A 110491-nucleotide genomic window follows, 5' to 3' on the forward strand; every position below is an offset into this window, starting at 1 on the left:
CTTGTGTGTTGATTGTGAGGTGAAAATGAGGTGAATCTTCGTGGGCCTGCTTGAAAAATCACCTGAAAAGTGGGTAATCTTTCCTCCAAGTGAGCGAGTGGCAAAAAGAAAAAAGAGGATGGCGGGCAGAGCATGCTTTCTTATCTGGGACCTTCCATCTGTGTTCCATCTTTTTGCGGACGTTATTCTTCTGAGCAGCCGAGCATAGTTTCTCTGTAAGCCCACACACACACACAGAGAAGCTGGTTGATTCTCCACGTCAAAGCCTTTCCATACAGGCTGGTTGCGGCCTCGGCTTTGGAGGGAAAAGACGGGGATACTTATCCCGAAAGGTTTTATATTTCCCAGCCACTCAGCTCTGCTCGGTGCCATTCAGGCCGTTCTTGTTTCCCCAAGCACGAGGATTAAGATCTCTGTCTCTCCTCTCCTCCACAGGAGCACCAAGAAAAATCTAAAAATGGAATCGAGGAATTTGAGAGGTCTGCCTCCGGGGGCTGTTTGTGCTTCACAATACGGAGCCAATTTATGCTCGGGTCCAGCTTATTTCCATTTATTGCTTCAGTTGAGCTTGCTTCCATTTATGGCAAATGAGGACAATTTCTTACCTTTGCTGCTCAAACGCATTGAGGGGGCTGCAGACTATGTGCTCTTCTACTCATATGAATATGCAATACAGGCTAGAAAGACAGAATGCATTAAGGAGATAGCCTATCAATGTGTAATCAAATGTAATGCATGCACACTGGATGAAATATGCATGACAAATTGGCTTTGGAGAGCACAAAGCAGGCAGGTCCTCTGAACCTTTGCACAAAGGCTCATTGAAATTCCTTTCATTTCGACTGTAGCGCTACCGAGAGACGGAGAATGAGAGGGACGGACAGAGAAAGATGAGTATAATGATTTCTGATCACAGAGGCAGGAAAAGCCTTGCATCATAGGCTATACCTGAATATCACCACAAAAGGATTACACAATCCCAACAAAAACAAAAGCACGGGTGAGGATTTAGTCGTTTTATTTACAAATGTTGCCATTTTGCCTCAATGCCATTCAATGGGATATATATAATCTTCACATGGAAACCTGCTTCTGTGTACAATCCTCCATCTATCAGCGATAACTCCAGACAAGTGCTATCCGAGCAGAGGTTTCTCTTTTTAAATATATTTTGAAATAATTCTGTTAATCTTAATCACTTCTCCCTGTTACCAATGAAAAAGGCACATACACATGACGAGAACACCTTGGCTGACAAACATGTTATAACCACGAGATTCAGCAGAAAACAAAACAAAAGCGTGAAAACGAGAAGGAAGAGGACGATCCTGCAGGGTTCTCTCTCAATATCTTGAAAATCTGTCTCATATGACAGCCCCCGCCTGTGGGATCTTAAAGTCTGTTTATTGCTCGACTAGTTTCACGGCTAAAACATTGAAAAAAAACCTCTAGTGCATGCACAACCCTTACACTTTGCACGGCTGTAATACTTAATACGATATAAACGTGTTAAAGTAGATAACGTCTTTGCAAGCTTAGACCCTCTCAATCGCACACTGTAAAAACACAAAACATGATTCTGCTCAATGAGACAAAAGGGAGTTTGCTAGAGTCGGTAATGGAAGTGTGTACGAGCCGAGTGTTTCCGGCTGTTTGCGACGGCTCCGATGTTCATGGGTTGTTGTCACAAGTAGTCTCTTCATCAATCTGCTGGAGGACAGTGACGTCACATAGCGGTTGGCAGGCCGGCTGAAAGAAAAACCGAGCAGGAACATTACACTTCAAGAAAAACACAACACGTCTTGATGTTGGTGGGGTTCGTCAAACACTCACTTTTGAATCGCATGTAGCAGGAGTTACAGTAGAGCTGTTTGTTTCGTATTCTGACTTCAGCGCCGGCTTCCGATCCTCCGAGGTTAGCCGTACAGTCGATACACTGCGGAGGTTTAGCAGAGGGGAGAGTTAGAGACCTGCTCTACTCGTTAAAGCTGCAAAGAAGTGTCTGAGTCCACAGGCGGAGGGATGAGGACAGAGAGAGAGAGAGAGAGAGAGAAATGCCTTAAATGATTGTACAGAAGGAGAAAAGTGAGGGAAGAAGAGGATCAAAGTCAAAAGACAAAAAACATTCAGATGCAGGAGACCAAAATTCGAGTCGTGTTTTAGAGAAATAAACAACGTGAGGGGTTGATTAGTTTGTCAGCTTTTGGCACAGAAGATCTACTGTTAGGGATCAGGACCTCCAGATTCAACAGGTTGGTAACAAGAGGGGAAAAAAAGAGAGTCTGGAAGTGATCAGGTTAGTTTTTGGAGGATTGGTGAAGAGTCGTGCTGCAGATGTGCTCCGAGGCCGCCGGGAGCCCAGCTCTCACCTTAAAGCAGGTCAAATGATAACAGAGCCCGAGGGACTCGATGATCATGGCCGCTCCCTTTCCCAGAGGGCTGTCACAGAACGTACAGATTTTCTTGCCACTCACTGACCTGGGTTACAGAATGTACAGCTGTGATTCCAGAGCTGAGCACAAGTGCAAGACTCACGTATTCATGTTAACACGTACACAAAACACACTGGTATACAACGGGGGTAAACTGGTAAATTACTTGTATAATGACAATATTGACTTTTTAAAAATATTTATTTTTGGATGTGGGTCAAACATGTTCTATATAATGTTTTGTTTTTTAAATTATATATTTATTTTCTAGAGCCTCTGTTTCAGCTAAAATAGAAGAGAGGAAAATCTTTATAGGATTTTTATTAATTTACTTGTTTAATCACCAAGTTATTTCTTTAATTTTGTTTTAATGAAACATATATATGTATATTTAACTCCGACAAAAATTTGAAGTAATAATTTATCATTTTTAAAACATCGCCAAAAATGTTGGGTCTTGTCACACACACACACACACACACACACACACACACACACACACACACACACACACACACACACACACACACACACACACACGGTATAGATCATGTCACATAATTCAATATCAAATGCAACAACTTATTACAACGCTTAACACATATTAAGAAAGATGAAGATTCAAGAAACCCTTTGTCACCGCTCCCCCCCCTCACCAGAGTTATGGTTTAACAACAACACCACCACTTTGACTATGCTTTAAAACCCAGTATACCAGTGACAGGATGACGCAGCTTGTTGGGAGCGTTAGGCGAAGCAGCCATTTTACCTGCTCTGCTGCTGAAGGGCACCGGCCTCGGACGTAGGCTCCGGAGAGGTGGTGGGTGACAGAGAGGAGGGGGAAGGTGTCTGCTGGGACCAGGGGGACGAGGGGGTTCCTGCCCCGCCTCGAAGGGAGCCCATGGAGTAGGAGGAGGGCAGGGTGGAGGAAGTGGGCCTCTGGAGCCCCTGTCCGCCACCGTAAAAAGAAGAGCTGCCGGAGAGGGCAGAGTGAGGCCGGGCGTAATTTTGGACATAAGAGTTGCTTCTGGGTGTCCATGACGAGCGCCATGAGTTGTAGGAGTCCAAGTTGTCAAGAGAGTCGCCCCTGCAAAGCCAATCCACGCCACGCCCAAGTAAGCCGGTTAGTAGAGCCATTTAATGCGTCTGGCTACCAACTGCACCTGAGGCAGCAGTTTTTATTTGATATCTACTCACTAAAGGTGCAACCCATTTAGCCAGGGCAGGGTCAGAGTGGCAGCCAGACGAATAAATGTTTTCTTTTAAAATTAAAGGTTCAGTGTGTAAGATTTAGGTAGAAGGGTGCCATGTTTTTGTTTTTTTACAGTAGCCCAAACTAGACAAACTAACACCGTTTGGGTTTTTATGACAACTGAAGGCTACCAGTTCTCTTTCATGTTTGGAAGGGGGTGAGGTGAGGGTTGTTCAGCTGCAACATGCAACTTCACCACTAGATGTCACTAAATTCTACACACTGAACCTTTAACTGATTTTTAGTGGGTTTAAAAAGCCAAACGCCATCATCACACAACAGAGATGGGATTACTTGCTGGGTGGACTTTACCTGCGCATGGGTGGCAAGTCACTCTCCTTGTTGGCGGCCATGGCAGCGGAGCGCTGGCGGATCCAGCTGCTGTCCGTCAGCAGTGGTGCTTTCTTCTTCATCTCGTTCAGGATCTGCTGCCGCTCCAGCTCAGCATGCGACAGGGGCTGCTGTCCCTTCCTCTCATCTAGTCCACTTCCACCTGTCACTGCACCCACAGAGAGGAACAAAACATTACACTGGGAAAAATCTTAAGCTTTCATGGAATAAGATCACAACTGGAGACGGGAAGAGAAATTGGAAATAATTTCGGTGTTCCCCAAGTCTTGTTATAAATGAACGAGCAGCAGCATAAGAATAGACGATTTCTTTAAACATTTTGAAATCACGGCAGCAAAAAACGCATTAAATCCATTCCTCTATAATCAATCAGTAAATTTCTTCCATGTCATTTTCTGACCCTTCAGCTGTTAATCAAAAAGCTACATCTTGATTAGGTGAAATGTCACAAGTGATTGATCAGCTGATCAAAACATTCAAATTAAAAACAGATTTTAGTTTTGATTAAAACTGAGAGGGCGGAGCTTCGAGGGCCGAGCCAACCTCTCTCCGGCTCTCTGTATCTCATGGCGTTGAGGATGTTCCTGCGCTCCATCTCCAGCTCTGACGCAGCCCTCTGACTCCGGGCCTGCTTGTCACGCTCACTCCTCAACTGCTTCTCCAGCAGCCAGTGGGCCATGCCCCCCGGCTGCACGTTCACACCTACAGTCAGGTGCATGTGCAACATGTGTACATAGTCTTTCATTGCACAACCAAACAGAGGCGAAAAACAGGCCAATAAGGACATGATATCAGCCTGATGTCAATGTTGCACCTCCAAAAAAGTTACCACTACGTGTACTTTTATAGTAAAACTTAATTAATGCAGAATGAATATAGAAAACTGACCTCTCCTCTGAGGTTTTTCCTCTTCGTCGAGCTGAGGAGACGATTGGGATTTTACCCTGTCAGACAAAAGAAAACATGTAATTAAAAAAATTACAGTAATCAGTAATAAACTATATATACTAATCTAGAAATCAAATCATTTTTTTGTGACCAGGAGTACAACCGACTCAATAATAAAGAATATCTCACTTTTGTTACACAACAGTGTTCCTTGATTTGACCCAATAAAATTGTATTTGTCCATAAAGGGACACTGCTGATTGTATTTGTCCATAAAGGGAAACTGCTGATTACAGACAAATCTCAGGTAATTTCAATCCCAGCTGGAGACCTAACCCGCTTACTGGAGGACTTCCAACTTCATGACCTTCTGTTTGAGTTATTTTGTTCAAATGCATATATAAAACCTCTACTGGACAACATCAGCTACTCAGTAAAGACGAGACCATTTTCTTCTGTGCAGGAAAAGTGTAGAAAAAATAATGACTCATATGACATATATAATGCTGAGTTATGTCTGTACTGTAATGCTTTCAGTTTCTCTCTGCTTTCTGTTGTTATTTTTAGGTTAAAATGACGTATGAGTGAGAAATGATGGCAGGATCATGCGCTGTTTTGGCAGCTTTGGTACAATTCAGACAAACTGTGTCACCAAGATGAGTCCTGTTGCAAAATTCCCTTCACTGTCCCTCCCATTTAGCATTTATAAACTATTACTTCACATATGAAGACATTTTTTATATCATTACAACTGTATGATACCATATTGTTGTTCTTTATACAGCAGCCTCCACATGAATGTCCACAGGAGGAGCTACAGTTGTTAACAAATACATTAATTAACACTCAAAACTGCATTATAGTGAATTTTTAATCACTTAGTGATTGTTACCTCTGCCAAGGTTCTGTTCTCATTGCTGTTTGTGTCTCAAGAAAAGCGACTGAACAGATTTTTTAAAAACATGGTGGAAGGAATGTTGGATTTATTTTTTATTCTTTGACACTGACATTTTTTGACATATCCACTATTTTCCCAGGACGAATATCAGGCATATTTAGGGAACTGATATGAATTATTAATGTGCGCATTTTGATTGAATTTAAAGAGAGACTGTTGGGTCTTTCTATTTCCATTCTATATGCCATTGTACAGCATATAGATACGCAATATATATTTGGGATCTGTCGTTAAGTTTTTATTAATACAACTTTTTAAAGCGATTATATTGAAATATTGTAATAAATTGGGATCACACTCAGGCATTATTGTTACTATTGATCAAAACAGGTAATAAAGTAAATATGCATGGAATAAAAGGTTTGCGTTGTACGAGAAGGTTTTATCTGCGACATTGGCTGATTAGCTGAATATAAAAAGAAACCTTATCTCCAGGCTGCAGGTGCAGTTTATTAACCACAGATCCTGTACTGACCTGTCAGTAAAGGACAGTGGAGGATGCATGTTAAAGCCATCGGAGCCAGCAGCCCTTTGGTGATGAGCGGTGTGCAGAGAGATGGGTGACAGCACAGAGGTTGATGACAAAGCACATGCAAACACGTTAGTTGCAGTTATGTTCATGCACAGATGATAAAGCACGTAATGTTTGACATGTGAGTGTGTTCATATGTGCATGACGGACAAAAGACATGTGAGTGTTATGCAGAGAACAGGAGGAAGCAGCGTCTCTACTGACCACTGCTGCTGCTGCTGCTGCAGCTGCTGCTGCTGCTGCTGCTGCTGCTGCAGCTGCTGCTGCTGGAAGGCTCGCTCCCGCTCTCTGCGCTGCTGCTCCGAAGCTTCCTGCCACCTCCGCTCCTCCTCCCTCTGCTCCTCTCTCCTCCTCAGTTCCTCCTCCCTACTCTTCCTCTCCTCCTCCTCACTCCTCCTCCTCTCCCTCTCCTCCTCATCCCTCCTCTTCTTCTCCTCCTCCGCCTGCCTCTCCTCTTCCTCCCTCCTCTTCCTCTCCTCCTCCCTCCTCTTCCTCTCCTCCTCCGCCTGCCTCTCCTTCCTCTCCCTCTCCTCCCGCAGACGCCGCAGCTCTTGCTCCTCCTCCTCCCGCTTCCTCTTCTCCTCCTCCTGCCTTCGGCGCTCCTGCTCCTGCTCCTCCTTCCTCTTTCTCTCTTCCTCTTCCCGCTGAGAAGAAGTGGGCTGGTTGACAGGAAAGAGTGGCGAGTGTGGGCTGACGCTGTGGCTGTTCCCCTCCAGGCTGCCGGGCTGCACAGACAGATGAAAGAAAAAGAGAAAGTGTTGGAGCACATGAGAGCCTCAATTGATCACACGCTCATTAACCCTCCAGGAGGAACTGAAACAATAATGGAGAAATTCCCTGTGGTGACCAAAATCAGTAAATGTTTTGAAATTGCTGAGTTTTTCTTATTGCAAAACATGAGCTGGCATTACAGAGAGGATATACCCACACATGCTGAGTCTCCTGTGTGAATATCCACATGACTGAACGTTGTTCTGCTTCTTAAAAGCCAGAGTCTGCACATGCAACTGCTGCACAATCAAATCCCTTTGGGTTGATTCATCCAATGTAATGTCATGATTCAGAGCTTATTGCCACCTTGGGGGTTAGCACCAATTGATGTTTCAGGTATTTAGGTATTCATTTAGACACATTAAAGCTGTGTAGGATGAATACATATAAATGAAAATTACACTCGAGTCCCACCAAAAGAATTCTGATACTACTAATACCGATTAAGCCAATCCGCTGCAGGTAAATCTCTCTGTACACCACGGAGTATTTAGTTCTAAATGAGTTTTAAATCTGGTATCTGTGGAGATAATCCTGCACATTGCACCGGTAGCAATTAGTTTTAAAACCAGCACTAAAGATTGGTTTGCAAGAGATGAAGAGCAGAACAAACCACATAACAACGGAGACGGAGCAGGCTTGAAAGCCAAGAGTTTGACAGGGGAACCTGAGAAGTGTTCAAGACAAGTTTCTGAGCTACAGATAAATAAAGAAACCCTGCATTCAGAAAAGACGACTGCTGAGGCTTTTAGGAGCTGATGGGGAGGAACTGAGGTTGGTGCCTCTCTACCCATAGACAGGTTGGCATATGCAAAATATTTGGAGTTAACTGCCATTACCAGAAGGGGGAGACAGAAGTTCCTCCCTGCAGATTTAAAATACCTTTGCAAAATCTGGTTGGTCCACGGGGTTGTCGATCTCCTCCTGAGACTTCAGCCACTCCTCCTGCAGCTTCTCCTGGTCGCGCTTATATTTCTCCTGGATGAAAAATATAGGTCGAGAGATTGGAGGTCATAGGTCAGATGTTGATGATGATGACGATGAGTGGCAACGGTAGAATGACTGTCCCTCTTTCACTCTCAAAGTGGCTGGGGGTAAGGTCCACACACACACACGCACACACACTACAAAGCTACACTGCTACAAATGTGGCTGAAAGCATTTCACGCCACTTTAGGTTTGTTATGGACTCAATCTTCACACAATCTTGACAAATCTAAAAGCTGTAGGTCTCCACATTCTGTCTGTGTAAAGCATTTTAGGATCTGCAAACTGCTGCTGACACACAATTCCAACTTGTGGTTATGGCTCCAAAGTGTTTCCCATACAAAAAATACTACAACTACTAAAAAAATCATAGTAACTTTTTCTCTCCTTGGCTTGTGCACCAACTGGGGGTCAAAGTAATGAAATGGAGAATAAAAAGACGCTTGTATTATTTTCATATACTACCAAGCTCAGCTACACGTTACCTAACCATCCTGAGTCGATAAGAACCTAGAGAAGCTTGCCCTGGGCAGGAAGTCTCCCGGGCACATCATGAAATCAGGCCGTTTATCCAACAGGGAGAAAGACTGGAGGAGTAACGCTCTGCTCGGACACCTTTGATCTCCATCCAGAAATAAACCCGCAGAAAAATGTTTTGACAGGATTCTACTACATTTAAATTGGCTACTCGACAGATGCTTTACCTTCAGCAGCCTGAGCCCTGTCTGAGGTTTTCTGTTTTCAGCCTATTGGGAGCAGACACTGCTTCGCGGTGCTCTCGTCTCATTGGGACATGGGACACAGAACTGATTTACAGCTGGTTATCAGATCAAATGAATTTTGAGGTTGCTTCATTTGGTATTTTCCATTATTTTAAATGGGCTACAAACTCCATGTCCAGTTTATTAGGTACAGCTATCTAAACCTACTGCAGTCTGATACAACACTAATCCAAGTCTGTTTTGGGCAGATGTTGAGTGTCCTTATTCCTTTGTTTTGAGACTTCATTCCTGTTTTTATGACATATATGACTTAAAGCTGCAACAGTGGAATTTACTGCCCGGATTAATAAGTTCACCATCTAAAAATAATCTTCACGTGGGAAGGATTTATCGCAGGACTGTTTTACTAGACTCCTTTAGTATAGGCTGGGGGTGTAACGTAACATCACTGCTACATGCGTGTGCCTTTACGTACCTGTAGGAGGCGCTCCTGTTCCTTCTGCCATTTCTCTTGTCTCCTGCGCTCGTCCTCTGGGTCCCAGGACCAGCGGCTGGAGGAGGGAGTGATTGAGGGAACAGGCATCTGAAAAAAGAGGGCAAACATATCAGAGGGCTTGTGACATCGGTCCGCTGGAACACCTGGCGTATTTAACCCGTTGTTTCCTGACACCTCCGACTGCCTCTGGTGTTTTTGCTTGAAACAGCAATTAAACATCTGTCCACATCTGTAACTCTATTATATTTGTAATATAAGGCAAATGCATCATTGCAGTTATCAGTAGATAATGTGTTATTGTCAAGTCAATTTGATCTTTATAGCCCAAAATTACAATGGATATAATATATATAACCCTCGATCCTGAGTATGTTCGGTTCATATATACATCTTCGTATATACTTTTTATATATTCAATGATTCATAATCAAATTGAGGTTTCCTGCAGTCAGTGGAATAACGAGGTGAAGCAGAGTGAACCTGCCTCTGAAGTGAACTAGCAGTGCATGTCAAATGCATAATTATGGATCCAGGCTTCGTGGTATCTGCTTTCAAATATATTGTCATGTCAAACTGCTTTGATACACCGGTAATATTACTCACATCTGGCATCGCAGACTCTGATCCTCCTTAAAAACAAAGAAAATCACCAAGTCAGTACTTGTAGCGTGCAGAGACAGACCAATGAAACAAGATGTGAATATCCAAGTTAACCCTGAGGCCGTCACAACACAAAGTTGAGCGGCTTATTAAAGCTTCAATTTCGTTTTTTAAAGTCAAGCATCAATTTATGATTGCAAATGACATTTTAAACCAAAGTTAATTGATGTTTTTCATCGGCCTCAAAGCAGCAAAGGTCAAATTTCACCTTGTTGATTGATTCGCTCAATTCAAAGATCACCCACTTGTTGACATTCACATTGCCACACCAATAGTTCTGAATATGAAAATCAATAAATGGATCGTGAAACTGGACAAACTGAAAGGGAAACACATGCATCAGCAGCACAAGAGGCAGCAAAAGTTCAGCGTAGCCGCTCTGACAGTAAACGACAAACACTTCAACACATGCACGCCGAGAAAGCAACAGGAAGGCTTTTGAGTTCATGCTCAACAAACTGCGTAACCATGCATTAAACCTGGACACCACTCAGAAACACCACAAAAACAACAGGAGTTTCAGATTTGTATTTGTGGTTGGTACGCTGACACTGGTTCTGACATTCTGTTCATTCTTCCGCAGCCGAATACGCGGACTTTTTAATATTCTCTTTTCATTTTTTAGTATTTCTTTAGGTCTATTTTTATTATTATGAATTATTAAAATAGTTTCTTAAACAGGATGTCAGTGTCCCAGGCTGTACCAGGTGAAGGTGAGGAGATCACTGCACATTCAACCCAGTTTACCACAGAGGTAGACCAGCGCACTGACACTGGACCCTGAGCCGCCTGAAGGAGGGAAGGGGCACAAGGGTTAAAGCTTTGGCACCAGACAAGACTGTCACAAAAAAGGAAAAGTCCCAAGAAAGAGCCATGGAGGATTTCAGTCCTGACATGATTATCAATTCATAACGGGTTCCTTATGCATTTAACATGAGGCGGACAAGAACATGCAAAAACCCCTTGGAAAGCTGAGAACTTCAGCAGAGACGCAGAAATGACACAGAGGCACAGAGAACCCAGCCAACAGATTACACAGACGTTATATGAATATAAAGACAAGCCCACCCCTCTTTGGTCAGTGCTTGTTCTTTTTTTTCTTTTTACCTTGTTCAAAAAACTCTGACCGCCGTTTTAAGTTTTTCAAAGATATGGGTTCTGACTCTACATGAGAAATGGAGAACAGGATAAAGTGAGGAGAGAAACACATTTAACCAGAGGAGAAAAAAACGATATCGCTTTAATATGAATTACACACACAGTGCATGGTGCTTAAAATGTATTAGACAATAAAGATTAATATTATCCACAGCAATGTTTTCAGCCCTGTCCGTTTGTTGGTTTATTTGTTTGGAAGGATGCACTATATCAATTTTGGTGTGGATCCAGATCAGGATGTGAGTTAACAATGCATTTTTCAACATTTTCACTGTTTTCTCAGAGAAAATTTCATGGATTTTGATTGAAACTAAATAAATCAGGAACATTTAGGGAACTGATTTCTAAGAGTGTGTGAAATATGGTGGATCTTGATTGAATTTAAGGGGATTTTCGGACCTTTGCGGAGGTATGTGCTCGACTGAGTGCCATGTTCTCCCTCATCAACAAAATTGCACCTAACTTGTGTAGTTTTATGTTCAGTACAGAAACAGTCATCGAGATCAATTTCATAACTCTTCTGATTTTGCCCTCTGTTCTTTACCTTTGTTCCTCATGGTCACCGACTTCTGATAGAAACTTCCATTAACTCCATTTGAAGCCAAATCCTGCAGAGAGACATAATGCCCACATATTTTTGAAAAAAGAAGAAAATCACAGGGCCGGGAACAATGACAGGTTAAAATCTGACCAAACCTGAGTCAACCTGAGTGATTCTAGGTAACTTACGACTACTGGGTTGGCGGTGAGCTCTTTGGGCAGCAGGGTTTCCGAGGTCATGCGCGAGGTGAAATCCAGGCTGGAGTTTGCAGTGTTCGAATCAGGGGAACCTAGAAGTATCGGATCCATACTGGTCAGATTGATGGTCTTATGGCTTTTAAATGGCAGGGAAGGTTGGTCTCTGTCCCAGTCTGCACGCAGACAATGCAATGGCACAAACACACGATGTGTGTATGCACAAAAAAAAACAACATGATTTTGTGCATGAGTGTTTGTGTGTATATGTGAAATACAGCATTTGACTTAGAGGTGTCTACTTGCATGAAGAAGACTAAAAAGCAGGGAACAAGGTTTCTGTGATGGTGTTGTTATAGAGAGCAGCAGGGGGTGACAGAGAACCCACCTTCCCCAGCCATGCAGCTTAATGAAGTTTCCATAAACCCACACAATGTTTACAACAGACTCAAAACCACCGGACACAACAACACTAATATACCCAGAACTGTGTGTTAGTGCAGGTGAGCTACTGCGGGTGGTTTATCACGTTTGTGAGTTGACACTGATGCAGAAGAAGCCTGTGGCACTAACACTGTGAAAACAGCACACTCACAGAACCGTGGACCTGAGGTGGGTTAGCTCTCCACAGGGGAACAGAGAGGAACGAGACACAAAAGACGAAATGACCAGAAGATTATGGAAAAATAGTGTGAGAAAAAGACGCACAGGCAGGACTAAAAGCCCCAGAGGTCCCCACAATAACAGTTTCTCTTCATTAGACGAGGAGAAAAAGCCTCACGGGTCCTTCACCGTTTCACTGTCATGAAATCATTCATGGATGATTTCACAATAGTTTACGCACCAATTTAAAGTGTCAAAACTGTTTAGCAACGCACGCTGCATAAGTGGGACTGTCAGCCCAGGAATGTGACCCTCAAAGTGGTTCACGTCAACCTCACGCACACGCGCACGGTGGTCGGATGACTCACTGTTTTTGCCATGACGGCGAACATCCATGACCAGGCTGCCATCCTGCAGCGCCTCCTCCATGCAGGACTTCCAGTCTGTGTAGCTCATTTCTGCCACCTGCTGGCTGTTCACCGACAGCACCTCGTCTCCGGCCTGGAGCTGGCACATCTCAGCCGGGCTGCCTGCGCCACACAGAGGGATACGTTTTATCACACCTTGGTCCACAAGATGCTGAATATCTAACATAGACAATAACGTGGCTATTGTGGTAAGAGTGTAATTTACTGAGATCGACATTGTAAACCTATAACCTCAATGCAAGGACACATACGACATAGGGTCTTCTACAAAATCTACTGAGTAACAAAATACTTTCCATGCTTGAATGGGAAAGTGGTCTTGGAATTTTGGACCTGCCTTTCTATCTTTATTTCTATGCTGTATCCTTTTTAACCTAAGAACCTAAACCTTAATCTACCAGTATTGTATTAACAATGTGGTATTGATAATTCAATAATAATTGACAATTATGTTCTTGCACTACACCACTTACATGTTCAATGTGTGATATAAAAATTCGTACCAACCTTTGAACTATCTATATTAATGTCCCAGTTATTAATTAATAGATAAGAACTGTTGATTAACATTGAAGAGACCGGGACTGGGATCAAACCACAGAAAGTCGGTGGTTTGATCCCAGTCTCCCTCATAGAAAAAGTGCTGCCCATAGACGCACTGCATGAATGTGAGTGTGTATGTGTGGATGTGGATGACTGTAAAGTGCTTTGAGTGGTCATCAAGACTAGAAAAGCGTATATATAAAAATACAGACCATTTACAGACCATCATATTTCATCTGTGACTCATTGATCTGAATCAGTAATTTGTGCCAGATAACAATAAATGGTATGTTTTGGATGTTCAGTGCATTCTAGTCTTGATGACCACTCCAAGCACTTTACAGTATAGTTTAATTCACAGTTCATTTAAACACCGTCGGCACAGCCCTCAGGGGCAATTTGCAGTTCAAGGACACTTCATGCCAAATGGAGGAGCTGGGGATTGAACGACCAACCTTCTTGTTGGTGGACGACCCGCCCTACCTTCTGAGCCACAGCCGCCCAATAGGATTGTTCATTTATGTTCTGTTGCTGTAAACTACTTTGTTTGCACTGAACAATGAACCTGGTCATTTTACAGCAAGAGTGTTTTGCTGCCTCTTGTTGCTTTTCATTTTTCTTTGCATGCTTGATTCTTTTACTTATTATCTGGTCCTGTGAGGAACAATATCTCATTCTGCTGCGTGTGGATTTTTACATGGCTATGTAATGACAAACCAATAACCTTGACATTGAATAGTGCGCCATCTCGTGTCTCATTCTGCATCTCGTGTTTCTTAACCTCTCCCTTCATAGGTTTTACAACATTTTGCCAAAGAACTGCAGTGAAAATCAAGATCCGCCCGCTGGCTAACACGGGCACATTTATAGAAATGTTATTGTTCTTATACCTAAAGACATGATGAAGAAAAGAAAGGTAACATACGACATGACGTGATGGAACAAACATACAACTGGCTTAAACACAATGAACGCTGATGCTGGTGTGACAGAGTTCCAGAGTACATACGTATGTGTTGGAAAAATACATTCATTTAGTCATTTAGTCATGTGGAGGTGGAGAATCAGTGGAAAGAGGCTCAGGCCCAGCAGATCTGACCCAGATAGATGTTGCCCTACTTAAGTCTGGCACTGCCGCTGAAGTGGACTGAAAAACCTGCTGACGCCTAACCAGCAGAGCCCAGCTGTGAAATACAAAAGCTCCCAATGTGAGAACCATGAATCTGTGAACCCAGAGGGAGATATAACCGTTGTCAGTCTGTAGTTTAACCACTGGGGATGTCAAAGTTTAACGTTGCCCGATTGCCCGATTGCCTTTGAATAAAGTTATTCCTACACTATTAAAATCCCTTTGTCTGAAGGTCGTCTGTTACCTGGCGCAATGGTCGTGACGCGAGCTCCGGTTGAGTCCCAGGCTGCCTGGAAGCCAAAGTCTCTGCTGCTGTTGGGCTTCTGGTTCAGGTTGATCCGCATGTCGCAGTAGTTCTCCTACAAACCAAACACCAGCACAGGTGAGTGGAGATGAACGACAACACTCTTACAAGCATAAAAACTTGGTGCTGACTTTCCATCACCCAGGAGAGAGGAGAGAATGTCAGGTATTGTTGTCAATGAACCTGTTGCTATTCTTTAATTTCAACAGCGCAGCAACTTATACAGAAAATAAAAAAAATATGTTTATGATGCATTAGGTTTCACGTAAAATTATGTGAATTCCCCGTCAGAGTGAGTCTTAAATACAATTCGTGTTAACAAAGCCGCATTATTTTTTAATGCCTTCAATGCAGGAGAAAAGAAAACAGCTGATCTGTTGTGTCAACAGCAGGTAATTAAATACCTGGCTGCTTTCTTTGGCTGGAGCAGGACTGACTGGAGCAGGACTGACTGGAGCAGGAGTGACTGGAGCTTCTCTCCTGACTGGAGGAGCAGGGACGGGTGAGGTGCTCTGAGTCAAGGTGACACTCTTCGGCGCGGTCTTGCCCCATGTCACCACTGCCTCCTCCTCCTCCTCTTCCTCCTCATCTTCACTGCTGTGGGCCGAGCTGGAGTGAGCCTCGTCCTCGGGGGTCATGAACTGGTGATAGCGGCTCGGCACCGACGACTTCTTAGAGGCGTCGCCGTTGACGCGCTTGTTAGGGTCGCCCATCTGTCACGGATGAATGCAGAGTTATAAAGAATGTTCGGGCCGTAAGAGTGTAAAACTTTATTGAACAACAAATGGCTGATTGATGAAATTAGCGGATCAGCTCTTTAAACGTGTGTGAAACACTCTATTGCATTTGCTGTAACTGTAATGAATGTGAGAAGGCTGAAAATAGCTGCTCTAGTAGTTAGCATTATAAAAACACTGACCTCATCCATTATTCACACAGTAATCAGATCGTGCTGATGGGTAACACCGATGCACTCAAGACAAATAAAATGGCACCTGATCACAGAGGCAAACATTTCTTACCAACACTTAACATCCTCTAGATGCCCTTTGTTTGTGCAGCACTGGTAGGTTGTGTTTGGTTGTAAAATCATCTAGTACTTACTGCGAAGACTCGCGGAAGTGAGGTGATGCGGGAGGCCTGGGTCCCGAAGGGCCTTGCCGTGACAACTGAGGTTAGACGTGCGCTATCCGATTTCTGGTAGCTCCTGGGGAGGGAGGCGGAAACATGAGACACCCCGGGAGGTTTGGGTTCCATCGAGCTGGGCTGCGGTTGTTGTTTGTACAGAAAACCAGGGGAGGGGGCCTCCACCTCCGTTTGTGCGCGCAAGAATGGGCGTCTCGGCTCTGCCACCTTTTGTAGGGCGCTGGAGGAGGAGACGACGGTCGTGGTTTTCTCCTGTGTCTTGGTGGTTCTGCTGCGTTCTGAGACGACAGTCGTGGTTTTCTCCTCTGTCTTGGTGGGTCTGCTGCGTTCTGAGACGACAGTCGTGGTTTTCTCCTCTGTCTTGGTGGGTCTGCTGCGTTCTGAGACAACAGTCGTGGTTTTCTCCTCTGTCTTGGTGGGTCTGCTGCGTTCTGAGATGGCACTCCTCTGTAAAGGTGCACCTGCAGCAGAGTTGAGGAGAGAGCCTCGGCTGGAGGGAGGGAGGTTGGGAGTGATGGTGGTCGTGGCGTCTCTGCCTGCAGGACGGTCCACAACGTCGACTCGCCGCGAGGTGGGAGGGGAAGCGGCCCTGCCCGTGGCTGGGGAGGCAGCAGGTGGGTCGTCCTCTTTCAGAGAAGGCTCAGAGGGCTCGAAATAATTGTAAGGAGTGTCAATAGTGAAGCTCCTGGCGGGGAGGGTTCGGGTACGAGGGGAGGTGACGGGTCTCTCAAACACGTCCTCCTCGTCGTCCAGGTAAGCCAGAGATCCGAGACGACTGCCAAGGCTTTTTTTCCCTTTATTGTCTCTGTGGACCGGACAGAGGAGAAGAAAGGTGATGAGATTAAAAGGGGAAAAAAGTGATGGATAGGATTAAAGATGAAGATGGGCACAGGGAGATGAAATGGGGAGGGCAGTGAGAGACGAGGAGGAGCACAGTTGAATAGCAGTGGGCAAAGGAAGGTGGGGCAGTAAAAGAGGGGCAGATTGGCAGGTTGTGAGCCGTGATTAAATTACATTTCCACAATGACTGAGAGACTCTCTGTGTTCAAATCTGCAAAACATCTCATTCACACCTTCTCTTAGGTTTACCTCAGCGAAGGATCCACCTCCGAGGGTAGACAGGACGTAAAAGAGGAAGAAACTCAGTGAGCCTTGTTTTTTCCAAGTAAAAAAACAGGATCTATCATCAAGCACTATCAAAACAACCGAATCAGGTGTTCTTATTCCTCCTCACCTCTCCTCTTGCATCTCCTTGAAGGTCTTGGACCTCCTGTTACCGCCGATGGTAACCTGCTCGATCTGGTCACGCTCCTCTTTCTTCTTCACGATGTCAGAGTTGACGCTCCTGCGCCGGTTCTTCCATTTGCTCAGGTCCTGGAGTAAAAGCAAGCTCAAGTCACCTGGTGCATCGTTTCGTGCCGATTCTAAGTTCTAACCCTAACAATAACCCTAACCCTAACCCTAGATCTAGATAAAAACAGACCGGCTGCGTTGCATGGCTAACTGCGCAGTGAAGTTGAGAAGGAGACAGACAGAAAAGGAGACAGACATAAAAGGAGAGAGGGTAACATTTGAAGGTGTTCTACTTGTGAGCTCCACAGGCTCCTCCCGGCTCACCTCCCCTGTGCATTAGGGGACTGTGTGACCTAAATGCTGCTTTGAGACTCCATTATTTTGCCGTGACACCAATCGCACTGCTGATACGCCTGGTGAGACACAGCCATGCATGCACATGTGGATAACTGTATATTATTCTTCACTCGAGCACTTGTAATGGAGCATTTGTCTATAATATCACAGCCCTGCAGCCAATTTTCCAGGAACAAGCGAATTGTAAACTGATTACCTCGCATCATAACATCACAACATCATTTCGTATTAAGTCTATAACTTGTACTGACAGTATTTCCTGTCTTTGACACTGTGATTTGGAAATGAGGACAGCCCGTAGCCATAGGGCAGAGCTGCACCAATCAGCGACTTCCTCCGTCTCTGGCTTCTGTCTAAACCCCTCTCATTTCACCCTGTGGCCGCTTCACTGCGTCACAACACCTGCTCCCCTGGTCGCCACACAGATCCATGCACTCACCTTTCCCTTCAACCTTATCTGTGTTGGAAATCACAACTCTTTTTCTGTCATCATTCTGCCAGAGTCATCTTGTCTTTGATTTGTACAACAAGAATGGTGGAAAGCGAACAGATATCCTGGAGCGGTCCACACGCACATATCAGTTAAAACTCACATCCTGCCACTTGTCCTCAGTATCCTTTATCTGCTCGCGGTGCTTCTGCAGCTCTTCGTAGCGAACCTGCCGGGCGACGGTGGAGTCGACCTGGATATCACTTGTTGATTTGCTCCTGTGGAGAAAAAGAGAAGGAAGGGTTTATTTTTGTAAAAGGACAATCAGCATTTCACGTGTTTCCATGCACCATCTCCTTCAGTTAAGCGGCAGAAAACATTATGAGAATATAATCCGCCTTATACCTCCCATCCAACCTGTCCTGTAACCAAGCGTTAGTTTGCAAACACAGCACACGGGTGAACCACACACAACGGTGGCGAGTGGGTTAGTGGAGACATGTCACAGCCTTTCCTATCATGCAACGTCAGTCAAAGCTCACCACCCTATAGACAACATCACTCACCTGCATAGATTTACACACATCTCATATTTCGACCAGAGTGTTAGGACCCCTGCTCAGTCACGACTCTCTCTCTGGGACACACTGCAGTGTAGGCGGATGGATGACCTAGCGTATTGCTATTGTACGCATCTTTCTAGTTTTTTTTTTTTTGTGCTTTGTTTCTTTGTCAGTAGAGCTTTGTGGAGCTGCACCCTCCACCCTCCACCCCCAAAACCCTGAACTTGGCCCTCTACCATGCAATACACTTTGCTGTGTGTCAGCGTTTAGCACCCAGAGAGAGGGAGGAGAGCAGCACAAAAGCACAGGAGGCAGCGGGGGGTTGGGGGTGGGTGTGCGACTGTAAGAGACCAGAGCAAATGCAAACGTGCCACATTCCTGCGAGCCCGGATCAACTCACCCGTCGATACTCTCTTGCGTCGGGCGCTCTCTAGGAAACCAGACAGAACCACAGACAAACAGAATCACTTTTCTGCAGAGTGGCCTTGGACTCAGTGGTTGGAGAAAGGACTGGTTGAAAGCAAACCTGCTCATCCTCCAGTCTGATAGTGATTGAATATCATTGTACAATAAACATCTATTCCTGTTCTCTCTCTCTCCCTCATTTGTCTCCTGTCAACACGACCAGTCGACACAGTTCAGCCGTCCACCATGGGTCCAGCTTTGTCTGTTAATAGGAAGTTTTTCCTTACCCACTGTCAGCAGGTGCTTGCTAGCACTGGGAGCTAGTGTCCTAACCTAACTCTGTAAAATGCCTTGAGATGATGTGCTGTGTAAATAAAGTTGCATTGAAAGGTATGTAAACCCAGCTCAAAACTCGGAAGAATATATATAAATTTAAATGTGTGTATAACCAATGGTGGGATGTAACTAAGTATATCTACTTCATTACAGAACTTAAGTATTTAACTATATTTTAATATATTATTCATGTATCTCCTTTACTTTATAGATTGATTTGCAGGTCCTTTCCACTTTTACTCTACTAGATATATAGAAAATATCGTATACATTCTACTCCACTACATTTAAAAAAAACAGTGCTTATGTTCACGATATTTATATATTTCAAAGAAATAACATGTATACAGAAAGGCCACCGCCATGACTCAGCAGTAATGATGTAGTTTATTGTTGAATTTGAGAATAGGCTACACATGGCAAGTACTTTTGCCTTTAATACTTTAAGCATATTTAAAAGCAGATACTTACTTTTACTTAAGAAAAGTTAATGTGGTACTTTTACTTGAGTACATTTTTGTTTGTTTATTTGTACTCTCTCCACCACTGTGTATAACAGTAGTATTCTTACTGTGCAGTATCACTTTTCCGTTCCCTGACATTTGACTGGAGAGGTGCGTGGACACGTATCTTTCCCCCCCAGAAACAATGCTTCCTTTCTGGAGACTCCAACATGATGTCACTGGAACTGTGGTTTTTTACACATGGATGTGAAGTAAATCCAGATGGGCGGGACTGGGGTTAAATGGTTGCTTTGTGAATGCTTGTGTGTGTCTGTGCGTGTGCAAACACTGCAGCGCAGATTTGTGTCCGGGTTACTATGGAGTCCGCAAGTTGCACCTTCGTTCAAAGCCGTGGGGAATTTCTATAGGTTTTTGTGTCGACTCCAAGGACAAGGCTACGTTTAACTGCGCCGCTGAAAGTCAGTCTTTGGGAGGTTAATGTCTGGATATTACTCGAGGCTCCTCCACACGCTCATGCTGCTGCACTTTCAGCCTTACATGTCAGTGTGAAGTTCCCTGTGTGGAGGAAAACAACTCTGTACTTTGGTCAGATCCACGTTTCTGTGGAAGTTATAAAAGTTCAACAAATGGCCAGTTCAATGCAACGCATCACAACTTCATCAATTCTCTTCTCTTCTTTATTTTTTTGAATCACAGGCAAACTCGGTCCGATGGGAAAAGCAAACCAAAAAATAAAATGTAGAATTTGAGTCTCTTCACAAAAACTCATCATGAATCAAACAACTTGAATGAGTTTATGCTGTTTTGCTCATAAATCACACTTCAAAATACACAACAGTTGTGGGTTTAAAGTGCAACCTGGACATCCAAAACTTGCACTTACAATATACCATATATTCACTGTGCAGAAAAACCATGTAGTATTTCAGGGTTACTACTGTAGTGAATTTCACCACATGTCCTTTGCTGCATTTTCTGTTGAAACACACAAAACTGATCCAGTGAATGCAAACATTGCATAGTAGTTTTCAGATACGAGAGTTTAATCTGGTACAACTCTCATCTCTAACAGCGAAGGCCTTAAAAACATGCTGTCCAGAACAACTCAGCATCAGACAGAATATATAAAGACTGAAAAGGAAAAAAAATGGAAGACAAAACCTACAAAGTAAAGAGAAGCTACAGTTGCATCGACATGTTTCTACAGCTTCAGAGCAGCTAGCCTCTCCACCAAGAGCCTCTTCTTATATCTCAGCCGGCTGGCTTCCCTGATAGCCTGCCACCTCTGCAGGTCACCTTCGCTACAGGAAGAAGGCACTGAGGGAGTCATCTGATTGGCTGATTGATTCTGATCAAAACAAGCTCCAAGTTTACGAATCAGCATGTCATCCGTTTTAGGACGCGGCTCCATCTCAACCTGATCCTCTTTATTTGTTGCCGCTTTCTGGGTCAGAGGGCACGGCGGGCAGAGGAGCTTGGCTTTGAGGTCGGGAGGCAGAGCCCACGGCTCCGGGATGGGCATGGGGGCGTAGTTGTCAGGGGCTCCCGAGAGTGGTCGCTGAGTCTGCTGGGTTTTCTCCTTACGATACACCACATCGTCCTGCTCGATGTCAGGGAAGTCGCTCTCCTCTGTGCCGCCGCGGCCGTGTTGCTGGGTGATGATATTGAGTTGCGGCTCAGATGTGTAGAGTCGGCGTTTGTGGGGCAGCTGAGACTTCATCATGGCCAGGTCCGTGTTGGACTGGAAGGCCAGGGTCCGCCTGGCAAACATGTCATCGTTCTCCAGGTCGGGGAACATGCCCTCATAATCAAAAGGGTCTGGCGGCTCCCTGGGGTCGTGGCGCCCCAGGAGAGGCCACCTCTCGCATTTGACCAGCCAGGGACCTGAGGTGGGGTCCACTGGGGGGAACACCAGAGGGGGAGGCTGTAACAGAGGGGGCTGTGTCTCGGGGAGCTGTGGGGGAGTGTGTGGTTGGATGTGAGAACTGCAGGGCGGGCAGGAGGAAAAAAGGACAGAGAGGTGATGAGTGCATGCATGTGAACTGGATGAAAGAGCAAGAAAAGGAGGAAAATATACAATAAGCAGCAAAAGGTGGTGGTATTTGATTCAAAAGATATTGACCAAATCAGGATTTTACAATCACACTGCTATGAAATATGAATCTGAATATAATTGCTTTAAATCTTCACTAGAATAGGCAGTAATTAAGATATGATACTGCGAAGAGGCCGTCTATTTAATGATGCATGTTAGGGAAACTGCAGTAGCTCTTCTGTGTATTATATCATTAGTATATTAGGAAGCAGCTCATCAGAAATGCAGCCGCTTATATTACTCAAATTAAATCTGAATGCTCTAAAACATTCCTTCATTGTCACAATCGTGCAGCTGTATCGACCTTTTCCCCACAACGAGGGCGGTGTGAGCCGAGGCCTTGTGTGTGTGGGAGTGAGAGGGAGAGGGGCCGCAGGGAGAGGGGGCGGAGGAGAGCCGAGGACTGGTGTCACAGTCCGAATCGTCTGACGAAGAAATCGTCTTCTTAGGGCTACAGCAGGGTTGACGAAGGAGAAGGGGACAGAGGTAGAGAACAGGGAGAAAGAGAGGAGGCAATAGCAGGGAAGGAGAAAGAAAAATAAGAATTGATTGAGCAGACCACATTTTCAATCGGACAGTGTACAGGTGAAACTGGCATGCAAGTAAGGATGGCAAGTAAGAATTAAGTGTGTCAAGTCGGAAAAGGTAATGCAAGAAGCAGAAAATAAATTATTTCCGTGAAGTTATAAGCCTACGTGTGCATGTGCAGTATGAGCTGTGTTTCAATGCCCTCACACACCTGAAGCCTTGCATCTTCTTATACCAGGGCCTCGTCTGAGAGCCCAGTTTGATCTTCTGTATGTGAACGTCTTCCTCAGGTGTCCAGAACTTGGGTAAGAACTTGTCATAAGACACGTTACCCAAAGGCTCCGGTTTGACACCCATCTTGCGGGTGTAGAGATCATCTTGGACGGGGTCGGCATAGCCCACATCATCGTCGTCATCCTCAGAGTCGTCGTAAATTTCCCCGAACACGCTGTCAGTCCTAACGGCTCGGCGGTGGTCCACCCTCACGGAGCTGTGGTGGGGTGGCGGCGTTTCCCCGCCGTCGATGCCGCCACCGCTGCTCGAGGGAGAAGGCCAACCGACACGTGTCAAAATTGTGTTCACTGCACGAAAAGTCACGCAGAGAGGAGCACATTCCACGAGCACTTCAAATGAGATGACGCAAGAAATAGCAAACCAACGCAAGCTCAAAAACCAAACTGTGAAGGAGCCAAAAAATGATTTGAGGAAATATGTTGCCAACTCAAATCCCTCCTCCAAGCTGGTAGAATGCAGAAGGAGCAAATGAGGACGTGCTGCGGCTAAAACTCAACACAAGTCAAACGGAAACCAACAAACCGAAGACTTCAGAGCTGTTAGATGCTGCACACTACGACCAACCACTCATGGTTACAGTTAACCATGCAAACTGAGGGTGAGAGAAGCAATGATGTCATCACGCAGGCAAATCAAAGTCACACCGCAGCTTCGTGTTCTCTGACCTGAGGCAGGCCACATTCTGTTGAGCGGCCACAGTGGGAGCCATAGTGACCTTGGGCGAGGAGCCCCTCCCACCTTCAGCTGCCCTCCCTCCTGCCTGGGGACTGATGGGCACGGCGAAGTTGGTGGGGGGAGCTGGGGAGGGGCTATGGAAGCGTCTGCTGGCCAGATCGTCCAGAACCAGATCCGGGTCCGGCCGGTCTACGTCTGACTCACTGCCGCTCTCGTACTCGTACGCCCACTGTAGCTGAGCGTCGGGCGAGGAACTCTGGGGCGCTTGACTTTTTCCAAAGCAGTCGGAGGAAAGCGCCGTTTCGCGCCAGAGCAAAATGAAAAACAACACCATTGACCATTTGGAGACAGCACAAACACCGAGAGTGACAGGAAGACGGAGACAAAAACAGCCACGACGTAAAATTGAACCCATCACTTTCTGTTACGATGCTTTTAAGAGGGAAACAAAGTTAAAGATTATAAACGGCACCTTCAAACACTTTACTGTCGTGTGTGTTGTACCTGGTGAGTGTGCCGTCATGCTCCGTGTATATGGGGCTGGCCCAGCTACGCCTGTTGTCCTCGTGGCGCTCTGCCCGTTTCTTCCTCAGAGGAGCGGGCACGTAACCCGAAGTTTTGTCCTTACTGGGCAGAAACTGGTTGAACTGGGTGGTGGTCTTGGGCGTGATGACGACTGACCGCCGGTAACTGAGGCCGTCCTTGTTCTCAGCCATCCTGAAGACGGAGTCGGCCTCGGTGTCACTGCAACAACCTGGAGCACGGAAGAGGACGCAGGAGCGAGGGACAAACATGGGGAAGAAGACAGGTTATGATTGCGAGGCAGAGAAGGAGAAGGCAGATGTCTGTTGGAGGTGAGGAGGTATAGCGAAGAGGACAAACGAGGTGAGAACAGAGGAAAGAGTGAGGGGAGTGTGCTGTGTGTTCTGGCATGACTTTGAAGGAGTAACAGAGGGGTGCAGGGTGGGGAGCGGAGGCCTCCTCATTTACAAGCTGGTGTGGACGACTGTGGAATGTCTCACTGCTCTCTCTTTACGAAGGGGAGGTCGGACTGCTCTGGGATCACTGACGAGAACTTCACTCTCTTACAGGGAACTATAAATCTGTCATGAAACCAGACAGGCCTCAGTGTTGATATCCATCTCCTGCCTAACCTGGGTGAATTTTCACTGAAAATATTCCCTGTCAAAAGCGCACCACTAGAGGGCGATATGCATTTGTTTTCATAAATGGGAGTCAACACGCTGGCTCTGGTGGAGCATATCTACCCTGTTCAAATATTTGAAGTTCAAGACAGATGAACTGGATCATAAATATTGATGCACAAATACAATTTGAGAAAAAGGCAGACCTCTTTGATGAGAATGTACTGAGGCAAAAATTATGCTGCGTCTTCTTAAATGCCATAAATACAAGTTTAATAGGGGAAAAAGTAGAAGAAGTTCTTCAGTTTTGCACGAGACCGTCTATATATGTGCTCCTGTTTGTTTGTGAATGCAAATGACAATACATCTCCTTACCCTCGCTGCTGCCTTTAAGGGTGGTGTCGGAGGAGATGCTGTGAGGTCGGGATCCCAAAGAGTCCAAACTGTCCAGGGAGTCGTCTCTCCTGTGTCCGCTGCCGCCGCTGCCTCCTCCTCCTCCTTCTCTCAGTTGGTAGAGCTCCTCTCGCTCAGAGTACCAGCTATCTCCAAAACCACTGTCTCTGACGTTGCTGCCTTTCTGACTGGACGACTCCTGCAGAGCCTTTCACACACACACAAGCAGACAGTCAGATAATAGCATGCCAATTACAATATTTAGCTCTGCGGTGTGTTGTGTGCATGGGAGCTCTCCCAGGTAGAGTGTGAAGTCTGAGCTGTCTCCTCTTCTCATTCTTGCAGACTCAGCTACTGTAAATATATATTTCCATACGGTCTATACCGGGAAAAAGCATGCTGCAATTTAAATAGAATAACCTCATTGTTTTCTATTCAACAACCAGAGCCATGATCCATGCACCCTTGATGACTGTGTTTACTGCATGAGAAGAATGTCATTGCACACAAACGCCATAAACACTTACCCAGCGCGGCTATAAACAAGCAAAAACTTGTCAACCACATTAAAAGAAAATGATTTTCAGATCTTTAATCCACCGAAGCCTCCCAGACAATACAAATCCACAAACTAAACCCAGCCTGAGCCCGTGCCACTGAACTCGGATTACCACGGCTAAATGTACAAGGCGTACAGTAACTGAAAAACCCCTGTAGTGAGTTGAATTACGGGGGCCTCGCACGCCACCCGCCGATAAATCTATGAGAAAGCAAAGTGTCAAATTCAACACTGGCATGAGCTGGGGAGGGTGAGGAAACGTGCTTCCTCGGGGAAATAAACGTGGTAACTTTTCGCATGAACTGTGCACTGCGCTGTAAACAAGATTAGAATAGCTGAGTCGAGGGATCAGGTCATTTGTGACTTAACCTAGCTTTGGTTTCCTTCGAGGCCAGCGATCAGCGGCCACCTCGGCCTATCACGCTCATTCCTCCGCAGCATAGTCCACATACCAGGGAGGATACATAAATGTACTGAGCAGTGGTTGTAAAAGAGGATTTCATTCATGCTATTCCTGGTTTCAAGGAGGAAAATTAAGCTTTTGTTTCATGACAGCAGGGATAAGCCAGCTCAAAGTGCACAGTGAGTTTACCTTGTACAGTGCTGTGCCCAATAATCCCTCGAATGCCTTGAAGTTCAGGTGAGGTCCATCGTAGACTCTGTCGCACTGAGCTCTTCTGCCGAGCCAGAAAATGGTGATCAACACCTGGAGAGAGGAAATCAGACATGTAAGGGAAATCCAGTTCTTATCGGACACAATCAGATCATAGTGATACCTTCATACCCTCACTGGTGAATGTTCTGTGCGGTGCTAAAGCAGGTGATTGTTATGAGCTGGGGTCACAGCACCCTCTTGTTTCCAGGCTCATCCAGAAAACTCTGCTCTGCTGCCATTTGTGTGTGTATTATTCGGTCGGACGGGGACATGTAATGCCCTACATCAATTATGCTGGTCCCCCATCACACATGAAACCATTCAGACTGACAAGTCAGCTCTTTGGGTTTATGCCATGCAAGTTCAAAATAAATGATTATTGTTGCAGCGATGAGGCTGTGATGACAGACGCAGTGTTTCCTGCTCGGGCTGAGCAAATAAACAACATTAATAATTATCGCAAGAGTTTAAAACTACGACCGTTACTCAGGAGCAAATATGAAATAATAAAGTGACATTTATCGTGATAATGATCGATATCTACTGACATGAAAATGTTTATCTTGATATAATTGAATTGTCCAACCCTATTTCCTGCAATGACGTCACTTGCAAATGATACTTGAAGTACAATCTATGACTAATATCACCTGATGGGAAAAATATCTCAGAGAATACGAGCTGTGTTAAATCAACCTCCTCATCCTTATGTCATGTCTCTGTCCTTACAACTGCAAACTTACAGGAAAGACCTTAAAACCAAACTAAATGAAGGAAGAAGACATTTCACCAAGATGAAAACAGATCAAATGTTTTAGTCTTTTTTTTAAAAAAAAAGTTTTTTTCTTAATTTGTTTTGGGGACACAAACACATTGTAGTTACTTTCCCAGGCACCTGATCTGGTATTGAGTGCAGGAGAAGCTCGTCTGTCTCCTTCCATAAACTCATATGACAAACTCAGGGAGTAATGTAAATAACACAGATCAATTATTTACTTTTACAAGTTTTCTGTCTGTCTTTTGACATATTGAGCCTGGTTGGAATTCTGGTTGTCTAATTTCATCACATTACCCTTTGGATATAGCGTGCACGTTGTGCAAGGCGTCCATGTGATCTCTTAGTGTGACACTCACAAGAATCTGGAGGAAAATCTTTGTTTTATTAAACCGCTTACAAAAATTTTACCTATTTAGAAAAAGTGTGTGCAATAGAGTAACCAATATTTTGATGGTTCACTGAAAGTTTTGTGTTGGACATCTAAATGTTAATGTAAGTGCATGATTGTACATGTGATGAATTAGATCATTACAGAGGCACAAAATGCGGTAGGGACAAATAAACTGTTCTCTAATGATGCCTGAATACGACGGTCTCTGGAGATAAATGATGTTTAAGGATTCAATCAGGTCCACAATTCAAACATCTGGAAAAGAGACAAACAGAAGACATGGTTGATATTTGCTCACTCACATTTTTCAGCCTCCGGTTGGTCTCTTGATGCCTGCGAGAGACAGAGCAGAAAAGAGAGGTGTATGTGTATGAGAGGAAATGACAATAAAAGGGGGTCTGTGTGTTAGAGGCAATGAAAGAGCTGGAAAGTGAAAGCACAATCCAGACGACTGTCAGCCCTTCACTCACTCTCACACAGCAGAAACAAAAGCAGAGGGCAATAACAACTACACTTTTCTGTAAAAAAAATAAAAAAGGTAGGATTGAACGACATCTGTGTGCGTATTTTTCTACTTATCGCAAAATCAAGCAATTGCAGGAACTTTTAGTCTTTCAAGTTTAGGGTCATAAAAAGAGCCCAAACAGATGATAAAAGTAATGACTGAAAATACGACATTTGAAAACCAAACAAGGCTCCACTGTTGGAGAACCAGAGCTTTAAGCAGCGACGCAGGGTCACACAGACTTTCAGTCATATTTCTGGGGTGTGACAGTCAGCAAATCACTTTCCCAGGAACACGTCTGTTCGCTCTTGCTCCTGCGAAACCAAACAACGGCCCCAGTCTCAACCTGCGGGCCTGATATTACCTTTCTGCTGTGTGCACACTGAGAACCTGTCACCTAGGTTGACTGTAGTGTCTATTTAACGAGGCCTATAAACAGTGATAAACAGCTACAGCACATAAAGTCTCCACAGCAGTGACAGTGAGGAGGATATATAGTCTGCTTCACATCCTTCCTGCTCTCATGTGGTAATGGATAGTTCTGCCCATGAACACTTGATTTCTTACAGGCCAGTCCCCTCAGGCGGAGCCGGCGGAACTCCTGCTGAGAGCGTGATGCATGTAGGTGCGCCCGAAATGACTGCCTGTCAATCAAATGGGTTCAAGTCAGTTGCTTTAGGTGAAGGAAACAAGCAAGGATTCATAATAAAACACGCAATTTTAATCTTAAACTGATTTCTGAGATTTTGAGCCCGAGTTAAAATGAGTTAACTTAATATAAAACATAATAAATATGAGTTTAGGGGCGAACATTTCTCAGATTGATTTATATGAGTAACTGCTCAAATGATTCATACATATCACCTCTCCATCCCACAGATCTATCTCATGACCCAACTGGAAGTATCCTACGTCACTAACATGCTGCATGTGCGTCGATGCATCAGTGTTACACAATGTAATTATGTAATACACTCACAGGGGCCATTTTTTAGGTTCTCTTACTTTCGTACTTTGGTACTAAACCTGTAGTAACTGATTATTTGGCAATTTTACGGTATTTATTAACCAAACATTGATATTTCATTATTGGTAGTAAACTTGTCATCATACGCTGTATACAAATACACATGTTACCTAGCAACCCTATCATTCCTTTGACAAAGGTATTTTTTCAGCTGTGTTCTTGGTCCCTAAATGATAAATACTGCACTGTATTTAACAGCTAGCTGCTAACTGCATCTGTCTGTGGTTTGGTGCTGAGCTGGTGGTGCACAGTGATATTTCAGACTTTTTTATTTCACTGAAAACACCTGCCGACTGCAACCAGATTCGATGCATATGAGAACAGTGAGCGTGAACCATGCAGCAAATCGCTGTAAAGCCGAGCGGACGGATACTTCTCTGTAGGTTCATCACCACAAGAGAATACTTCTACACCATCAAAATGTGTTTTTGCTACAATGTTCTTATTAAAATAGTGTTTTTAGCTGTTTGTTGACACTGTTTGCTTTGAATGCACAACCTTTACTTGTAATAGAGTATTTTTACATTACTCTGTCGGTTCTGAGGATCTGAGCACTTCTTACACCACCGACACCATTTAACTGGATGGGAAGCAGCTCAACTTTCCCACCAGCATGCGTCATCTCACACCAGGGGTTTCCAACATTCTTATTCCCCAGCGGTGAAAAACTGAAATGGGCGTTTACCAATTTGGCATATTACAAATTTATGGACCCAATAAAAGCAGCAGCAGGAAAAAATGCCCTCTCTTGTGTGGCTTGGAACACGGTCACAACGTTTTAAGATTATAGCAGTGGCAGCCAGGTCCAGAAAATAAGCTGAGCTGCAGTGTACCAAAACTACCACCACATCTCTCTTAATGCTCATTTATGGTTCGGGGTAATAGCTTAAGAGAGGAGAAAATAAAAAGGGCTATTTTCAGGCCTTAAGGGCCTCGGGACATTACTGTAGTCTGTTGGAATCAGCTGAGCACTCATATGACTGAGCACAAAACGTCACCAGACAAGCTCTTTACAGAGAGCACAGGTTAGGAATAACTTCTCTGAAGTAGTAATAGTGTTTGAACTATGCTGAGCAGATGCTCGTCTGACATTTGTGAATACCACAGTTCACTTGAGTTAACAAGAAATATGAGGTCAAATAGATAGAACAAAAAATGTGCAACAGACGTTTAGTGAGGTGCCCTGAGACAATGTGGTCCAGTAGGTATCCAGAGTTCTGACAGTTAAACCCTCCGGCTTGACAAATGAACGGGACGTCCACAAGACATTTTTCTCAGGCTTTATCCTCAACCTCTGACATTCATATCTTCACACTCTTGCAGAGGTCAAAGGGTGAGAGACGTCAAATCCATCTCCAGACAGTGACTCTTCATCTGACCTCCAGTAGAAATCCAAAAGATCCACAGACACACAAGTGCAAGTCAACATCTGGAGGTCAACTTCTGCTGCTACACAACCATCAACCGCACAATGTCAAACACGTGGAAAATATCAGACAACAAGCTCTTGAAAAATGATCAAAATTACTTTTATACTGTTACAAACACATCATAACAAGTATGCTTTTCTAACATAACAGGCTTGTCATCACTTTTTGCCAAACTTGAAATATTAGATTTTTCAGTGAAACTGCGTGTTCTGCCAACGCAAACCAGAGACAAAGAGAAAGATACGAAACGAAAGCCACCATTCAAATGTTAGACAAACAACTTGTTAATGAGATTTTCTATCATGTCAATCACTTTCCTTTGCCGCCACAGAGCCCCAAAAAATGATAAGATCTACAGCAAGAAAATAAATCTACAGGAAAGAAGCGAGATGACATAATGTGACAGAGTCCATGCATTTCCACTAAAAACACCGCGGCAACAGCAGACAAAGATCTAAGCCTGTGTTTACGATCTGAATCCTACCTCAGCAATGAAGATCCCTTGCTCTCGTGCGGGCAGTAACAGCAGATGTAAAATCCTTTTATCTATTCTTGCATTATCATAAAAATACCTAAGCTCTTATGAGTCTTACAAAAATAGACGTGTTCTGAACAGAGGGATCAGCTGCGGGTGAGACAGTGTCGGGCATCATTGTGTCACACTCGTCACAGACACTGCAGCCTCTGTGAGTCAGGACACAGGGTGAGGCTGGCATTTCCTTCTCCAACTCATCTACAGAGCACAACTATAACCCTTGTATTGGCCGTTTTTGTATTTATACAGCTGTGGCCTGGTCCGCGGTGTAGAAACTTTATTTGGCCGTGCACCATCATTGAATAATCTGTACAGAGTTTACGAAACACTGCAATGAGAAGCGACAGCGGTGCCACATATTAAAATGTGGAACCAGAGCAGTGCCAGCTCAGTGAGCCACACCCAGAACGCCAACACACGGGGCACTTCGCCCCGTCCTCTTTGCGTTGATTCAAGAGCGCTACAATATGTACAAGGTGCAATATCTCTTGATGTTGAATAAATTCTGATAAGAGGCTGTGTAGTGCGTCCAAATTTGTATGAGAAACGGCACATTCCTTCAGGTTGTTCAAACATTTGGTTTGATCCGCAGCCAAGGAGGCGATTACATAATCCACATCATGTAATCGCCTCACATAACCACTCCTCTTTCTCTATTGTGCACAGAGGTTCACTGACATTCCTCATAGGAGAAGGACATTTTTGATCTACATGCCTCTGTTGGGCAGTTTCTTTTTTGGAGAGTAGTCGAGCCCCATGTCAATAATTTGCTAAATCACGACGAGTGAGACTTTGGACCCGTCTCTGCGGGGGATTTGTTCTGTCAGTAAGTGGAGGTCACAGAGGGGAGTACATAAATTCTTTACTTCAAATAAAAAAACAAAAGAGTAAAATGAGAGTGTAAAACTAGATTACAAGTAAAGGTTCTGCCTTCAAATGTACTCTTATATTAAATACATAATTTTGTGTCATTGTTGTGAACACAATATTGACATATCAACACCTTTTTAAGCCGATATGGGGAATGAGTTATCAAACTTATTTGAACATCCAGAAGTTATGAAGAAAAACATCATCAGTCCTTTGGAGTCGTGTTCCTCATCGGGATCATGTGAACGGAAAGTTCCCTTTCTTTTTTGCTCTGTTTTTGGGTTCTACCAACTCCTCAGGGGAATATTTGGCCCTTCAGCTGATAAATCCTCCACTGTGTTCACCAGTTAGTCACCAATAATAACAGTATGTGAGAGAATGAACCAGACCATTGAAGTTATGGGCTAGGCAGCTACAATGAGCTGAAACTCACTATAACACAAAGTGAAGCTGCAGATTCGGGTCATAATTCATCACTAGGAACCTTTTTCACACTGTTTTGTAATTGATAAATATTGATTATAGCTGCTTTAACTATTCCTCAATATCAGTTGCTGTATCATAATTTTATTTAAAACATTATTATTATTATCGACATTGACATTTTTTACCTCCTTTATATGCTGATGGGTTGTAAGCTTAAAATCATATTTTATAAGATGACATGTTTTACACGTTGTGTGGTGTGTGCGTGGTTCGTGGAAGGATGTGGTATGGGTCCGGGTGAAAACCAATTAAATTTTGGTGTGGATCCGAATTACCGTACAGATCCAGGGACTTTTTTTCACTTTCTTTGACATAACGTTTTTTCAACATTTCCCTGTTTTCCCAGAGAACAATTCATGCTCGACGAAACAAATCCGGCACATTTAGAGGACTGATATCTGTGAGTGTGTGTAATTTGGTGAAGCTTGAATGAATTTAATTCATTTCCACCACTGCTCAAAGTTTACCATCTAAGGCATCTAGTTTAACAACACCTACAGTATATAAACCCTTTATTGCCTGATATGATGCTGTAACTCCTCCCACACCCACTGCAATGTACAGTAAGTATGAGAGAGACAAGTCTGAGCTTCATGTAGCTTAGACACTGAAACAGGCGGAATAAGCATTAGAGCTCCTTAGCAACAGTGTGACAGTATAATGTGTAACAGTGCAGGATAATGACGCGTGCATCCTCGGTTCCACGCGCTGTAATTTCCGCCTGTGGAGCCAGATGTCCCATTTAAGAGTTAGCTCTGTGACAAATGGCTCTTGTTGAAACATTCATAGAGGTCAAGTGTAAAGTAATCCGCTGACATTTAACGCCATTAGGGACAAGCCAGTGTGTCCTTGGATTCGTGGTCCTTCTCCGACTTGGAGTCTAGGCTGCTGAGAAGCATTTTTAGGGTCTAAAGGAAGTGGATAAAATTAAATTGAGCCTTTTTAAGATGCGTCATTTTCTGAGCAGTCTTTAGAAATGGACAGAGTTGGTCCAATGCAGCCGGTGAGTCATGAGTCCTCCAATGATGATTCAGATTCAGTCTGGTCAGCGTTACACCTCTGTGAGTGTGGTTGTCCTGGATGGAGAATGACACGTGGGTGATGTGGGGGACGCCATGTTTATCACAACAGTCCGTCATGCTACACGACAAATCTGATATTGAACGTTCTTGTGGCTGATAAACCTCTTTATCGGAGAGCAGGTTTCACAACACAAAGCAATAGAGGGAGTATGCACTGCAGATTAAGTGGTTAAGGCCAATACGACTGCAGAGCTCAAAGGTTAGAGCTGACATGCAATAATCTTTTATGGCTGTTGAAATAACACAAGCTTTTATGTATTGAGTCGTGTTCTCAGCACACGTAGCTGTTAGCAACTATCTCAAAACATCAATGTGTGACATTCAGTGTATCTCATGTAGGCTTAGTTCAATAAAACCAATCAATCCTAAATCAATGAAAGTATTTTTCAGTGGAAATACAGTTGAATCCGCTTCTTATTTTCGACTGATTAATATTAGAGCCAGACTAATAAGGATTTTTGGGGGCCCGATACAGATGTAAGGGAGTAAAAGAATTACAAAAAATTCTGATACCAATTTATCATTGGATAAACTTTATTAGAAGTAATTATAAGTAAAAAGAAGACACAAATACAACTAAATATATAACTTATGTAAGAAAATATTTTTTTAAATCTAAAATGTAAATATAAAGAACATATTTAAAATCTAAGAAATATAATTATAGAAACATAAATAACGCAGTAAATGAAGATACCGATTTGTCTCTGAAAGGCTCGTATTGGCAGATTTACATTATTTGATCAGACTCACTACTAACTAATTTGTGAACAAGTTTCTCCATTAATCTTTAGGTCCATAAAAAGTCGGAAAAAATCCCATCACAATTTCCCCAAACGTTTTTGTTATCATTTTATCTATTATCATAGAAGTAAAAGAAAACCAGTAAATATTCACATTCGAGGAGCCGTAACTAGATAAAACAATATTTTACATTTATTGCAAAAAAAACGACTTGAAGAATCACACTTTCATAGTGTTTATTCAAGTTGCTGCAGATACCCAAGTTAATGACGGAAATTAAATGTCAGATTGTTGCTTTAAAAGGCTTTTGCCAAGAAAAGCTAATAATAGAAGTGTAACAGTGAAAATCAGCACACAGCAGCAGCAGGCCCCCCATCACTGCTGCTGAACCAGAGAATAGGGAAGCTGAGCGAAGCACCTGTCAGACAGGGTTTAAGGGAGTGGCAGTTGGACACACACCAGGGGCAAAGACAGCTGATAGAAACTTCTCTCTCTCTCTCTCTCTCTCTCTCTCTCTCTGCTCTGTTCATTTGCCTATACTCTCTGATAGGTAACATTGAAAAACGTCCACTGGCTGCAGCCATGTTTGGGATTATCTCCTCGTGTTACTCTCCGTGTGCCATCTCCTGTTATAAATACTGCAGCTCGGGAACCACATAATTGGGCCCACAAACACAAACACCTCCACATTTTTCTACTTGTGTAAAGTTTTAGCGAAAGAAAAACTGTGGGGCCAATGAAAACAGGCTGCGAGAGCGGGTGGAGACATTTCCCCTGTATAATTCATCACGACTGACTCACGAACAAAGCAGCTGGAGGAGGTTCATGTAAAAATGAGAACCTGCTACTGTCGAGCATATTTGAGGTGAGCATTAGTGTCTGCAGCAGCAATCAAAGACACACAAAGTATGTTCTGTATGTGTTCTCTTCCGAATGAACGGAATCCTTGACAAACCCTACGTGACAAAGTCACCACAGGAATAATAAATGAAGTAAATAACACTTCTAACAAAATCTACAAATCTAATGCACAGCAACAAAAATAAACAAACGCAGTTCAGCCCCAGACACATGTGGGTGTGACCCTCAGCCACAGAGTTTTGGGTTTGGTGGGTTTTGAGGCAGTAAGGCCCCTTCTGTGGGGAGTAGATTAGGAAAGGAAACTTCTGAAACAACACACTATTTACACACCGTGTATCCTCTGGGCTCAAATGAGGATCTGTCCTTGTCTTGTGTTTTATGAAAACACGCAGTCGTTCTTGATCTTTGGATTGTTGGTTGTTTTTCCTGTTGACATTTGTCTTAACTTGTAAAACCTGGTATTTACATAGATTATTCACTCCAGAAGTTCAGAAACCATAACACTACAGTGGAAAAGTACTTGATTACAGGTAACATTCAACATGTAATCCAGTCACACCCCCGTGTTTCAGAACCGCACAGAGAGCCTTGGGCCGAAACATTTCTTTCTGCTGCTGTGCGTGTTACCTAAAGTGTTATAAACATACTGTATCTGCAAGTGTTGACATGTTTTCTTTCTATTCCTGGCCCCCATTACACTCTGAAGACGTTTGATTTCAGCACACAACTTCTTTTGTTCAAAAACCACAATCGAAACCAGTAACCACACTCAAACTTTCACATGCACACACACAAATACACAAGTGAGAGAGAATGTACTAGAGGGAGACAACAATCTATTAAAAGCTCCTCAACCATGAGTCCCGATACCATTCCAATCAATCCTGCCAGTCAAAGTGACTCCCGGCTCCTAAAAATAGGACTTTGAGCCCCGGTCTGACCAAACCCCCGCCTGCAGGCGGACAGAGCCGAGCTGCAGGACACTCAGAAAAGTGGTTTTGTGTTGCTCATTCTAAGGATTTGATGCAGAAACACAAATTTCACAAATGCAAGATGAAGTAGAGTCATATTCTATGGAACAAAGTCTAGTTGTAATTCTTCATCTCAGAATAAATTTCAAATTGCTTTCAACTTTAATTTAATTTTGAAACTATTTGCCGCCAATATCACAGTACAGGATTACGCAATGGGGTGAACGTCTGATAACGAAACCGGGGCATGAGGTTTATAAAAGTTTATCTTTGTATTTATGACACTGGAACAGACATTTAGCATTTAGCCAATACAGCAATAATGATACTGCTGGGAGAGGGTGAGGCTCAATAAACAACCGGCAGTTTGTTCATTTAGTACCAGTGTATGTACAGTACATCTGCCCCTGTGTGTGGCCTCAGCATGAATATTAGTCAAATAGAGATTACTGACATTCTCTGGTGGATCATGGTAGAAACGTTACTTGAGGCTGTGGTAACTTTTCAGAGAAACATCCGATCTGACCTTAATTGCACAACTGCGTGCGATGCCAAGTGACACACAGTTGACAGATACACACAGCGTTGAGAGGACCACAACTTCATTACATCATGTTGCATTATTTTTCCAAACTAAAATGTTGTATTTACCAGTGACTGCTTACGTTTAAACAACCTGCTGATGAAGCACTTAACCTCCACAGTGTTGTAAAGCCACAGACAGTGTGGATGAACTGTGCTCTGCTTCCTGAACACACACACGCCGGTGTAAAGGCTGAACAGGTTGTTCTACATACGACATCCCTGTCTGCCTGGCACACTATTGACACAATAACAACTCTCTAAAACAAGAAAATAACAAACACTATAGAAGTATCATGAAATCACCATCCTGCATGCAAAGTTGTGCATCATCTAAGCTGAACTTCTTTCTGTTTAAACACGTAACAGCTATCTACTCTCACATCTCATTTTTTAGCTGATTTGCTAAACACGCAACAAAACAAGTGAATCTAATCAGCTTTCTTTCAATCAGATCAGAGATTCTTTCATTCTGCACATCCTCTGTTCCACCGACTTGTGTGTTTTCACACCTCAACACCTCCATCGCGTTTCAAAGACGCACACGGAGCAGCGCCGTGCTTCAACAGGTGCGGGCTCCTACAGGAATACTGTACACGCACACTGAAAATAGCGCTGACCTTTTTTAACACCTCAGCAGTTAAACTTGATTCAAGGCTCACGCGAGGAGACATGTGGTTTGGAATAATGCGAGTGTGTGTGGGGATGGTGTGGAACATGTAAACATTCATCCCGGCAGTGCAGAAGAATGGATGCATACATCGATCAGCCACAAGATTAAAACAAGTAACTGTGGATGATTGGTGTATGACCGTGGCCTGATTTGAAGGAGTTGATTCCGACCAAAGCGAAAAAATACACAGATCAGTGTAACCAGAAACTTAAAAAGCTAGATAAATAATAGAAGAGTCAAAATCATGAATTGGTGTCAGTTTAAAAGACAGATCTCATCTCTGTGAACGACAATGATGCGTATCAGAGAGTAACTTACTTGACTGTAACTCTCGTGGATAAGTCCTGAAGATCTCCGGGGTGGAAGAGCTGAGCCTCCTTTAGTCCAAGCTTGCCGCAGGCCCTGAGGAAGACGTTGAGGTTGTCCTGGACAAAAGGAACAAAGTAGGGATGAGGAGGTTGTCCACTTTCAGGAGCAAAAGACTAATCACTGAAGAATTCTCTAGCAGGGATGGCAGGGACACCGCCTGCAACTCATTGCTTCCAAAGTTCATATCCAGAGAGCGGAGACGGATGGGGAGGAGCATGTGTAGCAGCAAATAAGAAGTGACCCAGTGCAGAACACACAAACACACACATGCGGGGTGGGGTGGGTGGGGGAGGCTGCGTGACAGGAGCTGAGTGACAGCAGCAAAGCTACCTGTGGGCTGGGCAGAAGGGTGGGGACGGAGCCAAAACCGGGAAGGATGACATCAGAGCTCTGTTGAAGCCCCACCCAACCGGCCATGCGAGTGCAAAAATGACAGACACAGGCAGCACACTGCCATGCCGTCGTCTCCTTTCTTCTCACACCCTGAAACTGTCCCCTCCCTTTCCCGGCCAAGCCCTTTACTCGAGAATACCTGTGGAATCTGCGGGGTGGTGGAATATTTTGGAGACATTCTGTTGCTATGAAACATGAAGCCCGGGTGACAGAAACTGACAAATATTTCCCCTGAAGCGACTTGTGAGGACATGGGAGTGGAAGGACGGTTTCTCCTCCTCGTTCCTGTATATGATTCATTTTATGTTGCGTACGTTTTGTATGAGGGCACATGCTTTGTACAGATGTGTGAGCACAGTGAAAATACATAATCTCTCCATAAATACTCATACACTTCATACAAATCTTAACCACTAAAGCACCATTCCTTTCTGGGGTTATGACTTCTTCACTCGTGATCCCGGCTGTCTTTGTTTATAAGTCTGCACTTCCCATCGGGACTTAGTGCTTAAACAGGGTTTCGTGTAATGACACATGGTTTCATCGTGGGCTAGAATAATTAAGGGGTAGCTCGTTCTATATTTAAATGGCAAACATGCTTATTAGCAAATGGTAGGAGAGCTGACCTCTCGCTGCAGGCATCTCCTGCTAACAGCTTTGCTTGTCCTTCAACGGCCCTTTGACAGGCCCTGCAGGTCACCGCGGGGCCCCTAGAGGTCAAGGATCAAACCCACCCTCCTCCTCTGTACGGAGGTCACTGTTTAGTCATTATGTCACTGTAAAGATTTTCTCTTCTCTTGCGTCATCTGAAGATATTTTGATCATAAGTGAGACCTCTCTCGTCACTTGTGCATGTAACATAGCTCACTTGTGCCTTGCTATTCAATGCATGCAGCATGTACAGTCTGAAATGTGTCTCTTTACCTCAGACTGTAACAGCAACAACACAACAGTAACTTTAAAATCATCAGCGCGTTAGATATGATTATAACCTTGAGTTCGAATGTTAATTATCCTCATTACTATCAAACCAAAAGCCCAACAGTCAGTCCCAGAACATGCAGAGATAATGATGTTGAAAGAATGTTATGCTGACTTGTGCCTGAACATAATCCTGCTAAATATGCTGTAACCATCCAGCAGCCTCTAATCCTCTCATGCAGACTTGAGGACCCCCTGATTTAAGCAAGTCACACTAAGAAACGGAATCAGACTCTAAAAGGTGTTTGGTTTGACATAAAAGTCCATCCCACTGGTTTCCATTGTGGTCACTCTATTTCTTCAACTGCATTGTTTCACCAAGATGTGCACGCTCTACAATTACCCTCAGCTGACCCCTCGCACCAAGCAAGGCTATGGTTAAGATATCAGGCTACACATTTTCCAATCTTGTCACAATAAACCAGAGAGGACACAGAATACGTCTGAAACTGGCCCAAAAGAAGGATCCTGTTCCGATCCAGTCATAACACGCACACATACAACGCCAACACAGTAACAAAACATGGTCAAATGCCTGTCGTTGCACAGATGATTACACATTTGAATCAGTAAAGACTCCCTCAGGGCCACTGAGATCGTTCATCTCCTCCCACTGCTACCTCAACTCACCAAGGAGTTGATATGTGGGAACATCCAGCACTATCTCCATTACGGTCTATTTACGGCACGCAGCGTCAGATGGAGTCATCTTTGACTGAAGCCCAGTCGCTCCTCGAATCCAGGCCCCCACTCATGTGCCGGCTTCCTGCCCAGCAGAACCGGGCCCGAACCATGACTCAAACCCACAGCTCAGCGTGATCAACAACAGGCAGAGAAGTCTGCTGACATGGGAAACATTCCCTTGGACGCAAGTGAAGCCAAAGAAAAGGGCCGGGTCTGGAGCCAGTGTTGCTAAATATTCCACAAAACCAGAGATTTCCGTTTCGTTCCCCTCTTTCCCTCACTGGGCCCTTTATCCTGACCGAGCTGAAACTTGGTGTGGGAGCTGAAATCTCTCAAAAACTATTATGAGAGTGAAAAACATTCATATCTGATTGTTAAACGAGGTGTTTGCAAGGTGATTACAGTCGTTCTCTATTATCTGGAACAGTCCTTTTTCTTACATTGGCCTTTTTTGGAAGCTCAGAATACAAGAAGAATCTCCGGTAAAGCCCAGTGGAGACAGGTAGCATGTGTACATTGAGACAAACCCTATAGCAATAACCTGCATTACGTGGGGATAAATGTCTTAAGATATTCATTAACTTGTTGATTTACTTTGGAATTTGAGAGAGAGCGCGGCTAAATTCTTCCCTCCTCGTCTGTATTTACAGAGATGAGAGATAGAGGACGGAGAAGTCTACAACAACACAGCTTTAATACTTTGGGAGAAAAGCTGATTCTCACAGCGGAGCGAGAGTGAGTAATGTTTGTTTGGAGAGCGCTCTGCTACTCGCCGTGTGGTTGGCAGTAACTGATCGCCGCAGGGCCAACCAGCAGCCTTCACATTTGCGGGAGAATTTATGATCAAGTGGTTTAAGGTTTATGTCCAAGCCTCGGAAATACCACACCAGTGCTACTGGAGGAGATACTTTACCTCATTACCTCAGCAGGTGCCCGGCCTGTTAGATTATCAAGCCGTCCAAAACAAACTGCCAGGAAACATGATTTGTGTCATAACACAGATATGCTGGTGCAGTGTTTGGTGCTGGAAATACTATGTTTACTGTTTACAAGTGCCAGGCCGTTTCGTCCACTGCCAGCTTGTCATTGTCCTGCCAAACATGTTGAGCGTTACTGATCCCACCAACACACACTGGCCGGGTTAGGGTTGGGGTTCTCCATAATTCCTCCAGACAGCTGGACTCAATTACTCCCACAAGAGAGAGAGCTTTGTGAGGGATGGGTTAAAGGTACGACTTTCAACCCTCTACTTCCACAGAACTTGTATGTTGACACTCCCAAAACATACATTATGACCTAGTCACCGTGGCCACAACCGGCTGAGCCACAAGACAGAGCCAGGGAGAGAAAGCTGATTCAATAACACCTAATGGCATGAACCAAACTCTTCTGACTTCCCATCAGTCAATCATAAACTCAATTATCATACCAGTATAAAGATTTCTTTCCGGTTCTATAGTTCTTCTTCTCGTAGTTATGATTGAACGCAGCCTAAAGCGGGGCAGACATCATGTTTAGGGTTCACTGAAATGTCGGCGGTGGCCTTTCAAGCCGCACGTTCACTGAACTTATTAGTGCGGATGGATATGCGGAGCGACGAGCCACTGAGGCAGACACCCCTCGCTCACTGGCAGCTGTGCCTCAGACCTGTCACAAGTCAGCTCGACCGCTGCATCTTTCACCGCCTCCTATCACATCTTAACACGCTACGTCATCACCTGAACATGGGAAAACACCAATAATAGGAGATAGAACTGTGCATGAAGAAAACTAGTGTAAAAATATCTTTTAAAATAAATATACGCAACATCCCGTGACTCAAATTTAGGCTGAATAAACATTTTAAAAGTCTTACCAGTCCAGCGATCGGCGTGGGCAGCCTGTTAACCCTCTTGACGACACCAGGCCTGATTTTGTTGATCAGACTGTGAGCAGAAGAAGGAGACACAACATTATGGAGAGGAAGGGTTGTAAGTGAAAGCCACTGGCAATTGGCTAGACTGGTCTAACTAGTGAGGACTGAACAAAAAAAGATGTTGCAAAACCTTGGTGTTGTGTGTTTACGAGTGGGTTTAATGGTGGCCACCTGGCTCCAGTTTAGTAAATGGTCTGTGCCGCACCGCGATGTAAACACACTGGGTCCCTCTGCTCCTAAGACATACCCTCTTCCATTGAAACGGCCCCAAACAAACCATGAATAACCACATATCATCCCAGAAGAAGAGTGGGGATTATTTTTTTAAAGGGCAATGCGATCAAAATGGTACTGAATTGGTTTGTTTAGCTAAAGTGGTAAAAATGTCCATAATCTTCTACTTAAGTAATAGCAGTAATACTGCACTGACCAAATTCTTAATTACAAATACAAGGCATATAATGAGTAACAAAACATCCTCAGAATAAGGCTGCATTTATTTTTTATCTTTATTATTATTATTTTAATGATTAATTACATAACAAACAGTGAAAATATAGAATATATATAAATACAGAGCTTAAGACGCCATCAAAAACCTACAAATACTGAATATACTTTAATATGATATGAGAAACAAGTGATCAATAGCTGGAATAGTCCAATATATAAAAATATTCTTATTCATCATTTATTAATTAATTTATGATCAAAATAGATTCCAGATTAATGTTCTGTTGATTCATAGTTTCAGTTCTGACTCAAGTCATAACATTTTTTCATATATACATATTGGCTCCTGACACAATGTTATAAACATGACAGATGCACCAATATGCCAACAGCATCGAAAGATGTGGCTGCTCAAAGTTAAAGGGACTATTTCATATTCTGCTGAATGGTTAAATCCACTGTGTAACAATGCAATATATTCTATAGGTTGATCATTTGTGTTTTGTGTGTGAAATCACAATCTGTAACGAGACAAAAAGGTGAAACTTTAGCACCATTTGCTTGCTTTTTGAAACTTAAAAGTTCAACGTGAGGCGAAATAATTTGTTAAAGCAGGTTTTTGTTTGCAGCCGTCTCAGCAGGGATAGAAGCAGTTGGAACAGGGCGATGTAATACTTTACAAGGGGAGGACATGAAGCAAGAATGCACAAGGTATTTGGGTCAGTCACAACAGAAATCATAATTTCATCAAATAACACACTCTGTAAGGAGGTAAGTGGCCAAGTGGGACATAATCATCTGGGCAATCCCCACTAAAGATTACTTTCCAAGTAGTTGTGACAGGTTAACCACAACACAATGGGAACAGAGGCTGATTTCCTTCTGTGAAAGTGATTTAATCGCCGTCTTCCTCTTGCTCCCGCTGAGAAAACATGGACAGCCCTGTGAACGAAAGTGTCTCTGTTGTTCTCTGAGAGGGAACAAACAGCGGAGCCAGGCTCAAATCAGCAGAACGAGGGGGCTTCATCTTTGAACCGATGCCAATAGAGGTTTGGAAGATTCTGCATGGGCAGCCGGCAATTACAGCTTCCTGCTGATTCGTGCAAATCCCATCACTGTGTCCGTCTAGTGCTGCCCACACACACAACTGCACAAAAGGACATTGATGCTAAACTTCGCTCTCACACATCCCCGATCTGAGGGAAGCCACAACTCCACAACTCTCAGAAGAGCATCAATGTGAAAGCCAATTCTGCGGAGATAAATTTGTTCCTCCAACTCATCAAAACTCTTGATGCACCCATGGGTAATGAGAAAGCAGGGTGCCCCGGCTCTCCGATGTGGTTTCTGGCTGGAGGCTTCCCATTCACGACACAGCTTTTCACAGTTCTCATTAAAGCAAGGATGGCAATCTGCCCGTCCACAGATCTGTAACATCTGCTAAACAGACAACATGGCTCCTCCTGGAATAGATCACACTTTATATTCTCAGACAAGACCACAGAGGGCAGATCTGACACTGGAAAGATCAAATAACTACATAATACAAGCTCTATTGTGCCGAAACAGTGGCTCACTTCATGTGGCCGACAAACAAACAGCGCCCGGCGAGGGGTCTGCCTGGGAAATATCAGTAACACTTACGTCGGAGCGCAGACCTGGAGGAGAGCAGAGGGCTTCCATATGAATGAGTGGCTTAAGAGAGGCGCCTGGTAAAAGCAGAGTACTTACTCACACAGCAGAACTCCATTCTCCAGTGCTGATCGGAAGTCGTTGCTCCCGAATGTTTTCTTGGTCACTGCCTGGAAAGAAAACGGATACAAAAACAGTGAGGAAAACAGCAAGAAGGGTTGGGTGAGGAGAGGAGGCGGGGGTTTGGGTGTGTGTGTGTGTGTGGTGTGGCAGGGAGGCTGGAGAAGAAAGGTAGGATGTTGAGAACAGTAGGAGAGGAAGTAAGAGGTATTTCCTCCTGCGTTCCTACAGTGGCTCAGGAACAGAGTTAAAGCGCAGACCTTCAGGTATTTCTCCTGGATTCCTGCAGAGGTTTGATTCTTCTCACTTTAACGCTAAAACCACTGGTTAACGGGAATAGCGGTGCTAAAACTGTGCTGGAGCCAGCGTGCCCAAGCCGCAAGGCTATGGCAGCATCTGGAGGAGCACAACGCTGGGTTATAGCCTCATGCCTTTCCCATGATCTCAAACCACCACTGCAGGAACACTTAGAGCCACTATGGAGGCAAACATACACACACACTGCATGAGGTGCAGGTACACAAACTTAAAACATGGGTATCTACAGTACACGAATGTTAACGTAACACTTGTCTGTACAACTTAATATCGACAATCTGTGTTTCCACTTAAAGACAATAATAGTTGCGTATTTTCATTTTCATGTAAATCTGCAGGTTGTTGGCCCATTATGTTCGTGTTGATGGCCGCTCCTTAACAGAGCTTCCTGTTTTGTTTGGTTAAGAATGTTTCCACAATCAACTGCTTCACCAATCAGCACCTGAGCTACTGAATCCAACACAAACAGATACAATACAGAGTTAGAGTCTACTTCTACAAGTTCTGCACGATCTTCTCTATTTGTAATATTACAAAATGTTCTGCATCTGGATGTGTATAGTTTTGATAATTACAAATGGATGCAAACAATTTCTGCATAGTAAGTGCTGTACTTCATGAGTAAATATCAAATACGTTCCATAACACCCCATCTTGCATTGTCTAGAAAAAGGTTTTAAAAACATTCTTTAACGCATTCCAAACACTAACAACTTGTTTCTCGGCCCGTGGCCAAACTACATTTCTCTGATGTCTGCTAAACTATGCAAAGTGTCAAACAAACAAACTGGGCTGAGAACTCAGCAGAAGTTGTGACTACACGAGCAGCCACTATGTCATCGTGTTTTGCTGCAGCATTAGGTTCTGCACTAGTTGCTGTCTGAGGATGTTTATTAGAGCCTGACCAATATATGGATTTTTGGGGGCCAATGCTGAGACCGACATTAGGGAGTAGAACATTTCCCACACTAACATATCCGCTGATATATGTATTAAAAAGACTGAAATGATTCCTCGGACGCTGTTATCAAACCTTCATGACAAAGATGATGTCATCGAGGCTTGATATTTTACAGTTTACCGCGTACTATTTACAAATACAAAAATACAAAAGAAAACACAAATACAAAGAAAATAAAGAACTGGAAGTATGGAAAAATAAACATCTTTTTATATAAAATGTTAACATTAATGCACATCTGAAATGTTTACTCTCTAAAATTAAAGTTTTCGTATTGACGCATATCGGCAAACATAAACGTTAGTACGACATCTGTGAAAGCCTCATATCGGCCAAATGATAACTAAGTCAGGCTCTAATGTGTATTATTTTGATAATACTCAAAACAAAGTGGTGTTATATGCATAAATAGATGAGTAACTATGATGTGAAAAACACTATTATATGGTGTTTGGTTTAAAATCTGAATTGGATAATTTATACAACCAAGAAAACAGATGAGCAAACAGATTACACTGCAGGAATATAGTAAGGTAGGACAGCTGTCATCAGCTTAAGTACATACACACAGACAGACGCACAAACAGCCAAACAAGTTGGACTGGTTGTGCCAACCAAATTGGTAAAATGTGCCTTGGGTCTAGGGTTTTGTCCTTTTGTCCCTGTTTTCCTTTCAAGGATAAAGGACAAAAAACTGGAGCACTTGTTGGCCCAGCTAAGTACAGGCCGTCACGCTGAGGAGGACGGGAGAAACTGGAGCAATCGGACAGATTAAAGGGGAAGACACTATTATTATTTTTTAAAGAAACGTACACCTGAGAACACACCCTGGGTAACCCGAGATGGGCAAGGCCTCAAATACCCATCATTCCAAGAGAATTAGACCATGTTGTAATAGATGAATGAGATTAAAGCTTTGACACAGCGGCTGTTTGCAGCTACAACACAATGCACAATGTGATTAAGCTGCTATTGGGAAAAACTTTTTTTTTTTTGTTGTTTACTAAACACACAAAAGGTCTTCGCCAACTTCTCCTTCGTTGAGTAAAAAACAAAACCAGACACAAATAACACAGACAGACACACTAAGACTCACACAGCAAACTTTACAGTGCGGTGTACAGCCAGTCAGACGCTGCAGTTGACATATGAAATCCTGACCCCTACTGTTCTATGTATGTGGGGGCACCAGCTTGGATTCACATGCACGCAAACGAACAATACAGATGGAAAGGGCACAACAATAAGTGTAATTCCCTCTTTCAGTGACGCTTATAAAAGGTGTTTGTTGCTTTTATGTCTTTTTCTTGTCGAAGCTACATCACCCAAACAGAATGAATGGGTTAATTAAGATAATATCTCCTCGTCCAAGTGTGTGAGGCGGGACCCGAGCTGGCACTAAGCTGGCTGTAGCAGAACACTTCTCTAGTCTCCATCCTGGACATTAGGGGTATTAACTCCCCCTCAGACCCGGCCCTGTCTCGCCCTCTCTCTCCCCTCTGCTGAATCTGCCATGTGGAATAACGACTCTAATCTGCAGCAACACACTGCTGCTCCAATTGAACAAGGGGGCGATTTAAGGCAGGGGCAGAGATTTCAAAAACACAGATTGCCTTCCTGCAAAAATCAACCACCCTCGCTCGCTCCCCTCAAGAATGTGCGGCTGAACGCGTGGAGTCTCATGATGACCCACCCCCTCACGTTAAATGATCGAAACGCGGGACCTCGGAGTTCATTGCTGGCTCTCCAAGTGCTCTGATACATCTGTGAAATCAATTCTTATATTTGCAGTGAACCAAGAAAGGTAACTTGGGGGAACACAAATAATCAGAGGAATCAACAGGGACCGTGACCACAGCTATTGTTTATTCATGCCGGGCACTGAGGCAAATCAGTATTCAAGGTTTGTGCGGATGCAGCCCCCCCCCAACACAACCACCACCACCACCACCCAGCCCAAATAATTGTTTGCTAAAATTCTTTGTTCCTTCTGCGGAGGACGGGGAGCATGGGTCGTCGGAGGCCGACAGGGACGTCATCCAACTATTCCAGGGTTCTCGCTCAAGACAAATATAACACCGGGGAGGCCATTAGTACAAAAAAAAATAATCAGCATATCAAAATAACAGTTACACTGACATGTAACTCGGCCTTTCGTGTGAGGTCCTGCTTCATGTGTGTGTGACTGAATGCATGTGGCCTGGTTTCTAATTGCTCCCTGTGAAAACAGTTGAAATGAAAACACAGAATGTGCAGTGCCACAGTGACGTGATGAATTCTTTGTCCTATCAAAAGCTCCTGGCACAAAAAAGAACACTGTGACGTGGGTCGTGGAAAGCAGTTCCTGGCTACTGGCTGCAGGACCAGAGTGGAAGGGTAGAAAATTAAAAGAAAGGAGAGAGGTTGTGGATGGAAAATTCTGTCTTTTTTTTTACATGCGAGTGCAAATTTATTGGTGTTGGCTTCTTTTTTCTTTTCTAACTCACCTCTTGTGGCCTCTGTCCATGCAGATGGTTTTATTTTGAGGTTTTGAGATGGATATCCATCTCTGGCATTTTGTATTTGCTGCCACCCAGTAAATGGAAATGGACAGAATTTTGATACCACAGGATTGAACATACATTTTCATATACTGTATATATCACTGTTTATAGTGTATACTGTTTTATCAATGTATGTCTTGGTAAATCGAAAATTTGAAGATAAAAATATTCTCAAAAATAATGTAACTTGTAAATTTGGAGCACATTGGTCTCTGTTTTTTTTTTTTTAAATAAGCATCAGCTGAAGTTTATAAATTCCATGTTTTTCTTATGAAAGCAGATTCTTTGTGCCACACACTAGATTTCCAATGTACCCATGCTGTCTTGTTCCTGTGCAAATGAAAATTAACACCTATCTATCTATCAATCTCCCGTGTTACATGACTATCAAATCTAAAGAAATACACAGGATCGTGTTACCTGGGATTGGCTGCTTTGTTCCAGAGAATGTGAGAAACACAATATGGTCCTTTTTCAAGCAAAGACAGGGGAGCAGGAATCAAAACTAGAGCTGACACCTTAAATACAGATTACAACCTGAGACCAGATCGATTGCTGGAATGAAGCTCTGCCTTAAAAACCTGTTTAAAAGGAGGTATTCCAAGTATTCTGGGCAACACCTCGATGAATGGAGAAAACAAAGTCGTGCCCATCGCAGACCAGAACAGATAGAACTGGTATGATGTGTCTGACAATGTTGCCTGTGCTTGTTGATACTGAAACAAACACTCACATCCAAGCAACCTGTAATCATTAGATCACTGATGGCAAACTAATTTAGCTTTCACTCATAACGCCACATGTTTGTGTTGACGGACTGCCGCCATAGGATCCTGTGACCTGTGAGCGGCATTACCACCGCCACTTGTTCCTGCTTGTCATAACAGCCACACTTAAGGCCTCTGTGTTACATTAACAAGGACCTCTGTTCTTCCACCATAGGCCCTGTGGTCGCGGAGCGCAGCCCATCGGCTCTGAGGGGGGGCTGCGTTCACGGCCACGGCGGCTAATGCAGGAATGTGTCCATGTGACAGGCTTCCAGACCATTTCGTTTAGCTTTTAACAGCGGCAGCCTCACCACGCACACATGCCACTGTTTAAAGTGCTGCGAGGCCGAGCGGCTTGTTAATCAGTCAGTGACAGAATCCACAAAAAGCCACAGAGCTCTGTCTTTGAAGGGGAACTGTGCCAGAGCAGATTGCCCCCGTGTTTCCTCCATGTCAGGCCTCTCATGCATTCCCTGTAAATACAACAGCTCCACACCTTTACCTGCTCAGCTCGTTCAGCTCTCCTCACTCTCCCACAATCGCCACACACCCGGGGGCCTCAGATTATGCCCCCACCACATGTCTGAGAGCTGAGCCACTACAATGGACCAGTGTGCGAGCGTGCAGAGACACTGATGTCACATCGAAAGCATTCAGATTCACCCCTCATGAAATTAGAACAATATTTGTTTAGTTACAGCCATGCAGCAGCTCCGCGCCGCCCTGCTGGGAAGAGAATTTGTGAGATGAGGAAACATAATTCTGACCCGCTTGTAAAGAGAAGAGAAAAGAGTGAGAGTCTGGCTGAAGGCTGCATGGAAACTTTGGATAATTTGACTTTGGAGAAATAAAAGGGGCTGCTATTGAAAGAGCTGGTGAATCATTTTTTTTTTTTTGCGAGTTGCTTGCCATTTCTCATTTTGATTACCGTGTTAGAGAAGTGGGCACATGACGTCCATAAAAATAAAGTATTTTGCCACAGAGGATGAATCACCTGTTGAATCCTTTATTCTGCAAATGACACATTTTCCAGGAACATCATGTACGCCACAGCGTGGGTCTACTTAAGTTTTCTGCTCTTCTCTGACATCTTAAACCGCACTCACAAACGTTTAATCTATTCATCAGAAACCATGTGAAAGTCCCATCATTTTATGAATGCGTGCGTACAGTCCCATCTTGCGTCATTCAAAGCAGTTTCTCTTAACTGATGGGTTTATGTTCCTTCGCTATTGCAACTGGAGCCTGAAAGCCTCAGGGACATGTAGTGATGAGCAGGTCCGGGCAAGATCTGTCAATGAACAGTAATGATGAATGGAGTCTGTCTTCCGAAGAGAGATCCAGAGAAGATAAGAAGGAGACGCCAACTGATTTCTAGTAGTGGCAAAACAGAGAAGACTGGTCTCACCACCTCCCAAAGAGGAGAGGTTGAAGGCGACACATGCCTCCAGACATCTAATGGTCCATGCAGGCTGCTATTATCTGGAGCCTGGGGGCAAGAAGCTGAGGAAGCTGATCGGTTTACAGCCATACCTTCAAATAACTCAATCTGGGATGAACTGAAGGTACAAAACTTCTTCAAGGGTGACACCAGGGATTTCACGATTACCCTTTAATTGAAGCCTCTAAATCAAGAATCAACACAAAAGTAGCACAAAAAACGGAATTCCTAAAGGGATCAGCAGCTTTATCTCATCTTGATGTCATCTTGCATGGTTTTGAAATGTGTTTGCACTCACCTCAATCCATCTCTGCGCCTCTGAGAAGGCTTCGTCGCAGCCGACAGAGGACTGCTCACGCCACTCCATCACAGAAACTGATTATCCGAGCTGCACCGTCGGGGCCAATTCTGCTCCTAATGGCCCGATGACATGAATGAGGGCGAGTTTCAAACAGGCGGACACTAATGAAGCCACTTTAAAAAAAAAAACTCCTCTTTAGCGCAGACACACGAGAGCGCAGGTGAACTTTTAGTCATCACACTCCTCATTCATGAAAATATGCCTCCTATTGTTCACTTGCACCAGCTCATCAAAGGGATGAATGCAAGATGGTAACAGTCATGCACTCCCTTCTTCTTCACCGGGCGGCACCCGCCTACCTACCCGCTCCTTGCATCCGTCACACCTGCGCTGCGCTCGGCGTCCTCCACCTTTTACGCACGGGTGGAGTGGTCAGAGTGGACCCGGGGCTGGCTCACCTCACCTCGGCTGCACGGACAGGAAATGTCCTCCTTAACTTCGTGGAGGTTTAAGAGCTGCAAGAGCTGGGGGCTGCGGTGGGGTGGACGGTTTCCCAAAGTGGGGTCCGAGGACCACCCGCGGGCCCACAGCTGAACACAGGCTTGTTATTTCCACCTCTCCTGGAGGATTTCATCCGATTCCAGGGTTTTCACCGCCTCCACGGACAACAGGCGAGATGCTCAACAGTGGGATTCTATTCCCCGAACAACAAGCAGCAACACAGAATGTCCTCAGACTACAACACAGCTCCTCAGAATGACTTATAAACTACTTCAAGTCTGCTGACCACTAAACACATGGATGCCACAAAGTTTCCAAGAGTCTCGACAAACTTTCCTACTGAAAGAGGGCTCTTCGCTCCTCAAATATCTTTCCTGTAGCGCCACGCAGCGGTGGCCAGGGTGCATTGGAGAGCCTGAAAACTAAACTGACGTTACGCGTCATGCGATTAAGAGCATTGATGGTTAGTAACAATATACATGTACTCAACAAGGCTACGGTACTTTCTGCGAGGTCTTGGTGCTGTGCTACATTTATTTGACCGTTGTAGTTACTTTGCAGACTCAAATTTTCCATCCAAAACCAATGATCACCTTAAAAAAAAAAAGGTACATGCATTGATTTAAATTCCTCAGTGGTATATTAGTAGTTAAAATGAGCTCAGCCTTGACCAGCAATATTAAAATGTTACTTATATGTATATAACAACTTCTGTACAATACTGTATAGACTAATAAACCAAAGAGAAAGGAGGCTTTATGCCAAATAAGGCTGGACGATATGGCAAAGACTGTATCAAGATATTCATTTTCATATCAGTCCTAATATCGTTGATTATCACAATAAATATCACATTATTATTTATTTTAAGTTTTAAGACAGATTTTTGCTAATGAGTGAGGGTTGTGGTTTTAAACTCTTCTTCATGAGCAGAGAATGACAAACACTCGATAAACAGCAAAACATTTTATAAATCTGTAGATCATTTCTGTTAGAGCTCCTCGCTGTGATTGCACAATGCATTCACATTATATTGATATACATTGGACTTTAGTTATATTACTATTGAGAACCTGTTCAACAGAATTTAACCCAACACACATGAAAGACAAGAGCACAGGTATCTGTTAAAGTATCTGTCATTTACAAATCTAGATATATAATCAGAATGAAAACCTCAGCACTAAAGCTGCCTGTACATCATACAGGTACTTATATGATGATGTTGGGCTCCTGAGTCTGGTAGCATAAAGAACTGTAAATGCAGTTTATTAAAAAAAAACAAAAAAAACAAAATATTTACCAGTCTTTAATTTTATGGATTAAGTCGGTTAATAAATATTGGCATACTGGGAAAAATGAACAGGTTCATTCCCAATGGAGTGTGCCAAGATATTTAAAAAAATTTCATCAGGCTCTTACAGGTCTGGTATGTCTATTCCAGTTATACATCTGACTATAAACCTGTCAAAATCTAATTCACAGAAAAAACTTAAACGGATGGATATTTTTAAAGAGCCAAGAGTCACATAAAAAGGTCAATGAAAGAAACGTTTAATAAATGTGCCTTTTATTTGACAGACTTTCTAATTCTTATTACAAAAATGTAGGCACCCAACACTCAGATGTACAGTCTGTTAGAGTGAGCCACACATGTCAGGGACATTCTTTCTGGGGTTTTTTTACCTTTTCATGAGACCATTAAAAACAGAAAACAGCTTTAAGCCATGACTGAAACTAAAGCCTTGCAAAATATATCTCTTCAGGTGTTTTTGAACACGTGGTTCGATTTATGATCACAACCAAATCACTACATTTAGTATGTTTGAATCCAGAGTAAAAAAAAGAAGTGTTACAGTTTGTGTTTTCCATTGAGAGCCAAGCATGCCAAGTAAACACACTTAAGTGCAGTGTCAGTTAAGTGCAGCTGTCGTCTGTATTGCAGTTAGAAATGTTTCAGCAGTGAAGATTTTCCTCTTGGCAAGAATTACCAAATTCTCTTTCAGTTACGATTAACGCCCAGCTAATTATTGACAACAATATTACTTTAGAATGATATCCCTGACATTTTTATCATTTTCCCCACATCACTTTCTGAAGTACTTTGAAAAAAAAAAAAATTGCATTTTCCAATAAAGTCAGCACTTGAGAATGTTTGGCAGTAATGTTTTCTTTGTTTTCTCCGGTCATGGGGAAGTTTCCTCAGTAAGAATCTTTGGAAAGGGCAATGATGGTGAAACGAACCTCCTGCGGGTCCCGAGCCATGAAGACCTTACAAACCTCTACAGCGTCCTGCAGTGCAATTGAACACAAGAGGAAAGTGATGAGGTGAAAGTCGGAGTAAACAGATATTTTTACGTAGGCATGTGTGTTGTATTTTGGGATGTCGTACCTCGAGGAAAGTGTCTTCTGAAGTTTTACTGTGGATTATGGGGAAAGGCTTCCGGCCATCTGGGTATAAAAAACAACAACATTTCACTTCATCAAGAGTTTTCATTGTTTTAAGTTTAAATGTTGAATCAAAGTAATAAACTGTCAAAAACACAAATACTTCACTCGTGGTGAACTCACCCAGTTCATATAACTGTCCTCCGACATTCACCAACGCTATAAAATGCAGATTCACTTTCTCATCTAAGCTTGGAGCCTACGACAGACAAAAACAAACTTTTACATTAAGTAGTAAAGTTCAACAGAAAACATCTGAGAGAAGCGACCTGAGAAAAAAACAGAAAATCTCAAACTCGTACAAACCTCAGTCTGTCCCTCTTGTGCACTCGACTCGTGGGTAACACGTATACTCTGAAACAAGAAGTAGGAAAATTAGCTTTATGGCAATTTTCTCCTAAATATTTGAGCCGGCAAATTTTTTTGCAGCCATTAAGGAAAACAAGTCTATGCAGCTGTTACACATTCTTATTTTTCTGTTGGATAATGATTGAGGCCTTGTGTCATAACATTATAAAAAGGGAATTACTGGAAACTTAGATAATCTTTCTCCATCATCTCTAAACCATTGTGTTTGCTGTTCCCTTAGTGACTGACAAATATTGCAGAACTGCAAACCCTTAATTCTTTTATGTGACCAAACAAATCCAAAAACTTAGTATAGTCTTTCACTCATGTGTCTCTCTGACCACTTCATCGTGCCATCCTTGAGAAAATATTTGTTCCTCAGCATTTTCCTACCTCGTCTTTTTCCAGGAATGCAGCCCTTTCCTTTGGGGTCATTGTAGAGGTTTTTTCAAGAAACTTCTTAAGAGGAGAATCAGACTCTGAGGAGAAGGAACAACAGACACGATCAACTCGCTAATCATACAGCTGGAAAGATCTCATCTCTACCACCCTGTACGACGCGAATAAAATAACTACTCACCAAATTCCAGGTGTTGCTTGTTGTTTGCCACTGCATGAATTAACCCTATTGTTCCACAGGCATTTCCGATGGTCTGCTTAATGAAGAAGACATCGGGAGAGATCTCCTGTCGCTGATCCTTCAGTTTCTCTTCCTCTTCTTGCTTGAAGGCCTCGTACTGGAGAGATAGGAGAAATGTTTGCTGAACATTGTTTCATATGGCATAAACGGAACCCTGTGCAACCACATGCACAGACATCGACAGTTAATCATACACCAAAACATGTTGCTGGAATAAATTTACAGTACCTTCTCTGTCACTGGGAAGAGGAGCAGCACTGCACACACAGGTCTTGGCACCATGCTGAGGAGCTCTGGATCTAATCCATACACATCTCCAAATTGCCAAGTTGGCTTCATACCCAGACAGTTAACGAACTGCATGAGAGGAGAGAGTAAATTTATATGCACACAAAAGACATGAAGCTAACCTATCAAAATCATCCAGACAAGTTCAATATAAAGTAAAGTTGTATATAATTTATGATTACTGATAAACTAAGCCCAAAATACAAATACTACGATATTAACTTTAGTATTTTTTATCTTTTACCCTTGCCATAAATTAGTCACACTAATAAAGTCTTATCTTTTCTACAGCAAGAACATCTTGGTTTATTTCCTTCTGTTGCATTGAAATATATTACCCAGTGTTTGTTCTTTATGACAGATAAGCTGCGCTTGCAATTAAACACGGACACAGTGGGAGCTGTGCAACCTTTGTAAGTGTAAACTAACCTTTGACAGTGTAAAGGAATTCGCCTGAGCAGAAAGAATAATAATCTTTTATAATCTGGCCCTCTTTCACGAGACATTAATTAACAAAGCAAAAACAACAAAACAAAAAATGTAAATAGCTGCAGGCCAAATCAACCTCTATTAGTTTCTAAGTTACAATTCATTTTATACCATTCAAAGAAGCTCACAAGATGATTCACCTGACACAAAAAAAAAAACTAATTTACTTAATTAAAACTGAATTAACATATTTCATAGTATTTCCTCAACATACCGGCTTTAATTGTTGTTGTTTTTTTATTAAATATAATGATGGTTTTAAATTCTTTGGTTTCTTTGTCGAGATTGTTCCATAAACTGATTCCTTTCACTGTAAGGCAACGTTCCATCAATTGGGTTCTGAATCTCTGTTCCTTTTTAAAGATGTCTGTCCCTTTTAAGTTATATCTTTTCTGGATGTTGCAAGGCAAACTTTTCATCTGAACTTTATACATCATTTGCAGAATACTGTAATCTACTAGTTCCTGACATTTTGAAATCCCAGTGTGCTGCAAGTGCATCCTGCTCAAACTCTCCACGGCCTGTGACTCCTGCTATAACCAGACAGCTGCACATTACTGCATCAATATTTGATGTTACACTGGAGGTAGCATCGCTGCTGTGGAGGCCCTGTGCCCCCAGTCCGTGCGTCTCGTTACCGCCGATCATTCAGTGGCATCTGGGGTCAGAGTCACTCAGAGGAAACCACTCACCTTCGTCATGACCTGGCAAGAGAAACAAAACACACAAAAGGATAAACGACGTGAGTAAAACTGCTGTTAGTGCAGAACGGAGCCGCCGCGCCGGGCTGTAGCTTTGTTCTCGGTGCTAGCATCAGTTAGCCGGCGGCGCTCACATGCATGCCAATGAATGACTTCGCTAGAAATAGACAGTAAATAGAAACATGAACAGCACTAACTTCTGGGTTGGACTCCAGAGGCAGCCATCGTGGACAGTCCATGTTGAGGCGAGGTCGAGTGTTTTGAATCTTTCCGGTTGAGAGCTGATTCGAGTTTACAGAAATCTGTTTGACAGCTGCGAATCACTTCCGCGTCTGGAGAGCGCACTCTGACATTCAGGGGAAACGCGGGGGTGTTCGGTTATTCATAAACTATAAATACATCTCAGCCAGAGCTCTACGACACAAAAATACATTGTGAATATATTTATTGATCATTTTCATATATTCTCAATAGACAGACTATGGGTATTTATCAACAAGATGGATATATTTTAATGTAGTAGCCACAATATGAGCGCAACAGTGGATCATTCCAGGGTCATGGGCGTGTTTCAGAGAGACATTCACAGCAGCTGTAGTTGTTTATTTCCCAGAATATTATTACGTTTACGTGTCCAATATAAATATATATTTTTCCACTACTGCTACTGCTACTACTACTACTACTACTACTACAAAGGTTGAGCTATCACAGAACATCAGTAACTTATTTACAGATGATTTGTTTCATTCTAAAATTAAAGTTTTTAACAAGACAGCCAGAACATTTTCTCAAGTATTACATTACATAATATATAATACAGGTACATTATTATAGGGGTGTTAACAAAACCACGTGCAAGATGCTCATTGGAGAAAAAGCAGTTGTGTGTTTATGTCCTTTTTTCATTTTCTGCATGACGAGTTTGGCAGGGTGACATTTATGAAAAATAAAGAAAACTCCTCTTCATGTTGATGGAGAATATTGAGAGGAAGAACCTACATGTAGTACACACTCCGGTACAATAGGTGGCGGTGTATACCTTTAACTATAATAAACACGAGTAAATGTAACACTATTAGCCGCTGTTGTCCAGTGAAAAGTCGTTTAATCGGTGAGTAGCTGGTTTGCGGTCTGTTTCCGGAATATATCACTTCAAAAACACGTTTTGAATCCACTCAACAGGTCTTAGAAGGTGTCAAATCGAACGAGAGGCTCGCTGAGCAGGCGGCGCTCACACCGCGGTGACAGCTCCGGGAGAGAAGATGCCATCCGCCGCAGCAGAGGTGTCATGTGGTGGGTTTAACATGCAACACGGGGCTCCGTGGTGCTTTCAGCATGTTGTAGTTTCACTAGAAAGATGAATGAGTTGTGTTCATCACACGTAGCGCTCCACCACACCCAGGGAATACATGCTAACTTCCCTGTTAGCTTCAGAGAGTAGCTAGCAGGAGGCTACCAACCCACCCACCACCTCGATGTTAACCAATCATCCCTAACTCCAGTCAGGCTTCTGATGAGATGATAACTGGATCCAGGATTTATCTTGGACCACTACCAGGCACCTCTGGTCTCAGCCTCAACATGACCTTAGCCCCCATATGTGCCACTCGTGTATTATTCATATATACATGTGTTTATGTCACAGGAGTTAAGGTCAACTGTAAATGACTCGATGTCTCTAACTGCCTGTAGATTTTTCATATTTTATATTTTATCTGTTGGCCCTGCTTATTATACTCTGACATTTTCCCTTCATTAGTGTCCGGATTAGTTGATATATTTTGTCTATTTGTTGAATACAGTTAAAATATAAGTTTTTTTTATAAAGTAAAGACATTTCTAATGAGCTATCTTCAGTTGAAATGGGAAACAGATACATACTAATAATATATGCTGATATATGAGTAATATAAATCCTACATCTTATTGTAAGTGCCTTCTCAAGGCAAGTTGGTAATGTATTAATTACAATAGTCAGACTCGCACGACGCCCCTCTACAGGCTCGGTAAAAGCAGCTCATGATTACTGATCCTCTTGAGACCAGTGTTAATAGCAGCACAACTGTATTATGGGAAACCTCATAATAAATGAGTTGCCTCACGTCTGTATTTCAGGCATCAACAAAAGTGTGGACAACATCTGCCGGCTTTCTCCAGATCTGTTAGAAGAAGCAGTGAGTATATGCTCTCTCAAATTGTGTGTATATATATAATATACCCATGCAGGCTAAAAGCAAGTTACAATTGAATAAATTAATTCATATATTGATTAATTTCTAAGTGATTAATAGAGAAAAGAGAAGCACCACACAGGTCACATGTCTTGGTATTATTAGCCTCTAGTATTGGTTTGATTACCATGAGCACATGATTCATTCTTCTTGTCTAGTTTTGGGACTTGCTACTTGATGAAGTTACCGTGGATTAAACCTCCCAGTCGGCTAACACAACAGGATGTTAAATGCCATGTAATACTGCTCATTGTAGAGCTATTGGCAGCCATGCTCTGCACAAGTCACAAAGGATGTGGTATTGGTGGCATAGAGGTTCTCCAGTACATCTGATAACTAATCTTCTAATCTCCACAGTGTCAGCACATTCTGATTTATCTTCAAGGGCGAGCTACAGGAGTAGATTCAGCTCAAATGTCTGACGTGAGTCAATATTTTCTTGGATTTTTATTTTTTAACTTATAGTAACCCATCTCTTCCAAGGTTCCTCTTTCATTCACTTTTTTCTTCTGAGCAGAAGTTTCAGAGAGCTGGAGTTAGACTTAACCATGAAGCCCTGCAGCACATGATCCGTTTCCTGTTGTTAACATTCAGGTATCTTTCCTCTGATTTTATAACTGGTGGACACGTCTTCTATCATATTGTACACATTTAATTCTTCTGTGAAAGTCACACAAACATAAGCACACAGTTGTACTATAAGGTGTTATAGTAACATTTGTGTCACCAGGTCAGCTGGGAAAAACAACCTGTCAGGAGATGACCTTGTGTCGAGGCTGGAAGAAAGTAGTAACAAGTGGTCTAAAGCTTCCCTGCAGGTGTTGCACAGGTTGTGGAGTGAACATGGTGCATCAGTCCACGCTCAGCAGGAGGTCCAGGCAATGCTCAGCATCGGCCAGGTACATTCAGATTTAATACAGTAAAGCAGCCGCTCATTTTCAAATATTTTCTGATGACCTGAACAGAACAGAATTTCTTTCAATTTTTGTTTGTTGTGCTGCATCTGTCTAGCTGGTGGACATCCAGTGGAAGCTTGGGATGGCGGTGAGCTCCGACACCTGCCGATCTTTCAACTCTCCATATGTGTGTCTGCTGCTGAAGATCGCTGAGCCCTCGGGACAAATCTGTCTGAAGTCTTTTGAAATGACCATTCCACAGTTCCAGGTCTGTATTTATTCATGTGATTGTAATGTTGTTGGTGTGATTTATTAAATAATAAGGTTTATTTATATAAATTATGATTTGTCCTTCGCAGAACTTTCACAAGCAGTTCAAGGAGATGGCAGCTGCAATGGAGACTGTATGATGGCTGTAACACCTCAGTGCTTGTAAGCAGGGGAACCTGAGTTGTATCGGCACTGGGGTTTGTCTGCCGGCTGTTTCGCAAAATGTGCATTCGATTTGTTGCAACTCTCAACTCTCAGCTTTGCCTTTAAGTTTATATAGTTTAATGTCATTATTTCAGTGTACGTGTCGTCCTTCCATCAACTCATCCAGATTTCAGGAATTTAATGTGGTGTATACGTAGGCTGCTAATACTACAAATCCATGACTAATAATAATATTGTTCATTAATTACAGAATGTAGAACATTGATATGGTTTATTTTAATCCGTTTTCTTCTGGCTTTGTACTTATTATACATTTGCACGGTTGCTAATGTATTGTTGTTTCAGATCAAGGGTAAGAGATTGTAATTGTTCTGCTATACAATATGATTAATGCTATTTAGTTTCATATAATGTTTAAAATTGTCCATATTAACAAACCGTCCTGTCATTTTTGTCTAAATTATTTTGCTCTTTATGTTTTTCTTGATAATGTTTAAGTGTTTACTGTGATTCTGAGTTTGCCTTTTTTGTTTTTGTTCCTGTTCCATCCTCACTTTAAGTATTAAATACTTATTAAATGTAAATCTTCATTGCTTGGTTGTTTGATTACAACTTAACATCTCAGAGCAGTTTAAGTAAAAGCAATTATACACTAACAAAGGAATCAGTAAATGAATATCACTGTTTACCATCTTACTACTCTGTTCAGGATCCACAGAGAGATGGTAGAAATAGTTCACAGATGCTAGTGTGAAGTCTGAGGATCTGTTGGTGTTCTGGTGGAGAGTCCAGAGGGTCTGCAGCAAAGTGAGGGATGCTTTAACTATCCAGATTGTGTACAATGGTGTATTTTCCTCCAGCAATTATCTTATCACCCATGTCTGTCTTTTGTTCATTGGTCCACTTGTCAACAGGGTTACACAAAAACAAAATATTATATTTTATGACGAATAACTATTTTAGGTTATCAGACCACTTCTTATATTTCTCTTATGAGAAAAAGACAATCATATAGGATTGTTTACCCTTGTTCAGTGGAGGTGTGCACTCATAGATTCATTCATTTAATTTTTCACTAGAATGCATTGTAGACAACATTCAAGAATTCAAATTTTGAAAAATTGCCATCTCAATAATTATATAAACATATTGCATTGTTATATTATAAATATTTCTATATTTCTTAATATTTAAATTGCTCCTAGTTTTAGATTTCCATATTTTTAAAGTGCATGTTTACATATATATTACTTTTTTTTAACTGATGCTTCTTATTTTTACTATCTCTTTTATAAGGATTATCTTTTCAAGTGTCTATTTGGTGGCCTGACAGCCCTCTACAGGAAACAACATGGCCACTTCAGTGACCCACCAGCAGTGTGAGGGCTTGGTAGCTTGCAGGGGTTCAGTAGCAACTGCCTCAGCGATGGAAGGTTATATATGGCAAAGCTACTATTTTGGGGATGGGTGGATTTATGGCATTTGGTAGATGCAAGTCCTCTGGTGCATGAAGCATATCAGATGTGATTACAGCTTTCCAGGAACCATGATTCAGCACCGCCTGCTTATAAACAGATATTAGTTAAATGGTTTTCCTCCTGTTCTTTCACTGCAGAAAATTTACAGACTATAATTAACACTTAAAACATGTCTATAATGCAGAATTAACAGTAAGGGTTAGACATAAACACTTTAAAATAAGGGAATACGATTATTTGTCCTGGTACACAGATCTTTGGCACATTTACATTTCATTCATTTCAAGGCCAGTAACGTTGGATTTCATTATGGTAGCATGTGGAAATTGGTGTTTGATATAAATCTATAGATTAAGATTTGAAATCAGCAAAACTTTGAGGTAGTGTTTGAATTTTCTTGGTGGTGGAAGTGTAACATGTGATCATTGTGCCTCCATGAGACCTCTGCTGCCCTGCTGTTACCTGGTGGATGGTAAGTGGGGGTGGTATTGGCCTGGAGGACCATGTGGCCTGGGGGCTGCAGACACTTTCCACACGGCCTTGGAAGAGACTTTCCAGTTATTAGGCTCTGTTATTGGGGGTGAGAACAGGCGGGGCCTCCGTCCTGTCACGTTTCACACAGCGCGGCTCTGCCCTGCCCACTCCTCCAGCACATGGGAGGGTTGGGCGGGTCGTCAGCGCGCAGACAGCCGCTCCACCTCCGAGGCGCTGTGGAAGAAAGGATCACACTCGAGAGGTTGGCGAGCATCAAGCATCAGTGTTCGTATTTTAAAAAACCCAGAGAAAAGGAAAAGCGTGGCGGTGCCAGCCGAGCTTTGTGCGCAACTGGGGTTTGCAGGCGCTGCGTAAAATTGCGTCGCGTCGCTGTGCGCGCCCAGGAGCGACGTAAAGAAATCAGATTTCCTCTGGGCTACTTGTGTTGACACAGGAGCCACATCCACAGCCACGTTTTAGCAAAGCGAGCCTGGGAAGGTACAGTACAGGGTTGTTCAGCGTTTGACTCCCTGCCCATGCAAATAGTGGAGGAGCGGAGCTGGGGCGCAGACTACCAACCTTGCAAGGGAAAGTGTCCATCGCAGAGGGTTTGGGTGGATTTGGATAACATGGAGAGCTGCAGCTGATCGGGACGAGCACATGTTGTGCGTCGTGTTGTGTGAACTTTCACTGTGGATGCGGACATGGGAACTGTTGCGAACTAAACACAACTGCGCGTGGCTGTGATCTCAGGGAATGGTCCATCTGTGTCATCTTTTCAAACCATAGTCTTTTAGTCCCACGAAGCCGTCAACGACAAACATGGAGGGTCCGGATGAGAAGGAGAACAGTCCTCCCAAGTCGGACCGGAGGTTCACGCTGACTTACATCGGCTGGTCCTCGCTGGACAGGCGCACCACCCTGCCCATGCTGCCGTGGCTGGTGGCCGAGATCCGGCGGCGGGGCGAGAGGGGCGACTGCGGCCCCGTGGTGCAGCCCAGAGAGGTCCAGCTGGTCCTCAACCCCCCCTTGATGCGGTGCGTGCCCTCCAGCAGCAACAACTCCTCGGTGTTCATCTTCGAGCACAAAGCGCAGCTCATCTCTCGCTTCATCCACAACAGCAACGACCTCACCTACTTCGCCTATCTGCTGCGGGGCCAGCCGGACAACCCGGAGTCCGACATGTCCTGTCACGTCTTCAAGGCCGGCGACCCCAACCAGGTAGGTCGGGCTGCTCCAGTGCCCAGAAATAACCCTGCACCACTTCCAGAGCAGCAGCTGTGCCAGGAGCAGGGACAGACAAGGACAACACACAGAGAAAATAGTGCAGAATTAGTGGGGAAACTATTTATGTCTGACGATGATGAAGATTTAATGCCCCCCCCCCACATGCTGCTCATGAAAGACACTGTTCAACTACAATGTCTTTCTGTAATGTTAATGTTTTCTCACATTCCTGAGGGTTTTCAATTTAAAACTCTTATAAATCACCACGATGTCCCACTGAGGCCCACCAATGCACACACAGAGAGCCCTGCCTCTTTCAGTGTAAACACTAAACAAAGCCTGAATGAAAAAATATGTCCTCGAGGTCACAACTGTGCCATTTTAATCTCAAATACAGTAGATTAGTCAATAGTCCAAACATGTTTGCTTTGGTATTAAGTATTTAGGTCAACGGTCAGTGAGGATGAGCACCCTGCATTTTTTATTTTGGCAAAGTTAATCCATGTCTGTATTTCCCCCCCACCCCCCTTGTGCAGGGGATCAGACGTCTCCGCCTGTGGTGTGTGATGACAACAAGTCAAATGGCAAAATATTGTGTCAGCACATTTACATGCTGATCAGCGTGCAGGTCTTGGGTAATGAACCGAAATATGTGGTGAAGAGTCAAAAATTAGTGACGTGGGAGTCACTGTAGAAAAATCAGACGTGCAGTCATGATTTGTGGTCAAGTTCTCCACATGCATGACACTGATGCGTGTGTCTGAGAGTTTTAGTTAACTAGAATAAATGCTTAATACATGTTCTCTCATGGAAATATATGAAATCGTTTGGTCTGGGTTTGTGCCAACATGCTCCTTAACTTGCCGTAACTCAACCTACACCGTTTTACACGTGTTCACGTTCTTCTTGTTTTCCGCAGTGAACCAGGAAACCCTCACTTTTATTCTTCACACACAGGTCCCATGTGCTGTGCGCCACGTATTTGCATCAAACTCAAACATGCCTGCGTTGTATCACGTTTCCTGTGGTATGTGCGGGGCCTGCGCAAGACAGCGCGTCCGCTACATTCACAACCGAGAGCAGAAGAGGCAGTGAGATCGAGGAAGAGGCACTTTCGAGGCGCCTGCCACGGATCCTCCTGTATACAGCAGTCAGAAAGGCATCTTGAACATTCCTCACTCAGCGTTATTATGCAACACAAACTGGTTTGGCAGCCAACAGAGCTAAGGCACATGTGCATGGTGGACCCTGTAGAATGCATGGGTTATTCTATCAGCCCACTACTGCCACACGACCAGTGTTGATGATATGATTATTTGCCAGTTATCAATACAAAGGTTCTCAATGTGCTTCTGAAATGATCTTCCTGCCAACGGAAACACGATAAAATTCTAACTCTACTTCTGGGCGACAGGCTTGTTTTCAGATCTATTTTTGGCTGTTGACATGACATTGTACAAACCCTGTGGGAAGACGTGTGGCTCTATGTGGAAGGTTAAATCAAATGACACACACGGTACAGAAAGCATCGCTAACAAAGCAAAGCCTTTAAAGACAATGTGTGTTTCATTGTCTTCCTCAGCTTTGAACATGACTTCAGTCCCAGTATATATGATATTTCTGACCCAGCTGTAATTGCTTATGCATAAGGTGCGGCCATTTAGCCATTCAAGGCCCGCTCGGCCATCTCTGGACTCTTCATTAGTGTATCCATGGCAACAGGACATACAGAATATTGTGCCAGAATAACATCAAACGCCGAAGAGAGTGCATACCTCTGGTGAGACTAACGCACCATCTCACCCTTTTAAAGAAAGTGACAAAAAACTGTTCCGGCGTCAGTTTATTTAGATCTGCTCCAAACAAAAACCCCACAATTCGGGTCAGTAGTTTCTGAGTAATGCTGCAGAAAGACAGAGAAATAAACTTACAAAGAAAACTTTACCTTCTTAGTGGAGGTAATTAACCATCCACTTTGATTTATTACTTCATTACCACCTATAGTGCAGCTCAGACTCGGAGATACTCATTCACATCCCCAGTGAGACTCCTCGTGGCAGCAGGCGCACATTCAACACCGTCTCAGCTCAGCTCACTTGTTCCATTATCAAGCCGATAATACACAGTGTGGTCCTGCATGGCGTGAGCCGCCACCTCTGCTCAGACTTGGAACTGGACCTCAGAGGAATCTCTCCCTGGGGTGACCCTCGGCTGACTCGCCAGCGCTGTTTGTCGTCCAGCGACACGTAGTGACAGGGGGACACCTTCATGAGCAGAGGGCACTTGACTTTCCAAAATCTGAATTTGGGGAACAACTCTTTGCCATAAAGCTAAGGTGGGGCAAAAATAAAAGTCCTCATTATCTATCTGCTGACATTGCTCTAGATCTCTGTGTCATCATGGGACACAAAGCCAAACATGCCTTTTCTTCTGTTCTCTGGATCAGCCTGTTCTTTGCCACACCTGTGCTCACATGCATTAGCCAGAGCAGGTGATGTGGCCGTGTCTGTTAACATGAATGTATTTCTTGCAAAACAAGACGTGATAGACCACAGGTTTATCTGGTTGTTGCGACCGATTCTGACAGAGAACTGGCATCAGGAACAGTTCATTGTTCCAAGTCACGTGGAAACAAGGACATAATAACTCTGCAGGAAAATACTGCCTGGTTTTACTTCCTGGTTTTCCCATTATTGGCAGTTTAGATGTGTAGCCCATTGGTTTAACAGCATTTGGTCAATTAACAGATCAAATTGAATGCTGTTCTTCTGACGTCGCGTTGTAAAACCATCACACACGACGAAAAATCCCATGTTAATTCATGCATAAAAAGCCACTTTGTGTCACTGCTGTATTGACCCACTGTGATTTTTCTTTTCCCATTCGATTATATGACCTGAGAGCTCTGATCCTGTGTTAATGCGACACGTGAGCTTTTGTCTTGCTTTGTTTTCAGTTGGGACACAAACAGTCTGTCAAACCGAGGCACCCAGTTTGTCCTCAGGCGCATGGAAAAGCACAGGGCAGGTGTGAGGACGTCACACTGTAGCTGCAGTGAGGCTCACATACAAACATGTGACGGCAGGAAGTGTCTTCAGCAACAATCCTCAAAGAGCTGCAGGCACTTCAATTACGTGGACTGAAGCAGCACTGTTCATTCACGTGAACACATAATAACCCCAGTTCACTTTAATTGAGAAATTTTGTGCAAGAAGTTTTTGCAAATGAAGATCAGCTGTAAATTTTGATATTAATATAATAGGCCTAACAGTCCCCTAATGATTTTTGTGTGGATCTGCACCAGATTTCACACACTCATGAATATGCTTGATTTTTTAAAAATCAAAATCACGAATTACTCTCTGGAGAAATCAAGGAAAATGTTGGAGAGAAAAAACTTCTAAATTCCTTGATCCGCCCCCTGACCTGCACTTATTTACACACACTTTAATTGGGTCTATCCTGATCCATGTGGCATCCTTCCACCAAGTTTCCCTTCAGTTTTTGCACAATCCTGCAACAAACAAACGCAGAAGAAAACACAACCCCCTTGATAATAATAATAATAATCTTTATTTATAGAGCACTTTTTAAAATCCAGATTACAAAGTGTTTCAGGAGGCAGCAATTACAACATATACAATGTCATAAAACATATAATTTAATTTAATTAAATCACCAATTTTTATCTTTCATTTGCTGCGTTAGAACATACATCGGTTACTTTTAATTTAAAAAAGGGTTCAACCCTTCATTGCTTCTGACCCGACATGCGGACTTATCTCCCTTTCATCTGTCACTGTCTGTTTTCACCCTTATCTTGTATTGACACAGTGATAACCTGTGTGTCTGAGAGAAGTCTAATTGGGCCTGATTGCAGATTCGGTGGGACCTCGCTGTTTCCCTGTTGTTTGGCTCAACGTTGCCGATAAGAGCAGAAGAACTACCGTCTCACCAGAGACTATTAGGGCCTGTTGTAAAGGGAGGTTTGACAGGAAACTGAGCCATGCAGCGCTCAGGACAATCCTCCTGTTTGCTTTCTCCTAAGCTCTTAAAGCTGAGTCCGCCTGCTGGTGTTGATATAGACGAGCCCTGGACCTCGTGTCATTGATATCATTTCATAAAGCCTGGCAATGAGAGGAGCAAATTAGGCACCGTGAAGAAACGTCTGGGTGGGAGGATTTGTTTGAATAGATTTCCTGCCTGTCCGTGCCTGTCTCCAGCCACGGAGTGAACACCTTCGCTGGCTCTGTACCGGGGAGATGCACAAATAATTAATCAGATCAAATGGTGCCGTGGCGTCCTCTTACCCATGTATAATCCAGCGGTTCCTGACACGGCGCTCATTTCCCCCCTCAGTGATAGCAGCGCGGGACACGGGGCCAGACAGACCAGACAGTGCGGCCGTGATTCCCGAGCCAGCAAGGCCTCGGAGTTACCTCGACCTCGTAGCATTAGCGCTGAGTTTTACCAAAACAAAAACGTTCTGTTCACACTGTGCATTCTGGTGACATGGTTCAGGTTAATTTGTTTTTAATTGCTTTTTTCCGAAACAGAAATATCAACCCCAACCCCCAAAAAACCGAAACAAACAAAGAAACATGAAAAGATCTGGATTGCCCTGTTTCCACAAAACCTTTCTCAACATTGTTCGTCTTGTGCTCTTATTCTATGAGTTAACACTTCCATATATTCCATTCACAATTTTCAGCCTTCCATCCTGTGTTGGCGGTTCTTCCTTGTGCAGTGGCAGATCTAGGATTTGCATAAATCACGGGCCATAAAGGGTACAAACAAATGTACAACATCCATGCACACTGACAGTAAGGTGCACATTTCGGTCATCCCTTGTGAGCAAAGACACACATCAGGGGCTTGGGCCAGTGCCCCCCCTGGCCCTGCCGCTGGATCCGCCCCTGGCCTTGTACAATCTCTTCGTAATGGCCTTTTTACCGGCTGCCAACAAGAACTTCAACAAATATCTGTCTTCTCTCTCGATACGTTATCTCCTGTCATATATCTCCTGAGTGCTGCACTGCAAAAGACAAGTACATTGTGGCCCAGGATTTTCAAGTTGAGGACAAAACTAGAACACATGGGAATGGTCTACGTTTACTGCCGCACATTTTCTCCAGCATTGGTGCTTGTTTTTATTTGCCGACTGTGATAAGTTTGTCATATCTCTAAAAGAGACTAAAAAATACACCAGCTAACAGTTAGAGAATCAATGTCACAGGTCAGAGTTTTGTTTTGAAAGCAAAGAAGGCTTGAGTGTGTATCACTAACAACCCACCGCCCCTTCCGCCCGCCCTCTTCCTCATCTCAATACAGTCCTCTGTCCTGGCTCGCCTCAAACCCTTGGGAAGGCCGGGACTTGGAAAACTGGGACTTTTAAAATAGCCCCTGCAGCCAATGCAGCAGATGTATGACCGACAACCATTTAATCTCTGTGTCTCACACGTGAACCTCTGTGAGCAGCAGGGACACACTTTGTTACATGGGATGTCTTGTTTTATATTGTTTTCCCCACAATCCATCCCTTACTGTGTGTCTGCCCTCTCGCTTCTTTAACCTTTCTGTTCGCACCTCTGAATTACTTTGTTACATAACTTCCCTCCCTAGTGCACATAATGAATATATTTGCACAGCGGCCAGTGTGCAGCTCTTATCGTATACAATAGATGTGCGCACTGTTTGTTTTCAGCGCTCATTGTTGTCTTAAGCACTGCATTTGGCCGACCTTGGCTGTGCCTCTGGTTCCAGGCTCTTTTTTTTTTCTTTCTAGAGCTGCCTTGCCAAATATCTTTAGTGCCGCAGTGATTCAGTGCTCCCTGTCCTCTGAACCATTCCTCTCTACTCTCAACTGTAAAAGTGTCTCATGACTGAAGGATGGACTGTGTTTTCCAGAATTGCTTAAGAGTTCACTTACTTTCTGTCTTGACTTGTTTGTGTTTTGTTTGGATGCGAGTTAGTTTGACGGTGCTGTGACTTTTGACTGTTTCCTGCAGTTGTTGAACGAAGTGCCAGTAGCACGCAGGCTCAGTGACCTTCAAGTCTTTGTTGTCTTATTTTGTCCTGTAGGGTGTGGGTGTTCCCTCGTTCCCTCGTTCCCTTGGCTGCCGGTCGACCTCTGACTCCACTGTTGTTTGACGAGCTTGTGATAGTTCAAGTCTCATGCTGAGCTGCAAAATACAATCAGGCCCTGTGACTTGTTTATGCCATATAAACACATTTCTCTTGTTCTGTGGTGACTTCGGTTTGTGGATTGAGTCTACATCGTGGTCTGGATATAATGGCACTATTTGGTTATGTTTTTAATCCCTAACTATAAGGTTATGTTTTTATCCCTGTCCTTTGTATTTTTGTGTTGGTTTGTTTGTAAGCATGACTTCGCAAAAACTACTGGACGGATTTCCTCGTAACTTGGTGGAAGGATGCGGTTTGAGAAGAGCCCAATACATTTTGGTGCAGATCTAGATCACCGGGCAGATGCAGATCTTTAACGCTGCAAGATAGGGCATTTTTCAACAAGAGTAATTCATGCATCTTGATGAAGTAAAATCAGGCACATTTAGGGAACTGATATCTACGATTGTAATTTGTGCAATTTGGTGCAGCTTGATTGAATTTAAGAGATGTCATTCTAGTGCAGTTGCTGCAAAGGTCTTTTTTACTTGAGCTTTTCTTGGTAAAAAATATTGTTGCTATTGCTATTAATGTGCCTACGTCAGTTATGTTGAGTTCTGGAATTCTTGTGTTATTGTGCTGCAGAGAAATCCTCCCCTGGCATTTGGTTCCACTTCCCTTCCCATTCTCTTTTGTTACAAGTTTTCCTTTTCAATGTCTTTCCTATTCATCACATGCTCTGGGCCTTTCCTCCAGGTCCCTGAGGTGATCAGCAGCATTCGCCAGGTGTCCAAATCTGCCCTGAAGGACGGTGCCAAGCCCAAACAGGAAGCAGACGAGGCTTTTTACAACTCCCAGAAGTTTGAAGTGCTTTATTGTGGCAAGGTACCTCAAGCACAAGTTCAAGTACATGGTGCATTCGCATTTAACTAGGTCGTTTAATAGATTTTGAAATAAATTCCAGGTGACAATTGGGCACAAAAAGCCTCCGTCCACCCTCATCGACGACTGCATCGATAAGTTTCGTCAGCACGAGGTCGAGCGCAAGCGCCTGCGGCTGCTCAACGGCCAGCGAGGGTCCACGGAGAGCGCCCCCGTGGAGTTCCTCATTGGGGGCGATGTAGACCCGCTCTCCGCTGCTCTGAACGAGAGTATGGACGACCCCGAAGTTCCTGGAGAGGAGGATGTGACCGGAGGTGGAGGTAAAGAACTCAAATCGTGAATTAGGAGATTTGAGGCTTCAATCTCGTTGGTTGGTAATGATATGAAAAAGTGTTCAAATGGAAGTATCAATCAAATCAAAGTGGATTATAGTGTACAAGTATGAGCAATGTCTTACAGGTTACAAATATGAGCATATGTATAAAATGTGTCTGTGTCTGATGCACAGGTAAAGGCCTCTCCAGCAGCACCAGTCAGAGCAGCCTGCGAGGAGCGTTCCCCGAGTGCATCCTGGAGGACTCCGGGTTCGAGGAGCCTCAGGAGTTCCGTACGCGCTGCAGCAGCTTGGCCGGGAGTCTGCAGCGGAAGCCGGGGGAAGGCATCATCATGGGCCCCACACGCCGCCGACACGCCAGCGAACCAAACCACGTTCAGCCGTCTGACGCGGACAAGAACCGCACCATGCTCTTCCAGGTACAGGAAGTTTAGTACAGTTGCGGTTCATTAAGATGTTCTTATCTTTAAGTCCTGCTGTTTGTAGATTTCCAGTCCGTTGACTCGGAGGAGATTTATCATCACAGCAATGTTCTCTCATGTGGCTGAGTTTGCTCTCAAGTGCCCGGGCTCAACAAGGGGATCTATTTGCAGTGAACTGAATGGAATGAGACTGACGTACAATGTAATGCTCTTTGGATTTACTCCAACATTGTACTGTACGTCAGGTGTATAGGCAGAACTATAAATATTCTCCTCCATCTACAAGATTGATGTGTTTTTTTTTTTCTTCCGAATCATAAATTGTCTCGAACTTGATCCTGTTTGCCACGCCAGAAAAACCAAGTGCTTTTTCACCTCAGCGCTCAGATTTGTGCTCTGAACCCTTCCCTGCATGCGCTCAGTTCAGCCTGCGAGCTCCACGTTGGCTGCAAATCATTTTTATGTGCACGTGGCTGGCAGTCATTATGTACGGACTCGCTCAGCCCCGTGTTACTGCTGCAGTTAAAGAGGCTGTAACTCCTGAGCCGAATTTGCGACTGCTGAAACCATAAGGCCGCCACTTCATGAAAAAGCATGCGGGCTTGCATACGCCGTGCCCCTTTCCTCATGGAGCTAATTTTAAAAACTGGAGCACAACGCTCAATATGATACTCCACATAGCAGTCAATTATGGGAAAAATCGTTGGTGCACACTTGTTGACCTTGATTTTGATTTTTGGGAGTGTGTGAGTTTCTGTCTGTCATTGAACGGGTCTCAGAATAGTCGCAGCCTGTGTCATGAGATACTTGACCTTGATATATTCTTTGCCTTAAGTTACACCCATGATCTGCCGACAGTATGAAGATGTTGTAAGCTCTTGCATGAACGTGTGTGACCACAGGTGGGGCGTTTTGAAGTAAACCTCATCAGTCCAGACAGCAAGACCGTGGTGCTGGAGAAGAACTTCAAAGACATCTCATCCTGCTGTCAGGTTGGTTTATTTTTACATTCACACCCAAAGCTTTTCTCTTGTGTCTCTGCTGCAGTTCTACTCAGACGATGAGCTCAGACTAAATGTTTCTTCTGGATGCACTAATCTGAATTAGCTCTTTTTTCCCTTGAGTGTTTAATTTGGCAAATTATGTTTTTATCAGTGATGGAGAAATATGTCTGATGCGGGCCCAATTTTAAATGCACTCCCTGAATAACGATAATGTAGAGTCTAGTGTGAGCAGAGAAGTCATTATATTAATTGAATCAAAAGTGGAAAATGGAAAATGTTAAAAGCCATTATGTTTTCAGTGCTCTTATTTTCAGTCTAAAAAGTATGCCCGTCCTTTGCTGAAATATATTTCCCCGTTTGTCTTGACTTTGACCCAGGGTATCAAACAGACCGACCATTTTGGATTCGTTTGCAGGGACCAGTCGGAGTCTGGGCCCCGTCAGTATGTGTGCTACGTTTTCCAGTGCGCCAGTGAGTCCCTGGTAAGTCGCACAGATGACATAAATGATGATGACTTCAGCGTTTTCTCTTAGGCCCCGATCACACCTGGTTTAACACCCCTCCCAAGAGATCCGCTCACAAGTAGACAGTTTTAAGTTAAGTGCTCCAACAAGAGCGGAACAATTTCACCTGTCAGCCCTACACCTGGCGTTTTATTGGCTGGGGAATTTTTGTCGTGCAGGGGAGAAATCTGAGAGTTGTCGTTTCACACGTGCACAGAAGCAGCGTGAGTTTGGAGTAAAAGCATTACAAGATCTAAAAGTGAATTCAATTAGTCCTGCTCTCAAACTGAAAGACCACACTTTTGAATAAAGACAGGTAAATTTCCATTTGTGTGTGTGTGTGTGTGTGTGTGTGTGTATCTGTGTGTTGGCGTGAGTGAGAGAGAGATGGTCAACAGTGGTCAGTGTTGATAACGTGGCGGCAAATCAACGTATGGCGGCTGAGAATAGGGATAGTGCTGACTACTTGTGATTGGAGCACTCAGGACTGATGTCTGAATGAGGTCATAGCCATATATTTTTATTTAAATCTCAACTAAAATATCTGTGTTGCCGTTCTGCATGTGTGTGTGTGTGTGTGTGTGTCTTGTCCTCTGTTTGACTGTGTGTGTGTGTGTGTGTGTGTGTCAGGTGGACGAGGTGATGATGACCCTGAAGCAGGCCTTCACTACTGCAGCAGCCCTGCAGAGCGACAAAACCCCAATCCAGCTCTGTGAAGCCTGCCCCATGCACGACTTGCACAAGCTCTGCGAGCGGATTGAAGGTTAAGCCACATGAACCCAGTCACACATCCAACACCTCATTCATATTTTGACACGTGGTCTATTTCTCTATAGTTAAAGCGAAATAAAAGAGTATTTTTTATTTCTGTCTCCAGGTCTCTACCCACCCAGAGCAAAGCTAGCCATCCAAAAATATCTGTCCCAGCTGACGGACAAAGAGCAGGTTGAGGTCTTTGAGCGAGTTCAGGTAAAGTTTAGAGAAAGCGCACTTCTTTTACTGAAAATGGAAAATGGAGTGACATGTTTTTTGGCGATAGATTGCTAATAACAACTCTTGTGTCCTTTTTACATCTTGAGTTCTGAGTGTTTGTTTGTCCATGTGTACAGAGACTGAAGCCCGGGTCAGACCAAGAGGAGAATGAGCTGGTGATTCTCCACCTGAGACAGATCTGTGGAACCAAACAAAAGACCCACCTCCACATCGGAGAAGCCCCTCAGGTAAACACGTTTCCTGTAGATGATTTTTAAAAAAGATTATAATTTAAAGCACGAACATGGCACCCAGTAGAGCACACACCTCCGCCAAGGCCCATCAGTCCCCTTGAATTCACTCAAACTGCACCAAATCACACACACCTATAGATATCAGTCCCCTAAATGTGCCTTATTTCCATCAAGATCCATGAATTATTCCTTTGGAAAACAGTGAAAATGTCAAAAAATGCCTATCTTGCAAGTCCTGAATCTGCCCCCTGATCCGGATCTGCACCAAAATTGAAGGGGCTCTCCCCCGATCCAAATCACAAGGTTACACCAAGTTTTGTGGAAATGCATCTTGTAATTTTTGTCTAAATTACAAGAAAAAAATTAATATTCTCAGTCGTGGAGTTTTACTTTAACTTCACTGAAGAATAAAAGAGTTTTAAAGGACCTTTAGCGTCCTGAAATCTTAGAAAAGTCCATTCAGATGTGACAGGATTGGAGCTTATGTAGCGTATCATTTAACAAAGAATTTACTGTGTCTCTCTTCCTCCTTGGAGTTTTTAAAAATAAAACAACGTATTTCCTTGTCATGTCGGCTCAATTTTCCAGCTTTTGTTGCCGTCGTAAAAAGTTTCCAAAAACTGAATTCATAATGTTCCTGGAAAGAGCTGAGCAGGTTCTGGATTGACTCACTGTCTCGTGTTTCAAACCTGACATTTAAAATTTAGTCTGGTGGATTATTACTTCATCGTGATCTGGCCTGAGGGGCGTTGTACGTTAAATATTATCTCTCTTGGCAAAACTCCAACAGCCGCAACCAACAGTCTCAGGCTCTTTCCAGCAGCCTTAGCCATGTGGTCTGCTGCTGCATGGGAACTTACTTATTGCACTCGCATGTTAATAATTATTTCTGCGCTGATGTTTCTTCTCTCTTGTGCTTTGTTGTCGTCTGACAGAATGCAGGGAACAGCGCAGCGGCAGGCGACGGTGCAGCCTCCAGCAGTCGCTTCAAACTCGACATTCTTAAGAACAAAGCACGCACCTCCCTCACCAGCTCTCTAGAGAATATCTTTGCCCGGGTATGTTTTATTTTTCTTATAACACGTTTTCTTTTCCAACTCCACACTTAGTCTTTATTTAATTCCCTGTTGTTGTCTTCAGTTTCTCCCCGTCTCTTATTTCTTCAGCCCAGACAGACTGTAGTTTCCGTGCCGTGCACCTTCACTCGTCCTCCTGCTCTGTCTTTGTATCAGTCGCGGTTAATGTGTCACTGTCATCCAGGGGATTTAGTGTGACCCATATCTGCCTGTGAGACAGCAGAATAATGACCTAGTAGAAGAACCCAGGCAGTCTGAGACCTCTACTGCCATCTGTTATTGTCTCACAGACCTAATGTTACCATGTCAGGATACATGTGACCTTTGTATTTCTTGCCATTGAAGATTTTCTCATTGTATCGCTGATCCCAACAAATCTTATTGTCATGAACAGAAAGAAAGTGGTTGTTTAAAAATGTTTTATTAATAATACATGTTTTGAATTATCTGCTTTGTTTCATATTGTGTAATCACCTCTGTCACCAGGGTGCCAGCCGAATGCGAGGCCGCTTGGGGAGCATGGGAAGCATCGGCAGCTTCGACAGAGTAAGAGGAACCAGAGAATTCTGGGAGCTTCGTTCAGGGGACTCTGGGAATTCTCACCTTTTTGAAAGCATGTCATCCTCCAGCTGTTACATCCAACTCTTTCACTTTTATCAATGTCAGCAGAGGGAGGCTGTCATGAGAGCTGTTCTCACACGGATACATGATTCTGATCTGTTTTATTCTCACACAGTTTTCCTGAAGACAGAATCGTGCGGCATTGAGAGAGTTTGTGTGTTTACAGAAGTGTCAGTGAACCATTTGGGGTTGTTGGTTCCACTGTGTCACTGCTGTGCAGAATGTGCAGTGAAGGTGTGATGTCGTCCCACCGACTCCCCGTCAGTCATGATGGGGTTGAGAGACTCATGGTTTTAAATGAAAAAGATCAAAATCAATGCAGCAGAACAGACACATGTTTTTCTCTCTGAGCTAAGCACTGTTCCTACATTACCTACAATGCAACTCTCTATGACAAGTCATTGATTCGGGCGTGTTTGTCTTGCAGTAGCGGCTTGTATGTAGCCTCAAGCAGAGATGAGGTGCAGGCTGCAGAGCTCTGCTTTTTTTATTGTGCAAAACTTGTTACAAGGGTGAGGTCTGGGTCGGGATCTGCACCAGGGGGTGGATCCAGGATTTGTTTTTCACTTTCTTTAGCGTTGCGAGATCTCTTAAGGGCGTGTTCCAAATTTTCCTTGATTTTTCAGAGAACAATTCATGGATGTTGATGAAAAATGTCAGGCCCGATGTTTTTCGGGACTGAGTGTGTGTGATTTGCTGCAGATTTGAACAAAAATGGATTGTATTTATATATTTTTGGAGATAAATGTTTTTGTTTGTTTGTTATAATTAGTAAAAATAGTGATAAAAATGGTGACATGTAAGATAGATAAGACATTCAGAAATACGCACATAATGAGATTACATCCAGAGGAGAAAAAAACAACTGTAAACAGACTTTGATGTGTAAAATCAGTGGAGTTTCCCTTTAAGAATGACGAGAAACGCACTCAGACATGAAACAGACAGGCTCCCAGCTTGTCACATGACTTTTACTTTGCATCTGTCATGTTATGTCAGATTTTCCGCCAAGTGAGGGAAATAATTCACAATTCAAGTGGCAGCTAGACGTGATGTGGGATTTTATGAAGCTGCTACACTTCTTACCAGATACAGTACTGGCTTTTACAGATTTACTTAAGTCCAATCACTCAGTCATTGAGACCCAGACAAACACAATCCCACTTAGGAAGAGCAAATATAGTGTTCATTTCATACGCAGCCTGTCTAAGTCGAAGACGTCCCCCTTTTGCTGTTTCTATGCAGAATCAACACTTATTCCATTACACAGTAAGTGTAACTACTCGTAAAGAGAATCTGACGCCTTCAAGGCTCACCTGTGCTCCTGCTTTGTTATATTCCTGACGTAAGAAGAATGTCGTCTGCCTTGTTGTAATTAAGTGAGTGAGTTGTCATCTGGGGACTTGTGTCCCCAGAGTTGTCATCTGGGGACTTGTGTCAGGATGTCTGTTCACCAGGCAGGAAATTCAAGTCAGGATGTGCAGTTGTGCGTCTGCTAAGCTGTGTGTGTGTCCTGGCTTCCTCTTCTTCACTCTGTCATTGGACGCAACGCGCTGCACGAGCGTCTGAGCCACTTCGTCTCATCACAGCTTCCTCAAATGTACAATCACAAAAACAAAGACATTCAGCTGACAGTGCAACAGATGAACAGACCTTCTGCAATGTGATGATTAGATTTTTTTATTTCTCTCTCTCTCTATATATATAGATAGAAGGCGCACAATAAGTCTCTGAGTGTCTCTTGTCATGTGGTGTCGTGGAGTGGGCAGTCTCTAAAAGCATGATGGGAGGGGATTGGAGGGTTTTCATGTGGAGTTGAGTTGCAGAGATCCTCCCCACCAATCGCGTGCGATACCTTGAGTCACAGGACGTCGTCCATTAGAATACAATAGATGTGGGAGTTGTGCACTGCCAGGCGTGAGGCGACAGTGTTGAGAGGAAAGTTGAACCTGGAATGAGTCTGGCTGTGGGGTTTCATTGGTTTGGTGAGTGCAGACCCGTAACACGAGTGTGTTGTTTGTATTTAGACGCGTAGGATGATTTTCAATCTGAATTCTTTGAATTTAACTTATATCCAGGTTATGACCTGCAGAGCTAAACTGAATACTTTAGCTGAATTTGGATGATGTGTTTTTCAACTTCAAAAACAGATGCATCAGAAAATCTAATCACATTACATATAATTAATAAATTGCTTTTACAGGTCTTACTGACATCTTTCTCTCTTCCTCAGCAGGATGAGGAGTCTCCTGGTCACTCCCCTCCAGGTTCCCCCACCGCCTTCCCCGACGAGGACCCGGAAGGCGGCCTGCAGTTCCGTCGGCGCGCCCACACCTTCAGCCATCCACCTGTGAAGAAACGCATCTCCTTCGAGGGGCAGCCGGCCTGTCAGAGCAAACAGGCGCCGCTCCGCAGGCAGCACTCTGTTGCCCCGGAGCTGCTGCAGAGCAGGTAACGGACACTTTGCATCACAATTTGCATCAGTCACTGCATTGCTCCATGTGTGAGAGTCAGGGATGCAGAATGTGCTTCTCTTTGGAAAAGCTGCTGCAGTTGATCTTTTGCTGAGTGAATTGTGCTAAAAGTTTTTCCACAAGGATGAGCTGTTGTGTTTTGTTTGAAGACATGGCTAATGCTAACTTTGCTGAAAAAAACCAGGACCTGTTGGCTTTTCTTTCAGTCACTAACTAAATATTTATTTGACCTCTGATGCACACACAGACGTTGTAATCCGTTTGCAGCACTTTGATCAGTCCTCAATCTCTTTACCTCCTGCTCCGCTCTCCTCAAAACAATAGCATCACACGTTTCCTGCCTCTGTTTTGATCCCTCATGAGTTCCTCTGTGCTCCGACCAGAAGGCTCTTTTCTTTTGTGTAATGTTTGTTTTTTCATTTGTGCGCATTTTCATGTTCGGCTCGCCCAGTCCCGTGGCCGTCTCGAGAACGCGCAGCGTTTCGGAGAGCGAGTCCTCGGCCTCCTTCAGCCTCCCCTCCTCCTTCTCCGCCCCCACTTTCCTGAAAAGCTTTTACCAGGGCTCGCTGGGCTCCCTGAGCTCCCTGGCAGACAGTGGGAGCCTCAAGAGGTGAGAGGGGGCGCTCAGACGAGCCCCCCTGCTTAGACCCAAGTGCACCGACCAGAGAAATGAGAGGGGATGAGATGGGTGGGAGGGACGGACTATTCGTTGCTGGAATGTTGGCTGTCAAACATTTTAACACTCAGCTTTTTTTTTTCTTTTTCCTGTATCTTCTCTTCCTGTCTATCACCAGCAACTTTTTATTCGCGATATTCCAGCTTGTTTTTCTCCCTCGTCTCTGCAGCCGGACCTGCCCTCTTGCTTCCTCACTCAGAAGCAGAAGGGGATGCTGATAAACCCCCCTCCCCTCTTGCATATGCATGTGAACGTGAATCGTTGTTTGCACGGCAAAACTGTTTTTAACCTGGATTTACAGCCTCTAATATCGACATTTCACACTTTTGCTATCACTCTTCCTGACCAGTGGCATTCACTGTGCTGTAGAGCTGCTTCACTAAGCATCATGTTGATTCATTTCAGTAATGCCTTTATTTTTGAAAGGTTGCAGTCAATGTTCAGCTACAATAATCAATCAACTAATATAGTATCTATTACCCGACTGATATGGATCTTTGGAGGTCGATGCTGGTACCGATATTAGGGACCAAAATGTTACCATTATCAATATTTTGACTGATATATGTAATTTATAAAAAAATGGGAATGATTATTAAGATGTCTTTATTAAACCCTTATGGCAAAGAAAAGTAATTGAGGCTTGATATTTTACAGTTCAACCATAAACTTTATTATAAACAACTATAAATGAAAAGAGTGGCACTTGAATTAAGAAAAGAAAAATACTTCTTTTTGTAAAATATAAACATAAATGTAAATCTTTTCCGTCATGTGTATTCTGTAAAATAAGAAAATGAATACCGGCACATATCGAAAACGGCAAAAACCAATACATCTGTGAAGAGCTCACATCAGCGGATGTTAAATCGGCTGCAGTAGTATGTTCAGGAAAACACAACATACTGTGGTGTGCCTGGTTCAGATCTGCTCTCCTTACGCGGCCTCCACAGGGTCTGGGTGTGTGGATGGCAGGAAGTAAAGGTCAACATCTCCATTATAGATGAGGTTCAGCGGAGTCGACCAATTGTTAAATGTTATTTCCACACGACAGCTGTGCCTGAGCATTTTTGATCGATAATGCAGCAGAAACATCCAGAAATTCTTTTTCGGTGCATGTTTCCTGTGACCATGAATTAAAGCAGGTGTAAAAGACGAGATGATGCAAAGCCTCGACCTACTGGGTGTTTCACTCTGAATATGTCAACATGTTTGCAAGGAGGTTTGTTTTCGGTTGCACTATAAATTTTGCCCGGTGACTTTCTCCCTGACTTGACCGACAGGAAAAAACAATACGTGGTCATGCAAGAAGTCAAGTGAGGGATTCAAATCTGCTCAAGAGGCAGTGGTGAATGTGCAGAACGGAAAATTGTGCAAAAAGATTGTTGTGTCAGGGACATTTGTCTCAACGAGAGGTCACTTCCTGTTTTTCCACATGATCGGACAGGCTCCTTTGTTCTGACCTAGCTTCGTATCTACTGTAACTATCGAGTAAACTTCAGTGAGGGACACAAAAACCTTGTTTCTTTAATAGAAGGAAATTATTGAAAATATAAATAATTTACTGACATTTCTTGATTTTATTTAAAATTTTAAAAGCTCTGTTTTTGTGATGTGTGCATGCAGAGTGTTGAGTCAACCAAAATGATTTATGTTAATCTTCAGGGCAAACACTTCAATGTATTTATTCATACAAATGCATAATATAACAAATATGTGTTCTTTCATTTCACTGATGTTTACGAGCTCTTGCAAAGTGCACTGGTATAAAATAAGGAAAAAACAATAGGAGAGGAAGAGACTGAGGAACAGAACAACATTGATATGGTTCACTTTTCAGACAACTGCATTATGATCTAAAGTGTCACCTGTGACACTAAAAGTCTTGTCATTGCAAAAAGAATGTAATGTATTTTTGTGGTCACTGAACTCTTGTTGATTCAGGACAGATGGTCAGTAGTTGCATGGTGCAAAAAATAGTACCTGACTCTTAATACACCACAAATGTAAAGAACGCTAATATGCATAATAGTGGGGGTGTATTTTATGTAACTTTCTGACTCTTTCACCGAAAGCAGCACACTTGTAGTATGCTAACGCAAATAGCAGGCTGACTTCCCAGAGACTCACATGTAAGCAAACACTTAACTGTGGCTGTTGCACCATCAAAACTGGCCCTTTAAGATTCGCCTGAGCTCTGACCAAGTGTTTTGCTTAATCCTATTTATTTTTAACGCATTTTAAAAGGCTCTGCACACAGCAACAGTAACCCCACGAGCTTCTTCACCAAGTCTTCTTCTCTACTAATAGAAGCAACTTTTCTTGCAGACGACGGAAACGCCTGCATGTGCCTCAGCTGTGGCCGATGTTTGTTGTCGTGTTACACACTAACTGTGAACTGCTGCTTCATTAACATGGAAACTGGGAATCAGTCAATACCTGGCACATGTTTTTTTATCAGTATGTTTAAGATTCATCTCGACCGCTTCCCATCTGCTTGGATGAGAAGCTTGTATAAGGTTTCCTGTGTCAGAGATTAGATGTGTGCTTGCTCATGTGTTGAAAGGTGTGTGTGCGTGTGTGTGCATTTGTAAGAAAGTGCTGAAGGAGAGTTGATGTAAGCCGACACCTGCTGACGCTGCCGTCCTCTCTCGTAGCAATGGGGAGGGCAGGAAGAGGACCTTGTCTGGGTGCAGCAACGACTCGGTGAGCGGAGGTCTCCCCCCGACCCCACGCAGGGTCTCCTGGAGGCAGAAGATCTTCCTGAGGGTCGCTTCGCCTATGAACAAGCCATCTGCATCCATGCAACACCCAGGTCTGGTAACACAATCCAACAGCTCAGGCGAGACACAACATGATGCACAATGAACAAGCTCTGAATAATCCACAAGTGCATAGAAGATGAGTACAAGGCAGAAGGAGCGCTTGGTTTTTGTGGGAAATTACTTTTTTGAAACATCTGACTTCATATTTAAATGCATACACGTGAAAATCAGGAAGGGTAGAAAGAAAAGAAGGATTTTCACAATTCAACCTTGTAGGAAAAACACTGATGAAGGAGCTTGTGAAACTGATCCTCCTCCCTGTTGCCGTGACCAGTTTATTAGGCTTTCTCAGCGTACCCAGGGAATTCTAGAGAAATGTAAGATCATCTAATCTAAAAACATCTCGGCTTACCGATTATTCAACAAGTCTTGCTTTTTCTGATTTCATTTTGATAGAACATGTTGCTCTTTTAAACAGAGCAGTGGTGCACCGGGTTCAGACAAATTAGAATTAAAGTGATGATGCTGCAAAATATCTGGTGACATGCTTTCAACGACAACAACAACTGAATCGGAACAACCTATTTTTATTTTTGTAAAGCTCCTGTCCTCATATTTAATTTGTCTGTATCCAAAGAGCTTTACACAACTAATACAGTGTTTCCCCTATAATAGCACAGACCAGTCCACATAGGATCCCAAAAAGTGTTTTTTCAATAACAAAACGAGCAAATAATAATGCCAACAAAATAGCAAGTGGCAAAATTTCCATATCATGATGCAGCGGTGAAAAGATGAAGCAATGAATCACGCTGACTGTGTTCTTGATGTGCCGTTTTTGCAAAGGTCATAGGTCACACAGCTTATTGAGTGAAGTTTGCTCGCTGCTTTTGAGTTTCTGAGCGTGCAGTGTTTTTCCACTCTGTGCACCTTACTATTTATTTATTTATTTGGGAGCGCGGAAAGAAGAGAGGATTTCACTTAGAAAAAACAAATTCCTATAAATATCCCATCAAAGATTCCTACAAAGATTCTTAAAAAGACACCACACATCAGATATGCAGTACATTGCACAAGACGTCAGAGAAAAATATCTGGCTCTGTAGCTGCTAAATGGTCCAACTGCTGTTGCAGGGTTGGGTGATTATTCTTTGTGAACTCATTATTGCAGACAAGGTCTTTCATATTACGCATCATTATTTATGATCGTTGAGTTGAAGCGGTGTTTTCCACGTGTACTCTCTGTTGATGTTTTATGCTTTTTGTGTTTTAGATCACTGTGATGCCAGAGAGCTGCTGCCTCTCTCTCCCAGCAACTCCATCTCTGGACTGGACCCTTTTGGGCGTCCGCTGCCGTTTACGGGCGGCCCGCTGTCCGGGGAGCGGCCTAAGAAGACGGCCGCGGACTACCGGGGCCTGTGGAAGACCGCCATCCACCAGCAGATCCTTCTGCTGCGCATGGAGAAGGAGAACCAGAGACTGGAGGGTAAGCATCAGTCACTGTTGGGCACATAATAACTATAATAACATGAGGTCACATGAAAAACAAACGGGAAGAACAAAATGTCTGCAGTCTTGTTGTGATTGGATTATTTGATGTTCAGTGCATTTGTTTGTGTGCAGACACTGGTGGATTTTATACTGTGTCATGGGGCTGCAGCTGCTCACACTGGGTCTTACTGTTGAGATTTATCTGCCTGTGAAGATATTTATTACAGTCGTAAAATGTTCACACTCACTCATCACGACACGCTCTCACACTTAAAGTCTTGTTGTTGCCAACTGATGCTTTATGAGTGTGGACGGGGACAGAAGCTACAGCGTTGGCGACTCTTTAAGCTTTTCATTTCTGTTTATGGTCAGAAGTCAAATGCTGCCATGTTGGTTTTGGATTCTGGAGCACGGTTATATTTAGAGCGACACGTTGTGGTGTTGTGACAGTGACACACATTTCAACACATGCAGATACACAAACATCCATGCATTCAGTAGATGAAGTGCGTGAAACTAATTCTCCTTCATGAGAAAACCACCATAACAGTGTTAATATTTCAGACTTCAATAGAATGACATGATGCACAGCAGCTTTTGTAAAAACACTCCCCTCTACTGGCCTAAGATATTAATGGTCTCCTCCTATCCCTCACAACCACTCCACTCTCAACAGGAAGTTAAAAACAAGAGCAGGAGTAGGAAGGAGAGGATGTTAGAAGTTGACTATCTACCTTTTTACATTAAAAAGGGATCTTTAAAAAGTAGCCGCATGAAATAAACAACTCTACTTTGTAACTGATAAAAGACAGAGCACCTCCAAGGTTTCCCGTCAAGGCCCGGCATTCCTCTTAAAAACTATAATATTCATAAATATTAATACCAGTCCCTTAAATGTGGCAGATTTTTTTCCATCAAGATCCTTGAATTATTCTATGTGAAATTAAGAAAAATGTTGAAAAACGTCCTATTTCACATTGTTAAAGAGAGTGAAATACAAAATCCTGGATCCACCCCCTGATCATCCCTCCACCAAATGCCGTGTTACTCCATCTAGCATTTATTTCATAATCTTGATTTTAATCAAGTTCTTTCACCCGGAGAAAAGTAGGAGTGACAGAAGAGTTTTTTGGGATGCAGCTGCTCGTCGTCTTTATGATTCTTTATACCAACACATCTCTTTCCTTTTGTTTGCTACTATGACACCAATGCTGGTCTGAGAACCTAACAGTGAATAAAGCTTTTCAATAGAAGGTAAGAGATATAAGAAGAAGCCCTTGGGATGGAAGTCAGGTGCTTTGCATGACTCTGGGTGTTGGTTTTTAAATGAATTCGATTCTGCTTATTTTGTTTGCATGTTCAGGGACGATCGTGCTTTATGGTAGTTTGTTGTATCTCTCTCCACTGATGTAGCTTCTCCATCATGTTTTCAGCTTAATAAAGATACTGGTGTTAATGTGGGTATTTTGGCTTGTGTAGTCTTCCCATGACAACTGGTGACATAAGATGTTGTTATTCGTCATTTAATCAGCTACAAAGGCAACAAAACAAACAGAAGGGCTTTGTGCTTTTCTAGTGCAGCCTTCTTTGCTAGTCTTGATTTTCTGGGACGACAAGAGGATCTTATTTGACGAGATGACGTTGAATATGTTCCTCTCATCTGTTTCATCTCCTTTTCTCTTTTTCGGGCGACTGTCGCGCTGCAGCGAGCAGAGATGAGCTGCACATCCGCAAGATGAAGCTGGACTACCAGGAAGTGGGCCAGTGCTCCAAAGATGCACAGGCATTGTGGGAGAGAAAACTGACAGCCCCCGGCCGAACGACGGTCCTGCAAGACAAGGAGGAGGTGTATCGCGCTGTCTGCCAAGGTGAACGATGTGTGTGCAGGAAAGTCAGAGGAATGGGAAGTGAAGGCATGATTCCTGATCCAGTGAACACCTGGGGTTTTGAATGACCATATGGACTGGTGGTTCCAAGGGAGGGGCCAGGGGGCTACTGGCACAAGCTGACATCAGATTGGCCCCTGAGGTTTCCCCTGTCCCAATAAATATGACGATTTGTTGATCTTTTTTTTTCCTACGCTTTTTGGTGGCTGCGTTTTTGGCTCCTGATTGAGGAAAATCCTTAATCCGCCACTGACCATATGTAATCTTCATATTTGTGTGCAGGTATTCCAAAGAGCAGGCATGGGGAGGTCTGGCTGCTCCTTTCCCATCAGCACCGGCTGCGTAACAGACTCCCCCAGCGTCACCACGCCCCGGACACACCTTACCAGGATCTCCTGAAGCAGCTCACCGCACAGCAGCACTCCATTCTGGTGGATCTAGGTGTGCACAGGATTATACATAACTTTTGAAATTTTAAGACAGCTTCAGCCTCAGCTCTATAAATAGAAAATCTGTGTCATAGGATTATTCGTACTTGTAGTTGGGGGTGAACTTGAATGACAACACGTTATGAAATCCTCCCCAGTGCCTCTTCTTGTCACGTTGAAATCTCACAGAAACCTCACATTTACTGAATATCTCGTGTCCCCCTCCTCAGGCAGGACCTTCCCCACCCACCAGTACTTCTCAGCCCAGCTGGGTGCAGGGCAGCTCTCCCTCTACAACCTCCTGAAAGCCTACTCTCTGCTGGACACAGAGGTACACACTGTAATCCCCTTCCCCACAGTAAATCACCGCAAGGCCACAGTGTGGGGTGTGTCATGAAAAATGTTTTCTCTGTGCCGCACAGGTCGGCTACTGCCAGGGAATCAGCTTTGTGGCTGGAGTCCTGCTGCTGCACATGAGTGAAGAACAGGCCTTTGACATGTTGAAGTTCCTGATGTACGACCTCGGCATCAGGCGACAGTACAGACCCGACATGGTCTCTTTGCAGGTCGGTGGATGGATGGGCCTCTTTAACGTTTTGTTCGATTTTTTTATGAATTACTCTGTGGAAACAAAACTCCCAACAAGATAATTCAGGGTTTACGATTGATGTATTGTTTTCAACAGACTTTTAAAAAATAGACTGTTGTATTAAGCGCTGTCCTCTTGTTCATATGCAAAAAGAAATTCTCTCAACATCGAAGCCACTAGGATTATAAAAAGGATACAGTGATAAACAGCGATGCAAAGTTATGACCAAAGGGTAATAAGATTAAACGGTAACGTACAGTTTCCCCAGTATTGTAGTTCTTCTCTTGAAAAATATGCGCAGAGTTAAGGAAGCATTGGAGTTCAGATTAATATATTATTATACAATATATATATATATATATATATAATCATGTAAAGAGTCAGAACATGGTGATTTAAAGGGAATTCTGTTTTGACTGCAACAGTCCACAAAATGTCCACTAAAGGTCCTTCTTTAGCCAATAAAAGGCTCAAATTAAATTCTGGGTCTGTGCTAAGAGTCTGGCAACATTACACATGTCTCGCTCAACGAGAAGTCGGCCCCATAAGATTACACTGCTGCCTCTGCTGCAGTGTCGTCTGGCGGAGGTGATGCGGGCTGATTCGAATGGTTCCTCTTTGTAGGAGGTTACGTTTTTTGTTTGTTCGTTGGTTTGTTGGTCAGTTTGTCAGCAGGATTCCATCAAAACTATCTAACAAAGTGGTGGAGTCAAGACTTTTAAAAAAATATTTTCACCAATTTGTGGAGTGTCAAAGTTGTTGCAGATCCATATAAAAATATGTAACTAGCCGATTTAAATGTGGTTTCATAGGGTTTCACCCTGGTTTTCAGGCGGCTACACACCTGTAACTACCACCAGTGTGTAGCTGAGATAATGTAATGTGCCTTACTTATAAGCCTTGTTTGAATTTACTGTCAGGCTCTGGCTCCACTGAGTGCCATTCTAGTTGTATATGTAGGTTTATAACCTATTTACCGGACTCTTACTGCACATTGAGTTTTTATCTCTCAACTGCCTGCTGTAAAAAGCCCCCCCCCCTCACCTCTGTGGGTTGTTAGTAATCCACAGCAAACAGTAGTCGAGTGTCTCCACCTCTTTCTGAAACCACACCTGCCTGCTCTGTCAGCCCCTGTTAAACATCACCTCACTGGGCTGAAATCCTCGGCGGGCGTGGTAATGTTTAATCTGCGTCAGGTAAGCATTTAGCCACGCTGCCAGATCCTGCTTCTCTCAGCACAGTCGCAGTTGTGCTCCTTTTAAGAACCAGTCCAAAACGTTTTCTCAAAGAACAGGGACGTCTTTTTGCCATTTCTCTTGAATGGTTGAGTTGGAGGACGTGAAGGTATTACTCGTGTTATTTCTAACCGTCAGGAAACCGTAAGAGTGTTAACAGGCTTGTTTTGGCTCGACCTCACTTCTGCTTCTCGTTTCTGTTCGCTGTGCGTTTCACTGCTCCCTGATCACTGTCAGTTGTCAGAGTGTCCGTATAACTCATCAAATTCTTTGGGCCTTGGGAGGTGTCTGAGCAAGTCTTTAAAACAACATGCGCTCTCTGCCTGGGCAAAGGTTCATCTGACAGCAAGTATAATACTCAGATCGCCCTTTAAACTCTTTCTCCCCGGCAGATCCTGATTTACCAGTGTGTTGTAGCCGAGCATGTTTTGACCTGTATGAGTGTTATTTAGTTTTGTGTGTTTATGTCTGTGCACGCTGTCCATGTTCCCTCAGGTTCAGATGTACCAGCTCTCCAGACTGCTGCATGACTACCACCGCGAGCTGTACAATCACTTCGAGGAGCACGAGATCTGCCCGAGTCTCTACGCCGCGCCGTGGTTCCTCACCCTCTTCGCCTCACAGTTCCCCCTCGGCTTTGTGTCCCGCATCTTTGGTATATTTTTAGAACAATGGCTCCTGTGTTTCCTCACGCACACACAAATGCTTGTCAGCACAATACAAGAGGTTTATATTTAAACAGCCTCGTAAAACAGTTACAACTTAAAGGTGAAATGTGTGAAATATTCAGTTTTTTATTTTTTGTGTCTTTGTGGTTTTTTTGGTGTCTTTCTTCAGATTTTGTGTTTGCCCAGGGGACTGAAGCGATCTTTAAAGTGGCCCTCTGTCTGCTGAGCAGCCATGAGGGGGAGATAGTGGAGTGCGACGGCTTCGAGAGCATCGTGGACTATCTGAAAACGACACTTCCCAACCTCAGTCAGACGCAGATGGAGCAGACCATTGCAAAGGTACAAAGTGCAAAGTTAATAGGAAAAACACTCTCAGGTTTACAAATAATAAAGCCCAGTGAGCCGTGTAAAGGTAATCCTCAGTGGATGATTGGCCACCGGTTAAAAGCTGCTCGTTTCTTGTGATGGTGGAAAATGCAACTCATGATATTCTTATAGTGTAGTTAAACTGAATCAATTTCAAGACAAAGCTATAAACCTATTTCATCCATACCCGTCATTGGCTCTGTCAGATCACATACTGCACAGTGGCCTAATGTGGAGAGGAGAGCAGATCGAAACCACATGAGACTTTTTATTTTCAGATTTAATGCAAATAAAACTTAATCAACGGCAATTAAATGTAATGTGCTGTCACAGTATATAGGAGAGAGATTGCTCTGCTTGTGTGTGGATACCTGAGCCCGTCAGGACCAGTTGGTTGGGGGGAAACAAATTCTAAATGCTATTCAGGCTCAGGACGGGTTGGGTTCGGTAATGTCTACTTACAATCTGACGTCTAATTTTACTCTGCATCTGCCTCTAATTAGTGAAAATGTCGGATTTGGGTCAGGTTCAGGGAAAAACAGCACGCCTGTCGGGTTTGAGTCGGGCTCAGAAACAAGCAAAAGTGTTATTGTAGTATTTGTTCAGCCACTGGCATAACTTTTTTTGTGTTGAGTTTTTCAAATTTGTATGTGAGTAAATTCTACAAATATTATCCAGCAAATTAATAAATACCAATATGAAGCTGGCTGTATTGTACATTTTTTGTTCTGTCAACAAATCAAATGAAAGTGCTGGGTCAGTTCCTCCCTCAGTAGTTTTCGGCTTCCCCAGCCTACATGTGGCCCTCAGCCCAAAACCCATTTGTTTGTAGTGAAGAATTAAATATTTTTAAATTGTTCACAAATATGTATTTAAAATTAAAAAAAAGCTTATTACCTAAGACACCTGGGCACTGTAGTTTTTAGGAAAAGCCCACAAGTAAATAGTGCAGCAGCAGAAGAACAGTGTAATGTGTGATTGACTCAAAATAAACTACAGTTTGTGTGTTCATGGTAATGAAGCAACATGTCATCCAGTGCATCCATATCCCTTGAACAGGTCTTTTCCAGAGATTTAACAAGATGAGTTTTCTCTCTATACAGCAAAATGTCCTTTAACCTTATAACTATATATAACTGATGGCATCTGTCTGCCCGTGTGACCTTCTGTTTACCAGGTAATGGACATGGACATCTCCAAGCAGCTTCATGCGTACGAGGTGGAGTACCACGTCCTTCAGGATGAGATGATCGAGGCCGGGCCGCTGCCCGATGACTCTGACCGGCTCGAGAAACTTGAAAAGACGAACACTCAGCTGAAGAAACAGAACATGGACCTTTTAGAAAAACTTCAGGTAAAGAAGAGAAAAATAAATCTTTTTATCAGCCGCCACATCAGTGATTTGGGGAAAAAACTAAATTGTAAATAATATCTATTATTTCAAAGCTACATCATTGAGAGATGTTGTGTGTAAATGTCATGATGGACTGGTGAGTTTACACATCTCCACAGCTGCCACTGGTAGTGTCTCAGACTGCCCATAGATGGCGCTAAAACATAAGTTAAAAACACATTTAGAGCGAGAGAAAGACAAAGGAATTTACTGCTTTATACACGTTGAAATATTCTTATGTCACTTTGATCGGTAACATGTAAATCTGTGCACGTTCTGCATATTAATGAAGGTCACAGAGTTGATCTCTGATGTGACAAAGACAAACAGAATCCTGGTGTTTAGAACTTGTTTCTTTATCAACACAAGCCAATAATTTACACTATAATCATGTTCGGTTGCACTTTATTGTCGAGATTTTGAAATAGGATCAAAGAACAAAGTCACACTTGTGTTGGTTGCTAGTTGCTGCTGAGCTAGAAATCTTGGTATCATCCCCTGTATTTACTGAGGTACATGGTGTGTGTCCTCCAGGCTGCGCGGCAGAAGATCCAGACCCTTGAGACCAGCATGGAGACCTTCCTTTCTCGGGAGAGCAAAATGAAGCACATGATTCGCTCTCTGGAGCAGGAGAAGGCAGCCCACCAGAAGACCATAGAACGCATGCGCTCGTGCCTTCCCCTCGACACCCTGACAGATGTGGAGATGACCCAGATCAAAACAGGACCCAACGGGAAAGCCAAAACTGCAGCCAAGAAGCCCTGATGGCAACCAGGGGGCTGCCTGGCTGCTCTGGGCAGACGCTCAGAAAAGGAAGACTGAAGTGAACAAATGGAGACTGCTTAAGTGGAGGGCTGCTCAGCTCCACAGCTCTTGTTGTGCTGCTGCTGCTGAACAAGAGCGGCGGTGGCGTCTTGTAAATGTGCGATGGCTGGACTTGAGACGTGCAGCCTGTATGGGAAAATGTATAGGTGATGTTTGTCAGCAGATAATAAGAGTGGTGGGAGGATGGCTTCAGTCACATTAGCGAACAGACTGTTCCATCAGGGCTGCTGCTCTCTCTCATCTTTTTCACTGCCAGTTTGGAGGTGAGATGCACAGCATCCCTCCGTGTTCACATCTCTTGGTAATCACAGGGACATTTTCTAAGTGATTGACATAAGTGAGCAATGTGTCTGCCTCTGCAAATCCTTTTTCACTACTGCCTTCATGTATTTACTACCAGTAGCAACACAGAGCAGGGAACAGAAGGTGCCTGCTGTCAACAATTTGGACCTCAGGTTCAACGTATAGCCATTACCAGTGTGCGCGATCCAGGACCCGGTGGTTTTTCTTGTGTGTGTGTGTGTGTGATGGAAACTCTGCCTCAGGCTAATCACATGGCTGTGTTATAACCTTTTTATTCACTTGAAATGTTTGTGAATGTATTTTTCTCTCCAAAGATCATTGTAAAATAGATTCTATTCTGCTTTTCTCCACAGAGGCACCTGGGCACACGTCTTCCATATTTTTCTCTTTTTTTTTTGAACTTCAGCCGCAGTATCTCACCGCTCATCTCTCAGCCCCGCCCCAATGCTGTCACTTGAGAGTCGAGTCTTTATTACTTGCGCTGCTTTTTAAGGAGGAAGTGTTTCTTCCAAAGCTCAGGCAGGATGTGATGTCGCATGCCTTCTCAGTTTCCTGTGTGACTGACCGCGGTGTCGCCTCGTTGCAGCACCACTGAGGCAAGAGTTCACACGCCCCCAGGAGGCACCGAAAAACAGACGAAGGTGGAGGGGCCGTCTGAATGTAGCTTACATCACAAGCTCCAGTTCTGAAAAATCGTTATGACTTTTTGTTTCTGCCGGCCCGAGATTTGTCAGAAGGTCTCCTACTGAATGTGGGACGACGAGCAGCTACAGTTGCCTGGCTCGAGATTTGAACCCAACACATATCAGCAGTTGCATTGATTTCTGTCACATGTACAAAACTTGCCATAAACTCAAGGGCTTTAGTTGAGAAGCAAGACTGCAAAGCAAATAAGCACGTAAAGACGTTTCAGTTTCCTTTTGATACATTTCAGATACTCTGCGCGCGCGCACACACACACACACACAAACAACACGAGCAGTGAACTGGCTGAGTAGGAGCAGACAGTTTATATTAATTCAAAGAGTGTCCCTGGCTCTCTCCTCACTTTTGTTTTATCCCACCTCTGTGTCTGATTCACCATTGCCAGGTCTTGATTGAAAGCAATACAGGCCCATGCTTTCATAAAACCCCCCCGAACATTAAAACCAAGGTGATGTCTATCAAGAAAAACAAAGAATACTTTCTCAAAATGTCTGTCAGACGTCCTGTCCTTGGTGACAAGTTGTGGTGACACATTCATGTCGAAAACTTTTATCCTCCGACTCCTTCTGCCGTGCAATGCAACATGTTTGTGTTCAGCAGTCCTTGCGTGTTTTTTTTGCATATACACCCACAGCACTTGCCTACTCTGCAAAGATGGGCGAGCTAATTGACTCAAAAGTTTGATGGGCTGATAAATGCGGCCTGACGTTCCCCGTCAGCAGGAAATGCTCTTGTGGTTATTGAGGTGATGATGTAAAAAGTTGGCACCAAACTTCTCATAAATAATAGAGAAACGGTGGCCTCCGAACAGCAGGGATCCTCTCAACGCTTCAGGAAGTGAAACATATCAAACGGCTCGTCTTGAAATCAGTTGAAGGATACGTGGGACACACGCCTGCTGACAGCTTTCCTACCTTCCTTCTGCTTACGTCGAGTATTTGTTCATAACAGAAATTAACCATTGAACCAAAGATGTGGTTGCTCTTTTGCGAAAATGAAAGGATGAATGAGAAATGAATGATTTCACCCAAAAATGCCGTGATGTGTTGTACGTTATATGCGAAAACTTTTTTGTCACTACACCTGTCCAGCCTTCTTTAGGTTTGGAGACAGAAGCTTGAAAGAAAATACCAAATATTGGTAGTAAAAACTTGACACTAAAAAAATAATTGTAATTGTATACTCATTATTACATGATTTTTATTTCTTCTTCAGCTTATTCTATAGTGCCATAACTGAATGTTGGCCTTTATTCTCCATCAACAGAGATTGGAGGCCGTTTTGTCGATATCTAATGTAAAGCACTTGGTTGTAGTCAGTGAAGGGTCTTCATTTTAGATCAGGTGCTCTGAGTCCTGACTACTAAATAGTGCTTATATCACTGTTTTCAGACTGTCAACATGAGGGCTGCACACAGGAACTGTCATGAATACTTCAATAAACCTCACCTTGCCTTGTTTTCTGTCTGAATGTCCTTCCTGCCCGGTAGGCTCTCATAAAGAAATCATGTTCCCCTACTGGTCTACAAGGTAGCACACCTAGTGTAGGACACAGCCTCAAGCTGAAAGGGTCTGTGTGGATGCATTATTACATAAAAGGCCAGGGTAGGCCTTAACAGTTTTAGATCTCTATTTAAAGGCTGTTTTAACGCCTTGGGGAGAGAGAGGAGCAGCTATCAGAGGGGAAATCCACAGCAGGTTGTGTGAAACATTTAAACTGTATATTTCTGAAGTAGCAGCTGTGGATGAAATTTAGAGTCATCAAATGCTTGACTTCTGATAAAAGAGCTGTTGGCCCATTGGGTGAAATTAGAAATATCTCTGGTTTGATGATGTGGATCATTGAGAACAAACCAAGGTACTTGACAACTACTACTACCCAGCAAGTTGGCTCAAATAATGGATAGACAGTACATAAACCCTAAATGGTAGAAATGGCGAATGTTAAAAATATTCCCAAAAAGGTGTAAAAAGCTAAAAACTGTTAAACTGTTGAAATGGTAAGATACATGGCTAGACAAACTCCTAAAATAGACACAGTTATAGATAAACAGTAGAAATAGCTAATGTCAAAAGTATGCTGTAAATAATGAGGAAGCTAAAAACTGTTAAATTGTTGAAATAGTTACCTAGGGTTATAAACGAATTCCAATAATAGATAAAAGTAAGAGACAGCCAATGTTGAAATATAACCTAAAAAGTGAAAAAGCTACAATGGAAGAATGTTGAATGAGCTCATGTAAAAAGGATTTGGTGAAGAATGAAAACGCAAAAAATGTATACGCTGTTGAATTAGCAAATAAAAGTATAAAAGTATTGAAACAGCTACAAGTAATTGAGAGGAAACTAAAACTAATGGATAAGTGGTTTAAACAATGAAGTAAAAAGTATATGGGTGCTTGTAGAGCCCATAACTTTGCCAAGGCAAATATTTGATCTCACCATGTTAAAGAAAATGAAAAAGATCCATCATCCCCTCATTTTTCCAGATCAAACTTTGAATGGGTTCTTCCTCGGGTCACGCTCCGCCCCTCCACAAAACTTCATGGAAATTAGTAATTAAAAAGAAATTAGTAAATAGACCGCTACAACAACGTTAACAGTAAATCACAAAACTAGAGCAGGGCAATTCAAAGTACAAATATGGATGAGTGCAAGTGTACAAGTATATATCAAGGTGGTGCAAGGAATGCAACCAGAGAGATTATTACCATTAAAGGGATAGTTCACCAAAAACAATGAAAATTCACTCATAATCTGCTCTGCTGATGGACGGGTGGGTAAAGTGTCTGAGTCCACACAACACTTTTGGAGACTCAGGGGTAAACAGCGTTGCAGCCAAATCCGATACAATTGAATTAAATGGTGACCACTTCTTCAAACGTAATAAAACAACAGGAAAAAAAACATAAAATCCCTCCATACTGCTCCTGTGGTGTCATCCAAGTGTCCGTAAACTCCGTCATTCTAATTCAAATCTAAACTGCGTTATTTACACCATGTTTTTAGCCCATATGTCGGCCACGTTCACGTTCGAGCACACACTTGTTTAGGCCATCTACACATTAGCAGCTCAGTTTTTTGAAAAGAGGATAATAACACTATTCACTTTAGTATATAAAAGTAAAATGTATGTAATTTTACATCCTTCAACACATTCTCCTCCTCACCTATAAATCCCTCCATGCGCTTACCCCCCAGCACTACACCCCTGTACCTCATAACCTATTTTGTCTTGGGACACGGGTTTGCTATCCAAACTCATCACCGGGCCTGCGAACTGATGGTGACAGGACATTTGTTTTATTTCCTTTACCTTCGCCTTCATGACTCTGTGAAGCTGCCCTGCAGGTGCCTGTATAAATCCAAGTCATTACCATTAAATATCATCCCGTTCAAATTAGCATGATGAGTGGCATCAGTGAAGGGCTGCTTGAGATTATCTGATGGTGCTTTAAGGGTAGATGCCCTCGTAAACCTTTGTTTAATCCGTAGTCCGGGGATATGGAGCCAAGCGAGAGCCCAGCAACTGCTCCATCCGCCAAGGAGGGGCTTTGAGAGATAGCAGCCATAAGACCAGTCATTGTTTTCCTGGGAGGGTCTTACCCAGAAAGGACTGCTCTGATCAGCCTCTGCCAAGCCTGGAGCTTGTCACACATAAGACACACAAATGACCGCCAACCAGGAGCCTATCGCACACTAAACAAAAGGGGCCACATTCCTCGCGTATTCCCACACGGAGACACATCCTGCAGCAGGGGAAGAGTGGGATTCTGGGAGTCCACTGGGGATTGGCTGAGAACGACACTTCCTCTGCCGAGGGCCTTATCGGCTGTTTGTGTTTCTCTCTCTCTCTCTCTCTCTCTCTCTCTCTCTCTCTCTCTCTCTCTCTCTCTCTCTCTCTCTGTGTTGTCAGTATCTTTGCCCCTCAATCCGTCTCTACCTCCCTCTCCCTTCTCATCCCTCCCATTGGATTTGTGAAGACTGGTCTGAAGTTTTGGTCTCATATTTACTGTGTTGTGTGACTGACAGTGATGCAGCGATGAAGATGTCCAGACAGGTACCTCAGCGAGTGACAGAATGAAAACACAAAATGACAAGTGTCAGTGCTCAAGCAGAGAGATACACACAGTGTTGTTGTTCTCAGGCAGCCCTCGATAAGATATTTGTCCGTGTGTGTGTGTGTGTGTGTGTGTGTGTGTCTTAAGGGCATTGGACCACAGTCTCAGCAGAAAGGGAAGAGCGAGCTGACAGTGAGAGCTGGTTGCAGTGAGGGAGTGAGGGGGTTGAGAAGAGAGAGTGGGGGAGGACGAGGAGGAGGAGGAGGGAGGAGGTTAGAAAGGGTCCTCCTGCCTTATATGGGAATTCATACCGCTCCGCTTGTGGCGCAGTCTAAAAGCTGGAGTCAATTCAGTAGAAAACACTGGGCTGCAGCGGTCAGTGCAAAACAACTACAGGTCATCCAGTGCTCAACTTTTTACTGCACCACGATTATCTGCGATTCAAATCGGCACCGTGGTCTGGAGGCGAAACACACAAACAACACACAAGTGCAGAGCTGTTATTAATTCTTATCTGAGCGGCATTGGGCTCGGAGTCGTGAGACAGAGACTGGGAGGAGGTGAATTTGGATGGATGCGGCTGGAGGGGGAGGTGGTGGTGGGGGGGAACAGCTGGAGGGGTGGGAGAGAGACTCAGATGGGCTCAACCTAACCCAGGGAGAGGAGCTGGCTCCCCCGAGGCCATGAAAACACACACACACACACACACACACACACACACACACACACACACACACACACACACACACACACACACACACACACACATTAGTGTCTGCATGACTTCAGAGGACATTACAATAAGTTATATTGATTTCCTGGAAACTTACTCTAATCTTAACCATAGTTACTATGTACCCAACCTTAATCTTAACCTGAACACAAATATACACACGCGCGCACACACTCGTCCTGTTGGTGTGATCCTTCCTTTGCATTGACTTGCATTCATAGTGGCCAGCCTTACCAAAACCATAGCCAATTCATGCCTAACCTCAATGTAACCACAGTTTACGTCTGAGCCCTAACCTTAACCAGAACCTCAGAAATGAGGTTTTGCATCGTGAGAATCGGACTTTGGTTCCCATGAGGTCTACTAGTCCTGACAAGGTGAAAAGTGTTTATGCTGGAAAAGGTCTTGAAGAGCTAACACAAATACACAGTATTATAGAGTACACACACACACACACACACATACACACACACACACACACTTCACAGCACCTCATAGTTCAGCGTTTGCAGAGGAACCCGCCGCTCCACCTCTTTCAGAACCTCTGTACTCGTCCCCTCCGTCTCTAGATCTATGAAATAAACTCTTCACTGTAGCCGCCCTGGATTCCAATCAGCTATCCACACTGCACCGCCATGCACAGGCATGCACCAGGACACACAGCACCGCCACACTGACATGTTTTGGTTAGCACGGTGACAGATTTGCTTCCTACGGAGTTCTTTTCTCTTTCTCTCTGTACCTGTCATGGATGTAGCTGCCAGAGGGGCTGATGGTACACGGCCACAGACAGTAACGTCAGAGGGAATAGGGAATAGGGCAATAATGAAGCCACAGAAGAGGCACAAACTAAACACACACACACACACACACGCACACACACACACACACACACACACACACACACACACACACACACACACACACACACACACACACACACACACTTCCTATTCCCATGACTAGTTCGGTCCGTTCCTTTGGTCCTTTCCATCAAGAGCAGCGAGAACCCACAAACACTTCCTGCAGAATCTTGTGATTAATGGCATGCTTGTCATGTCGAACCCCTCTTCATCTTTGTCCTGATCGAGAGCCACTCTTCCTCTCCTCACCTCATGCCCCCCGATGGTCTGGCAGACAGACTACCCAAAATCCCCCCGGGGCCGGCTGAAACACATGCTGGGGACTGTCGCCCGGCTTACCTGATCCAATGCTTCATTCATCTGTGAAGCCTCTGGAGGTCTGAGAAACGCACACAGTATCCTACAAATATGTATGTACATGCACACACATGCACTTTACACTGCCACAGATGTGCTGCCCATGCCTAGCCCCTGATTCCCCTTTGGCTTCGATGCTCACAGACATCTTGTGCAGGTTCACACACTCATACATGCGTACAAAAAAGAAGGACAAAAGGAGGTAACAGAAGTAACAAGTCTGAAGATCTTTATCGGGGCCATTTTCTGCACGGAGATCCCCCGGACAAATGTGACTGAAGTCCCAGGAGACGGGAACGATCAGAGTGGAGACTTTGAGCCTGAGCCCCTTCTAATCACATTATCCACTGGTTCTGCCCGGCCCACATCACCTCAGCTGTGATTAAGACAAACACAGATTGAGTGAGGAGGAGAAAGACACAGTGAGAGACACAAAGAGAGAGAGAGCTGGCAGGCGAAGAGGAGGGGGTGGTCAGACAGACAAGGAGTGAGTCAGACACGCAGATATCCTCCTACATGTGGGTCCGTCCAATAAAATAATATGTAGAGATCAAGTCCTGTAGAGATAGTCTCTGAGCTGACTTTATCTCTGCATGTGTGTGTGGGGGGTTAAGCCCAGTAAGACCTGCAGGCGTATGATATCAGCGATAAGGGACACTGGGTGTGAGGTGAGGTCGGGGGAGTGTGTATGACATCATGTAATGTGTGTACGTACATCCCTGTGCGCGAGGCCACTCAGGGCACAGACACAAAGACGAGGTGGTGGGCAGAGCCTGGATATGTATGACTCAGTGCGCTCCGGACACACTCTTACGTCAGCCACTGGAAACTCAATGAAAGCAAAGTGTTGGCTCCGAGCTGCCAGAGGTTTTCAGAGTCCACCATCACTTTGCTCCTTTTGCTAAATTACAGCCTCGGAGAGCGTCCACAAGCTCCCAAGCAGAGACGACGGGATTTGGTGATGCACGATCCTCCCCTCCCCGTTGTTCACTTCTCCGTTTTGAGTTTTTTTTCTCACCGAGCCACCCAGCTGTTCCTGCGAGCACAGACCAACACACTGGGTTTTATTATGCTCTTCTGACATTGCTGAAGTTGGGAGGGGAGACAGCTGTACTTGTGTGGCCCTGGGCGCACCCGTCATTAGTGCCAGCCTCACTCCCCTCTTCCTCCATCCCTCCCTTGTTCCAGATCCCGCTCGCCAGCTCCCTCCTACATTGTTTCCAAAACAACACCGCGCCCCTTTATAATAATTGCTGACCTAATTTCTTCCCACCTGTTCATCCATCTAAGCAAGGCGCCGCACCCTGGCACGTCTTCACCTCCTTCTGCCACAGAGATAACAACCGGTGTTGTGTTGGGGAAGAGGCTGAGTGCCGCGTGTTTGCCACTCAAGATTCTTATGAGTAGATAATTTCCAAATTGGTGGAGGGCAGGCTCACATCTAATGGTATGTGCCGACCCTGGAGCAGGACATAATCAACACCCTGTGTTCCCGAGCTCTGTTTGTCCATCATCTACGCTTCTATTACAGCCTCTTTCATTGCCGTCCTGCAATTTCTATCAAAACCTTATCTCCTGAGCTGTACCCTCACATAACCTATTGCTTGTTCTCAGAAAGCAGAACCGAAGAGCATTTACCAAGGGGAAAAAATATATATCCAAAGCTGGAAAAATACAGTACAATAGGGTCGGGCTGGGTCCTGAACACGATCAGGGTAAGAAAAAGGTGAAGCAAAGAACAGAGCACATGAGAGCGAAGTCACATGGCACAAAGGCAATTTGGCCAGGGAGCAAACGGAAATAGACCAGTGGAGCTGATGCAGGAATGGGGAACAGGAGACAGGTGAGTGAAGAGGAGGAAGAGGAGGAGGTCAGGTGCTTCTGCTGCAGGCAGGTGGGAACCGCAGGGTCTGAACTGGACTGAATGAACGACGGGTTGAATGAGCCAAACATGTTCCTCCGCCCTTATACCTCTGCACCCCTTTCTTCCCGTGATACTTAGAGGTTGATTTCCCACTGTGCGTCGTTGACCTTTTCTCTCTCGTCCTGGTTAACCCCGGTGAGTACATCCTGGTGTTTGAGATGGAGGAGACTTGGGGAGCACGCTGCGCTCACTCAAGTGAGACTGGGGTTTCACCAGAGATCATAACTAAATCCTTATTAGCCACTGGAGTGATACTGTAACACACGTCTCTCTGTTTTATCGTACACCAATATTTCCTCACGCTTTGCTCTAGCTTACTCAATTTCTCTTAAACCTTTATTTTTAGGTCCGTGCGTAAACAAGATTCAGTATGAGGTGTCAGAGGAAATTACATGATGCCAATCCCACTGTCCATGTGACATAACACCAGTGGTGGACAAGAATGCACATGCCGTATTGTCACTGTGGACGCACAAAGAGTTGACCCAGTACAACGCTTTTGTTGTCGATAAGATGCTCCGAGCCTCCAGGGGAAGAGGGACAGATCATCTCTGCGCATAGAATAAAGAGTCCGTCGACTTCCTCCAAAATGTGTCTAATCACAATGAGTGAGGTGTAATTAATGTTTCACTGGTGTGCTGTGTATGTGCAGTGGAGGACCGTGGGTGAGAGGATGTAGTGTGCGGTCTCTCTAACAAGCTCCCACTCACCCCAGTGGAGGCAGGCAGGGAAGGCTGGAGTGACTGCGAGGCTGTTAGAGCAAGTGGGTTGCGTTGGACGTGTCCATGTCTGTGTGTGTGTGTGAGTGTGTGTGTGTGTGAATTTGTGTGTGTACTTGACAGTGAGTGTGTGTTAGTGTGTGAAAAGTGTGCATGTGTGTCCTTTTGTGTGTGCTGTACTGGGATGTGGAAATTGAATGGAGCCTTTCAGTTCTACTGCTCGTCTCCCCGGGGGTGAGAGACCGGTTGCCATGGTTATCCTGGAATCCTGCCGCTAATGGGTGGGAGTTTGTGTAGCTCTGGCAACCTGGTCTGTCTAGGGTGGAATACGTGTGTGTGTGTGTTAGTGTGTGTGAGGCGTGAGTGTGTGTGTGAGTGTGTGTGTACTAGGGGGGTGTGGTTGGGTGGAGGCAACATTCTAGGACACAGGAGGTCACATATGTGAGAGCACAAGCTTTCATTCCTGTATGCTCCTGCATGTACAAATACACACTCGTATATTTATATACTTCCCATATTCCTCATACAAGTATATCAAATAAAACCAACAGTACTGCTTAATGTTGACGTTTCTATAAATTTACTATATTTGCCATTTACCATCACAAAACCCTTTGAATTAAAGTCAAATTATAACCGTGGTGGATGGCATAAACATGCAATGATGAAATAATCTCCTACTTTTACAACATTATATTTTGTCTAAATCATAATGCAGTGGTGTGTAGTTAATCCCTGCTCTCCTGTCATCCCTGTCACCATCCTTTTACCCCCAGGCTATAGTGGGATTCTTAACTGGGCACAGAGACCCCACTGAACAGACAAACACAGTGGATAGTGGATAATGAAAAGCTCCACACACAGATTCACGAAGCCACATTGTCACTGAATGCTTCCCTTGCTGTACAATTCCCGATATGATTACAGATGCTTGTCCGCAACAGAGTTACACAGTTTACTTGCAAATTGGGTCGTGTTATTCAAATTACATAATGAATTGTATACAGAGCACTTTATGTGTACAGCAGCGGGGCAGGGCATGTAATATTGTGTCGAGTATACACGCCCATGATATGCAATGTGACCAGATAATCCCGGTTTTCCTATTCCCAGTGTTCTGGTAGAAGGGCTCAGTCCCTGCTAGTCACACAGATGTCTTGGCTCCTGTTCCTCTTGGAAGACTGATCCATAGGCTGCATGAACCCCTGTGGATTTAAAGGAACTTGGCCGAGGAATTCACTCTCCACCATTCCAGTCATTATGTACAGTATGGCCAATTCACAGTAACCTGCAAACATTAAGGGGAAAAAAATGTTACTCTTGTACCGGTTCCAACGCGCAATAAAAATAGAAAATAAAAGTTAAGGCAATATTGTGGTTGCGATCACGCACAATACCTTTTGAGCGTGTGCTCGGGGCAAGAGGCCAGGGACCCGGCAATGAAATCATCTGTCGGAGAACTTGCTGTGGACAAATGATTGATGTGGTTTCAGGCAGTTTTTTTTTTTTTGTACCGAGCCCCTTTCAGAGCACACACGCCTGTGAAAAGTGCACCGGTCTCCTGAAAGCGCTGTGAGCAGAGGCTGAATCATGTGGGCTGGACTTGTGGTTAAACTCATGGGGGGTAGAGGGACCTTGCAGAACCACCCCTTGGTTCCTTTGCCAAGATTTAGGCCAAACAGTTATATAATTCAATCAACATTTCCAAGTCCAGCCACAGGCCATTTAACACTCAAACAACCATTTTTACTTGTATTGCTACCAACTAATGAGAGCGCTACTGGAAAAGATGAAGCAACTATTACATATTTTGGATGACAGGAGCTGAAGAACATGGTATTAAAGTTATATTTCCTCGGTACGGTCAGTCTCTTCACTTGTAGATGACCACGGAGCGAATGCTGCCTCTGTATATGTCCTGTTGGGTGAATATCTTATCATCTTATGTAATGCATTCCTCTTCGGTGTGCAGCTATACCAGAACGCAAAGGAGCAGTGACAAGTAAACTTAACAGATTTGCAGTTTCACAGAATCTACCGTCGCCCACTAAAATCCCAGAAACTCTCTTCTAACCAGGTCACTATGAGAGTTTCCTCTAATCCTTTATTTTGCATGTTCCCTTCTCCCCTCCCTAGCCCCCTTTTTTTTTTTTTTTGAGATTTCCACTCACTGGCCCAGACAGCCTTAGCCTTGACTCGGGGCCACCCCATGCTCTCACTGTCCAACTATTTAACTAACCGCAGTGAAACAGCTTTAATTTCAGCTTACTGCTCAGCCTGACTGAATGCAGCATCGCTTGGGGGTCTTTCTGGAAAGCCGTGGTATGGGGCCCAACAGGCAGCCAGGCAGACAAGGGAGAACAACAGCCCTGTGCAGTTAGATCTCCGAGACCCCCAGAGACACATACATCAGTCAGAGCAGCCTCCCACAGGAGCCGTTCAGTTAGTTATGGCTCTTTTAAATGCTGCTCTGCACCTCTGCTCAATACATGGAGGTGAGAGTTATTGGATAGCCAATAGTCAATGGCCAAATAAAAAACACATTAAGGACTCAACATGTTTCGAGTGAGTTGAGTGTATTGCCTGCTGTATTTTTGTTGCAGGATAGGTTTTGGTTGCTACAAAGTACAAAGACAAAGGGCTTAAAAGGAAGAAAAACAAGCCCTGTCTCTGTTTTCATAACCACTGCCCTCGTTCCTTCACAACGACATTTTACTCACCAGGTTGTATCGCAGAGGGGATGTGTTTATAAAAAAATAGACAGGTTGTAGCAAGGTCAGTCTATGTGACTTTTATAGCTGTTGGATCGCTGTGCAGTTCACACTACACAACTTGCTGTGTTGGGATTGGGAGTCGTTGCAGTCAATCAATCTTTAAGCAGGAGAAAACCCCGGCCTTGGCCCTGTCTTGCTCTCGTATTGGCTGTTGTTGCCTTCGATTCATCTAGATATTTAGCCAGCTCGAAATGAAATAAGAAATAAGCCATTGGAAAGTCCAAACTATCCAAAAGACTGCCAAAGAGCCGAGCCACTGTTTGTTTGATTGGACCGAGACCACCTCTTTTGGTCCGACTAAGTTGTGGTCAAAGGCATCTTTCACACCTGTTACTTTGGTTCAGAAGTCTAAAGGTCCGGACCAAACAAGATAGGTGTGAAGTCGCCCCTTAGAAAGTTATTTAAAGGAATAGTTCAACATTTTGGAAAATTATGAAGCAGCCATTTAGCTTATACTTCCATAAATACTGGGAACGGTGGAAAAAGCTAAAAATTGGCTCTGTCCATAGATGACTAAATTTGCCCGCTCCGCTTCTTCTTGGGCTTATCTCATCAGTCAAGTTGTGGAGTGAAATGTTTCTGTAAAACCAATCAGACTCGGAGCCAAAACCCCAAAAAAACATGATGTGAATTTTTTCCTTAACCTACATTTTAAGTTGTGGACAAAGTATATGGTAAAACAAAAAGTGAAGAGTCCATGTTCCAGCAAAGGTGGATGTGTGTGTGTATGTGTGTGTGTTTTTGCTGACACAGTAGACTGTGGATTTGTCTGGATGAAGGGGAATACATTTATGGTTTTTGAGGAGTGAGGACCCACACCAGCCACCCTAGGGTCTTGTTATCCTCTCCTATGCCTGTGCTCTTGGGGCGACTTTAATGAATACTCCTGTTCCAGCCTTCTTCTGGCTCCAGTCAGGCTACATACAGGGGCTGCAGCCCCCTCCTCCTCCCTGATTGTGCCTGCCTTGCCTGTATGGTCCCTCTACAGCAAGAATGAAGAGTAAGATGGAGACGGCAATGAGGCCTGGTGATCGAACTGAATAATTGATGCATGGAGTTCACTCGGGAACACCTCGAGAGTTTTTCTGAACACACACTGACCGCCATTTCTGAACTTGTGCTAAGACGGCGTGTCCGTTAAAAGTTTTCGAGCAGCCGTAATTACTGTACGATTCTCATATACAAACTAAAACACAGAGATTTCTTGCTTTTAAGATGTCACTGACTGCTAAATATCAAATAGGAATCAGAGAAGAATATAAATTATTGTAAACAACAGGAAAAGGAGTGAAATCAGTCTTACCATCTGGACTGATAAGAGATACCGACTGTCTCAAATGTGCACCGCTGATAGGGCCGCGCAACAAGTGCTGGGGCACCTCCAGTTACCTCATGGGTAACAGGAGTTGACAGGGTGAGACGAATAAGAAACATGAGGCAGTAACGTGAAGTGAAAAAATCTAATAACTCAATATAGTTCCCTTTTATGATATTATGATAGAAAAAAGTCAAAAGCCAATCGCACAAATGTTCTCAATAAAAGTTTTGTACTCTGAGCCGAGTCGAGGAAGAAAATGTTTTATTCATAAAGTCAAGTGAGAGGTGAAGCAACAGCTGTTGACAAAAGTGATGCTGTGAGATCTTTTGTTGGACAGTTTCTTTGATATTTTGTGAGCTAAAAAAAAAGAAAAGGACATTGATAGTGAGAGAAAATGAGAATTTGTCATCACGTAATCAGTCGGTCTGTGGTTGCATTGCATCAAGTATTTTGGTGATTTAGCTCAAACACCTCTTTTACACCAAAATTGGCATTATACAAAGGATTTTTTAAACGTGGGCAAAACCTGCTTAAAAAAGGAGATTGCCTCTTGTCCACTTGCCACTAAAGGAGTTTGCCTTTCTGTTTTTTGCCCCCAGCTCATCATGTTCCACTTTACAAATGAACCAAAAGCTGCCGCACTCTCTCACCTCGCTGTCTTGCCAAATCACCAGGGTATCATATGTCCATCACTGACGATCAGAGCCTTTAAAAACCTGTGTCTGCTGGAGAGTCATTTGACCTGGGAGTGACTGCCGATTTTAACCATTTCCATTGCAGACAAAAGCCAGATGTTAGTGGGTGTGTGTGGGTTTTAGACCAGTGGAAACGGGGCTTTATCTCTTGTTTTTTAGCTCTTATCCGTTGTGTACACGGCATTTTGGTCCTGTCTATTTCCTGTACATTTGGCAGAAAATGACAAAAACGTAGACTTTGATTAGCTGCAGAAAAGTGTTTAAAATGACTACAACTTTGTATAATTCCCATTGTATCTATGCTCCAGTCTTGAAAAGCACAACAGTTTTTCCTTATTGTATTTTTAGGAAAAGGGGAAATGCACAGCGTGTCTGCATGGTACTGTGTGTGTGTGTGTGTGTGTCTTTGAATGTGGAGGAAGGCTCAGAAAACTAACACTTCTGGAATGCCCCCCGCAGAGCGAGGACTTCGGGGTTGGATGTGTGTTTATGGGAGTGTTTTGGCAGGAAGAGGCAGGGAACCAGTCCAGAATAACGGAACAACACTGGAATGTGGTACAGCGGGGAATATCCTGAGTCAAACACGAGGCAGCCGTGGGGTCTGAGGAGGAGCACTTTGTAGAAAGACTTTTTTTGGAAAAACTGTATTTTTTAATATTAAGATGGACGACACCCAGCTAGACCGCTCACTCTGTTGTGCGGCTGACAACGAAAGGCGGATGCCTGCAATCGGCTTTCATTTGAGTGTTTTCATTTTCACACCACAACCAAATTAGAAGACCATGTCCCATGGAATATCTCTCAAACCTGTGACTCATTCACTGAAAATCTCTATCCAAATGTGAGAGCCTCAACTGTGGCGGCGTTGAAGTCACAGTGAATATGAAGTGTTAGTATTTCTCTCCAGGCTGTGCATTAGGCCGGATGCCACGCACCTTCGCCCACATGCCTCCCACGACCCAGCGCCCGTATATAGAGGGCAGAATCTGAGCCCAAGCTGCAAGCAGGCAGATAAAGACAATCTCATTGATGTAGGAGCAGCTCGCTGGTAAAAAGAGACATCTCTGACACAACCCTGCTTGCATTACCCTTGCTACAGAATCAGATTAACCACTGCAAAAATATTGTGCTAAGGCTCGAAGGCGTAGAGTCAGCTTTTACATACATTTCAGGCGGCTATGGTGTATGAATATATGTGTGCGTGCACATGGCCTTAAACCTGGTTGGTTGCCATAAACCTTAAACCGAAACACTGACAAGCAGCTCGATCCATCAATTCCTTCAGGAACCACGTCTATGCTTGTAATGACATAAATATGCACTGTGGAGCCCGTGAATGGCATGTTCCGCCCACAACGCTGTCTAGAGACAACAATCTTAATGCTTTATGGTATTTCTTTTTCACATGTGAAAACATAACCGTTTACAAAGAAAGTTCAAATGAAAACCAAACGTCTCTTTTGGGAAATCAGCCCCATACCTGGTTAGCTGCAGTCATGTGTTTTGATTATTTTTTAAATATATAATTGATACCTACAACTTCACACCCACATTACACCAAAGGACATTTGACAAACCAACATTCCTGTGCTGTATCTCGTACGTCAAATCTGCTCCCAGAAGTATTCCACCTGCTTTGTCAGTTTTTTTTTATATCGCTACGAAAACGATTTGTGCCGTGTGATGAGCAACATGTCGAGATAGGGCAGGGTGGCTTGTCTTGCATTTGTCCCCAGCTCTCATGCTTTTTCTCTTTGAATATTTTCCTTCCAGTCTGTCTCCTCTCACTCTCTTCGTGGTTACTGTTTTCTCTTGCTCCGTCTCTGCCAGACCTCTACTTTACACTGCCCCTCCTCCCTGCGCCTCCTCCCTGAAACCAACTCCTTGGCAACCAGTTGCAGCGTCTCCCAGAAAGGTAGACACCCCTCTCCGCGGTGCCACAGCAACCCAATGCAACATCAGACAGCGAGGCACGCTACATTATTAACTAGGAAAAAAAAGCTAAGAGGGGCTGTTCGAGGACCAGATCATGGACAGGAAGGAGAGAGTGACAGGGAGAGAATGAAAGCAGTAGATAGTGGTTTAAATGGCTGGCGTCGCAATAAAAACTGCAGAGAGGAAACAGCACTTCCAGTTTGGACTTGGACATGTGCACAGAGTAACACACATGCACAAAGTATGTGCTTGTAAGAGTGCGAGAGGAGGATTTTGAAGCGGTTACATTCAGCCAAATCCACAGGGGGATCAATAAGGAACATCTGGGTCTGGGGTGGACAGGGCGGCTTTTGTTTGCAGGCAGTACATTGGCCTGACACCTCACCCAGATTCTCTCTGGCTTTCTACACAGGAGGAGGGAAGGAGCGAGGGAGGGAGATACGTGAGGAGAAATTGCTGGGGGTGCGATTGGGGAGGGAAAGGTGTTTGCTCTTCTGGACGAAAATCTGTCAGTTCCAAGGCGAAGGATTTACTGTATCACCAAGAGTACTCATTGTATCTGTGAAAAAAAATTGACTATATTTTTAGACTTAGAAAAATAATTACAAAGCTTCATTTTCATATAAAATGTTCTGCTTTACTCTCTATTGCCAACAAACATGTGTGAAATGATGATTCAACTTCTAAATAGTGGTGCGAATTTGGGTTTGGCGATAAGACCAACAGTATTTGCTGATGGGAAGGTCATTTTGCAGATAGTAGTTACAGACTGAGGTATTGAAGAAATTGAAATGTTGAACTGAACATGGCACGAGATGGAAAGTCAGAGGATCACCATGTCTTCACGATTCATCCTGAGAGGAACAGGAATGTGTGAAAAACTGTTATGTGGCAAATCATCCAACAGTTTAAAAAAAAGCCAACCATCGTTGGCACTTCAATACAATTCAGGGGAGCAGCAGACATAGTAGCTGACCATGAATGTCGTGGCGATCCATCATAAAAGAGAATCAATAGCAATATAACAGGTCAAAAGTCAAATATTACCAAGTCCCATTTCAATATATAGTATAAAGTTCTGTAGCAGTGAGCAATGATCCTGTGTGAATACAAAAATTTGATGATAATCTATGAATGTCCAAGTCTTACTTTACTGACTGACTGTAAAATACTGAGTTTATATTTTATGGCGAGTTTTGAATGAGGGACCAAGAGACACAGCACTCTCAGTTACTCCGTGATAAGTTGATTAGACACATTTTTATTTCAGAATACGCTGCATATGAGCACAATATTACACTGGAAAAACATTTAGAAAGACTTGATTTGACACAGAGCCCCCTCTACAAGACACATAGAGCTCAGGATCAGATTAAATAAAGGAGCCGTCCATACTTTCAGTCAATGTCGTTTTAAGCACTCACTTGTATTTGCTCAGATTACAACATAATAATCAGAGTAGGAACCTGAGCAATTTGGGGGCTCTGAGGGTCTGTGTCCCCAGGGAAGATGCCTACTTTACCTGTCTTATAATCCGTCTTTGTAACAGTTAAAAATGCCCCCAACTGATATTAAAACTCCAAAGTAAAACTAATCAGTAAAGCAAGAATAAAAACTATTCGGTTGCTGAGAACATGGGCAAAATCTCAATAAAAGCCAAAGGGTGAAAGAGGCTGTGAACAACACAAAAATCACATTTAGTTGCTTAACACTGAACACAAAGTTGAAGTACATGTTTCAATAATAATAATAAAGTCTGTGAATTTCATTTGAAAAGAAAAATTCTGTATTGTATTAGCAGGAAGGCTCGCACACTGTCCTTGGCTGTGCTGAACTACAGAGCTCCACAGAGTCGCAGCAACAAAAAGATAATTTCTTCATCAGGCGGTCGAGTCGCTGGCAGCCCACCCCACTACTTCATGTTCCTGGAGATTAATGCACTCTCTGCACTTTAAACAGGGGGATACACAAATGTTGAAATGGAGAGACAGACGCAGAGAGCACAAACAGCGGCTGAGGAGGACTGGAAATGGAAAAAAAAAAGTGGAGGAGATGAGAGAGGCTGAAGTGGAGAGAGAGGGGAAAACTAAAAAAGAGAGGGAGCGAGAGAGTTGGAGGGTGGTTGACTTGGGGAGAGAGAGAGAGAGGAGAGGTAATGAGGCCAGTGACTGGCTTTACACCTCGTCTCTGTGGAAACTAATTGGGAGAGAGCTGGAGGGCACTAATTTGAGCACTCTGCTGGGTAAATGTAGTGCAACGAACTATGAAGGGTAAATCAATGTACTACCTCTGCCTACACCTCACTTTCTCTCTTTCTACACCTAACACTCCCCCTCCCATGATTGTTTCCTAATAAAAATTCAATTGAATTCAACTCTGCTTGTGGGCATAAAGGTATTGGCCTGGGTAGATGTCGTGTGTGCTGATGAGGCGCTGCTCACCTGAGAGGAGTTCAGCTAGTTAGCTACATTCGTAGAAAATGCTGCTCGCCCCGTTTTAGGCTAAAGCCAAATTACTATTTTAATTTGAAAATCCATCACCTCTGCTACAGATACTCCTGGCGTCGACGCTACTCCGGAGTTTTAGAGCTGCTAAAAACGCTGCTCGCCCTGTTTTAGTTTGAACACTTTGATAAACACAATCGCGTCGATGTGGCCTAAAACCAGGCGGTTCAGTTAAACTGGTCGCCCATGAGGAGTTGTTCCTCCTGCTTCACTGAGCACGCCGTTTAGTTTACAGTAGTGCATGATCAGCCTGCGCACTTCCCGTCAGTCTGATAGATGCGTTTTCTTCCCACAGTGCAGCCGAGCATCGTGGCGATCGAAACGCAGCATTGCTTACTCTGAGACTGTTGTGTACAGCGTGTGTGTCCGCTCCCAGGGTGGTATGTTGTCTGATGGGAGAAGAGGGAAACAGAATGTATAGTTACCCCCTGCAGTGAACCCAAGGGGGACAGAACAAGGAGCCAGAATTCGGGTCTTAAGGGGAATTATCCTCACCCTCGGGCTCAGGGATATAGCGGGCTTTTCAGCCGCACAGAAGAGAGGAGCTCTGCTCTCATCGACGTAAGATTCAGCAATGCTGGGAGGAAAAAAGGAGACAAAGACTCAGCCATGTCCTTTAATACAACGAGACGTGCCAGGGTTCGTTATTCATCCAAAACAATCATTCAGATTATAAGCGCATTATTTGTTAAGAAAAGAAAAAGAAATGTAAAGGACAAAAAAAAGTTGCTTCCTTTGTAGCTGTGTGATACAGAGTGATTATTATGTGTGTTTGTTTAACTCCACCTTTCATTGTGGTACTTGGAGGATGCTGATCTGCTCTGTTCAGCGCCATCTGCCCCCCTTGCTTAGCGACTGTGCCTTGCAGCTCGGCCCCCTGGGAAATAGCTGTGGATAAGTTATTCAATTAGAGGGGCATTATTGGCCCGCTCTCTCAGAGGACAGAGCTGATGATGCTGTGATTATACCGCTCCACATTCCTTTATGGTTCGGCACCCTCTGTGTGTGTGCATGTGTGTGCGCATAGTGGGTTTCTGAGTATATGTGTGCAACTGCAAATCAAAAAAATAATGTGAGTAGGGCGAAGGGATGTGGGGTAAAAAGAGAGGGGTCTATCAGAGATGCTCGGGAGATTCTAAATGAGCCCATCTAAGTTTGCGTTGAAATACACACTCACATCAACACACACGGGCTTGACCGCACGTCGTCTCCGAGGGGATGGGGACGCGCCCCCTCTGAGTGACTAATCAGTGCGAGATGGAGAGCCTCAGAAACTTCCACTGGCTTTTCAATTTCCTGTCATTCGCAGAAACGATCTCAGCAGTAGATGTGTTACCATTCAGTCAATTATCATCATGTGCTGTGATTCAGCATCAGGCTTCTATCATATGGAGCCAGTCTTCTAGACAGAATATTTTTTTATAGTCTATGTTTTTAATTTACCTAATATAATTATGATTTACATATTGGCTAAGCAGCAAATTGACATTGAAGATGTTAGTAAAATTTTCACAGACAAACACGTTTGTTTTCTGCCAAAACATCCGATCTTGCAGGACAATGTCCGTTTGTAGTGAATACAGACTTTTTTGTGGTTATAGTTATGTTCAGGCACTCGCAGCTTTTGGTTGGGGAGAGATCCTGGTCTGGTTTGAAACAGAAAAAAAATCTGTGAGTCCACTCAATGTGTTTTATTACATTTAACAAAAACCATGATCTCTCCCTAACGTTAAACAAAGTGCTTTTGTTGCTCAAGCCGAACCACAGATGCGACTGAGCCCTGATCTCTGCTGTGGCAGTCGTGCACTCTGGGCCGCATCTCTCCGACTCCTCACCCCCAGAATTGTTTCATTTTCAAACTTGTAGTCTTTATCCGCAACAGATGCTGAATCACTTGCAGCGTTTTGTCAGATTAATGCAGCAGAGCTCTGAAAATTTGACTGGGACTCTTTCAGATTCATCCTGGTGTCGAGTGATTTCTTTTGTCAACGGAATTATTGCCAGGACAAGGAGCAACACGGCCTGAGACAAAGATATGGAAGGGGAGACATCTCAGCAGGCCAACGCAGAGGGCTACACACCCAAAATCCAAACACAGCCCCTCTCTGCGGACCAGTGAGGTGGTCTTTAAAGTGCTGCCATGATGGGTCTACCCTATCTGCCCAGTGCAGACCCACAGATGCCCTCCCGGGGGGACGGCCTGGAGGGGAGCAGGGCAGCGGGCCTGGAGCCTCATCTGCTCTGCCCAGAATACAAATAGGTCAATGTGTGGTGGGAGAGGAGGGGCACGGAGAGGGACACACACACACACACACACTGACCATGAACAAGAAGGGGTCCTGCCAGCTGAAT

General features: G+C 43.8%; 4 protein-coding genes across 18 annotated transcripts; 2 read left to right on the forward strand and 2 right to left on the reverse strand.

Annotated features, from left to right (window-relative positions):
• Nucleotides 1-1001: 1001 nt before the first annotated feature.
• On the reverse strand, nt 1002-50845 carry lmo7a (LIM domain 7a). 6 transcript variants are annotated; one of them, XM_047342740.1, is made up of 35 exons: nt 50098-50839; nt 43749-43819; nt 41505-41574; nt 37541-37647; nt 27759-27789; nt 26225-26338; nt 25056-25281; nt 24040-24289; nt 23526-23804; nt 22778-23101; nt 22343-22489; nt 21160-21928; nt 19431-19450; nt 18339-18453; nt 17330-17469; nt 16054-16900; nt 15354-15662; nt 14890-15004; nt 12914-13075; nt 11937-12118; nt 11752-11815; nt 11157-11213; nt 10797-10838; nt 9993-10018; nt 9369-9476; nt 8067-8162; nt 6618-7138; nt 6357-6410; nt 4924-4979; nt 4579-4737; nt 3997-4183; nt 3202-3519; nt 2370-2478; nt 1834-1936; nt 1002-1749 (listed from the first exon to the last, which is right to left on the reverse strand). In XM_047342740.1, the coding sequence occupies exons 1-35, from the start codon at nt 50164-50166 to the stop codon at nt 1727-1729; spliced, it is 6270 nt and encodes a 2089-aa protein (XP_047198696.1). In that variant the 5' UTR covers nt 50167-50839; the 3' UTR covers nt 1002-1726. The 6 variants fall into 6 exon arrangements, with proteins under 6 accessions (XP_047198696.1, XP_047198693.1, XP_047198694.1 ...); XM_047342737.1 differs by lacking the exons at nt 19431-19450; nt 21160-21928; nt 22343-22489; nt 22778-23101; nt 23526-23804 and adding an exon at nt 19139-19168 and having other exon boundaries at nt 50098-50845; XM_047342738.1 differs by lacking the exons at nt 19431-19450; nt 21160-21928; nt 22343-22489; nt 22778-23101; nt 23526-23804 and having other exon boundaries at nt 50098-50845.
• Nucleotides 50846-52150: 1305 nt separating this feature from the next.
• Nucleotides 52151-55866, reverse strand: uchl3 (ubiquitin carboxyl-terminal esterase L3 (ubiquitin thiolesterase)). The gene is made up of 9 exons (XM_035175409.2): nt 55713-55866; nt 55507-55518; nt 54266-54394; nt 53978-54134; nt 53791-53876; nt 53356-53403; nt 53173-53248; nt 52994-53052; nt 52151-52893 (listed from the first exon to the last, which is right to left on the reverse strand). The coding sequence occupies exons 1-9, from the start codon at nt 55752-55754 to the stop codon at nt 52804-52806; spliced, it is 699 nt and encodes a 232-aa protein (XP_035031300.1). The 5' UTR covers nt 55755-55866; the 3' UTR covers nt 52151-52803.
• Nucleotides 55867-56519: 653 nt separating this feature from the next.
• commd6 (COMM domain containing 6) lies at nt 56520-59664 on the forward strand. 2 transcript variants are annotated; one of them, XM_035175410.2, is made up of 8 exons: nt 56520-56629; nt 56701-56811; nt 57634-57692; nt 58107-58172; nt 58267-58343; nt 58480-58648; nt 58761-58913; nt 59005-59664. In XM_035175410.2, the coding sequence occupies exons 2-8, from the start codon at nt 56781-56783 to the stop codon at nt 59053-59055; spliced, it is 606 nt and encodes a 201-aa protein (XP_035031301.1). In that variant the 5' UTR covers nt 56520-56629; nt 56701-56780; the 3' UTR covers nt 59056-59664. The 2 variants fall into 2 exon arrangements, with proteins under 2 accessions (XP_035031301.1, XP_035031302.1); XM_035175411.2 differs by lacking the exon at nt 56520-56629 and having other exon boundaries at nt 56636-56811.
• Nucleotides 59665-61201: 1537 nt separating this feature from the next.
• On the forward strand, nt 61202-91716 carry tbc1d4 (TBC1 domain family, member 4). 9 transcript variants are annotated; one of them, XM_047342707.1, is made up of 24 exons: nt 61202-62253; nt 69142-69270; nt 69350-69587; nt 69776-70020; nt 70926-71015; nt 71405-71509; nt 72161-72293; nt 72408-72499; nt 72640-72750; nt 73692-73814; nt 74319-74378; nt 76690-76904; nt 77379-77537; nt 80261-80418; nt 81642-81854; nt 83111-83113; nt 83566-83727; nt 84028-84186; nt 84404-84504; nt 84596-84739; nt 86493-86652; nt 86835-87004; nt 88209-88385; nt 88959-91716. In XM_047342707.1, exons 1-24 carry the CDS (start codon nt 61855-61857, stop codon nt 89187-89189), a joined length of 3777 nt encoding a protein of 1258 aa, XP_047198663.1. In that variant the 5' UTR covers nt 61202-61854; the 3' UTR covers nt 89190-91716. The 9 variants fall into 9 exon arrangements, with proteins under 9 accessions (XP_047198663.1, XP_035031299.2, XP_047198665.1 ...); XM_035175408.2 differs by having other exon boundaries at nt 61203-62253; nt 76687-76904; XM_047342709.1 differs by lacking the exon at nt 83111-83113 and having other exon boundaries at nt 61203-62253.
• Nucleotides 91717-110491: the final 18775 nt, after the last annotated feature.

The sequence above is a fragment of the Hippoglossus stenolepis genome, chromosome 13, assembly GCF_022539355.2.
Source record: "Hippoglossus stenolepis isolate QCI-W04-F060 chromosome 13, HSTE1.2, whole genome shotgun sequence".
Taxonomy (NCBI): domain Eukaryota; kingdom Metazoa; phylum Chordata; class Actinopteri; order Pleuronectiformes; family Pleuronectidae; genus Hippoglossus; species Hippoglossus stenolepis.

What these genes read in the sequence shown, in the direction of transcription:
- lmo7a (XM_047342740.1), bottom strand. Translation starts at nt 50,166, where the DNA reads ATGGAGTGGCGTGAGCAGTCCTCTGTCGGCTGCGACGAAGCCTTCTCA. An exon ending in AGGCGCAGAGATGGATTGAG is followed by an intron (nt 43,820 to 50,097) that starts GTGAGTGCAAAC and finishes TTTTCTTTCCAG; the next exon opens with GCAGTGACCAAGAAAACATT. An exon ending in CCTTAAAGGCAGCAGCGAGG is followed by an intron (nt 24,290 to 25,055) that starts GTAAGGAGATGT and finishes TCCGTGCTCCAG; the next exon opens with GTTGTTGCAGTGACACCGAG.
- uchl3 (XM_035175409.2), bottom strand. Translation starts at nt 55,754, where the DNA reads ATGGACTGTCCACGATGGCTGCCTCTGGAGTCCAACCCAGAA. An exon ending in TCTTCCCAGTGACAGAGAAG is followed by an intron (nt 54,135 to 54,265) that starts GTACTGTAAATT and finishes CTATCTCTCCAG; the next exon opens with TACGAGGCCTTCAAGCAAGA. An exon ending in CACAAGAGGGACAGACTGAG is followed by an intron (nt 53,249 to 53,355) that starts GTTTGTACGAGT and finishes TGTCTGTCGTAG; the next exon opens with GCTCCAAGCTTAGATGAGAA.
- commd6 (XM_035175410.2), top strand. Translation starts at nt 56,781, where the DNA reads ATGCCATCCGCCGCAGCAGAGGTGTCATGTG. An exon ending in ATTCAGCTCAAATGTCTGAC is followed by an intron (nt 58,173 to 58,266) that starts GTGAGTCAATAT and finishes TCTTCTGAGCAG; the next exon opens with AAGTTTCAGAGAGCTGGAGT. An exon ending in TGACCATTCCACAGTTCCAG is followed by an intron (nt 58,914 to 59,004) that starts GTCTGTATTTAT and finishes TGTCCTTCGCAG; the next exon opens with AACTTTCACAAGCAGTTCAA.
- tbc1d4 (XM_035175408.2), top strand. Translation starts at nt 61,855, where the DNA reads ATGGAGGGTCCGGATGAGAAGGAGAACAGTCCTCCCAAGTCGGACCGG. An exon ending in CCGGAGCTGCTGCAGAGCAG is followed by an intron (nt 76,905 to 77,378) that starts GTAACGGACACT and finishes CGGCTCGCCCAG; the next exon opens with TCCCGTGGCCGTCTCGAGAA. An exon ending in TGCATCCATGCAACACCCAG is followed by an intron (nt 80,419 to 81,641) that starts GTCTGGTAACAC and finishes TTTGTGTTTTAG; the next exon opens with ATCACTGTGATGCCAGAGAG.